The sequence below is a fragment of the Leucoraja erinacea genome, chromosome 1 (genome assembly GCF_028641065.1).
Source record: "Leucoraja erinacea ecotype New England chromosome 1, Leri_hhj_1, whole genome shotgun sequence".
In the NCBI taxonomy this organism is placed as follows: Eukaryota; Metazoa; Chordata; class Chondrichthyes; order Rajiformes; family Rajidae; genus Leucoraja; species Leucoraja erinaceus.
The window spans coordinates 16,788,432-16,910,327 of record NC_073377.1 but is presented as its reverse complement, the minus strand read 5'-3'; the positions used below and the strand labels follow the sequence as shown (position 1 = coordinate 16,910,327).

General features: G+C 42.0%; 1 protein-coding gene across 3 annotated transcripts; it reads left to right on the top strand.

Moving 5' to 3' along the window:
* Positions 1-18,963: 18,963 nt before the first annotated feature.
* smad2 (SMAD family member 2) lies at positions 18,964-112,805 on the top strand. 3 transcript variants are annotated; one of them, XM_055658638.1, is made up of 12 exons: positions 18,964-19,215; positions 19,407-19,715; positions 54,947-55,036; positions 61,761-61,790; positions 80,313-80,506; positions 82,159-82,293; positions 84,659-84,733; positions 85,060-85,113; positions 93,317-93,529; positions 96,637-96,774; positions 105,732-105,876; positions 109,779-112,805. In XM_055658638.1, exons 2-12 carry the CDS (start codon positions 19,456-19,458, stop codon positions 109,900-109,902), a joined length of 1,458 nt encoding a protein of 485 aa, XP_055514613.1. In that variant the 5' UTR covers positions 18,964-19,215; positions 19,407-19,455; the 3' UTR covers positions 109,903-112,805. The 3 variants fall into 3 exon arrangements, with proteins under 3 accessions (XP_055514613.1, XP_055514779.1, XP_055514699.1); XM_055658724.1 differs by lacking the exon at positions 61,761-61,790 and having other exon boundaries at positions 18,965-19,715; XM_055658804.1 differs by lacking the exons at positions 54,947-55,036; positions 61,761-61,790 and having other exon boundaries at positions 18,964-19,715.
* Positions 112,806-121,896: the final 9,091 nt, after the last annotated feature.

Sequence of the window (121,896 nt, the reverse complement as noted above, 5' to 3'; positions counted from 1 at the left end):
GTCTGTTAATAGCCCACAGCAAATGGAAATCAGCTTTGGAGCATGATAAGAACAAAACAATTTGCAGAATGAGACAAAACTGTTCAAGCTTAGTCTGGCGTATGGATTGTAACATAGACACAAATGCACAAAATAAGAATCGTGTATTAAACATTAAGTATAGGAGATTAGTGTACATCCATCACAAGTGAGGAGGCAATACAGAAATAAAGCTTTCTATATCTGGATCAATGGGGCTACTTCTGCAGCAGGTGGAAGGGAACAAACTGGATGAGTTGCATTTAACACAGCAGGACCAATATGCTTACTGCAGAAGTTTATCTTCAGCACTTTAAACTTGACAGTGGGATGGTATTGGTTTATTATTGTCTTGTGTACCGAGATACAGTGAAAAACTTTTTTTGGGTGCTAGCCAAGCAAATCATGCTATATGGGTACAATCAGAATGTGCATTATAGAGAATAAATGGAGTGCAACATATAGTGTTAGAGCTACAGAGAATATGCAAACTAAAATAAAGAGCAAAGGCCGCAATAAGGTAGATTGAAAGAAATAATTCAACATCAGCATTCATAGAAACATAGAAAATAGATGAAGGAGTAGGCCATTCGGCCCTTCAAGCCTGCACTGCCATTCAATATGATCATGGCTGATCATCCAACTCAGTATCCTGTACCTGCCTTCTCTCCATACCCCCTGATCCCTTTAGCCACAAGGGCCACATCTAACTCCCTCTTAAATATAGCCAATGAACTGGCCTCAACTACTTTCTGTGGCAGAGAATTCCAGAGATTCACCATAAAAAATGTTTTTCTCATCTCAGTCCTAAAAGATTTCCCCTTTATCCTTAAACTCTGACCCCTTATTCTGGACTTCTCCAACATCGGGAACAATCTTCCTGCATCTAGCCTGTCCAACCCCTTAAGAATTTTGTAAGTTTCTATAAGATCCCCCCTCAATCTTCTAAATTCTAGCGAGTACAAGCTGAGTCTATCCAGTCTTTCTTCATATGAAAGTCCTGACATCCCAGGAATCAGTCTGGTGAACCTTCTCTGTACTCCCTCTATGGCAAGAATGTCTTTTCTCAGATTTGGAGACCAAAACTGTACGCAATACTCCAGGTGTGGTCTCACCAAGACCCTGTACAACTGCAGTAGAACCTCCCTGCTCTTATACTCACATCCTTTTGCTATGAATGCTAACATACCATTCGCTTTCTTCACTGCCTGCTGCACCTGCATGCCTACTTTCAACGACTGGTGTACCATGACACCCAGGTCTCGTTGCATCTCCCCTTTTCCTATTTGGCCAAGATTAAGACTAATATTCAGGGAATATTCAAGACTAATAATAGCAGGGAAGAAGTGACTCTTGTGGTATGTGCCGTTAGCTTTTGTATCTCCTAGCCAATGTTAGAGGGAGGACGAGAGAAGGACCCTATGTGAGTGATCCATGATAGTGTTGGCTGCTTACCCGAGGCAAAGTGAAGTGTAAATGGACTCAATGGGGGTGGTAGGTTGGTAATGACTGGTTTCTTCTCTAACACTATTTACAATTTGCAGCAGATACCATGGTAGTGGATCACAAACAATGACGAGATGGGGTCAGGAAGTCAAGGATCCTGTTGCAGAAAGGGATGCTGGGTCCAAGTGTTTGGAGATTACTTTGATTGGTAATGGTGTTAAAGTAGAGCTCGTCAATAAGCAGGAGTCTGATGTAGATATCCTTGTTATCCTGTTTTTCATGGGATGAATATAAAACCAGGAAAGCAGTGTCCGCCCTGGACCTGTCATGATAGACCAATTGCAGTGGATCAGTGCAGCTGTGTGGGAGGCTGGAGTTGATGTACATCATGACCAGTCTCTCAAAGCACTTCATTATGGTAGTTAAAGCACACACAACCTTGTTTTTGTTTTGCACCAGGATGATAACAGTCTTCTTAAAGCAGATGGGAATCTAATATTAAGGGAGGGAGTAGTTCAAGATATCCATGAATATTCTTGCCAATTGGTCCTTGCAAGTTCCGAGGACGGCTTAGGAGTCCATCTGTCCAGTCGCCTTCTGCAGGTTCGCTCTCAGGAAGGCTGTTGTCTATGACAGTGACTGTGGGTACAGATGAACTCAAAGCTCTCGCTGCAGGTGATGTCATTCCACTGACCTTCTGTTCAGGAAGGGATGCGCTGTTGTCAGAGATTCTGCACAACATGGCTTTGTAGCCCATTGTAGCATGCAGAGCCTTGTCACAGTCAATGGGTGTCCTTGTGGTTAGTCTGGGATGCCAGTTTGGTCTGGAATTGTCTCTTGGCATCCCTGATTGCTTAGCGAAGGTTAATCGAAGATTACTAGTACATATCAGAAACACACGACTTGAACACCTCAGAATTAGTGTTCACTCGGGAGTGGATCTCACAGTTCATCTATAGTTTATGGATGGGGAATACTTGGATTGACTTCTTTGGCACTTACTGATGAAGTCTGTGACAACAATGATGTACTCAATTAGGTTGGCTGCTGAGTTTTTGAACATGGACCAGTCTGAAGTGGTCACGGATCTGTCCAAAGCTGTCTATTAAATCAAAGCGACACTGGGTCTGAAGAAGGGTCTCGACCCGAAACGTCACCTATTCCTTTTCTCCAGAGATGCTATCTGACCCACTGAGTTACTCCAGCTTTTTGTGTCTATCTTCAGTTTAAACCATCATCTGCAGTTCCTTCCTACAATAGACAATAGGTGCAGGAGTAGGCCATTTGGCCCTTCGAGCCAGCACCGCTATTCAATGTGATCATGGCTGATCACCCACAATCAGTACCCCATTCCTGCTTTCTTCCCATATCCCCTGACTCCGCTATCTTTAAGAGCATCTATCTCTCTCTTGAAAGCATCCAGAGAACCGGCCTCCACCGCCTTCTGAGGCAGAGAATTATACACTGTATAATTATACACTGTATAATTTTCTGTACATGATCCTCACGCTTCAGTTTATGCTTATAAGCAGGGAGCAGCAGCACATCCTGATGGTTATGTTTTATTAATGATTTGGACGAGGGAATTGAATGCAACATCTCCAAGTTTGCGGATGACACGAAGCTGGGGGGCAACGTTAGCTGTGAGGAGGATGCTAGAAGGCTGCAAGGTGACTTGGAGAGGCTGGGTGAATGGGCAAATGCATGGCAGATGCAGTATAATGTGGATAAATGTGAGGTTATCCACTTTGGTGGCAAAAACAGGAGAGTATTATCTGAATGGTGGCCGATTAGGAAAAGGGGAGATGCAACGAGACCTGGGTGTCATGGTACACCAGTCATTGAAAGTAGGCATGCAGGTGCAGCAGGCAGTGAAGAATGGGGGTATGGGGAGAAGGCAGGTACAGGATACCGAGTTGGATGATCAGCCATGATCATATTGAATGGCGGTGCAGGCTCGAAGGGCCGAATGGCCTACTCCTGCACCTAATTTCAATGTTTCTATGTTTTCCAAAGTGCTGGTGGTGTTGGAGTGGTAGGTACAATATTTTAGTTTCTAAGAATAAGTTGAATATAAATGGCAACAAATTAATAAGGAAGATTGGAAGCAATAAAGCTTAATAAAAAGGAAAATTAGCGGTTTGTCACTACCCAATCTTCAATCCAACAGGTCTCACTGTCCTAACAGCTTAGCTGACAGTTATGCAGCAGTTGACGGCATTAGTAATATTGAAACATGGCTTAAAGATGGAAAGGAATGACATTGCTGAAAACCTGGTTACAGAGTTTTCAGATGGGATAGGGGGATAAATAAAAGAGGGAATTATAGTAATTTTAGTTTAAAAAAAATTACCAATAAAGAGGAATGATGCATTAAATCAAAATGTTAGTCCATGAAGGTTGATCTGAAGGGGAATCGGGGGTAATTACATTGCTGTGCGGATATTAAACTCACAGCAAACCAAATATGGTTAATGTACTAGACTCGTAACACAGGTGGCTGGACTAATCATTCAGAGATACGAGTATAAATCCCACCATGGCAAATGTGAAATTCAATAATCTAGATTTTTTTAATAACAAACAAATGGTGTTAGGTATGATGACCATGAAATTACCATATTGTTTTTAAAACTTATCTGGATCACTAATGTCCTTCAGGGGAGGAAGTCTGCTATCCTTGCTTAGTCTGGCCTGAAAGTGACTCTGGATGCTTAGTAATGTGGTTGACTGAAAAGCTCCAGCATGCCACTCAGTTCAAGGACAATTAAGGATGGGCAACAACTGCTTGCTTTCCTAGTGACAACTATGTCTTGATATAAAAGCAAAATATATATTTCTGTGAAGTATAAAACAGTAGGGTAGTGACAATAGTAGAATTCCACCACTTTACTGTTAACTGAGCGAATATGGTGCACAATTAATGTACTTTGGGGACTTTCCAATAGATTGTAAGACCAACAAGGGGCCTAATTTTGGCAAAGGAAACCAAGAAGATGCAGTTAATATCAGTGGGAGAAAGTGTTGATGGCAGTACCATTAGCATAGAATAGTAATGCGAAAGGACGAGGTTGGGGTAGGAATAGGACTGGACAGTTGATGCAAAGCCAAATACAAAATTAAACAGTACAGCTCAGGAACAGGCCCTTTAGCTCACAATCTCTGGAAAGAACATGATACCAAGATAAAGGGGGGGGGAGGGGGCTTTCTGGAGCACTAGTATGGGTGTTGTGGGCTGAAGGGACTGGTTTCCAGAGGGCTAGTATGCAAATTGTGCGCCAAATGGATTCTTGGGCTGGCATCTTGGGCTGGCATCTCAGTCAATCAAGCCTGTTGTGCTGGCAACTCACTCACTCACGGCTGGTGGGCTGGTAGTTGACTCACGGCTAATCCTTGAAATTCTATTTCAAGCAGGGTATAAGGCCACCAAATTCAAGTGCAGTTTCGTACCACTTCTAGCAGGGTGCAAGGCCACCAAATTCAAGTGCAGTTTCATACCATTTGAAGTAGGGTGCAAAGCCACTAAAGACAGCGAGTCGTGACCTCTCCCTCCTCCATCTTGCTGAGACTGAGCCACACCCACATTTCTGGATTGCATATTGAATAGCGGTGCAGGCTCGAAGGGCCGAATGGCCTACTCCTGCACCTATTTTCTAGGTTTCTATGTTTCTAAGGCCGTCAGCATCAATAAAGACTCCTCACACCCTTGTAATGGACTGTTCGAACTACTTCCCTCCAGCAGACGTTACAAGCCCGAACCTCCAGACTCATGAACAGCTTAGAGCTATAGCGGCTCTGAACCGGCCCTGCTGAGTGCCCCCCACCCCCCTGGACTGTGTCCCTCGGATGGTCACGTCGCACAGATACATCTGCACTTTAGTCTGTTTGAACTGTTTTGACTATTTTGCTGTTCTTTTACAAACCATGTTCTCGGTGTATCTGTATCTAAATCTAAATTTTATTAGTTATTTATGTTATAACATTGGATGGAAGCTGCATACCAAATCTCGCTGCGCTTATGTGCAATGACAATAAAAGATATTATTATTGTTATTATTAAACAAATGAACAATGTTAGCTATCTTTCCAGTCCTCCGTACATCTTGCCTGCGGCTTGAGAAGATGCAAGATCTTCGTCAAGGTCCTTGCAATGTCTCTCAAAAAAATCTGGGTTGGATTCCATCAGGTCCTGGGGATTTATCCATCTTAATACTCTTCTGGAGCCCCAACTCCACCTCCTTCTAAAATTCAAACTGGCCTTGCCCACACTGATCTCATTGTTCTCCGCGCACCATGATTCACTTTTCCTTATTTAGTACATTGCCTACATGTCTGATTCCAAGCACAAATTACCTCCTTTATCTTTGAGCTCTGGATACCCATTTATTTTCAATGTATGTAGACATTAAAAACAAGAGCCAATAGTTCTACGCAAATGTATAATTTAGCAAAAACAAAGTACGGGAGATGAGGGATTATTTATTTTTCAGATGAATGTGCTCTAATTACTACAGTGATAAAGAGTGGAACTTAAAAATATATTCCTGACGTGTATGAAGGAGCTTAAAATGGGGCATGGTGCAAAAAAAAAGGAAGGTTTTGTCCAATATCAAGCGCTTATTGTTGCAGAAAGCCTGGAGCAATTAAAGATTTAAGGAGAAAATAAACATCACAAACATATTAGAAATAAAATGAAGAAAACTATGCTTTGCAAATGATGAAAACTGTTCAATAGATATGGTTAAGTTCGGGAAGACGTATTAAGGGATTTTGCACCTGTGAAAAGAAATAAATCATTAGGCCAGCAAAGATCTATCCTTGGCCGCTGAGAAGTAAAAGAGTATAAAGACAGGCTCTGATTATGATTTTCAAACATTTCTAGTGCCACAAGATGGTACAGGTGCTTATACGATGGGCAAGGTGTTTTCAATGGCTCTCTGAAATTCTCAATGCAGCGTCTCTTGCCTTTTGTGAGATATATTATCAATGGTTTAAACTAGACTAAGTGGGACCCGTTGGGTTCCAGGATCACACGGGAGGGCTGGTCCCCCAACGCAATATTCCACCTCTCCACCAATTGCAATATTGGTGGCCTGTGGGGGGCTTTCTGGAACGCTAGTATGGGTGTTGTGGGCTGAAGGGACTGGTTTCCAGAGGACTAATATGGACTAATGTGGGCCGAATGGATTCTTGGGCTGGCGGCTCACTCACTCAAGCCTGTTGTGCTGGCAGCTCACTCATGGCTGTTGGGCTGGCAGTTCACTCATGGCTATTCCTTGAAATTCCATTTCAAGCAGGGTGCAAGGCCACCAAATTCAAGTGCAGTTTCTTACCACTTCAAGCAGGGTGCAAGGCCACCAAACTCAAGTGCAGTTTCATACCATTTCAAGCAGGGTGCAAGGCCATTAAAGACAGCGAGTTGTGACCTCTCCGTTTTGCAGAGAATGAGCCATGCCCACACTATAGTCCCTCCCCCTCCTACTAGAAGGGGCGCGGCCTTGACGGCATGATTGACAGGAGCGAGAATCTCAACATTTTTAAAATACTAATAACTCTTTTATTTTTCATCAATGGGAAAAATCCTCAGCACCTGATGAGCGGAGGGGGACTGAGTAAGATGGCCAAAAATCACAGCCCTACATGGTAGCGTTTTTTCTAAAATTAATATAAAGCGCAAACAGGAAGTGGTCAAGATTAGACTTTTAATTATATAGAAGGCAAGGCAACTTTAATTAGGCAAGGCAACTTTAATTAGGCAAGGCAAATTTAATTAGGCAAGGCAAATTTAATTAGTCAAGGCAACTTTAATTAGGCAACACAGCTTTAGCATTTCCAAACCAAAGGCAACACAGCTTTAGCATTTCCAAACTCATTTACACTAGTCCCACATGCCCGTGCTTGGCCCCTAACCCTTTAAACCTATCCTATCCATGTACTAAATGTCTCTTAAATGTTGTGATAGTACCTGCCTCAACTACCTCCTCAGGCAGCGTGTTCCATATCCCACCACCCTTTGTGTAAAAAAAGTTACCCCTCAGGTTCCTATTAAATTAAAGCTTTAGAGATAGGGCATGGAAACAGGCCCTTCCATCCACCGAGTCTACACCGACCATTGATCGATCTGTTCAACTAGTTCTATGTTATCCAATTTTTTCATCCACTCCCGACACACTAGGGGCAATTTACAGAGTCCAATCAACAGACAACCCCGCACATCTTTGGGATGTGGGAGCAAACAGGTAAAAAAAAAAACATCCTCAGATCCTCACTATCTATGCTCCTCATGAATAAGCAAATTTGGTAGCTTGATAAACGCAAGGAATCATGGGATTTGTCAAAGTTCATTCGGGATTTTAAAAAAGCGAACGCAGCGCTGTATAAACTGTGAGTACATTTTCAGTCTGAGTTTTCGTCTTCTTTGAATCTTATATTGGTTATGGCTGACCTAAATTATGACGATGTGACACTGGATGATTTTCTGCGATGGAACGTCGAAGCTTTTAAGCATTTTTTAGCGGACAGGGGGTTGAAAAAGACGGGTATATACCATACATTTTAATTTTGTTTACTTGAAAGAAAGTCAATATCATTTTGTAGTTTTGAGCTGCAACTCGACATAAGTACTATGCATATGTGTGACTACTTCTAAACATATACATGTAACTTAATGGCTACGGTACACTGAAATAATGGTTGATAAATTATTACATTGAATGAAAGAAATTAAGAGTTGTATGAACTTCTGTACAGTTACTGATTGAGTTCTGGATTTCAGTTCATATCAAATCTGGTTGAATATAAAGTTGAACTTCCGATCAAAATGATCAGCGAGAAACAACATCGACAGCCCAAGGCGTAGCTTCATCAACCACGATTACCATTTCATCCTTGATGCTGAGTTTTGATTTGGGCCCAGAGTTCTTTGGCGATTGTTTAAATGTTCTTGGTACTTTAGTACTGGCCAATCTTCCCCTCCCAATATCTCATTTTCATTGCTTAATGCTTCACATACTCGCATAGGTAGTCGAAAAGCCCTGTCCCACTGTACGAGTTCATTCAAGAGTTCTCCCCAAGCTTGCCCTGATTCGATCTCGAAGAATTACGGTAATGGCCGCTTGTCAGTACTCAGGGCTCTCGTGGACATTTTTCAACATGTTGAAAAATCTTCATGTCTTCCCGAGCTTACCTGCCGTTAGCGAGTCTTCCCGAGTACCTGCCGTTAACGTTACGAGCCGCTAAGAGACGTCCCCGAGCTCCGACGTACCCGCTACGTTCACTCTACATGCTTAACGCGAGTTTGATTTTTTTTTTTAAACTCAGGAGAGCACTTGAATGAACTCATACAGTGGGACAGGGCCATAAGTCTTCCTTCGAAGAAAGCCCTGTCAATCTTCTCACATTTTTGTTGTCTTGATATTGCTACAAAAGGTTTTTTAGCTGCAGCATTTTTCAGTTTTAGTTTCAATTCTTCTACCTTGTCTTCCAACATTTCAACTTTGTCTGTCAGTTTGTTTATGTCCTTCTGTTTTTGGAAGCATCCCATGCAAATGCAGTTCTCTTGATGTTAATTCTGGCCAAATTGGAGAGGCCAGGACACTAAAATTGAGTAAAGGCTTCTGGGCTGCTAGGCCATTTGGTCAATTTAAATGTGCCTTCTGCAGAATTAGGACAAGCTGCAGAATGGTGCCAGTTTGTCTACAGCCTAGATAAGAGCTGCAAGAAGAGAATGAAACATCTGCAGATCCTGACAATTAGGTGCAAATTGCATGAAATGGATTGGATGAATGCAAACCAGACATTGTACATGTTGTTGCAAAGCTTTACATTGCTAGATGTTGATTGGATTAAGTATTGAGCCTTGTCTGGGTTTCTTGAATATCTGGGCAAATATTGCTATGTTTGCTTCCTTTCAGAAGCTCCATTTGAATACATTGTATTAGTTAATGTATTATTGGGTTAGGGAAATGTCTATCATATACCGTGTTAATCGATATCTGTTATTGGACTGTATAGAGACCACCCCTATGTGGTTCGGCCCCTCAAGGTTCGGGGATCTATAAAAGGCCACTCCCACGAGGTCCTGTGTCGGTCTTCTGGGAGAATGCTTAGGACTGCGTGACCTTCTGGAGTTTCTCTGCTGAAATGAGGCGATAGAGAGGCAAATACGAGGATCGAACCAGCGGTGGTTAGGTATAGTAGTGGGAACTGTAATTGTGTTTTGTCAAAATAAAGATTAGTTGTGCAAGTGCTTGACTCAGTGATTTTTGACTGAAACTAGACTGGGGGGGAAGCTTAGAATGAGCTACTTACATTGACAGCTGCATTTGTACACATAAGCATGATCTGTAGCAAAAGCTCATAAATGCCTGTTGTCTGGTCCATCATCAACATGTTGGTCAACATTGGTTTGCGTTGCTATCAATGACTTTCTTCGTTTATTTGAAGGTTTTCCATCTCTGCGAGGGAGTGCTCGTGGGGACATTGGGGAGTTCAATAACAAATAATCAAGATTCAGAACCGGGTCTGGATTGAGCGTTGTTGGCTCACCGTCCACAAAATGCTTAGAGCACACACGGCTGTTGCCTTTGGGGTCAGGCTGCCAATTCTTGCCTTTCACGTCCTTTTGGTTGACCAGTTTGGTCCAACACAACTGGGCTGCTCCATCCGTCTTCTCTGTCAGAAATGGGTTGTGTTTGAAGGGAGGTGGGCAGAAACAGTTTCACGTTGCAAATTTACAGTAGTGGCTGTCACACACATTCTGCATCCACTTATTCAGGTGATACGTGCTGCTCCCACAGCCCAAAATTGCACAAATGCGCATGGCTTTGCCCAGTAACATATTAAAAAAAAAAATAACAAAGTCAATTATTCATTAATTCAAATAGGGTTTTGTGAGCATGTCCATTACATAATGCAAAATGCAAAAGAAAATGGTGCAAGTATATTGAACTAATTTATACAATCACAAAATTATAACAGAAAATTGGAATGTCAAATACTGATTAATTTTCCAATGTAATTGGAATCAGAAGAGACATGACTAGTCAGGAGACTCATGACTAAGTTTTGTCCTACACGACTTTATTACACATGTACATGTAGAACTCATTCAGAAGTCAACAAACGTGCATACAACCCGTGGCCGTGGACGAGTATAGTAAGAGATGAAAACCCCACAAATACTTTTCATATTATCTAGAGTTAGTTTTGAAAATCATACATTTCATTTCATTCGCACCCCCCTCCCCCCCCCCCTCCCCTCCAAACCAAACACAATAAAAACGTGTTTGTTATTCATCATCACAATCCCGCTCACTCACCGAAGCATGAAGCAACAAAACCACCAAAATCATTGTAGTTTTGCACAAATTAACCATAAATACACCTGGTTAATAGTTTTAAAAGCAGTATTTTCTTCCTTCTAAGAAGCAAAACTGGAAAATACGTATGAAACGCAGGTCCGTACACACACAGTAGCTCAGCTGGCGAGAATGTTTATCCCGAATGACCCATGATCTGGGCATGCGCAGTTGTAATACTGAACTCGCTTATTATAATCCTCTGTAATTGAGTAGCACAGCTACATTGGCTCACAATGTCTGTTTCAAACGATGCCAAATTAAACTAATCCCTTCTGCCTGCACATGATCCATCTCCCTCCATTCCCTAGATATTCAGATTCCACTTTATTGTCATTGTGCAGTGTATAGTACAGAGACAACGAAATGCAGTGTGACTATCTAAGAACCTCTTAAACACCACTATCATATCTCTCCCTGGTACCAACCATTTTCTGTGTAAATAACTTGCCCTGCTCATCTACTTTAAACTTTCTCCCTCTGACAAAGCTATGCCCTCCAATATTTGACATCTCCACCCTGGAGAAAAGATTCTGTCTACCTTATTTATGTTTGTTATACCGCTATGCAATTCTATTAGGACTCCCCTTAGTATCTGATATTCCAGAGAAAACAAAGTTTGCTGAACCTCTCCTTCTGCGTAATGCCCTCTAATAAGATAGACATAAAAAGCTGGAGTAACTCAGCGGGACAGGCAGCATCTCTGGAGAGAAGGAATGGGTGATGTTTCGAGTCGAAAGAAAAACCCTTCTTCAGACTGGTTAGGGATAAGGAAAACAAGAGATATAGGCGGTGAAGTGGGGAGATAAAGAGCAATGAATAAAAGACATGCAATAAAAAGTTATGATGATAAAGGAAACAGGCCATTTGTTGCGTGAAAATGAGAAGCTAGTGCAACTTGGGTGGGAAAGGGATAGAGAGGGAATAACAGGGCTATCTGAAGTGAGAGAAATCAATATTCATACCACTGTGCTGTAAGCTGCCCAAGCGAAATATGAGTTACTGTTCCTCCAATTTGTGTTTAGCCTCAATGGAGGAGACCTAGGAATGTGAAGGAGAATTAAAGTGTCCAGCAACCAGGATATCAGGTAGGTTCAGGTGGGCTGATGGAAGGTGTTCCGCGAAACGATCGCCCAGTCTACGTTTGGTCTCGCCGATGTATAAGAGTCCACGTCTTGAACAACGTATACAGTTGATGAGGTTGGAGGAGATGCAAGTTACCTGGGGAGAGAGGATGGTTTGGGTGGGAAGGGGTGAGTTAACCAGGGAGTTGCGGAGGGAATGGTCTCTGCGAAAGGCGGAAAGGATGGAGATGGGAAAATGTGGCTAGTGGTGGGATCCCCGTTGGAGGTGGTGGAAATTTCAGAGGATTATGTAATGTATGTGACAGCTGACGGGGTGGAAGGTAAGGACTAGGGGGACTCTCTCTGTTTCGACGAGGCGGAGGGGGAGCAAGGGCAGAGCTGCGGGATACTGAGGAGATCCGAGTGAAGGCCTCATCTATGATGAGAGAGGGGAACCCTCGTTCCCTAAAGAATGAGGACATCTCGGGTGTCCTGGTATGGAACACCTCATCTTGCATGCGGCATAGACATCTGTCAATAGTCTATTTCCTGTGATGGAGACTGTGAGAAAGGGGAGAGAGGTTTTGGAGATTGCCCAAGTAAATTTGAGTCTGTGATGAAGACTGTGAGATCATCCCTTATCCCTAACCGATCTGAAGAAGGGTCTCGACCCGAAAGAAGCGTGGATGCAAAAATGGAATAACATAGAACTAGTGAGAACAAATTAATGGTCGGCGTGGACTCAGTAGGCCGGTTTCCATCTTGTATTTTTAAAGTGATCAATCAACCATCAAAGTTGCCCATATTTAGAACTTTAATTTATGGACCAACCACATCCTTATTCATAACTATTTTAAAACTAATAGAACTATGGTCGCCAGTTACAAAAGGCTTCTTCTACTCCTTCTTCTTCATGCGTATGGCGTGCACAGCCTAAAGTTGTCGGACAACTTGTTCTATTTGATCTTATTTGATTGTGCACACCACATTCAAAAGGCTCACTCACTGATAATTCAATCACTTACCCTGCCCAATTCCTTAAGAATAGATCAAGCTTTATCCTTTCCTACGTAGGCCTTCTACATGGAGAATAGATACCACACTCAATCTTATCCAAAAGGCCTAAAAGTAATCCCAACATTTCCTTTCTTCAACAAATATACTTTATACATTAAAATTACAATGCAGAACATTCTTGTCAAGATCTAGTACAAGCTTTTTCATTTCATTTACATTATCTTAGCATAATTTTGGATGAATTGCCTATGTATGAATTAATAAGTTTATTGGCCAAATATTCACATACAAGGAATTTGTCTTGGTGCTCCACATGCAAGTGACAACATGACATACAGTGACAGTTAGGAATGACACATAAAACATTAATAATAAAACATTATCGATTAAACACGTGAATTCAATAAAATACCAGAGCAAAAGGAGGCTACATATTCTTGGTTATTGAGTACCGCAACTACTCCGGGAAAAAAAGCTGTTTTTATGTCTGGTTGTGGCAGCTTTGACAGTCCGGAATCACCTTCCAGAGGGAAGTGAGTTTGTGGCCAGGGTGAGAGGGGTCAGAGATGATCTTACTTGCTCGCATCCTGGCCTTGCAGTGTACAGTTCGTCAATGGAGGGAAGGTTGCAGCCAATAACCTTCTCAGCTGATCGAACAACTCGCTGCAGCCTCGGGATGTCGTGCTTGGTGGCTGAGCCAAACTAAACCATGATGGAGAAGGTGAGGAGAGACTCTACGATGGCCGTATAGAATTGAACCATCATTGCCTGTGGCAGATTGTACCTCCTCAGCTGCCGCAGGAAGTACATCCTCTGTTGTGCCTTTTTGACTGTGGAGTCGATGGTAGCCCCCCATTCCTTGGAGATGATGGTTCCCAGGAACTTAAAAGACTCCACAGATGTGACTGTGGTGTTGTTGATGGCGAGTGGGGTGAGGGGAGGGGGAACCCTCCTGAAGTCCACAATCAATTCCACTGTCAAGAGCATTGAGCTCCAGGTTGTTGCGATGGCACCAGGACGGCAGCTGTGACACTTCCTGTCTGTAGGCAGATTTCTCCCCATCCTGGATCAGTCCAATCATGGTTTTGTTGTCTGCAAACATGAGAAGCTTGACAGTCATTGGTGTAGAGAGAGTAGAGGAGAGGAGAGAGAACGCAGCCTTGCGGTGCTCCTATGCTAAGTTCTGCAGGTCCGAGATGTGCTTTCCCAGCCTCACATGCTGCTTCCTGTCTGTCAGGAAGCTGGTGATCCAACGACAGAGGGGCTCAGGCACAGTCAACTTGGAAAGTTTGGAGTGTAGTAGTTCTGGCACAATGGTGTTGAATGTAGAGCTAAAATCAACAAAATCCTCGCATAGGTCCCCTGGTGGTCTAAGTGCTGGAGGATGAAGTGCAGGTCCACAGATCATCCACAGATCCATTGCAAACTGCAGAGGGTCCGGCAGAGGGTTTGTGATATTTTTTCAGCTTGGCCAGCACAAACCTTTCAAGGGTCTTCATGACTACAGAAGTCAGTTCGACAGGCCTGTGGTCATTAAGACCAGTAATCCTTGTTTTTTTGGGTACAGGGATAATAGTGGAAACTTTGAAGCAGGCGGGGACAAAACAGGTTTGCAGGGACTGGTTGAAAATGTCTGTGTAGATCGGTGCCAGTTGTTCGGCACTGAGCTTGAGAGTAGAGGGGGAAACATTGTCCAGTCCTGGAGATTTTCGGCTTTTCTGTCTCCTGAACAGCCTCTCCACCGCCTCAATTTTTATTGTTGGTGATGGAGAAGGGGCCAAGTAGTCATTTGCAGTCAGGATGTAATTGGGTGTTAGGTGGTGATTGGAGAGGAGTGGGTGGGAAAGGGTCCAGTCTTTTCAGTCGGTGTAGGTGTGAAGTGGTGATTGGGGAGGAGTGGGCGTACAAGGGTTCAGACTTTGCAGACTTGGGTTAGACTGTGAGTGGGTGTGGTTGGTTGGGGTGGGAAAAGGTCCAGTCTTTTCAGACCCACTGCAGTTCGCCTACAGAGCCAACCGATCCACAGAGGACGCAGTCTCGACAGCACTGAATTTCGTACTGTCACACCTTGATCGGAAAAATACTTATGCCAGGATCCTCTTCATAGACTTCAGCTCTGCTTTTAATACAATCATTCCGCAGCAGCTGGTGGAGAAGTTGGAGCTATTGGGGGTTGATGCTGGCACATGCAACTGGGTCCTGAACTTTCTGTCGCAACGGCAGCAGACAGTCAGGGTGGGCAGTAGGACATCAAAAACCATAGCCGTGAACACTGGCTCACCCCAAGGCTGTGTCCTAAGCCCCCTGCTGTTTAGTCTGCTGACACACGACTGTACTGCTAGACTCAACAACAACTTCATCAACAAGTTCGCTGATGACACAACAGTGGTGGGTCTCATCAGTGACAATGATGAATCGGCGTACAGGATGGAGGTGGAGCTGCTCACAGGTTGGTGCAAATCCCACAACCTCATTCTCAACGTGGGAAAAACTAAGGAGATGGTGGTTGACTTCAGGAGGGCGGGGAAACAACACCATACACCTCTGCACATCGATGGAGCTGATGTGGAAAGGGTCAGCAGCGTGAAGTTCCTAGGACTACACCTGTCAGATGACCTGACGTCCACGGCCAACACCACAGCACTGGTCAAGAGAGCCCAGCAGCGACTACACCCTCTCCGAAGACTACGTAAAGCAGGTCTCCCCACTACACACTTTTTATAGGGGGACAATCGAGAGCACATTGACCTACGGCATCACTTCCTGGTTCGGGAGCTGCAAGGCGTACGAACGGCACCAACTAGACAGGATTGTGAAGACCGCCAGCAGGATTATTGGTGCTCCACTCCCTTTCCTGCTGGACATATACAGGAAGAGATGTATCAGCAGAGCCATCTCCATCATCAAAGACCCCTACCACCCATCACATCACATATTCTCCATCCTGCCATCTGGGAAGAGGTACAGGAGCATTAGCTGCAAAACCAGCAGGATGCTCCTCAGCTTCTTCCCACAGGCTATAAGACTGCTAAACGGACTTTGCCCCCTGCCAAAGTATCGCACACCAACCACCAACCTGGACACACTGCAGCAGAGCCACTGTTATGCCGCTGCCGATCGGAACGCCTGTTGAATGTTTAGTAGAGTGTTAAATTTGTTCATGATATATGTATTTTTATTTCTATTTATTTTTAATGCACACTGAATGGACACTGGTTGAGCAACGTTTTTTTGTTTCCTCTGGGTATGTGAATACTCAGGAAATGACAATAAAGATATACAATACAATACAATAGATTGGAGTCTTGCTTTAAGTCGGTGTGAAGTGAAGATTGGGGAGGAGTGGGTGTAGAAGGGTTCAGTCTATGCCGACTGGGGTCTGGCTGTGTTGGTTGCGGATGGGAGGGGCAGGGGTACCAGGGTTACGATTCTGCTTTGTCAGACCTGCAGTAGAACTCATTCAAGTTGTTGGTCAGCTGACGATTGTCCAAAGAGCGGGGGGCTTTCCTCTTGTATCTGGTGATTTCTTGCAAGCCCTTCCAAACTGAAGAAGAGTCACTAGCTGAGAACTTGCTCCTCAACTTCTCAGAGTACCTTTCCTTGGCAGCTCTGATTCCTCTTCTCAGCTTGTACTTGGCCTGGCTGTAGAGGTCTGCATTAGGCTTCCTCTTTAGACTGTTGGAGCTGTCTGAGTTCTGCAGTGAACCAGGGCTTGTTGTTGAACCAGGCCCGGGTCTTAGATGGAATGCAACTGTCCTCACAAAAGCTGACATATGATGATACAGTGTCTGTATACTCATCGAGGCTTGTGGTTGCTTCCCTGAACACATTCCAATCCGTGCAATCAAAGGATTGTAGGTTCTCAATGCCCTCGCTTGTCCACCTTTTTGTTGTTCTGTTCACAGGTTTAGCAGATTTTAGTTTCTACCTGTTGGTCGGATTAAGGTGAACTAGACAATGATCAGAGAGATCCAGACCCGCCCGGGGAATAGAGCGATATGCGTTCTTGATTGACGTATAACAGTGGTCAAGTGTTCTCTCCCCTCTGGTGGGGCAGGTAACATGAAGTGTGTCATTTGGAAGGTCACGGCTGAGGTTAGCTTTGTTAAACTCCCCCAAAACAATGACCATGGAGTCCGGGAAGTCACTCTCTACCCTCATTACCTGGTCAGTGAGTTGCATTTGTGCTTCACGTACGCAGGCATTGGGGGGGTGGGGGGACATAAACTCCAGCAAGAATAAAGATTCCCTCGGAGAGTAGAAAAGTTTGCAGTTTATAAAGAAGGATTCTAGGTTGGGAGAGGATTCTAACTGTGGTAGATATGGACAGAGCAACCAAAGAGGATCGGGTATTTCAATAAATAACACTTTATAATGACTTACAACGAACATGACCTGGAGCTCATCAATAGAGACCCAGGTTAGATAAGGACCAGAGGCAACAATGAGTCTAAGTACCACAGACCAGTCATCAGTTCCCTTGCGCCGATACAAAGAAACTAGTAGAATGTGGCAGAAGGAACTGCAGATGCTGGTTTAAACCGAAGATAGACACAAAACGCTGGAGTAACTCAGCCGGTCTGAATAAGGGTTTCGGCCCAAAATGTAGCCCATTTCCTTCGCTCCATAGATGCTGCCTCACCCGCTGAGTTTCTCCAGCAATTTTGTCTACCTTCTAATTTTTTTTCCTGATGTTGGGGGAGTCCAGAATCAGGGGTCACAGTTTAAGGGTAGGTCATTTAGGACTGAGATGAGGAAAAACCTTTTCACCCAGAGAGTTTGTGAAACTGCAGAATTCTCTGCCACAGAAGGCAGTGGAGGCCAATTCACTGGATGTTTTCAAGAGGGAGTTAGATTTAGCTCTTAAGGCTAAAGGAATCAAGGGATTTGGGGAAAAAGCAGGAACCGGTTACTGATTTTAGATGATCAGCCATGGTCATATTGAATGGTGGGGCTCGCCCAAAGGGCCGAATGGCCTACTTCAGCACCTATTTTCCTATTACAGTGGTATTACAGGCTGACTGGTTACATTTCCATTTTGGGAGAAAGATGCTGATTGTCTACCCTGCCTCTCATACCTTTATAAGTTTTATCAAGTCTCCTCTCAACCTCCAACTCGCCAGAGAAAATCTTGTAGCTAATACCCTCTTATGCAGGCAGCATCTTGGAGAATTATCTAGATAAAGGAAGGTTTTGGAAGCTGATTGGTACAAATTTGAAAAAAAAAATAGATTGAATCCATGAATGTGACTCTAAATGAAAAAATATCATTTGATTTTCCACCATAATCGGTGTTAGGAATTCACTTCACAGAAATCTGGAAGCAGGTCTGTTTTAGTTTTACAACAAAGTTTTCAAAACCACATTTCTCTTGAGTGAACTTTGGTTAGCCGTGATTTCCCCCCCTTCTAGATGGAAGCAGCACGAATTATTGTTTGGGTTTATTATTAAGCACGTCTCCGTGAACAAAACTCTGAAAGAAAAATTAAAAACAATGGCAACAAAATCTAAACAATTACACCTCAGTTGACAATTGAGTTGTGGAGCCTGTTTGCATTTAAGGTAGGCTGGCGGAAGAATACCTCGAATGACAACTGAACAGCGAGTGTGCAACCGTGAACCTTGTGCGACGACTCATATTTGCAACGATATTCTTCTCCGAACAGAAAGACTTGGTTGTACTCCAATGTGCTGCACTTTCCCATTGATAAGCCCTCCGGATCACTCGCACTATTTTGAAGCCAAGTGGAGGAACACGCGTCCTGGTTTGCCCTTCCCTCTTCCTCCCTTCCTCCCCTCCCCCCACAACACACACACACACAGTGATGGATGGGGGGGGGGGTGGGGGAAGAGAAAAAACTTTTACAGCGGCCGCAACCAAACCTGCTGGCCGGACGTTCCCAAGGAAGCCCACATGATTGACATCCATACCGTCCAACCGCAGCTCACACTTTACCCAACCGGAAAAGCGCTCGCGACAGCTGCTCCAATCAGAGCTGGAGAAACGAACTGAGGGCGGGATTTCCAGGAGGATCGTTTTAAAAAAAAAATGCGAGCGAGAGAGAAAAAAAAAATCCCCTAAACGTTGGGTTGAGAGGTCGCGGCGCGGTTGATGCTCGTCCCTGGCCGCCAAGCGAAAAATAGGGGAGCCAGCCAGCCAGCCAGCGACGCGAGGAGAGGAAAAATAAAAAAAATCAAATCTCCCGATGGGAGGATGTGATAATTATTAAATAAATTACCAGAGAGCAACAGCGACATATTTGAAGGGGAGCCCTGGCTTATCTTTCGCGATTCCAACCGTTTTGATTGATGTAAGCGGCGGTTAGCGAGCAGCGCGAGGCACAATTGTTTGAATTTTTGAACCGTGGTTGCCGTTGCCCCTCTCCCCTCCTCCCCTTCGCATTCAGCTTTCTTCCTTTTTTTAAAAATTATTTCCCTCTCTGCTCCTTTTTCTTCACCCCCTTCTCCCTCCTCCTCCTCCTTTCCCCATCCTCCCCTCCAGTCCACCTTTCTCCCCCCTTCCTTCCTTCCTTCCCTTCCCCGGCTCCACCATGTCCATCTTGCCGTTCACGCCGCCCATCGTCAAGCGTTTGCTGGGCTGGAAGAAAGGAGGCGAGTCGCCGTCGCCCTCCTCCTCCTCCTCCTCTCAGTCGCCGAGCCAACAGCAGCAGAACAGCGGGCAGGATGATAAGTGGTGCGAGAAAGCAGTCAAGAGCCTGGTGAAGAAACTCAAGAAAACCGGTCAACTGGACGAACTGGAGAAGGCCATCACCACCCAAAGCTGCAACACCAAGTGTGTCACCATCCCCAGGTAAGCGGCCGGCGGGCCGGCTCCAGGCCCTCTCCTCACTCACTTTACTCACTCACTCGCACGGCCGGGCCACCCATCGCCAGCCCTCTGCACACCGAATATTATTCCTGTTTGTAGTTAAACCTTTAACTTCAATCATCTGACTGGGCTAACCCAGGCCCAATCATTTATTTTCACTGCACTGCTGGCATTTTGTTACAAATTTAGAGAGGGCTGGACATTGGGACCGAAAGATGGCCAGCAGGGGAGAGGACCCAATGTAACTACAGGGTATTCAGTAATTAAAACTGTCCGAAGGCATATTGTTGCCCTAAGGCCAGGTTATTATTTTTTTTTAATCGGGTAAATTTGGTAGAATTGGGGTAAACCACTCTTGTTCATAATGGAAACAGTTTGTGAGATGTTTCTTCCAACTTGGATAATGAGAGAGCAAATTCACATTTAGATAAAGTGAGACAAAAATCCTATGGTAGAAAGGTATCATAAAGTCTCAGTGCATGAAACACAACTTGTCAGCATGTAGTTGTAGCAAATAGTGAAATGTTAGGTATTATTTCAAAGGGAATAGTAGCGTATATAAGTGGTGATTTGTTGCAAACTTACAGGGTGCTGGGAGACTTCACCTGGAGTGGTGCTTACAGGTTTGATTTCCATATTTAAGGGACTGTGCACTTACAATAGAGCAGTGTATGAGTGTTTACGAGTCGTGTGCAAATCAGTCAAATAAGATTAGTGCTCTAAACATGTGTTATAGTAGTGGAATTGGAAGGGTGGTGGGTCAATTTCATAGATCACTAATATTTATACTATATGATTTGACAGGTTCTATCGAAGCTTACCTGTGTTGGAGGAAAGGATAAGCAGAACTATCATGGGGTTAAAATATATGGAGATATGAGCTTCAGTAGAAAAGGGCTCAGAATAGTGGTTCCAATGCTTTGTTGTATATCCTCTCCTGATTTGCCAGCAGTCCCATATGCTTATGAGAATTTTAATCCCTAGAAAGCCATTTTGTTTTTTAATTACTAAATCTTTAACACTGTCCAGTCTTTTTTCTGTTTAACAACTGTGTACCATGCGCTTCATCTTTTCAGTAGTGTTGCTTACTGTCAGTGATGGTTCATCTGCCTGGCTGTCTCCCAAGATTCTCTCTCTGACCACTGTTCCCAGAGCATAGTAAAATCACACTTTTTTTTAAATTTCTGCCAATGCACACTTTCTATAGCCTCCTGTTCTATGATGTCTTGGTTACCATTGTTGGGAAGCTTCTGGTGCAGCAAACTAGAACATGTTAAAACACTGCAGATAAAGAAATAAAACTAGGATAAAAGTAATTGCATTTCATGGAAAGTAATATTTTTAGAGAGGGAAAAACAGCTAAGGTTCAGTGGTCCAAGTAAATAATGTCGATGCAAATGCATTAGACATAAAGATGAATTGAATTTGGCTGCAGGTTAAATTCATAGCTAGGTTGGTTTGGCTTCCAGTCCTTTGAAAAATCTGAAACATCATAAAAACTGATTGTAGATGATCAGTCATGATCACACTGGCTCGAAGGGCCGAATGGCCTACTCCTGCACCTATTGTCTAAAACAAAAGATGAAAGAGGTAGTGGAATTGAATAGTGATTATCCATGATTTCACTGATGTATGGTGAGGGGAGCAGTAGGCAATGGAGACTTTATGGGCAAAATTACAAAGTACAGAAGGATATAACATTAAATGGGGCTTGTGTTCTGACTGGTTTTAATTTGAGAATATAACTGAAACTGAATCTGCAACAAATATCCTCCAGTCAGGGTAGCAAACTATATTAGTTTCAGTAATAAGCTACATTTAATCAATAGGCTATCATTGAATAACGCAATACATGATTATTTATCTGAGAATTGTCATAATGTCGAATGAATGTAACGTTTAAAAGGAAAGTACAAAACTAAGATTAATCTTTACATAAATCCAAATGATTCAAACTCGAGTACAATAGGTAGAGTAAAAGGTAAAATATTAGAACATTTAGAAATGGGGATATATTTATGGGTAGAAAGGAGATTTAAAAGAGTAAAGTGATTGTATTGGATGATGGTAGATCCTTCTCTTGGAAGAGCATGCAATGAGTTGGCATGCTCTGGCACCATCTTGCAGATGCCATCTTGCATCTGAGCCATGAATATACTTGCAACTATACGGGGTCGATCTGCTGGCGATCCCATGAGACAATTCATTGTGACTGACCACATTGCCCTTTCCCACTGTTATCTTTATGATGGAAAGGCTTTGTATTTAAGATAAAATACCACTAGCCAAAAAAAAAATGTAATTGAAAATTTGATGTAATGCTCTCTTCAGTTCTATCCTCAGCATGAGGATATGTGGCTCAACCCTGGTATGGTATCTCTTGTCACTTGTTTGATTAAACAATAATGCTACAAAGGCATTAATACAAAAGTTTCCATTCAAAAGTGTTTTTGATGAAATTACAGAATCACTATGGGGTTTCATTTCAGGGAGGAAAATACAAACTTTAATATTTCCCTGTCTCTAATGTTTGAAACTATATAATTGTATGAAATGTCATATGCAAGCAACAAAGAATCTTTCAAATACACAGCTTTTCTAATTTACCACAAAAGTATCTGACATGTTGGATGAACAAAATCTACAATTGGTCAAATGCACATCTCTCTCCTCTCTCGCTGTTCTTACGTCTTTTATCTTCACATTCTCATGTTGGAATTTTTATGGTTTTGGTCAATTACTGCGTTTGTGGGCACAAACCTTTTCTAATGTAAAGTAATGTGGGACTGCTTAATATATGCATTGTTAAGAATCAGGAGTCAAGGCTGTTTAATTGTCATGTGTACTGGCAACATAACAATTAAATTCTTAACAGGCAGGCCCCTTAAAGCAATATACACAGATAAGTATGTAATAATAAATTGTACAATAAATTAATAACTGTAATACTAGGTAACCATAATAGTGCTAAACCAAATTCTGAATGCAACCAGAGACAGTCCATGGGAGTTTATAGTTGCTGAAGTTAGTGTTCAAGAGCTTTATGGTTGCTGGAAAGAAGTTGTTCTTGAACCTGATGGTCGCTGTTTTTGGGCTCCTGCACCTCCCTGGTAGTAGTAGTGAGATGAGAGCATGGCAAGGTGATATGGGACTTGGTTATTGGCTGTCTTTTTGAGTCAGCGCCTTGTAGATCCTTTAGGTTCTGGGGAGGTCTGTGATGTACTGGCCAATGTTTACCACTCTGAAGTCTCCCTGGTTGGGCTTACGAATTGCCGAACCAGGCTGTAATGCAACCAGTCAATATTCTCTCCACCGTACAGTTGTAGGAGTACACGAGTATTTGTCTATATGCCAAAATCTCCTCAGTCTTCTGAGAAAGAAGAGGTATAATGAGCTTTCTTTGATTGCGTTGATGTACTGGAATAGTTACGATACGATAAATCTTTATTCATCCCCGGAGGGAAATTGGTCTGCCAACAGTCACAACACATAACAATGTACACGAAAACCTGAAATTAAAAATGAAAACAAAAAGAAAAAGCCAAGCGATTTCACCAGAATAAATAACCAAACAAACGAACACAGACCCTGGGCAGAGGATTCTAAGACTAGAGTGCATCCCCCCCCCACACCAGGTTTCCCTTTGTTCTCCCACTGTCCCCCACATTGTCTCCCCCTCCCCTCTCGCGCTCATCGACCACTGATCGCAGGTCGATCGAGAGGCCCCGCTGCCACCGAGGCCCCACTGCATCGAGGCTCACTCTGTTGCCGAGGCTCTCATCGCCGCCACTAATCCGTCAACCGAGGCAACCCTCGCCGCCCGGCTTCACCGCAGTGTCCTGGGAGGCCTGTGGGGCGAGTTGGGCCTACCGGGGCACGTTCCGGTCAACGGTTGTTGTTCCGGGCGGCGGCGTGGTTCGGAGGGACAGGTGCATAGAAATGGTAGACAGCGTGCAGTGCAGAACAGGATTGATATATCCAGATAAAGATCTTGAGGTACATGAGCCTCATCTTTGCAAGCATGACTATGCAGTTTAGGAACTTGATGTTCAATGGGATCCGGGTGTCCTTGTACATAAGTCACTGATAGCAAATATGCAGATTTGGTAGACATTTGGAAGCGTATTAACACTGATTGCAACAAGATTTGAGCACCCAGTTAAAGTGGCATAGTGCATTGGTGAGATCTGGTATATAGTGGTGTCTGATTTTAGTCTCCACCCAAAGTAGGATATACCTGCTACAGTGAACTAGGCAAACATGTTAACAATTAAAACAAAAGATGAGTGGGAAGTGTTAATAAAATTATTTGTAGATGCTGAAGCATTTTGTGCTCCTGGGAAAAGAGCTGAATTTGTTCTACAATAGTTTACAATGATGAAGCCCACTGATATTTTGGATCAGTTCTTGCCTTGAAATGTGGATAGTACACAAATTTTAACCGAAGGAATAAGATTGTATAATTGCCCAGCCATTTGATATCACCTTCTAAACGGCTCTGCAGCCTTGGTTCATTCATTTACGGTAATTTGTACTTTTGAATGATTTTATTGTTCGCCTCTATAACAAAATGGGTCTTGATTCCTGAATAAATACAAGTATTCACCCTGTGATAACTAGGTTGTACCATGAAGGTAGTGGGGAAAATGAAAATAAATGACCAATGTGGAGTAATGTGGCCTTGGAATGAGATTGAAAGAAATATGATCTTGTCATGTTACAACTAGCTAATGGAACAATCAATGTGCATTCCACATTAATATATAAAGCAGAAAGTATTCTGAAATTAAGAGTCAAATTTCATGAATAAAATGAGGAACACAGTGGGCCAGGCAATACATGTGGAGGGAAATGGACAGTTAATATTTTGGTTTGAAAGTTGTCATTTGGATTGAAAAGGTAGATTGGAAATGGCCAATATAAAGATATTGGAGAGAGGGCTGGGGCAAGAGTGCACAAGTGATGGGTGGATACAGGTGCAGAGATGTTGATTGGCATGGAAAGACAAGTGAGGGAGAGAAATGTGGAGTTAACGACAGAAGTTTGGAGGTATTACCTTCAAATTAGGCCATCTGATAGGAAAGGAAGATGAAGAGGTGAACTAAATAAGGGATGGTGGCAGGTGGAAACAACAGGAGGTGGGGAGGGATGTGAACAGAAATGTGTGTGTGTGAGAGGAGTGGGGTAGAATATGTGGTGCTGTTCCTATAGTTTGCATTTGGCCTCATCACCAGGATGAAGGCTGGCCTGCTGATTTTCCTCCTGAAGCTCTTTTTTTTTTTGTTCCAGATTTCAGCATCTGCGATTTCTTGTGCCTCTTGTGACTTTAAATTTACTATTTTAACAGTTTTGTCCAGCACCATCCTCAATTTGATAGAATATTTTATAAAAGCATCACAAAAATGTTGACTGCTCTTGTATATATCATTATACTACTACGCTGACCAGCAGATGATTTTTATCCATAAAATATCAATAACTTTTAACAATAAAATATCATGTTGATGTGTGTCGTTATCAAGCAACCAGAAATTCAACTGGAAAAACAAAATGTTCTCCTGCGTTATATGTTTATAAATGTATAGTCTGTACATGAAATGATGCAACAAGACAACTATTTCTTTGGATTTATTTGGCTGCAAATTATATGGTTCACTTATTAAGCAAGGACACCGTTTAATCTATCTTCTATATACCAATTCATAACCATTGCTTCCATATGCCACAAGCTGAATTGAAATTTTAGACTTTTTTTTTAACCTCATCCGTAGGTTTATGTGCTGCTAAAGCTGGTACTAGATTCTGAGAAGTGCTTTTTGAAATTTAGAGTATAGACTAATGCCATTGTCCCATTCTATCCATACCTGCCAGAAAATAGAACATAAAATAAGAAATGTGTAGGAAAAAACTTTAGTCTGAAGAAGGGTCTCCATCTGAAACGTCGCCCATTCCTTCTCTCCAGAGATGCTGTCTGTCCTGCTGAGTTACTCCAGCATTTTGTGTCCACCATAAAATAAGAAATATATGGAGCGGACTTTTTTGACCCTGTCAACGTTTGATAAAGTCAGGGCTGGCCATTTGCCTCCAGTGACACTTTCCTGCAATCCTTTCTTTTTGATGTTTCTGATATCCAAAAATAGATTAGTCTCTGGCTTAAATATATTCATCAATAGAGCTTTCTCAGCTTTCCTTGGTAGCAAATTCCAATCATTAACTACCTATCAGCTGAGTGGGGGAAGAAAATCTGCCATTTTGAGAATGTGACCTTTGCAGTTGCAATGTCAGCATTTTAGACTTTAGAAAAACGGCCCCACGGTTTACCGAGTCTGTTAACCAGCGATCATCCCTTATATTAGCACTATCCTACACACTAGAGGCAATTTACAGAAGCTAATTAATCTACAGACATTCACATCTTTGGAGCAGCAGCTGAGAAACCTCATCAATCCACCTGTTTTCAAGAGATATTGCAGGGACAGAGTTACTTGCTCATTAATAATTACCCTGGGCAATGACTTGCTAGATATTTCAAACAACATTTTAAGATTCAACCAAATGCAAACTATAGGAACAGCACCACATATTCTACCCCACTCCTCTCACACACACGCATAACTTGAAGCCCCTGGCAACTGATTCTAACTCACAGATGCTTTTGTTTCTTTTCCTTTTCCAAATTTGTTGACAAGGTAAGTGAACCAATATCAACAGCCTCTGAAGAATGGTTCCAACCTGAAAACTAGGCTACCCATGACTTCAGAGAGGCTGCCTGACCTGCAGAATTCCTCCAGCACTTTTCTTTTCTCAAGATTCCATCACCTTGATTCCTTGTGTCTACTTTTAATCTCTCATCATTTCAAAAAAAGTACTCCAGTTTTTTTTTTCATCCACATTGGATGACCTCATTTTTCCATATTAGATTCCATCTGCCATATCCTTGCCCATTCACTTCACCTATCTTTATCCTCCTAAAGTTTGATCTGAGCAAGTATTAGGTATTGCACTTTGGAAGGTCGAAAGTAAGGAGGAAATGTACAATTATTGGCAAGTCCCTTAAAACCATTGATGTATATAAGGATCTCTTGGGGTCCTACTTTCATAACTCCCTGAAAGTGCAACACCAGTAGATGGAGTGGTAAATAAGGCATATGGTATGTTTTTCTTCATTGATGCAAGTTACGATGTATGTTTATAGGACTTTGGTTAGGCCATATTTGGAGTATCGCGTGCAGTTCTGGACATCCCATTACAGGAAGTATGTGGAGGCTTTGGAAAGGGTGCAGAGCAGGTTTACCAGAATGAGGCTGGATTAGTGAGTATTAGCTGCAGGGAGGGGTTGGACAGACATGGATTGTTTTCTCTGGATTGTCGGGCTGAGGGGTGACCTGATATGTAAATCATGAGGGTCACAGTGAATCCATCTGTGGCAGTTGGAACCTTTTCCCAGGATGGAAAAATACTAAACAGCATAGCTTTAAGGTGAGATTGGCAAAGTTTAAAGGAGATGTACAAGGCAATTTTATTTACACATAGGGTGCCTGAAATGAGCTGCCAGGGATGATAGTATAGGCAGATATGATGGTGGTGTTAAAGAGCCTTTCAGATAGGCCCACAAATATGCAGGTATGTGGATTATGTGCAGACAGATAAGGTTTTTCTTGGCATTTTCAGCATAGATATTGTGGGCTAAAGGACCTGTTGCTGTGCTGTACCGTTCTTTATCCTTGTTGCAGTCTTTGCTGATGTTCTCCTTTTTATTATCAGCAAACTTGGATATTTTTTAAATGTTTGATTATAGATTATGAACAGCTGGAGGCTGAGCATAGATCTGTGGCATCTATTTATTTACAGACTCTTGTGCTTGGATATACTTTCAGTTCATCTGCTGCACTTAGACATATGTGAAGGAAGGAACTGCAGATGCTGGTATAAACTGAAGATAGACACAAAACACTGGAGTAACTCAGCAGGACAGGCAGCATCTCTGGAGAGGAGGAATGAGTGACGTTTTGGGTTGAGACCCTTCTTAAGACTGGTTTCTTGCAAAGTTCATAGAGTTCTGTTGCAAAGGCAAGACAAGGGTCGTTCTGGTTGGTTCAAATACCTGATAGTTATAGTTTAGTAGCTGTTCATTACCTTGTTGCTGTGCAACTTCGGGCTTCTTTAACACCTGCCTGGCGTTAGCAATGAGAAGAGGGCATGGCCTAAATGGTGAGGATCCTTGATGATAGATGCCTCCTCTGGTGTTACTCCAGCTTTTTGTATCTATCTTCACTTAAAAATATATTCCTTTCTATAAGTTTATGCACATGACATTTTTTATGACCTGTTTTGCCTACCAAATTTACATGTTAAGGCCTATGTTGGTCCTACCAGTAGAAATGTACATATTGCTCTCAGCCAAGTGAAAGTGCACACTATCATGCTTGTATAGGTAAAAAATCCCAATAATCTAAAGCATTTTTCTCAGTAGCTTATTCAACTGCACTACATATTTCTGTTTTCTCTAATGTGTGCTCAGATTCAGATTCAATTTTTTAATTGTAATTGTCAGTGTACAGTACGGAGACAACAAAATGCATTTAGCTATCTCTTAATTCAGATTTTTGTTTCTTATTCTTGATAACTAGCACAAGCAAATTTGTTCATTTTAATTGTACATGTACTTGCATGAAACGTTTTAATTTGTGGTGGGCCTCACTCTGGCCATGGAGGAGGCCCAGGACAGAGGAGTCTGATTCGGAATGGGAGGGGGAGTTGAAGTACTGAGCCACCGGGAGATCAGGTTGGTTATTGCGAACTGAGTGGAGGTGCTGGGCGAAACGATCGCGAAGCCTGCGCTTGGTCGCACCGATGTAGAGCAGTTGACACCTGGAGCGGCGGATGCAATGGATGAGGTTGGAGGAGGTGCAGGTGAACCTCTGCCGCACCTGGAAAGACACTCTCTGAATGTCAGTTTAATAATAAAAATCAGTTTCAAATGGATCTTAAGAGCACACAAAGTACTAGAATAACCCAGTGGGTTCGGCAACATCTCTGGCGAACATGGATAGGTCATCATTTGGGATGGGACCCTTAAAAAAAATTATTAATCTCCTCAAGGAATATATTTTGTTGTTAAGTTTGTGTAGAAGGCCTTGTTTACCTGTTATATACAGTGCCCTTCATAATGTTTGGGACAAAGACCCATCATTTATTTATTAGCCTCTACTCCACAATTTAAGGTTTGTAATACAAAAAATCACATGTAGTTAAAGTGCACATTGTCAGATTTTATTAAAGGGTGTGTTTATACATTTTGGTTTTGCCATGTAGAAATTACAGCTGTGTTTATACATAGGTCCCCCCCCATTTCAGGCACCATAATGTTTGGGGCACATGGTTTCACAGGTGTTTGTAATTGCTCAGGTGTGTTTAATTGCCTCCTTACTGCAGGTATAAGAGAGCTCTCAGCACCTAGTCTTTCCTCCTGCCTTTCCATCACCTTTGGAAACTTTTATTGCTGTTTATCAACCAAAGCTGTGCCAGTGAAAGTCAAAGAAGCCATTATGAGACTGAATACCAAGAATAAAACTGTTTGATACATCAGCCAAACCTTAGGTTTACCAAAATCAACTGTTTGGAACATCATTAAGAAGAAAGAGAGCACTGATGAGCTGGCAGGCCAAGGAAGACATCCACAGCTGATAGAAACATAGAAACATAGAAATTAGGTGCAGGAGTAGGCCATTCGGCCCTTCGAGCCTGCACCGCCATTTAATATGATCATGGCTGATCATCCAACTCAGTATCCCGTACCTGCCTTCTCTCCATACCCTCTGATCCCCTTGGCCACAAGGGCCACATCTAACTCCCTCTTAAATATAGCCAATGAACTGGCCTCAACTACCCTCTGTGGCAGAGAGTTCCAGAGATTCACCACTCTCTGTGTGAAAAAAGTTCTCCTCATCTCGGTTTTAAAGGATTTCCCCCTTATCCTTAAGCTGTGACCCCTTGTCCCGGACTTCCCCAACATCGGGAACAATCTTCCTGCATCTAGCCTGTCCAACCACTTAAGAATTTTGTAAGTTTCTATAAGATCCCCTCTCAATCTCCTAAATTCTAGAGAGTATAAACCAAGTCTATCCAGTCTTTCTTCATAAGACAGTCCTGACATCCCAGGAATCAGTCTGGTGAACCCTCTCTGCACTCCCTCTATGGCAATAATGTCCTTCCTCAGATTTGGAGACCAAAACTGCACGCAATACTCCAGGTGTGGTCTCACCAAGACCCTATACAACTGCAATAGAACCTCCCTGCTCCTATACTCAAATCCTCTTGCTATGAAAGCCAACATGCCATTCGCTTTCTTTACTGCCTGCTGCACCTGCATGCCTACCTTCAATGACTGGTGTACCATGACACCCAGGTCTCGCTGCATCTCCCCCTTTCCCAATCGGCCACTGTTTAGATAATAATCTGCTTTCCCCCGTTTTTGCCACCAAAATGGATAACCTCACATTTATCCACATTTAAACTGCATCTGCCAAACATTTGCCCACTCACCCAGCCTATCCAAGTCACCTTGCAGTCTCCTAGCATCCTCCTCACACCTAACACTGCCCCCCAGCTTAGTGTCATCCGCAAACTTGGAGATATTGCCTTCAATTCCCTCATCCAGATCATTAATATATATTGTAAATATATATATATACAATATATATTGTAAATATATATTAATGATGATGACAGCACAATTCTCACTATAATAAAGATAAACCCTCAAACACCTGTCCGACAGATCAGAAACACTCTTCAGGAGCGGATTTGTCAATGACCGCTATCCACAGAAGACTTCATGAACAGAAATACAGAGGCAACACAGCAGGATGTAAACCACTGGTTAGCCGCAAAAATAGGATGGCCGGGTTACATTTTGCCAAGAAGTACTTAAATGAGCAAATACAGTTCTGGAAAAAGGTCTTGTGGACAGATGAGATGAAGATTAACTTTTCTCAGATTGATGGGAACAAAGTATGGTGGAGAGAAGGAACTTCCCAAGATTCAAAGCATACCACCTCATCTGTGAAACGCGTTGGTGGGGTTGTTATGGCCTGGGCATGTATGGCTGCTGAAGGTACCTGCTCACTTATCTTCATTGATGATACAACTGCTGATGGTAGAAGCACAATGAATTCGGAAGTGTATAGACACATCCAATCTGCTCAAGTTCAAACAAATGCCTCAAAACTCATTGGGTGGCGGTTCATTCTACAGCAAGACAATGATCCCAAACATACTGCTAAAGCAGCAAAGGAGTATTTCAACGCTAAAAAATGATCAATTCTTGAATGGTCAAGTCAATCACCCGATCTGAACCCAATCAAGCATGCATTTTATATGCTGAAGTGAAAACTGAAGGGGACTAGCCCCCAAAACAAGCATAACCTAAAGATGGCTGCAATTCAGGCCTGGCAGAGCATCACCAGAGAAGCCACCCAACAACTGGTGATGTCCATAAATCACAGACTTCAAACAGTCATTGCATGTAAATGATGTGCAACAAAATACTAAACATTACTACTTTTATTTACATGACATTGCTGTGTCCCAAACATCATGGTGCCCTGAAATGGGGATTATGTATAAACACTGCTCCAATTTCTACATGGTGAAACCAAACTGTATAAACATGGCTTTTATTAAAATCTGACTGTGCAATTTAACCACATGTGATTTTTTTTTCTATTACAAATCTCAAATTGTGGAGTACAGAGGCAAATAAATGAATGAAGGGTCTTTGCCCCAAACATTATGAAGGGCACTATACCACCATTCTTTGCAATGTAGTAACATTGTGGCTGAGGATATACATTTGTTAAAATGCAATTATTCTGTTGTGTCTTGTTTGGTCATGTTTATGTAATTGATCAAGTTATGTATTTGAAGGCACATTGTTTCTAAAGTTGTACTAGTGTTTGAGTTAATCGGTCTTGTGACAATACTGTTTTCTGCAAATTTTTGGTACCTCAAGGCAAATTTCATTACTTCAGTATTGCCATTGGAGCTGCTGTTTGTTACATTAACTGTCATAGAAATCGAACATATCACATCTTTGGTGGAGAAAATGTGCTAATGTTAAATTGGAAGTGACACAATCTTGAAATTGGCACATGTTTCAAGAAACCATGTATTCCCTTGATCCTGTTGCCTTAAAGTAGTTGCAGGTCTGTTGGCATAATCTTGGTGAGTAACAAATGCAATTTTTGAGTTGGTATCTGCTTTGCAAATAACCATATAACAATTACAGCACAGAAACAGGCCACCTCGACCCTTCTAGTCCGTGCCGAACACGTATTCTCCTCTAGTTCCATACACCTGCGTTCAGACATTAACCCTCCATACCTTTCCCGTCCATATAACTATCCAATTTATTTTTAAATGATAAAAACGAACCTGCCTCCGAGACCACCTTCACTGGAAGCTCATTCCACACAACCACCACTCTCTGAGTAAAGAAGTTCCCCCTCATGTTACCCCTAAACTTCTGTCCCTTAATTCTCAAGTCATGTCCCCTTGTTTGCATCTTCCCTCCTCTCAGTGGGAAAAGCTTATCCACGTCAACTCTGTCTATACCTCTCATCATTTTAAAGACCTCTATCAAGTCCCCCCCCCCTTAACCTTTTGCGCTCCAAAGAATAAAGCCCTAACTTGTTCAACGTTTCTCTGTAACTTAGTTGCTGAAACCCAGGCAACATTCTAGTAAATCTCCTCTGTACTCTCTCTATTTTGTTGACATCCTTCCTATAATTAGGCGACCAAAATTGTACACCATACTCCAAAATTGGCCTCACCAATGCCTTGTACAATTTTAACATTACATCCCAACTTCTATACTCAATGCTCTGATTTATAAAGGCCAGCACACCAAAAGTTTTATTTACCAACCTATCTACATGAGATTCCACTTTCAGGGAACTGTGCACAGTTATTCCCAGATCCCTCTGTTCACCTGCATTCTTCAATTCCCTACCATTTACCATGTGCGTCCTATTTTGATTTGTCCTGCCAAGATGTAGCACCTCACACTTATCAGCATTAAACTCCATCTGCCATCTTTCAGCCCACTCTTCCAACTGGCATAAATCTCTCTGTAGACTTTGAAAATCTACTTCATTATCCACAACCCCACCTATCTTAGTATCATCTGCATACTTACTAATCCAATTTACCACACCATCATCCAGATCATTGATGTACATGACAAACAACAGTGGACCCAACACAGATCCCTGTGGCACCCCACTAGTCACTGGCCTCCAACCTGACAAACAACCATCCACCATTACTCTCTGGCATCTCCCATTCAGCCACTTGAATCCATCTTGCTACTCCTCCATTAATCCCCAACCATTGAACCTTCTTAACCAACCTTCCGTGAGGAACCTTGTCAAAGGCCTTACTGAAGTCCATGTATACAACATCCACTGCTTTACCCTCATCAATTTCCCGAGTAACCTCTTCAAAAAATTCAAGAAGATTAGTCAAACATGATCTTCCAGGTTGACTGTTCCTAATCAGACCCTGTTTATCCAGATGCTTATATATATTATCTCTAAGTATCCTTTCCATTAATTTGCCCACCACTGACGTCAAACTAACAGGTCTATAATTGCTAGGTTTACTCTTAGACCCCTTTTTAAACAATGGAACAACATGCGCAGTACACCAATCCTCCGGAACTATTCCCGTTTCTAATGACATCTGAAATATTTCTGTCATAGCCCCTGCTATTTCTACACTAACTTCTCTCAATGTCCTAGGGAATATCCTGTCCGGACCTGGAGACTTATCCACTTTTATATTTCTCAAAAGTGTCGGTACTTCCTTTTCTTATCCACTTTTATATTTCTCAAAAGTGTCAGTACTTCCTCTTCTTTGATCCTCATAGTTTCCATAGCTACTCTACTTGTTTCCCTTACCTCACATACTTCAATATCCTTCTCCTTGGTGAATACCGAAGAAAAAAAATTGTTCAATATCTCCCCCATCTCTTTTGGCTCTGCAGATAGCTGTCCACTCTGACTCTCTAATGGACCAACTTTATCCCTCGTTATCCTTTTGCTATTAATATAGCTGTAGAAACCCTTAGGATTTACTTTCACCTTACTTGCCAAAGCAACCTCATATCTTCTTTTAGCTTTTCTAATTTCTTTTCTTGAGATTCTTTTTACATTCTTTATACTCCTCAAGCACCTCCTTTACTCCATGCTGCCTATAATTATTGTAGATCTCTCTCTTTTTCCGAACCAAGTGTCCAATTTCCCTTGAAAACCATGGCTCTTTCCAATTTTTACTATTTCCTTTCAACCGAACAGGGACATAAAGATTCTGTACTCTTAAAATTTCACCTTTAAATGTCCTCCATTTCTCTTCCACATCTTTCCCATAAAACAAACTGTCCCAATTTACTCCTTTTAAATCCTTTCGCATCTCATCAAAGTTAGCCTTTCTCCAATCAAAAATCTCAACCCTAGGTCCAGAACTGACCCTCTCCATAATTATATTGAAACTAATGGTATTGTGATCACTGGTCCCGAACTGTTCCCCAACGCATACCTCTGCCACCTGACCCGTCTCATTTCCTAACAGGAGGTCCAGCACTGCCCCTTCTCTAGTAGGTACTTCTATGTATTGCTGCAAAAAACTATCCTGCACACATTTTACAAACTCCAACCCATCCAGCCCATTTACAGAATGTGTTTCCCAGTCTATGTGTGGAAAATTGAAATCTCCCACAATCACTACCTTGTGCTTACTACTAATATGTGCAATCTCCTTACATATTTTCTCTTCCAATTCTCGCTCCCCATTTGGCGGTCTATAATACACCCCTATAAGTGTTTCTACCCCTTTCCCATTTCTCAGTTCCACCCAAATAGCCTCCCTAGACGAGCCCTCTAATCTATCCTGCCAAAGCACTGCTGTAATATCTTCCCTGAGAAGCAATGCAACACCTCCACCTCTTGCCCCTCCAATTCTATCACACCTGAAGCAACGAAATCCTGGAATATTTAGTTTCCAATCACAGCCCTCCTGCAACCATGTTTCACTGATCGCCACAACATCATACTTCCAGGTGTCAATCCAGGCTCTAAGTTCATCCACCTTTCTTACAATGCTCCTAGCATTAAAATATACACATTTAAGAAACGCACCATCTCTTATTCTCTGTTTATTTTCTTTTTCTTCTTTCTCCCCTACATTTTGGGTCAGAGTGCTACCATTCTCTGCCTCCTGCCTCAGACATTGACTGCTAGCTTTCCCAATTTGAGTCCCTCCTCCCAACCATACTAGTTTAAAGTCACCCCAGTAGCCTTTGCAAATCTCCCGCCAGGATATTGGTCCCCCTCGAGTTCAAGTGCAACTCGTCCTTTCTGTACAGGTCGCACCTTCCCCAAAAGAGGTCCCAATGATCCAGAAACTTGAATCCATACCCACTGCACCAGTCCCTCGTCCACTCATTTATCCTCCACCTCACTCCATTCCTACTCTCACTGTCGCGTGGCACAGGCAGTAATCCTGAGATTGTTACCTTTGCAGTCCTTCTTCTTAACTCTCTACCTAACTCCGTAAATTCTTCTTTCAGGACCTCTTCTCTTGTTTAACCTATGTCGTATACCTATTTCAGATCTCCTCTTTCTCAGGAAAGGTCATTAAAATGAAATGCTTATTGTGTTTCACTCTCGACGGATGTTAACCTGCTGTTTTTCTAAAATGATTGTTTTCAATCACTGTAACTCCTATGTTTTGGATTTGAGTTCTAGACTCCATTTCATTGTTGAAGAATGGTGTTAAATAGAAAGAAAAGGGTGAGGTAAAGAAAAGACACAAAGTGCTGGAGTAACTCAGGGGGTCAAGCAGCATCTCTGGAGAACATGGATAGGTGAAGTTTTGAGTCGGGACCCTTCTTCAGACTCTTGGGACTGAAGAAGGATCCTGATCCAAAACGTCCCTTATGATTGTTCTCTGGAGATGCTGCCTGACTCACTGAGTTAATCCAGCACGTTATGTTTTTTTTTTGTAAACCAGCATCTGCAGTTCCTTGTGTCTAATGGGTGAAGTGGTTAGGGGAGTGAAGCATACAGTATATTGCCTGAGGGGAAAATAAAACTCTTTGCATGTGTTGCTTTAATATTAAAGAAATTGTTATGTGCAGCAAATCTCAGTATGCTCTGTAGTGTATAAAATCATGAGAGGAATAGATCGCTTGGACACAGAGTGGGGGATTTGAGAACCAAATTTCTTCTCTTTTTTTTACCTATGTCGTTGGTACCTATATGTACCATGGGGTGGGCTGAGTATGTTCATGGTGGTTGATGAGATGTCACTCAAATGAGGATGCCCTGGATGATGCTTAACTCTTTTAGTGTCTGCTAGGTAGAGAATGATCTTTCATATACTTTGCATATGATTTCAGTGGTGGGAAGTCTTTGGAGAGTTGCTGAAACAATCATAATATTTGATCTAGTGGTGGTAGCATTGTGGCTGGTCCAATTGAGAATCTGGTCACTATTGATCTCTAGACATTCACGGTGCAGGACTCTGACCTTCAGGAATTATGTAATCAAATGTTTGTAAAATAACCTCATAATAATAAGCACCATCCTCTTTTATTAGAGATTATATGTTAGAGTATATTTCATTATTTAGTAACGTGATGATACCCTTGATCCAGGCACCAGTTTTCCTATTAGAGATGCACATCATGGAAACAGGCCCATCGGCCCATCTTGTCCCTGCTGAAGTAAATGTACATAAATGCTACAAAGCAGTGAAAGAAAAAAGACTGCAAAAAATGAAACTTTAATGGTATTGCGTTGCCAAGGTAGAATTAGAGTTGGAAAGGTTGGTTCAAGAACCTGATGGTTGAAGGAAAGTAACTGTTCCTGAACCTGCCTAGTGTGGGACTTCAGGCTTGTGCACCACCTGCTTGATGATAGCCATGAGATCGGAATGTGGGCAGAGTGGCCTTTTATCCTGGAGACCACTTTCATGCTCATCGTGCACTTTTTGCATTTTTACCCTCTCGCCTTAAACTATCAGGTGGGTGGAGATCGGGCACGTGCCATCAGGGTAGGCAAGGTAGGCACTGCCTACCCTGACTAAAATTATGACATGATAATCATTAAATATAAATAGTAAAGGCATGGGAGAATTATGCCTATCTAAGAGATCGATCTCTTAGGTAGGCATAATTCTCCGTGCCTTTCAACCACAGCACTTGTAACACGGGAAGGTCTGTGCAGCCCACGTGCCGTCTGCATTGCCTGAATCCGTCAATTTCAAGCGTATCTGAAGGCAGCTGAAATTCTGCCTTTGCGCTACTGTGCATGCGCAGCGCAAGTTACTTGGTGGGTTTTTCAAATATGGATTGTCATTATCTGAAGGGTATGTTAGGAAGCAAAGAGAGAAGAGTGGAGTTAATGCATCTATACCGTGGTAAGTACATCTCTTGGTACTTTATGTTTTTAAATACTGTATTTCCCAGGGTGGGTGGGGGGAAGAGCTCCTTTCACAGTGTTTGAGGAGTCTGGCCCGGGGTAAAGTTGCGGGGAGGGCAGGAGCGTTGTGAAGGAGGGGATCGGTGCCAGTAACCCACTTGCGACGCTCAGGCACGGAGCCACCGAGTGAATTAGCTCGGGTGGTTGCCGCAATGCTCCAGGCACTGGCCGCCACTTCTGAGGAAGGAAGCAGCTCGGGTGACTGCGAGTGGCCGCCGGGACCAGACAGCAGAACCGGCTGCCATGTCAGCCCCTTTTTCTGGTCTCCACTCACCTCTGGCAGTGTTCTCCGTCTGAACACCTCTCTTGCCGCTCGCCGGCTGGCTTCCCGCCAATCCTTAAATTCCGACAGCGCGCTCAAGGGACCAATTGAGGTTACTCGGCTGTGGGAATTTAAGGATGTGCAGGAAGCAACTGACATGAGTGAAGCCGGTGAGCGGCAGGTGAGAGGTGTTCAGACGGAGAGCACTGCTAGAGGTGAGCGGGCCGGCAGAAGGCGCTGAAGTGGCAGCCGATATTGCTGTTGGGTCCCGGCGGCTGCTCGCAGTCACCCGAGCTGCTTCCCTCCCCGGAAGCGGTGGCCAGTTCTGCTGTCTGATATGATCTCCGACCCCCTCCTTCTCAACATCCTGCCCTCCCCGCATCTTTAACCCCTGGCACAGACTCTCCACACGCTGTGAAAGGAACTCTCCCTCCAATTGGATCATTGAATTAGTATTGTCATTCAATAAGATGACAACTGATTCAACGTCACAGTGTGCTCCCGTTTTTCCCACCATCTCTCCACCTGCCTTCATCCTCCGTCCCCCACCTATTCAGTAATTTAAAAATGAAGGAGATTTAGAAGGCTTGGGCAAATTGAATTGTTACTTAGTTTATTTTTAAGGAGTGAACAATCTGCGCATGCGCGGTTTAAGATTTTTTTTTAAAGCCGCCTGCCTACCTTGAGTAATTACTCACGGCACGTGCCTGGTGGAGATGGTGACAAAGGCAAGAGGCGGAAAGGTAACAAAAGGATGTCAGATAAGGAAATAAATGAAATGTAAAGCTGCAGGGAGGTGGGTGAAAGTGGATGTGGAAGGGGAAAGGTGGGATAAAAGGAAATTGGGAATTCTGAAGGGAGAGAGATCAGCAGAAGGAAGAGGGAAAGGAACAGGGTGACAACTGGTGGGGAAATATGAGTGCTCGTGGGGTGGGGATTTTAAAAAAAGAGAAAGGAGGTGTGGGGGGGAATTTGGCTTGAATAAGATAATTCAATGTTAATATCCAAACAGAATATTTCTATCACCAATTCCATCAGTATGAAGAAGTATCCTGACCTGAAACATGATCTGTCCTTTTCTCTGTAGATGCTGCCTGACCCACTGAGTTCTTCCAGCAAAGATAGACACACAATGCTAGAGTAACTTAGTTGGTCAGGCGGCATCTCTTGCCAAAAGGAAAAGGTAAAGTTTTGGGTTGAGGCCCTTCACACTCATTTGGACTCGTAGTTCTTCCAGCACTTTTTTTGCTCAAGATTCCAGTACCTGCAGTCTCTTGTTTACTTTTTTTCTCCTTGCAATTCAAATCCTCCAATCCTGGTAATATCATTGTGAATCTTTTAGAGTCATAGTCAAAGAGTGAAACAGGCCCTTCGTCCCAACATGTCCCAGCTACACTAGTCCCACCTACCCACGTTTGGTCCATATCCCTCCAAATCTGTTCTATCCATGTACCTGTGTAACTGTTTCTTAAATGTTGGGACAATCCCTGCCTCAACGACCTCCTCTGGCAGCTTGTTGCATTCACACACCATCCTTTGTGTTAAAAGGTACCTCTCAGATTTCTCTTAAATCTTTTCTCGTCACCTTAAACCTGTGTCCTCTGGTCCTCGATTCACCTACTCTGGGCATTCTTCTCATGATTTTATACAGACTTCTTTGCTTAACAAAATCCTTTCTATAGTAAAGTGAGAACAACTGTACACAATATTACAAGTGTGGTCTCACCAACGTCTTGTACAGCTTTATCATGGCATCCAAGCTGTTGACTCTCTCCGCTGCTGTCCCGTCAATGAAGACTGGTTCATGGATCCCTGACTTTCTCTTTCTGAGTTCAACAATCTGGTCCTTGCAGACAAGGAACAGCAGATGCTAGAATCCTGCGTAGAACACAAAGTTTAGGTCTGAGCAGGTTAGGCACCATTTCTGGAAGATATTGATGGGTGACGCATCAGATTGGGACCAGTTGTCAGATTGACTGTATTGGAGAAAAAAATGGAAAAAAGGTGAGGGTGTGACAAAACCTAGCAAGTGATAAGTGGATACAGGGAAGGTGGTGGGGGTGTTTTTGATTGGCACATCGATGGACAAAGGCTAGAGATAAAAAAGGGTGACAAGGAGACAAAAATTAGTTGATGAGAGAAGTGGAGTGAAATTCCAGAGATGGGGATACAGGGCTCGAAATTAACGGTTGCCCAGGTACCATTGACCACTCAAAGCGCCGCCGGGCAACCTAAGCACAGAGTCATTTTGCCCGGCTTGGCAACCAGATATGGTTTGTACCGAAGATAGACACAAAAAACTGGAGTAACTCCGCGGGTCATGCAGCATCTCTGGAGAAAAGGAACGCGATGTTTTGTGACGGCTGTATTGCGTGGGAAAGATACTAGGTGCGGGTTGACGAAGGGTCGCAGCGAATGATGGGCCCCGCACAGCGACTCCATCTCCTCCTCCTCCTGCACCCCGCACGCCCTGATAGCAGCCGCTGCTTGCAAACCTGCTAACGGAGCACTTTCAAAACAAACCCTCCCGTACGCCGAGACCGGGAGTAGGGAGGGAGATAGAGGACTCGGTGTGCGGGTGTGTTTTTTTTTTTAAAAGCGGTTATCGCTGTTAGCGGGTTTGCAAGCAGCGGCCGCTATCAGGGAGGATGAGGAGGAGATGGAGCCGCTGTCGTGGCTGCTACTGTGCGGGACCCGTCATTCGCTCCGACACTTCTGAAGCAGCTGCACCATAGTTCCTTTAGCTATGGGATCTTTGAGCTGTACCGCTCGGCCCCGCACCTTGCTGTTGGCTGGCGGAGGAGGGAGGGAGGTGGTGTCGAGGAGTTCCCAACAGCCAAGGCAGCGGGGCAATATTGTCTGACGAGCGCTGACCCTCCTTCCTCCCCACCTCTCCACCCCCTTTTCTCTCTCTCTCTCTCTCTCTCTCTCGTATGCCCCCCCCTCCTTATCCTGGGACTCATCTCCATCCCACACTGATCCCCATTCCTGCCTCTATTCAGTCCTCACTGACATCCCATGTGCTCCCCTCCCCATCTCTTCCCCCCCCCCCCCCCCCATCCATCCTACCCCCAATTCACCCTGTACTTACCCCCCCCCCCATCCTGCACCCTCCCATCCATCCTGCACTTCCACCCACTGTTTCCTGCATTCCCATCCTGTACTGATCCCCCATCCCTGCACTAATCCATCCCTGTACTGATAATCATCCCGTACTGACCTACCCTCCATTTACCCTGCACCTTCCCCTCATTCATCCTGTAGTGATCCTCCATTCATCCTGCACAGAACCTCCGAACCACACCTACTGATCCTCCCCCCCCCCCCCCCCCCCCCCCCCCCATCCTGCGCTGACCCCCCCCCCCCCCCCCCATCAATCCTGTACTGATCCTCCCATTCAAGAAGAATGGGGGGAACAGTCTGAAGAAGGGTCTCGACCGGAAACGTTGCCCATTTCCTTCACTCCATAGATGCTGCCTCACCCGCTGAGTTTCTCCAGCACTTTTGTCTACTCCCCCCCCCCCCCCCATCCATCCCGTACTGAACCCCCTCATTCAATACCACTGACATCCCCCGTGCTGTAACCTCACAATTTTACTTACTCCAACCAACACGTACTAATTCACATGCCTCAATCCATCCATTCGCACCGACTGCTCCCCCCCCACCCCGCCATCTATTCACCCCGCACTGATTCACACACACACCCCTCCCTGACCCTATTGTCCTGGGAATGTCTTCAGAGCGAACATTGACTATGTTTGATAATGGAATGCAATCAAATGTGTTTTAATTCCCAATGTTAATAGTTTTAATCTATAAAGATGGATTAATTATATTGTGAACACGTGAAACATTAAAACCGCAGTGTTCGATTGTCACTGCTACCGTTGACACGTTATTACAGAATTTATTTTAACGGCAAATCAATGCTCTTAATATGGAGTTTCAGTACTGTAGTTATTTAATGAGCAACATTCACAACTATACGTACGCATATATGTTACCATGGTCCAGGATTTATTGACACAGGTTGATCATACGCTGAATAATCCAACGACATTTTTGTTTGGAGTGGATAGAACTAATAGAAATTGCATTAATTGCAATGTGTAAAAAGAGTTGAGATACTGTCTTATAATTTTGCTGCATATCATTGTGGGATGTATCATGTCTTGATTGATGAATGTTTAGTTTGTGACTTTATTTGAAGCAGAAATAATATGTGAATGCTTCTTTGAGTATAATTCCGAATGGTAACTACGCACTTCGTCTGAACACATTATCGCACGCGTCATGCAAGCCATCTTAAATGACCACCTAAACTGTTTTTTGGCAACCTGAAAAGCTGCCAAGGTTGCCCGGCTGGCAACAGGAAAAAAAAGTTAAGCGAGAGCCCTGTAGGTGGAAGAGGCCTGGGGACAATCTCATCCCTGAGCAAGATCAAGGACCAATCTGCTCCTTGGTCTTGTTGATGTTGAGAGCACCATTGTTATTCTGGCACATCTCGATCTGATTATCAGTTTCCTTTCTGTATTTTGACATATTACCTGCTATTTGTCCAATAACAGTGGTATCGTTAGCAAATTTAAAGATGGTGGTGAAGCTATATATGGATACAGTCATGAATGTAGAAAGAGTAGAGCAGGGGACTAAGCATACAGCCTTGAGGTGCTCCTGTGTTGATGGTTGATGAGGAGAAATGTTATTGCCAATTGTATTGATTGATCTGCTGATGAGGAAGTTGCGGATTCAGTTGCAAGGGTTGAGCAGAGACCCAAGTTCACAAGTTTGATAGGCTTGGAGAGGATAATGGTGTTGAAAGCTGAGCTGTAGTTGATGCAAGTGTTCTTATTGTCTAAGTGCTCCAGTATAGACTGGAGAGCTAGGGAGATTGCATCCTCTGTTGATCTGTTGCGGCAGTAGGTGAATTGTAGTAGGTCCATCCTTACTAAGGTAGGAGTTCATAAGTCATAACCATCCTCTCAAAGCTTGTTCATCACCATGGATGTTCGTGCCGCCAGTCAGTAGGGAATTATGTCATTGTCATAGCCATCCAGCAGGGGAATAGGTCCGTTGGCCCAACCTGTCCGTCCAGACCAAGATGCCCCATCTACGCTAGTCCCACCTGCCTGTGTTTGGCACATATCCCTCCTAAACCTTCCTATCCATGTACCTGTCAAAATGTATTTTAAAATGTTGTTATAGTACCTGCCTCAACTGCCTCCTCTTGCGGCTTGTTCCACATGCCTACCACCCTCTGCATGAAAAATGTTGCTCATTCTATGCCCATTTTCCCCAGTTTTTCTAGATCCTGTTGTAAATGTAAGACTACATTTTTCATTCTCCACTATGTCACCAATTTTGTCAGTTGCAAAGGTAATAATTGGTAAACTGCTAATTTACTGATTGCTTGATACATTTTGCCATTATTATTTATTCCTTTTTTTCACATTTTCTTTGCCATGTAGTTCCACAATCTTGGACTTATTCATGTTCCCAATTTTCAGTGCTCATCCTTAATGTGCCTTGGCAGCACAGGCGGTGTGCCTGGGAATTCTGTGCCTAAATGTCATCTTTAAACTACTTACAAACTGACCAAATTTATGGTTACTTTTTCTATTGAGGTTTCAAGGTCAGTTTATTGTCACGTACAAATTAAGGTGCAGTGAAATTTTGGTGACTTGCCATTCTGTAAAGCACCTTGGCACAATTTTTACTCGGTTCCAAACAAGCTATAAATGCACATGAAATTACTATATTCTCAATGAGGTATCCAAGTTGTTGGTGATTTGAGAAGAGAGAAATTCCATGGATATTTTTTCAGAAGTTCAGAACTGCAGGGGTGTGGTGTTAGGGGCTGGTAAGATTTCAGCATATTCAGCGGTTTAAAACTAGATGAGGATGAATTTCACCTTTAACTTGTGAATCTTTGGATTTATTTACACAAGGAATTGGTTTTAAAAAAAAATGGAGTTGGGGCCAAAGATCAGATTAGTCGCCATTTAAATTAAAAAAAGAAAAAAAAAGAGTAGGCTCTAGACGCCATGACTGAGCTGAGATGCGAATAAATGAATTCCCAGCTAGAAGTAACTTTTCCTACAAAACAATTAAAATTATATTTAAAATTTATTATAGAAATGCATGGTACAATTGATAGTCTGCTGCCATTAAATCAAAGTCCTTAAACCTGAGAACTAAAGTTCAGACGGAACCATTTTGAATCAGTTGTGGTATATTTTCAATGAGGCATTAAAATCTGAGGTGACACGAGAAACTGCAGATGCTGGAATCTAGACTAAAACACACACAATACTGGAGGAACTTGGCAGATCAGGCAACATCTATGGAGGGAATGGTAGGGTAACATTTTGGGTTGGAATGCTTCAGATTGACTAGAATAGGTGGAAAGTTGGAAAAGAGAGGTGGGGACCAGACAAAGCCTGGTAAGTGATAGTTAGGAACAGGGACAATCGTTTTAATTCCTATTCCCATACTAACCAGTCCTTGGCTGCTTCCATTGTCAAAGTAAGCCGTTTAACAGCTGCAAACAGCACTCACACCCTGTTCCTTTTCCCTGTCTGCTGCTGCTATCTCTCCCCCCCCCCCCCCCCCCCCACCCCCCCCGAGTTTCCATCCATCCATATATCTCCCAACTGGCCTTACATTTCATTCCTCTCCTCATCTGATACCTTTTTTCATTTTTACATCACTTTCACCACCTATCTGCCAATCAAGCTTCCTTTCACCTGTGCCTAAGGCTAAGTTTTGTATTGCCCCCCCACCTCTTCTCCCTGCTTTCTCTCCAGCTTCTCCTCCCCCCCCCCCCCCCCCCCCCTCTTCTCCCCCCCCCCCCCCCCCCCCCCCCCCCCGAGTTTCCATCCACCCACCGCCCCCCTGTCTGAAGTAGGGTCCAGACTCAAAACATTGTTCATTCCTTCCACAGACCTGCCTGACCCGCTGAGTTACTCCAATACTTTGTTTTGCATTAATCTGAGACATCTGCCCTCTTTGTATGTAGCTTGTCTGTTATTCCTGCATGGGGGTTATCCACCTCTGCTGTTTTTCTCCCCCCCCCCCCCCCCCCCCCCCCCCCCCCCCATCAATCTCAAAGATGTAAATGCATGTTAGTAGGTTAATTGGATATGGTTAATTGTACCTTGCGTTTGGCTGTGCGATATAATCAAGTGGGGTTGATGGGAATGCGGGGAGTATAAAAATGGGATTAGTGTAAATTATTATGCCTGATGATCGGAGGCGATTTGGAGGGCAGAAGGATTGATGTAGCTGCAAAATAGTTGCCAGTCATGTAAAACTGGATTGTGTACAAAATTTCTTCAGAGTAGGTGAATCCCTGGAATTCTCTGCCCTTGACTGAGGTGATGGTAAGTTTATTAGATATACTTCAGGTGAAGATAAATAATCATTTGAAACATCAAAGAATTGAGGGTTATGGTATTAGTGGAGACCAGCGTAGATCAGTCATGAGTACATTGGATGATGCAACAGGGTTGAGGGCCTGGTGGCCTGCTCCAGTCATCCAGTGCTGAATGTCTCTCAAACAATCACACTTAAGTGTCTTCTATTGATTTTTGCATACATAAATGTGTGTGACTTGGAAGCCAAAGGCAGAGATTCTAATAGTGAATTGCTCTTTTGGACATAAGGTAAAATGCAGTGAGTATCTTGGTTTACAGATTGTGGTGAGAGTGCTAGAATAGATCATTGTCAGCTAGGAGAAGGTAACAACAAGCAAACAGATAAAATGTAAACAAGGACCATCAGACTAGTCGGAGAACTGGGAAGGGGGGAGTTTAATATTGCCGTACACTTACAAAAACACAGAAGGCCTTTTAGGCCATCGGGTTTTATCCAGCTCTCTTCAGAGCAATATCATCAAACAAATCCCCCTCATTTCCATGTTAACCTGCAAATGTTCTGTCATGCATGCCTATCAACCTCCCATTATCTACAATTAAGATTTATTTACAGGAGCTAATTAATCTACCAGCATGTTTTGGGGATGTGGGGGGAAATTGGAGCTGCTTGTCAAAACCACATTATCTTGTGGGAGACATTTCACCCTCACAGCCAGCACCCAATCTAAGAGTCTAATCTTGACCATTGGAGCTGGAAATCAGCTATGTAAAATCTAACAATCTGATTTTATCTGATGCAAACTCCTTCAGGTCCCACCTCAAATTCCTGTCTATCAACTATGCTTATTATATCCTCTAGCATATTCATAAAACATTATGTTTATCAAACCAGTTCAATATGATTTTTAGATTAAACTTATCTAAATGATAAGCTATTTATCTTAATTGATTGTAGGTCCCAGTATCTTGCTAATATAGACAGATAGACACTAAATGCTGGAGTAACTCAGCATTTAGTGCTGGAGTAACTCAGCATGCTGACAGGCAACATCAGACTAGTCGGAGAACTGGGAACTCCTATAATATCGGCGAGACCAAGTGCAGACTTACCAATCATTTTGCTGAACACCTCAATGTCCTCATTCTTCAGGGAACGGGGATTCCCCTCCACCATAGATGAGGCTCGCACCAGGGTCTCTTCCATACCCCGCAACACTGCTCTCTCCCCATCCCCGCACTCGCAACAAGGGCAGAGTCCCCCTAGTCCTCACCTTTCACCCCACCAGCCGTCACATACAACAGATAATCCTACGTCATTTCCACCACCTCCAACGTGACCCCACCACTCGCAACATCTTCCCATCTCCCCCAATGTCTGCCTTCTGCAAAGACCGCTCCCTCCGCAACTCCCTTGACAATTCTTCCCTTCCCTCCCATACAACCCCCTCCCCGGGCACTTTCCGTTGCAACCGCAAGAAATGCAACACCTGTCCCTTTACCTCCCCCCTTGACTCCATTCAAAGACCCAAGCAGTCGTTCCAGGTGCGACAGAGGTTCACCTGTATCTCCAACCTCATCTACTGCATCAGCTGCTCTAGATGTCAGCTGATCTACATCGGTGAGACTAAGCGGAAGTTGGGCGATCGTTTCGCCGAACACCTCCGCTCGGTCCGCAAGAACCTAACTGACCTCCCGGTGGCTCAGCACTTCAACTCCCCCTCCCTTTCCCAATCCGACCTCTCTTTCCTAGGTCTCCTCCATTGCCAGAGTGAGCAACACCGGAAATTGGAGGAACAGCACCTCATATTCTGCTTGGGGAGCCTGCATCCGGCGGGCATGAACATTGAATTCTCCCAATTTTGTTAGCCCTTGATGTCTCCTCCCCTTCCTTAGCCCTCGAGCTGTCTCCTCCCAGCCCTCGGGCTCCTCCTCCTCCCTTTTTCCTTCCTACTCCCAGCCACCCCCTATCAGTCTGAAGAAGGGTTTCGGCCCGAAACGTTACCTATCTCCTTCGCTCCATAGATGCTGCTGCACCTGCTGAGTTTCTCCAGCATTTTTGTGTACCTCCTTGACTAAACCTACTTGATCTCCCGGTTCCTCAACACATTAACTCTCCCTCCTATTCCTACACTGACCTTTCTGCCCTGGGCTGCCTCCATTGTCAGGGAGAGGCTCAGCGCAAATTGGAGGAACAACATCTCATAATTTGTTTGGGCAGCTTACACCCCAGTGGTATGAATATTGACTTCTCTAACTTGTAAACTTTGCCTTCCCCCTCTCTCCATCCCTCCTCCCTTCCCAGTTCTCTGACGTAGTCAGAGTCTGATGGTCCTCATTTACATTTTATCAGTTTGCTTGTTACCTTCTAGGTAACAATGATCTATTCTACATTTTCATTGGTCTCTATCTCCTATGTCTTCTTTTCACATCTTATATTTCCTTATTTCTGTATCTCCCTCTCGGATACATCCGGAAGTTGCAGGCGAGCCTGGCAGCTGTGGCTCGCCTGCAGTCCGTCAATTTTTTTCTTTTTTTTGTTTTTGTATTCGTTTGTCTGTTTTAGTTAAAGTTAGTTAAATTTAGTTTATTAGGCTGTGTATGTGTGGGGGGGGGGAGAAATTAATTTTTTTTTAATCCCTTCCTTCGGGGGGATGCAACTTTTTCTTGTTGTGTCTTCCGTATCCGTCTGTGCTGAGACCTAATGGCGGAGCTTGCGGCCTCGGGGTTCTGGCGGCGGACCCGACTTGGAGCTGTGGTGATGTTCCGGCGGTGGACCCGACTTGGAGCTGTTGCGGCGTTCCAGCGGCAGCGGACCCAACTTTGGAGCTGTGGCGCCGTTCTGGAGTTCCGGCGGCAGACCCGATTTCGGAGGCACGGCCGCGGGCCCAGTGGATGACATCGTCGGGAGCTCGCAGGTCACAGGTTGGTTACCTGTTTTTCCGGAGCTCCTGCAACAACAGCTTCGTCCGCTGGACTGGAGACAGCAGCTTCGACCACCCCGGGCCGCGGAGTTTGAACCAGCCCGTTCGCGGAGCACGGTTGAGCCACGGGACTGACTTGCCATCACCCGGTGGGGTCACAGCATCAGAGGTCTGGATCGCCTCAGCACAGAGTGAGAACAAGGAGGGAAGAGGCAAAGACTTTAAGACGTTTGACTTCCATCACAGTGAGGAGGTGCCTGGTGGATGTTAAATTTGTGTTTATTGTGTGTTTCTGTTATTTTTATTATATGTATGACTGCAAGGCAATGACATTTTGTTCAGACCGAAAGGTCTGAATGACAATAAAGGATATTTTGACTTTAACTTTGACGGGTCTGAAGAAGGGTCTCGACCCGAAACTGCACCAGAGAGATGCTGTCTGTCCTGCTGAGTTTATCCAGCATTTTGGTTCCTCCTAGGTTCAGGTGTTTGGTTGGGATTATGAAATGAAGGGGGAGCTATAACCAGCATCTGCAGACCTACCTTTAATTACCTTGCTTAACCCTGCTGTCCATCTTGTTTAAAAAAAAAACACATTTGCCGTCTTCCAGTTATCCAGTGCTTTGCATGTGGCAAGTGAATGTTTAATTACCTCCAAAGTTCCAGCAAATCTCTTCTCATACGGCCTGCTAAACATCTAATGCCTCCTTTTTTAAATCTTAACCTACATGAATTTCCCCATCTTAAATGAAATCTCCAACTCCAACTGCTTCTTGGTGAATATGAATGAACAATATTCATGTAAGATCTTGCCCATGTCCTCTGGCTCCACAATCAGTTTTTCAATGGGTCCACAATGGGCCATACTATTTGCCTGGTTCCCTTCTTGTCCTTAATATACTTAATCTTATCTGTGGTACTTCATGGTGCATCTTTTCTCTCCTTATTTTCTTAAGCATTACATACTCAATATTTTAGTGCTCTATGTATACTACAGACATCTATCCTTGACATACAGGGTTCCTTGGACATGCCATTTTAGCCCTTCACCCTGACTGGAAGATATCATATGACAGGTCCTGTCTAATGATATCAAAAGTGGCTTTCCCCCAATTGGGACAGTTAGTTTTCGAACTATTCAAATACCCTTTCAGTAATTAAATTGAAATATACTGAGTTATTATTACTATCCCCAAAGTGTTAACTGCGCATCAATTAACAGCTCCATCCATTCTAATCCTTTCACATCATTTTCCAATGTTCTATAGATTCAGGATCAGTTCCTTTGGATTGGAGGGTAGCTAATGTTATCCCACTTTTTAAGAAAGGCGGGAGAGAGACAACGGAATTAGACAAGTTAGTTTGACCGGTGGTGAGGAAGATGCTGGAGACAATCATAAAAGATGAAATAACATTTGGATAGCAGTAACAGGATCAGTCCAGTCAGCATGCATTTATGAAGAGGAAATCATTCTTGATTAATCTTCCGAATTTTTTTGAGGATGTAACTAGGAAATTGGACAAGTGAGAGCCAGTGGATGTAGGGTACCTGGACTTTCAGAAAGCATTTGATAGAATAGAATAGCCTTTTATTTGTCATTCAGACCGAAGTCTGAACGAAATTTAAGCATACATACAATAAAAAACAACAATAAACACATATTAACAAAAGTCTTAGGTCTGCAGTCTCTTCCCTCCTCTTCTCCCTCTGCCTCCGGAGCCTCGAGGTCGCCAGCTCCGCGCCTCAGCGCCGACGGAGGCAGAGAAGGGGAATACGACAGAAAAGTCGCATTCCCCCGCAGGGAGAGACTGCACACCCCGTTTCCCCCCCCCCCCCCCCCCCCCCAAAAACACCACTAAAAAGCCAAAAAACTAGACTAACCAAACAACACAAAAAACACAAAACAAACAGGACTGCCGATGAGCCACTGCAGCCAGAGCTGCGGCGCCACTTCCGATAAGGTCCCTCGTGGGAGATTACTGGGCAAAATTAGGGCGCATAGTATTGAGAGTAGAGTGCTGACATGGTTAGAAAATTGGTTGACAAACAAGAAACAGAGTTGAGATTAACGGGTTCCTTTCAGAATGGCAGGCAGGGTACTGCAAGGCTCGGTGCTGGGACCGCAGCTATTTTACAATATACATCAATGATTTAGATGGAGGAATTCAGAGTAACTTTAGCAAATTTGCAGATGACACAAAGCTGGATGGCAGTGTGAACTGTGAAGAGGATTCTATGAGGATGCAGGGTGACTTGGACAGGCTGGGTGAGTGGGCAGATGCATGGCAGATGAAGTTTAATGCGGATAAATGATAGGTTATCCACTTTGGTGGCAAAAACAGGAATGCAGATTACTATCTAAATGGCGTCAAGTTGCGAAAAGTCCTTCTGCAGTTGTACAGAACCCTAGTGAGACCACACCTGGAGTATTGTGTGCAGTTCTCCATATATGAATCCATAAGGTATCCTCAATGTACCATCCAAGGCATCCACTTTCTTCAAATATTTCAAATTTTACAGCATTTGCATTTAATTTTAATAGATAACACTGCATGATTGGCAGCTCAGTCCTAGAAACTTGTTCATCCAATACATTTGTAATTGCTGACACATGCTTCATCTGTATGTTTTTAATTATTTTCAAGACTATTGGTGAATCTCACGGTTAACTATACAAGCCTGCAAGATACTGCTCTCTTCCAATAATGGACAGCTAAACGATCTCAATCAATAGATCAGGCCCAAGCTCTGCAGTCCTTGCACATACGTTCATAAGTAATAGGAGCAGAGTCAGGCCATTTGGCACATCATGTCTACTCCACCTTTCAATCATGACTGATCTATCTTCCCCTCTCAATCCCATTCTTCTGCCTTCTCCTCATAACTCCTGACATCCGTACTCATCAAGAATCCATCTATCTGGCTTAATAATATCAATCGACTTGGCCTCCACAGCCTTCTGTGGCACAGAATTCCACAGATTCACCACCTTCTGGCCAAACAAATTCCTCCATCTTCCAACAGGAATGTCCTTTTATTCTGAGGCCATGTCCGAGATCTCCCGTTATTGGGAACATCTCCACATCCACTCTATCCAGGCCTTTTACTATTTAGTAAGTTTCAATAAGGGGTCCCCTCATCCTTCTAAACTCCAGTGAGTAGAGCCCCAGTGCCACCAAATGCTCATCAACTGCTAACCCACTCATACCTGGGATTATTCTTGTAAAGCTCCTCTGGACCCTCTCCAGCACCAACACATCCTTCTGCAGATATGCGGCCAATTAAATTGCTCACAATACTCCAAATACGGCCTTATAAAGCCTCAGCATTACATCAATCCTTTTTGTCATTGTTTTATCGTCGTTGACCATGTTTTCTGCTGTCTTCCTGCTTTGCGTCTGGAGTTCACTTAATCTCCTTGTTTCTCTTGTTCTCTCTTTTGCTGCTAATTTGGCCTCTTATATTTATCTCCTTGTGGCTTTGGTGTTTACTTTTTGCTTTGTGGTTTGTTACATATGTTGCTAGAGCTCTCAATAATTGGCTGTCTGGATAAATTGAAGTGTGATTTGAATGTGCACGTTTGATGATCCAGTGTAATAGTGCTTCCTGTGACCCATAGATAGAAGAACAGCATCTCATTCCACTTGGGTAGCTTACAACCCAACGATATGAACATTGAATTCTCCAATTTTCACCACACTCCCTCTCTGCAACTTATTGCAACAAAGATATTGAAGATCAGTAACCAATAACATTATACAATTTGCCATCTGTAAAAAAATTACTCACTGATTCTGCATTGACAGCATACCCGTAACCTATGACCTCCATCACCAAATAAAGTTCTGGCTTTCTCTCTACAGAGGTGGCGATACCACCATTTTAACCTTTTACTTTCAACTTTAACAGTTTTTTTAAAGTAATTGTTGCCTTGATGCATCGTATCGCAGACATTTCTCCCTCTCTACAAATAACTCAGTTGTTTAGGTCAAATTTTTTTTAAGAGTCAAGGGTTTTTTTTTTAAAGAGTCAAGAGTGTTTTATTGTCATGTCCCAAAATGGAACAATGAAATTCTTACATGCAGCAGTAGCAGCAGCACAACGGGTTTGTAAACACAGTGCTCAATAATAACACCAACTTTTACCGATGCACCATACAACGCATTTCATCAGGATGCATCACGGCTTGGTTGGAGAGCAGCTCCATCCTCGAAGACCACAAGAACTTGACGCAGCCCAGACCATCACACAAACGAACCTTCTTTCTGTTGACTCCATTTATACATCATGCTGCCTCAGCAAGGCTAGCAGCGTAATGAAGGACGTTGCACCCTGCCGCTCTTTCTCCCCTCTCCCATTGGGCAAAAGGTATAGAAGTGTGAAAACTCTCACCACCATATTAGAGGACAGTTTCTTCTCAGCTGTTATCAGGCAACTGAATCATCCTACCACAACTGGGGAACAGTCCTGAACTACTATCTACCTCATTGGTGACACTCGGGCTATCTTTGATCGGACTTTACCTTGCACTAAACGTTATTCCCTTATGTATCTAGACACTATAAATGGCTCAATTGTAATCATGTATTGTCTTTCCACTTGGGTTAGCACACAACAAAAGCTTTTGACTACTTCGGTACATGTAACAAAAACTAAACTAAATATGGGTATAGATTGTGCATTCTTTTATCACAATCTGCTTTTCTACTTCTGGTTATTGTTCCTTGACCCAAATACAGTTATAACAGACCATGGTTTAGTTTAATAATTTAGTTTACAGGTACAGTGAAACATTTTTGTTGTGTGCTGTCCAGTCAGTGCAAAGACTGTACAAGATTACAATCAAGCCATCCATAGTGTCCAGATACAGGATAAAGGAAATAACGTGTAGTGCTAGCTAAAGTCAGATTTAAAGATAGTCTGAGGATCTCCATTGAGGTAGATGATAACTTGGGACTGTTTTCTAGTTGGTGATAAGATGGTGTCCATTATTGCCTATGACAATGCAAGGGTTTAATCCCCCATTTACATCACTGCCTGAGCACTGGGTCAGAATCCTTGAGCCCAGTGGGACCTCTCTTGCCACACGAACCACAGCGGCCCAAGAAGGCCACCCCCCACCACCCTGTCTGGCACTGCTGGGGAATGGCAATAACTGCTGCCCCGTTGCTGATTCCCACATTCGGAGATTGAGAGCAAAATGGGGGGGTCTGGGTCGTTGGGAAGGTGTAAGGAAACCCTGCCCTAATCTAAGTGAGACTCCCATGACCAACTGCTTGCCTGAAGTTCAGGGTGAAAGAACATTGATCTTAAACGTTAACTCAGTTTCTCCTTTCAAACACGCTGCCTATCCTGCTGAATGTACAAAGTTCTTTTTAACAGCTAAGAATGTATTTTTAAAGACTTTGTTACATTGTTTAATAAAGATGAGTGTAATTCGAAGCAAATGCTTGTCAATTTCAGTGACCTCCACAGTGTAACTAGCAGCCTGTGTTCTTAAAGACACAATGGTGTCTGATTACAGCATTGGTGCTCTGTCCGCTATAACATAACTCCGTTATAAAGGAGTCCGTAATAATGAGGGTGGACTGTACATTGACGCTAGGTCTCCCTCCATGATAACTGTGAAACCTACTGAGTATTTTGATTCCTTGCATGTCACAAAGTGCATGAAGGCAGCCAAGATTTGTTGGTGGTCCCAAGAGTAGGAAAAGCAAGTTGTGCATCGTCTGTGGTTGGTCCTGAGCCAAAAGGTCGACTGTGGATTTCCTTCCACAAATGCTGCTTGACCTGCTGAGTTCCTCCAAAAGATGGGTTGATGCAAATTCTAACATCTACAGACTCTTGTCTTCAGCAAAAACCCAAGTGTTGTGAGATATGGAGAAAAATTTAGGAGAATGTGGGCATGATCAATCTGTATAATGTATATCATGGAATACATAACTGTACAGCATAAGAACTGGCCCTTATATCCACCATGTCTACACTAACCACAATACAAAATTAAACAAATGCCGTTGACCTTCACAAGGGCCAAATACCTTTAGTCCTTGCTTGTCTTATCTTTATCTGTGTGCTGCATGGCAAGACAGATTTCACTACTCCAATTGGTGTACGTGACAAATAAATGTCCTTTGTCCTTTAATCATGTGTCTTAAATGTTATTAATTTATCTACTTTTTACCTCCTCTCATGCCATGATTGAGATGGCTTCCAGTCTGTATATATTTAAAACAAATAGTCTTGCAAATCTTCTTTTAACCTTTCCCCCTCTCAGCTAAAATATATGGCCTCAAGCATGAATGAATGAATACGTTTATTGGCCATGTATTCACACAAGGAAAATATTTCAAGTGCTCATCAGATATTACATTATATGCTTCCATTTTGTTTTCCCAATGTTTTTTATCAAAAATCTTAATCTCACAATTTAAATTATCAAATGATCAAGCATTAACTTGCATTTGTAGAATAATTTATTCCAACTACACCATCAGCCCAACTCGTCCATGCCTTGCCTTGGTCTCATTTGCCCTTGGTTGGCTTACATCCCTCTAAACCTTTCCAATTCATGTTCTGTCCACGTGTATTGAAATGCTGTTACAGTACTTGCTTCAAATGGTAAAAATGTGATACTTCTGCAGACACTTAATGTTACTTATGGCACTTAATTACAGTAGAAATCTTAATTCTGTGACACTTAATTACAATAGAAATCATAACTACTTTTGTACAATATTTCAAAAGATATTTTCAAATAACAATTTAATGCTTGTTTTTAGTCGATACTTTGCTCAATATTCCATGGAATAAGGGATTTTATGAAGTCAACTTGTTTACATAAAGAATGTTATTTTGAAATAGATATGGTGGAAAATATCTTGTTCCTGTTATGCATTATGGTAAAACAGCCACTGTGCAATAACGTTTCCTGGTAAGTTGAATAAATATCAATTTTCTTTTGAATATTGTTGTTGAGTGGAGCCTTAACATTTCTTAATTTAAAGAGATTTATTTTTATGTTTGTCTACATGTATTATCCTCCATCAGCTTTTCACTACACCATACCCCATGTTTACCCTTTTTTTTTTCTAATTTTATGCACAGCACATGCTCTGAAATTTGGGGACTGAGTACACCTGGTACAGTAGATCAGTGGGATACAACAGGCCTTTACAGCTTTCCTGAGCAAACCAGGTGAATATACAGTCACTACAAGCTCTTCTTCCACAAAGTGGGATGTTGGGATTAACTGATTGGTGTTGGTCATTTAAGAATTGTCAATGTTTACATTCACTCTTGGTGTCTTTTGGTGGATTTTTTAAAAAAATGCAGAAAAGTGGTGGTTGAAATATGGAGGTCCATCAACAGCTGAAAAGTGGGTAGTAAACCTGTTGATTTTCTTTCCAGATGCAGATGTGCCTGTATGTAGGATTTTTATTTTTTAACTCTGTATGAAAATCTTTTAGTTTATATGCCAATATTAAGTGTAACTGTTTTTATAATGGGCTAAATTTATTGGCAAGTTCTGCATGACTTTCTGTTAACTTCAGATTAACTTTCAAACAATGTTTGCTGAACATTCTTTATTTTGATTAATGGGAATGTATAGGTATAACAATGGACAAACTCAGTTTTTACATACTATTGGATATGTTGTGAGTTATGGGTAAATTTGCCAGTTGGGGAATTCTGTGTAATTGAGATTTTAAATTTTGCTTGAGTGCTTAAGATTTTGATAGTTAATTGTATTCCAAGCTGAAAGTTTTAACAGTGTTCCTTTTTTGGCTTCTGAATTTAACATTTGGTTCTTTATGCTCATGGTGCAATTTGATAAATTTTGGCATGGGTTCAAAATTATTCCTTGATAAATTTCTAAACATGAACCTCTATTTAGTTGGCCCATATGATGCATCTGCTTATGAGTGGATGTTTAGTTTATTGTCACGTGTACCATGGTACAGTGAAAAACTTTTGAGAAAAAATAAGGAACTCGCTGTGCGTAGTGTACCTGCATAAGTGTATGATTGCTAATTGATCTGAAATTATAATTATCTACAAATAAGTTCCTTAAATGCAAGGAAGGAAAACGTGTCTTTGTGGAGAAACATCCTCTATAGCTCATTTTATTGAAGGACCTGGAATGTTTGGACATTTGAGGATGTAAATCTTATGTCCGTTGTTGATATGCTGATCAGCCATTCTTGAATTATCATTGAGCAAACTAGTTTAATTGATAAGAAAATCAATTCAAAAAATATATGTCTATAGTTGCAAAGTAAAACTCATGCCTTTAAACTTATCTAGCTCATATAAAGTAGCAAGAAAATGTTCTTGCATTGTCCATGCTCAACGTCAATTCTGCCCTTAATTTACAGGAGGGATATTAAAGAACTATTTTTTGGATTGGCATCTAATTACTTATTTTAATGACTATAATTTATTATCATCTGCACTGATTGACTTTGAACACTTTGGTTTGTAGCTCAGATTAAATTTTGAGTAACACATTGATATTACTTGCACTTTGTTTCTTTTAACCCCACTCCCTCTACATCAGTTTTCAATTGACTTTTGTTTTGTAAGCCTAGTGAACATCCATATTTATTAATCAACATCTGTGACCAATTGTTTCCAGATGGTGGCAGTCTTTAAAGGGATTTGTAGAGAAAATCACCAGGATGTTGGAATGAGATGGAATGTTTTGGTTATGAGTAGATTTTAGAAAGGCTGGGTTTGTTTTCCTTGGAGTAGTGGAGGCTGAGGAAGGACAGATAGAGGTATGCAAACATAAGAGGCATAGGATAGATGCTAAGAAACCTTTCCTATGGCAGAGGTGTTTTAAGATCAGAAGCCGTAAGTTTAAGGTGATGAGTAAGTGGCTGTGAGAGGTCTGAGAGAATTGTTGTCACCCAGAGGATGGTTGCAATCTGGATCACACTGCCTGAGAAAGTGGTGGAGGCAGGCAATCTGTCCACATTTATGGAAACATTTGGACAAGACTTGAATTGCAAAGGCCAATGATTAGACTGTTGCTGTATATGACTACATGATGTACAATATCTAATTGAGCAAAACGCAAAGTGCTGGAGTCACTCGGCAGCTCAGACAGCATTGGGGAGGGAATGAACAGTCAACATTGGGTCCCTTCTTCAGTCTGATTGAAGTTGGGGTGGAGATGGGGGGGGGGGTGAGAAAGTTGGAGAAGTGGTGAGATGAGACTAGGCCTGGCAAGTGATACGTGCCAAAGGTAAGTGGGGTGTGGTTGGATTGCCTGGTGGGTGGAGTAAGCGACAAAGGCTAGAGGTAAAAAGGATGAGGTTGTTAGATAAGGAGAGAAGGAATGAAATGAAAGGAGAGGTGTGGGTGGACGGAAAAGAAGGATGATAAAAAGGAAATGGGAGATTTGGAGATGGGAAATGAGTAAGATGAGAAAGTTGCAGGGTGACTTGGGAGGGAGAAGAGTTTGAAGGTGGGAAAAAATGCACTCTGGTATATGGAACAGACGACATAGTTGAGGCAGGTACTATAGCGACTTTTAGAGTGAACCTCTGTCTCACCTGGAAGGGCTGCTGAGGCCCTCAATGGAAGGGAGAGAGGAGATGTAGGAACGAACAGGTGTTATATCTCCTCTGTTTGCATGGGAAAGTACCCGGAGAGGGTGCGGAATGGTTGGGGAAGAATGAGTAAACCATTGAGTTGCGGAGGGAGTGCTCTGGAAATGAGTGGGGACGTGAAGAAGTGACTAGTGGCGGAATCACCTTGAAGGTTGTGGAAATGTTTGAGAATGATGTTTAAAACACATAGTAAGAGGAATCTCAGATGTCCAAGAGTGGAAAGCCTCATTTTGGGAGCTGATGCTGTGGAGACTGAGAAATTGAGTCGGGGATGGCCTCCTTTCATGAAGCAGGGTTAGAGGAAATGTAGTCAAGGTAACTGGGTGTTGCTGGGTTTGTAATAACGTTGGTACATAGTCTGTCCCCTTTGATGGAGACAGTGAGATCGAGAAACAGGAGAGAGGTGACAAAAATTGTCCAATGACATCTACCACAAACAACTTCCACTCTACCCTCAAATTCACTTGGACTGTCTCTTGTTTGTCCAATATCTAATCGAATTTTGCCACTAGTAGTTATTTACAGGTTAAAATTGCTAGAAATATTCATCAGGTCTGTATGTCTGTGAAAAGGAAACCAGTTTATTTTAGACTGATCACGATTAGAACTGTAAATATTTAACAAATCAAAAGATGTGGAGAAGACGAAAGAGCAAAATGCAATGTTTCTTGTAGGGTTGAAAGGAGTAGAACGGGTAAAGGGATAAAGCAACAAGAGGTGCCCAGAAGATGTATAAATGAGTATAAAAGAAATGCTATTAAAAATGATTGAGTTAAAGACTGACTCTTGAAAAAAGTTTGAAGGGCTTTTGATGATCTTGGGCAGCAAATTTAAGGAGAATCTCAAAACCTTAGAGTATATCGAAGTAAAAGCATGGCTAGAGAAATATACAAGATACATTTATTTGTCACATGTACCAGTTGGTACAGTGAAATGTGTGGTCACCATACAGCCGTACAAATTAAAAGAAAAACATAACACACGATAGACTCCAACATAAAACATCCCCATACAGCAGAATCAAAGTTTCCCACTGAGGGAAGGCACCAAAGTCAGTCCTCTTCCTCTAATGTTCTTGATGTTCACCCGTGGTCAGGGCCTCCCGAGCCGTCCGCAGTTGCCGCTAAGGAAAGAGTGGGTCTCCTCGGGGAGAGGGGTGGCCTACAAGTGCATCTATCTGTGGAGCTGGTGGATGGTGGTGCAATCCTAAATGAATTTTTCTCAGTGAAATTGACCAGGGAGAAGGATGTGGAGACTGGAGGGGGGGGGGGGGGGGGGGGGGGGGGGGTGCAGGAGAATATTTTTTTGAGGAGATAACAGAAAATTGTTGAAACGCAAGGTGTTAGATGTGGTATGCATGGACTTGGCTAAATGTTTGATAAGGCCCTGTGCAATGTCTGAAGGATAAAGCTCACTAGCAGTCTGAAGAAGGGTCTCAACCCAAAACGTTACCTATACCGTTTCTCCAGAGATGCTGCCTGACCCGCTGAGTTGAACTTCATAACAAGAGCAGTTGAGTATAGGAGCAAAGGGGTCCTTCTGCAGTTGTACAGGGCTCTAGTGAGACTACACCTGGAGTATTGTGTGCAGTTTTGGTCTCCAAATTTGAGGAAGGACATTCTTGCTATTGAGGGAGTGTAACGTAGGTTGACAAGGTTAATTCCCGCGATGGCGGGACTCATATGTTGATAGAATGGAGTGGCTGGACTTGTATACTCTGGAATTTAGGATGAGAAGGGATCTTATTGAAACATAGTTTGGACACACTAGAGGCAGGAAACATGTTCCCGATGTTGGGAGAGTCCAGAACCAGCATCCACAGTTTAAGAATAAGGGGTAAGCCATTTAGCACGGAAATGAGGAAAAACTTTTTCACACACAGTTGTGAATCTGGAATTCTCTGCCTCAGAAGGCAGTGAAGGCCAATTCTCTGGAGGCATTCAAGAGAGAGTTAGATAGAGCTCTTAACGATAGCAGAGTCAAGGGACTTGGCAAGAAGGCAGGAACTGTGTACTGATTGCGGTGCTGACTCGAAGGGCCGAGTGGCCTACTCCTGCACTTATTGTCACTCCAGCATTGTGTGTCTATCTAAAGCACATGGGATCTGAGGTGGGTTGGCAACCTTGATCCAAATTTGGCTTGACGATAGAAGACATGGATGGTGATGGAGAACTGTTTTTCCTGACTGGAAATCTAACCAGTGGAGTATTGCAGAGATCCATATTGGGACTTTTGTGAAGTATATAAATGACTGATGAGAATGTAGGTAGTCTGATTAGTAAGTTTGTTGACAATATAAATATTGGTGGAATCATGGATGGCGAAGAAGGTTAAGGTCGCATAAGGTTATAGATCAACTAAAAGTTGGGTCGAGCGGGAGCAGATGGAATTTAACACAAACAAGTGTAAAGTTGCATCATTTGGGACTTCTAGTTGTGGTGTATGTTTTCAATAATGTACAGGGACCTTTAGGAGTGTTACTGTTCAGAGAAACCTTAGGGTATAAGTTCATTGTTACCTGGAACAAATCCAGGTAACAATGGATAGGGTAGTGAGGAATATATTTGGCATATTTATTTACATAGGTCAGGTTGTTGAGTAGAAGAGTTGAGATGAGCCATTTATTAGGCCGCACTTGGAACATTGAGTACATTTCTGGTTGCCACACTAAAGATATGATATGGTAGCGATAGAGAGTGTTGAAAAGATTTTCCAGGATGCTGCCTAGAATGGAGGGCTGTAGTGATAAAGATAGATGAAAAGGCCGAGTTTGTTGCATCTGGAACATAGGTCAGGACGCTGTTGGATAGCCCATTAGAGAACTAGAAGATTATAAAATGCATAGATAAGGTAGATAGAGGAGTCTTTGCAGGTTAAGGAGCCTAAAATTGGAGGCATGCGTGCCTAATGCAGGCAAATGATAAGCATCACAATTGACTGGATGAGTTGTGCTGAAGGACCCTGTTAGTGCTATGCAGTTGTGATTCTAAACTTTAACATATCTAACTGAGATATGAGATGCTATTCCTGGAGCATGGGATAATGTAAAGGGTCAAGAACGGCGTAGTTTAGATTGAAAGGCCAAGCTAAAGTCCAAAGCTCCCAGAAGCTCAGGCCCACCCATGTGAAATGACAGATGCAGTTTAGCTAAGTCACTACATTTGCATTCTTACAATTTTCAAAATTGTTAATTGCGTAAGTGATACTTAGTTGGATTTGTTATTTTGTCATATTGTGTTATTTGTGTGGAATGCTTGAATGATGAGTTGTACATTTCTTATGGCACTTTAGTATCTACCAGGTAGTAGATTGATTACATTCGTATGCTTGCCAACTAACTTTTAATCACTTTGTTGCAAGCAAATTACTAATAATGTACTTGGTGTTCAGCTGACAGTAGAATGAGTGTATTACCATTTTTTTCCACTTAACTATTATACAGTCTTGGCATTCATAGCTACATCTTGGAAAACATCCTACTTGGCGATATCGGAAAATATTCTTCATGAGGAAGGGGTCTAGCTGAATTCCCAAGAACCTTTTTTTGAACAAGGGCCTCCAAATGTAATGTCAAAAATAGATGTCCTCAGTAATGTAATTGCTAAGGCAGGGACTGGAATGCTCTTTGCCAAATTCAAACATATAGTTGCATACATTTGAATAGTCTGGGTGGACTTGTGTTAGAGTTTTGGTATGTTCAAGAAGCTGAGACAGGAAAGTTTGAGATGATTTAAAATGAGAAAAAGTGGTTGGGTGGCATTTAGTTGGCAGAAATAAACGCGTATGGAATTGCAAACATTTGATATTTTGGGGGCAAATGTCAGTCTCATCAATCAACCCTTGTACACATATTGTCTGTGACCATTGATCACGTTCTTTTGGTTTCTTTGCTCGACGGCAGTTTAAATTATCCTTGCCAATTATACTCTACTCTTTTTTCTTAGTCAAGTATTTACAATTCTCTAATCCTCACAATTATTTTCCTCATTAATTGTAGTGAAAAAGAGAAATAATTGGGAGGACCAGAAAATGAAAAATGTCCAAAATTCACCTTTGTTCTCGTGGATCTTGCAATTGTCATGGGCCTCCTTTTTATCTTGTATTAACCCCTCTATCTTCATTTATCCAAGGAAAATTAATTGCTACTTTCCTTTCATGGGCAGATATTCACTCCACATAAATCAGTTCTCAGAGGCCTTCGATTGTTCATGCTGTTTTGCTTACCATTGACTCTTTTTTGCTCAAATCCTTTTGTACATAGTTGCCCTTTTAGTACCTAATTGTACATTGTCCTTTTTTTTCAGACCTACACAAATCTTAAGACAAAAGAACAGGTAGGCCTCAGACCTACCATTTGGTAAATTCTTGGCCCCATCTCCACTTTCCTGCCTGGATTCCTATAAATTTCTCTGTCTGTCTCAGCCTTAAGTATATTCAATGATTCAGCCTCTACTACTCAGTAGAGAATTCCATAAATTCATAACTCTGAGAATAAACTTTTCCCTGTCCTTCCTTGTCGCGCCTTTATTTCTCAGTGCCAAACATCCTTGAGAATAATGAAATGGCCAGAAGAAATGGAGGGAGCGGGGTGGTATGCGGTGTGATCAAAGGGAATGATCTAAGCATGCATGTAATTACATTAAGGAATGAAGATTTGATGAAGAAATAATTAAGCAATATCCCAAAGTACTGCATTGTTAAATTTATTGTCATTATCAACAAAATCACCAAATGGATTTCAGGATTGGAGTAATGTTTTATTAATCTCCTCATGAAAGCAGTTAGGTAGATGGGAAACCAGTTATGAGTGTTTTATTATTCTACAAAGAAGAAAATTTGATAAATCAGTGTAATGGCTGAAATGCAAATGTGTAATGGGCATGTCCCACTTAGGCGATTTCTTTTCGGCGACTGCCAGAGACTGTCATCGTCGTAGCAGGTCGCCGGAAAACCAGCGACTGGATACCCCCCCCCCCCCCCCCCATTGTCTATGGCAATGTTAACAACAACGTACCACCTAGTCGACGTCGAGCTACTGCAAGCTACCGACAACCAGCGACCTATTAGGACGTCCACCTACGACAAGCTACGTACACCCTCGACAACTTAAGACAATTCAGTCGCCGGCACCGGCGACAACCTACGCCATCCTGACGACAACCTACGATAGCACCTACGTCAGGAGGTCAAGCTACACTCATTGGCTTCAAGCCAACTGTCGCCAAAAAGCTTTGAATATTTCAAAATCTAGCGGCGACCAGAAAAATGCTACGATTCTTTGGGCGACTGAGGAGACTACTCACGACCATACATGTGACACCCCGGCAAACATGTGGTGACAGCCTAGTCGCCTAAAAAATCGCCTAAGTGGGACAGGCCCTTAAGTGTGTGATTCCCTCCCTCCAGCAACGTTGCTTGAAAAAGTTCTCGATGTATATTGCTCTTGTCAAAATAAAATGACTGAATGTTGAAGCATGTCTTAATAAGGTTAATAACCAATTTTGCCAAACAGTAATTTTTAATTTGACTCTCGACATAAAACTGCTCATGAACAGGTCCTTTGACCCACAATGCCTGTGCCAAACATGATGCTAAGACCGACTCTTATCTGTCTGCACATAATCCATATCCCTCTATTGTCCATGGGCCTATTCAAACGCCTCCTGAAATGTCACTACCACTCCTGGCATTGCATTCCAGGCACTCGCCACCGTGTATGTGCGAGCGTGTGTGCTCGCTCTCTCTCTAATCTTTTACATTTCCACCATTGTGTGTGTTGGGGTGGGGGTGGGGAGTGAGGGAGGGAGGGCTTCCGATTGTCAACGCTATCTATGCCTCTCATATACTTCTACATACTTTTCTCAGCTCTTCTCTCAATATGTTCCATTCCAGCGAAAATAATCCAAATCTGTCTAATCTCTCCCTGCACCTTAAAACCCCCCATAATCTAGACTAAATCTGTCTTGTAAAATAAAAAGGGCACAAAGTGCTGCAATGATTTAGCAGGTCAGGCAGCGTCTCTGGAGAACATGGATTGGTGATGCTTCGAGTTCTCCAGCTTCATGTCCATGTTTTCCAGATATGCTGCCTGACCCGCTGAGTTACCCCAGCACTTTGTGTCTTTGTCATAAACCAATATTTGCAGTTGCTTGTATACAATTGTGGTAAATCTCCTCTGCACCCTTTCCAAAGCATCTTCATCCTTTTCATAATGTGGCCACCAGAACTGCACGCAATACTCCAAATGCAGCCTAATCAAAGTCCTATAAAACTGTTTAGGATGGAACTGCAGATGCTGGTTTATACCGAAGATAGACGCAAAATGCTGGAGTAACTCAGCAGGTCTGTTCTGGAAACAAGAATTGGTGACATTTTGGGTTCAGACCTTAAGTCACCTATTTTTCTCCAGAGATGCTGCCTGACCTGCGGAGTTACTCCATCTATATCCAATAAAGCTGCATAATGACTCCCTGACTTGTACTCATATTTTTTGCCTCTTTTTAAGGACTAAAAGTTGAAGTCCTATGTGAAGTATTTCAGAGGAAGCGGGAAGGAAGGAAAATTGTAACAATACATATAATAATAAGATGGGGATCAAAAACATAATTTGCAAGAAGAATCATAGTAGAGCACATGGGAAGTTTGAAAAAAGGTATAGGTGCATTTATTATTTTGTCTGCCTGGTGTGGAATAATCATCAGAGATTTATTGTGTTCCAAGATGCATTGCCCTCCATAATGTTTGGGACAAAGACCCATCATTTATTTATTTGCCTCTCTACTGCACAATTTGAGATTTGTAATAGAAAAACAATCACAGGTGGTTAAAGTGCATGTTGTCAGATTTTATTAAAGGGTATTTTATTAAATTTTGGTTTCACCATGTAGGAATTACAGCTGTGTTTATACATAGTCCTCTCATTTCAGGGTACCATAATGTTTGGGACACATGACTTCACAGGCATTTGTAATTGCTCAGGTGTGTTTAAATGCCTCCTTAATGCACGTAGAAGAGCTCTCAGCACCTAATCTTTCCTCCAGTCTTTCCATCACCTTTGGAAACTTATATTGCTGTTTATCAACATGAGGACCAAAGTTGTGCCAGTGAAAGTCAAAGAAGCCATTATGAGACTGAGAAACAAGAATAAAACTGTTAGATACATCAGCCAAACTTTAGGCTTACCGAAATCAACTGTTATGGACATCATTAAGAAGAAATAGCACTGGTGAGCTTACTAATCGCAAAGGGACTGGCAGGCCAAGGAAGACACTTCTGATGACAAGAATTCTCTCTATAATAAAGAAAAATCCCCAAACACCTGTCCGACGGATCAGAAACATTCTTCAGGAATCAGGTGTAGATTTGTCAATGACCGCTGTCTGCAGAAAACTTCATGAACAGAAATACAGAGGCTACACTTGCAAGATGCAAACCACTGGTTAGCTGTAAAAATAGAATGGCCGGGTTACAGTTTGCCAAGAAGTACTTAAAGGAGCAACCACAGTTCTGGAAAAAAGGTCTTGTGGCCAAATGAGACGAAAGTTAAAGGGCCTGTCCCACTGCGGGGACCTAATTTGCGAGTTTAGAAGAGTTTAGGAAAGTTTTAAAAAGTGTCATGGTCTTGGTGTATATCTGAAGTAGAAAACCTCCTGTGACCTCCTTTGACTATGTAGAGAACCTCCTACGAATATGTAGAATACCTCCTTCGACTAAGTAGAAGACCTCCTTCGACCTCCTTCGACTATGTTGAAGACTAGCTTCGGGAAAATTGGACACCAAATAGTGGAGAGTGAAGACGACCACCTTCGACTATACTAACGCTATCTACGATTACCTTTGACTACCTTCGATTGCCTTCGATTACCTACGAATAACATGCCGACCTACTTCGACTAAACCTACGAGTAAAAAAAATATCTACTTTTTTTCCATGCCGACCAATTTTCAGCATGCAAAAAAAAAACTCCTCGACCAAACTGAGGCCTCGAGTATGCGGGAACCTCTCGAGCATGAAGGAGAGTTACATAGACCTCTTGGGGCCACGTGTCGACCATGCTGTGAGTTTGAGTTGAGCGCAAACTCTTCTAAACTCGCAAATTTGGTCCCCGCAGTAGGACAGGCCCCTAACTTATATCAGAGTGATAGCAAGAGCAAAGTATGGAGGAAAGAAGGAACTGCCCAAAATCCAAAGCATACCACCTCATCTGTGTAACACGGTGGTGGGGGTGTTATGGCCTGGGCATGTATGGCTACTGAAGGTACTGGCTCACTTATCTTCATTTATGATACAACTGCTGATGGTAGTAGCACAATGAATTCTGAAGTGTATAGACACATCCTATCTGCTCAAGTTCAAACAAATGCCTCAAAACTCATTGGCTGGCGGTTCATTCTACAGCAAGACAATGATCCCAAACATACTGCTAAAGCAGCAAAGGAGTTTTTTTAAAGCTAAAAAATGATCAATTCTTAATTGGCTAAGTCAATAACCCGATCTGAACCCAATCGAGCATGCCTTTTATTTACTGAAGAGAAAACTGAAGGGGATTAGCCCCCAAAACAAGCATAAGCTAAAGATGGCTGCAATATAGGCCTGGCAGAGCATCACCAAAGAAGGCCCCCAGCAACTGGTGATGTCCATGAATTGCAAGACTTCAAGCAGTCATTTGCATGCAAAGGATATGCAACAAAATACTAAATATGACTGCTTTCATTTACATGACACTACTGTGTCCCAAACATTATGGTGGGAGTATGTATAAACACTGCTGTAATTTCTACATGGTGAAACTAAAATTAATAAAAATGACCTTTATTAAAATCTGACAATGTGCACTTTAACCACATGTGATTTTTTTTTCTATCACAAATCTCAAAATGTGGAGTACAGAGGCAAATAAATAAATGATGGGTTATTGTCCCAAACATTATGGAGGGCATTGTAAACTGGTAGATAAAATTGTAAAACGATGAAAGGGAATCATATTTCAAGTATATGGGACAATTTGCTCAAAATGTGAGATCTCCCGAGAAATGTTTTAAAGCAGATAAAACAGAAAGAGAATCAGACTTAACGATCAGAACTGACAGAATCTCTTCAGAGACTGATGAGCGAGTACTTTTAGCATTTTCTTTTTTTGATTTGCCACATCCTGGATTTTGCTTTCACAAAGTATGCATTTCAAATAAAAATAATGAATCTAAACTGATAGTAAAAGCAAGATGAGAACAGCATCTCAGTGGTGATCACAATGATCAGTAACTAATTATTATTTAAGTTTGGTTAAAGGAAAACCCGCAGCTCTGTTCTACAGTCAAGAAATTAATTTCTGTTGCTGTTTAAATTTAAAAAAAAAAAAGCTTTTGAATAATGATGGAAAGGTTGTACTCAGTTAAAGAAATACTTTGACCAGAAGAAAATCACAATACAACTTCACCAACCACAGAGATTTCAGGATGAATTGTGGAGGATCCAGGAAATATTGGAATGTTTCTTTGGCTCATTAGTTGGGATTAATGTTTATGTCATGCCTCCTGATTCTCAGGGTCTCCCACCTCATTATGATGATGTTGACGTCTTTATTCTGCAGCAGGAACGAGAGAAACACTGTCGGCTTTACAGTTTACAAAGGAATGGTCCACCAAATGGCTATACCCCACCTGGAGGCTCATATTCTACCTACATTACTATAAATTCTTACCAGAACAATACCTGGGGAGAATATTTACTAGCTGTGATACCTTGGTGGTTATATGATTCGATGAAAGAAGAATTTGAACGGTCTAGAGGCCTGCCAAACAATATCTGATGCATTTGTATTCATCAGCTGATCCAGTAAAGAAACTGGATGGATTTCACGAGGGCTGCTAGATCAAATCGAGACTAGAAAAGAAATCAGATCATCGGAATTGAGAAAATATTTTATTTTAAACAAGTTACCTCCATGTGCAAGCAGCATGTCAGGCAGTTTAACAACAGCTGGAAAATTGGCAATCAAATCAGATTAAGGTTTAAAGACCATACCATGATTTTACTTGAAAATGTTCAAGAAATGACCGGTGAATCTCGAGCAATGTTGGTGTATGTCTCTGAAAAATAACTGAGAAAAACATGTAATGGGGGCTGAAGACAATGAAGAAGGATGCTTTCAGGCACATAGCTGGACATTTCCTTGTTTTCACTCGGAGGCAAGTTTGGATTAGTGACCTTGTTCTTGTGCAAGATCTCAAGGTAGCCTCATATCAAGCAAAGACATCTTTTGCATTATGTTTGTGGACAGAAAATTTAATTAATCAAACTATCGTTTGAGTTGGATCATTGAAGATTGAGTGCTTTTTTACTGCAATATTTAAAAACAAGGAAAAAAAATTTAATTTTAAAAAGGGACAGCACAGTGGCACAGCAGTAGAGTTGCTACCTTACAGCCCTGGAGACCCGGGTTCAATCCTGACCACGGGTACTGTCTGTATGGAGTTTGTACGTTCTCCCTGTGACAGTGTGGGTTTTTTCCGGGCTCCGGATTCCTCCCACAATCCGAAGACGTTCAGATTTGTAGGTTAATTGTCTTCTGTTAAGTTGTCCCTAGTGTGTAGGATAGTGCTAGTATAGGCGGGTAATAGGTGGTCGTGCAAATTTGGTGGGCCGAAAGGCATGTTTCCACACTTTATCTCAAGTCTAAAAGTAAAAGTAATGATATTCAAGAAGAGGATTAATTATGGCTTAAGTAGAACAATTATTAAGATATTAGAATTAAATTGATGAAATGAGAGGAGGTCAGCTGAGGAAACGAAACAGCGAAAGCAACTGTACTATAATTAATCGGATTTGAGAAATCCAGTATCGTTAAAAAATTGCAAAATATTTGTTGCAAAAACAAACTAACGTGATTTTATTTGATGGGAAAAGTAAAAAAATTGAAGCTGAAGAAAGGCATATGAGAAATGTTTTGGGTTGAGAATGGTTAGCTTCTACAGTTCTTTGTGCTTTTATGGTAATCCACAGGTACTGGCGCAGGAGATGCTGGTGAAAGGCGAGTGGATTAGTCAGATTGTTGCATGTTCTTTCTGCATTCCATTTGTGTCTTTTTACAATACTGGAGAGATTTTGAGGAACAAGATTATTATTCAGTTTTTTACACCAATACACTGTTCTTAACAAAAATCTACTCATCATGTGAAACCTTATAAATAACAGATATAAATTAGATAACTTCAAGGCCGAAAGTCAAAAACTTTTTTCACGACAGACAAAGCTTCATCGTTTTACCACCAATTTGGAACCAAAAAAATGTGACATTAAAAAGGCTGCCACATTTAGTCATGCATATTTAATTCATAAATAAACTTCATATGGCCCCTCATACATATACGTTTTGATAATGATCTAGGGAAATATCCTCATCAATACCAGGAGAAAAATACAGTAACATAAAGATAATACAGTACAGTAAAGATCCCGTAATGGTCGTTATGCTTGGTGTCCATTGTCAAAACGACCATTATCGGGGTAAGCTAAACCACAGAGGCTCCAAACCTCTAATGCTTTTCAAAAGCCCAACGAGGTATCCTATGGTAGTGATTTTTTGGGCAAGTTAATTGTTTTTTCATATTTTCCAATTTAATGTATCAAAAACTTTGTGGTGTCAAAAAAGCAACGACCGTTTACAATATATTTTCTGACTTTTTAAAATCAATAAAAAATAATATTTGGACATTAATCAGTCATCAAAACTAAGAAACTGAGCCAATCTTTAATTTGGCAACCCACTGTCTCTTGTTTACCTTTCGTACGGACCAAGTCGCTAACTTCATTCCTTCGTGTCAACTTCGGGAAGCTCCGCAACGACCGTTACGGAGACATTTTACTTGCAAAATAATCAGCCCAAATCAAACAATCTGACGAATCATTGGCCATCGATAGCTCAAATCCATTAGGTAATGTACAGTTTAGATCACATTGGTGAAATGCTTGGTTCTCACTAATAATGTAACGTTCGTTTTCTGGGACACCAAACCTTTTAGTGTCCACCGCAATTATGTGTGTATGATGTGTAACGCGCGTTGCAGTGTCCAGTCAGATGGATGCAGTATTCTACTACATGATCAGGTGAATGAACTGCGAACGGTGTTTGCGATTTTATTGTTCCATGTGGTATTCATAAATATAGAAAGGGATGAGAAATACCTGCACTTACTGTGTCAACCAAGTCACTGGTGGACACCACGCGACAACCATTGCACAAAATGTATTTGTGTATTCTGATGCCATTTTCGGAAACCTGCCATCAATATGCTATCTTTATTTTTGTTGATACTATGTTAGTCGTGAACCCAATAAAGTGCTTGTCAACTTTTTTCGAAGGAATTTGTAATTTTGACCCCCTTTGTCACATTTTCGTTAACAGTATTGTAAAAAGACACACATCTGATATTATTATTTGTGTAGGTGATTATTTGTAGCCTTTTGTTTGCTCCAAATTCAGGTCCTTTTATGGATTTTTATTGTAAAAACTCTATTGCTTTCTATTTGAATATATTCAATGACCGAGCCTCCACTTCCCACTTGGCTGAAAATTCCAAAGATTCTCATCACTCTGGATGAAGAAATCTCTTATCTCATTGTCAGAGAACATTACAGAAATGTTGAAAGACTATTTCCTCTGATTCAAAAATCTGAAATAGTCAGCATATTCTCAGTTTTAGAAGTTTGCCATTTTAGGGCTGAGTTGAAGGAGAATAGATTTGTATCTATTCTAATCATAATTTGTTTCATATTCATGGCCATTCACCAGAACTAATAACCAATATCCTTTGACTCTGATCTGATAATGATAACTGGTTTCAGGTTTGTTAAAAAAAAAAAATTGATCATTAAATTATAAGGCTAAGCATAGAACTAAACTTCTCAGGTAGCTGGAAAAGGTATAACAGTTAGCTGTCTGAGGATATAATTGTATAGCACAACTTCTTTGGAAGAGAGATCTGTTATTATAATGAACAGTTCTTTTGGCAATTTTAAATGATTGGTTGAAATTGTTAGCTTTGTCAACAAGCACAGGGTGTGATGGAAGATGAGCTTTTTAAAAAAATGCTTGTTGGACACCAACTGTTTTAATGAAGTTTGGGTGCCATCTGATATTTTAAAAATACCACTGTTTTGAGTTGAAGATATTTAAGCTTGTTCATCACATTTGTTGAAAAGATCTAAAAATGGAGAAAAGGCAAATGAGAATACCCCAAAAAGTGCTGGAACTGAGGTACAATGCTACAGGTGATAGAAATGCAGTTTGGGAGTTTTGAGAGGGAGAGAGCATATGAGATGATGATTATATTAACAAGGGTCAACTTGAAGGCTAAAGAGGAGAGGCTGATTATCAGAGATTGCTGAATCCATTAAGTTCTGAGGGCTGTATAGAGCCTAGTGCGAAAATAAGCTGCTGATCTCGGGAACCTCTGGACTACGCTGAAACAAAGCAAAAAACTAAAGATAGGCTATGAAGTCGAATGTAGAATTAAACTGACAGACCGTTGATCATCAGTTCACATGAGTTCTGTTGTTCCATTTTTTCACCCACTCCCTACACACTTTGGGACTATTTAGAAGCCAAATAATTTACAAATCCGCACGCCTTTGGGATGTGGGAAGAAACCGGAGCACCCAGAGGAAACCCACACGGTCACAAGGAAAACGTGCAAATTCCACACAGGCAAGCAGCTGAGATCGGTATCGATCCCAGGTTTCTAGGCAGCAGCTCTACCAACTGCTTTTTCTAATCAATTAATTATGGCTGCCTTCTACCCAGTCTCTTTCTTCCTCTTTTTGTTTTTTCACCTAATTTTCCATGGCTCAACACTTTCAAATATTCGTCATCTTTAACATTTAACAATTTTGACTAAAAGCATATTTCTGAAATGTCAATGCTGTTGAGTGCTTCATGAATATTTCTTTAATGTTTCAGATTTTTAGAATATGCTTTATTTTGCCTTCACATTTGAATGGTAAAGCCGCTGTATCTTTACCCCTCCAAACTGAGTTACTCCAGCATTTTGTGTCTAACTAGGCAAAACAGGTGATGGTCCTATTCCTACAACACGGAAATGGATCCTTCGGCCGAAGTTGTCCATGATGACCAAGGTGCCCATCTTAGCTAGTCTCACCTACCCTCATTTGTCATGTTCTAAACCTTTCCTATTTGTATACTTCTCCAAATCTCTCGTGTTATTTTTGTACCTGCCTCAATTATATCCATTACATATACCCATCACTCTGTGTGAAGAAATTGCCCCTCAGGTTCTTATTACATCTTTCCCTTCTCACCTTAAACCTATCCTTCTAGTTCTTGATTCCACTTCCCTTGGAAAAAGTTTGTGCATGCACCCTATTCCCATCATGATTTTATACACCATTAGATCACACTTCAAAGGAACACACTTTTAACCTGCCCAACCACTCCCAAGAGCCAATTTTCGTGTCCCCGTAACATCCTTATACCTCTCGACTCCTTTTAAACCTTAATCACACCTATATGCCCTCTCGTTTTAGACCCTCCAACCCTATGTAGCCATTTTCAATGAGCACTCTTTTCAGCTTAATTACATCCTTCCTACAGCAGGATGTCCAAAACAGAACACAAAACACCCAAGTGTAGCCTCACCAGCACCTTGTACCTGTCATCTTTCCAATGATTCTACATTTAACCATGGCAAGGAAATTTGCTATCTTTAGCCTTCACTCTCCTATTCGAATCATTTGTTTTAATCAGAAATAAAGAAAAAGTATAATTTTAGGCTTGTGAAGTTGGGTGTTTTGTCTACTGATGGGCTAAAAACAGATTCCTCAGCATTGTTGGGTTACTTTCATGTTGACGTCAGAATCCAAGCCCGCATTCTTTAACTATATGTACTTCTTGAATTTGAGTTTGCTTCGGACTGAAAATGCATGGGAATTGAAGTGTTTGCTTTCCTGTACTGATTCCCTCTCCCAATTTTTCAACGAGTCATCTCATCCTAAATTTTTTCACCATCAACATCAGTTCACTGTTAAATGACTAAATAGTCATCATGCAAGTCACTTTTAATAATAACCATTTATGAGTACATGGCACTAATCGAGAGCCACAACTCTAATTCATTTTCATTTTTCCATCCCAAGCTTTATGATATCTGCAATAATATTAGAAAATGTTAATACTCCATGTCTTAGTGGAAGGGGAAGACATTTGTTTGGTTCAATAACTGTTGCATGAACTGAAAAAAATAGAAATACAGGTACGTAAACATAGTATTCTGTAAACACTAATAAACAGCAAAAATAAGTTCCGTGTAATAAAGCATACATATCAAAAACAATGCCCCCAGGTCTATGTAGCTCAGAGCTTATTGGAAGTTGCGGTGTTTAATAGCTTGCTGGTTGTAGAGCCAAAAATTAACCCTTGGACCTTGGAATTTCTAGTCTGTCTATTTATGGATCATCACAATGGCAGAAATAATCAAAATTTCAGATGGCTATGTGTGGGGAAACTGTAAATGCAGAGAACTGAGTGACAATTTTATTTAGTTTTCTTTGAGAGAAAAATGGTTCCCTGTTCCAATTGGAGTTCCTCATTGTTACTCCAGCAAAGCTACATATCAGACATGGGAACAAATCAAGTGTGTGTGCTAAAAGAGTCTGCTTTCTGGCTTTAACATGTACTTAACATCTGTAGTTGGAAAGCTACTAGGGTGTATACATCCATTCAGATGTATACACATCCATTTAGATGGACAAGGGCTGATTCGGGATAATCAGCATGGTTTTGTACGTGGGTAGTCGGGTCTCACCAATTTTTTAGGATGTGACCAGAAAGGTTGAGGGCAGAGCTGTTGATGTAAATATGGACTCCAGTAAAGCCATTCGACAAAGTTCCGCATGGTAGGCTGCTCTGGAAGGTTAGATTGTATGGGATTCAAGGAGACGTAGCTGAATGGATAGAAAATTGGCTTAATGGATGGAAGCAGAGGGTGATGGTGGAAGGTTGCTTCTCAGATTGGAGGCCGGTGCCTCAGGAGCTGGGCCCGTTCTATTTGTCAATGATTTGGATGAGAACATACATAGTAAGATTAGCAAGTTTGCAGATGATATAAAAATGGATGGTGTTGCAGATAGTGAAGATTGTTGTGACCAATTGCAGCAGGATCTTGATTGTTGGAGAGGTGGGCTGAGCAATGGTTGATGGAATTTAGTACAGAGAAATGTGAGGTGTTGAATTTTGGAAAGTCTAACATGGGCAGGGCCTACACAGTGAATGACAGGGCTCTGGGGAGTGTTGTAGAGCAGAGGGATCTAGGAGTGCAGGTGCATGGTATTTTGAAGGTGGAGTCAGGTAGATAAGGTGGTCAAAAAGGATTTTGGCATATTGGCCCTCATCACTCAGAATATTGAGTGTTGCAGAGGTTAGCAGCTTTCCTGAGGGTAAACTCACAAAAAGCAACTGGCCCAGACTGAGTTTCTGGCCGTGTCCTTATTAGTTGTGCAGACCAGCTAGCGGGAGAATTTGCGGACATCTTTAATCTCCCTTCTACGTTCTGAGGTACCCACTTGCTTCGAGAAGACCATCATCCCAGTGCCGAAGAAAAGCAAGACCTCATGACTAAACGCCTTGAAATCCGCAATCATGAAATGTTTTGAGAGGCTAGTTATGGAACGCATTAAATCCAGTCTATCCAGCAGCCTTGATCCACTGCAGTTCACCTACCGGCACAACAGGTTCATGGACTGTGCCATCGTCCTAGCCCTGTATTCATCCCTGGAATACCTGGATAAGAGAGACACTTACGTCAGACTCCTATTCATAGACTACAGCTCTGCCTTTAATACCATTATACCATCTAAGCTTATCTCTAAACTCACGGGACTTGGCGTCAGCACTCATCTCTGCAACTGGATCCTTGACTTCTGACCAACAGACCCCAATCATTGAAGATAGGGGATGAATCATCCTCTACGATTAACCTCAACTCTGATGCTCCGCAAGGATGTGTTCTCAGCCCCTTTCTTTACTCCTTGTATACCTAGGAAAGATGTTGTCAAGCTAGAAAGAGTACAGAGAAGATTTACTAGGATGTTGCCAGGGCTATAGGGTCTAAGCTATAGGGAGACGTTCAGTAGGCTGGGACTCTTTTCCTTGGAGTGCAGGAGGATGAGGGGTGATCTTATTGAGGTATATAAAACCATGAAAGGAACAGATCGGGTAGATGCACAGAGTCTCCTGCCTAGAGTAGGTGAATCGAGGACCAGAGGACATAGGTTTAAGGTGAAAAGATTTAATAGGAATCTGAGGGGTAACTCACACAAATGATGGTGGGAGTATGGAACAAGCTGCCAGATGAGGTAGTTGAGGCAGGGACTATCCCAACATTTAAGAAACAGTTAGACAGGTACATAGATTGGCCAGGCTTGGAGGGATATGAACCAAACGCAGGCAGGTGGCTGGGACATGTTGACCGGTGTAGGCAAATTGGACCAAAGGGCCTGTTTCCACCCTGTATCATTCTATGACTACGATTGCAGCCATATACAAATCTAACTCAATTTTCAAATTCGCAAACCACATCAACATTGTGGGCTGGATATCAAATAATGATGAGACTGAGTACAGGAAGGAGTACTGGTGTCAGCAAGATAAATGTCTCTCTAAATGAGAGTAGGGAAGATTCAAACAAGGGGACATGACTTGAGAATTAAGGGACTGAAGTTTCGGGGTAACATGAGGGGGAACTTCTTTACTCAGCGAGTGGTAGCTGTGTGGAATGAGCTTCCAGTGACGGTGGTGGAGGCAGGTTCGTTTTTATCATTTAAAAATAAATTGGATAGTTATATGGATGGGAAGGGGAATGGAGGGTTATGGTCTGAGCGCAGGTATATGGGACTAGGGGAGATTATGTGTTCGGCACGGACTAGAAGGGTCGAGATGGCCTGTTTCCGTGCTGTAATTGTCATATGGTTATATGGTTAAATGTCAGCAAGATAAAGAAGATAGTGATCGACTTCAGTACACATACCCCGTTTTTTTGCATTGGTGGTGCCGAAGTAGAAATGGTTGAAAATTTCAAATTCCTAGGGGTCAATATCACCAACAACTTCTCCTGGACCACCCATATTGAAACAACGACCAAGAAATTCTCTGAGGAATTCTCTGCCTCAGAGGGCAGTGGAGGCCAGTTCTCTGGATACTTTCAAGAGAGAGCTAGATAGGGCTCTTAAAGATAGCGGAGTCAGGGGATATGGAGAGAAGGCAGGAACGGGGTACTGATTGGGGATGATCAGCCATGATCACATTGAATGGCGGTGCTGGCTCGAAGGGCCAAATGGCCTACTCCTGCACCTATTGCCCATTGTCTATTGAAACCACACCAACGCCTCTACTTCTTTAGAAGGCTTAGGAAGTTTGGCATATCCCATATAACTCACACTAACTTCTACAGATGCACCACATTAAGCATTTTATCAGTATGCATCACAGCCAGAGTGGGAATAGCTCCACCCAAGACGACAAGAAATTGCAGCGAATTGTGGACGCAGCCCAGACCATAACACACACCAACATCCCTTCTATTGACTTCATTTATATTTCATTGTCCTATCATTGTCCTATCTGGGACATATGACAATAAAACCCTCTTGTCTCTTGACGTTGCCTAAGCAAGGCCTGCAGCATAATCAAAGATGGAGTTGCATTCTGGCCGCTCCCTCTTCATCAGATCATAAATGATAGGAGCAGAATGAGGCCATTTTGGGTCAGTCCAGAACCAGGCGAGTCCAGAACTACGGAAATGAGGAAACACTTTTTCACACAGAGTTGTGAGTGGAATTCTCTGCTTCAGAGGGTGGTGGAGCTGGTTCTCTGGATACTTTCAAGAGAGAGCTAGATAGGGCTCTTGAAGATAGCAGAGTTGGGGCATATGGGGAGAAGGCAGGAACGGAGTTCTGATTGTGGATGATCAGCCATGATTACATTGAATGGCGCTGCTTGCTTGAAGGGCCGAATGGCACCTATTGTCATTCAAGTCTACTCTGCCATTCAGTCATGGCTGATCTATCTCTCCTTCCTGACCATATTCCCCAGCCTTCTCCCCATAACCCCTGACACCTGTACCAATCAAGAATCCATCTATCTCTGCCTTAAATATATTCACTGACTAGGCCTCCATGGACTTCTGTGGCAAATAATTCCACAGACTTGCCACCCTCTGACTAAAGAAATTCCACCTCATCTCTTTCATAAAAGAACGTTCTTTAATTTTGAGTATGACCTCTAGTCCTAGACTCTCCTACTTGTGGAATCATCCTCTCCACATCCACTCTATCCAAGCCTTTCATTATTCTGTACATTTCATTGAGGTCCACCCTCATCATTCTAAACCCCAGCGAGTACAGGCCCAGTGCTGTCAAATGGTCATCATATATTAACCTAATTCTTGTAAACTTCCTCTGGACGCTGTCCAGACCCAGCACATCCTTCCTCAGAAAGGGTGCCCAAAATGGCTCTCAATACTCCAAATGCCGCCTAACCAGCGCCTTATAGAGCCTCAGCTTTACATCCCTGTTTTTGTATATAACCTTCTCGTTTGCTTTCTTTCCTACCAATTCAACGTACAAATTAACCTTTTGGGAATCCTGCACCAGCACTCCCGTCCCATTGCACCTCCAATTTCTGGATTCTCTCCTCATTTAGAAAATAATCTACACCTTTATTCCTACTATCATAAAGCATGGCTCCACACTTTGCCACACTATTCCATCTCCCATTTCTCTGCCCAATCTCCCAACCTATCCTTCTGCAAGAGTCCCTGTTTTCTCTACGCTACCTGCCTCTCCACCTATTTTCGTATCATACACAATCTTGACCACAAAGCCACCCATCCCCTCATCCAAATCATTAATATACAGCCTGAAGAGCAGTTGACCCAACACCAAGTCCTGCAGAACTCCGCTAGTCACTGGCAGCCAACCCGAAAAAGCCTCCTTTATTGCCTCATCTTCTCCCCTCTCCCATCAGGCAAACGGTATAGAAGTGTGAAAACGTACACCTACAGACTCAGCGGCAGTTTCTTCCAAGCTGTTATCATCATGCCATAATCAGAGAGCAGTGCTGAACTATTATCTACCTCATTGGTGACCCTCAGACTATCCTTGGAACAGACTTTGCTGACTTTACCTTGCACTAAACTTTATTCCCTTATCATGTCTCTATTCACTGTAAATGGCTCGATTATAATAATGTTTTGTCTTTCTGCCTACTGGTTAGCACGCAGCAAAAGCTTCTCACTGTACATTGGTACACGTGACAATAAACTAAACTGAACTCAACTGGGTAATTGGGAGGTCATGTTGCAGTTATATAAGATGATGAGACCGCATTTAAAGTATTGTGTTCAGTTCTGGACACCATCTTATTGGAAAGATGTCAAGCTGGAAAGGGTACATGTTGGCCGGGGTGGGCAAGTTGGGCCAAAGGGGGTGGGCAAGTTGGGCCAAAGGGCCTGTTTCCACGCTGTCTGACTCAATTCAAGATTTCCTGTTGACGGAGTCGGTATCAGAGTTGACCAAAGTGATACCTCAAAGTTAGAAATGTATTCATTCTATTGATCTTGATTCGGTAAAGATTCTATGCTGTTAACATGTTTCTGAGTACTGAGATATCAAAGTGATTGGCTTAGATTATAATTTGAGCACTATCACTAAGATTCTTGACTAGAACAGGTGTTGGAGGCTTTGGGGCGACGGCAGGAGAATGGGGTTCGGAGGGAGAGATAGATCAGCCATGATTGAATGGCAGAATAGACTTGATGGGTCGAATGGCCTAATTCCTCGTATTACTTCTGACCTTCTGACTTGAAATGTCTTTTAATATGAAGGAGGACATTTTATCGTCCATAATTGTGAGGAAACTGGGCAAACACTCATCACAGAATTCAAAAATAACTGATTTATCATCAGTCTTGGGGAGAGCTGTGTGATAAGAACGCTTATCATTTTTACAGTTAGCCCAGTAGCAAATTACTGATGGAGTGAGTTTGCTTTTAGAATACAAGGAATACAATAGAAGGAAGGCAACTAAAAATATTGCAACTATTGGAGATAAACACCTACAAAAATAGGAACAGAAGTAGTCTATCTAGTCTTTTAAGCACACCCTACCATTCAGTATGATCATGACTTATCTGTTCCAGGCTGCTACCTTTCTCTTCCATGCCCGTTTCTCTGCACCTGTCAGCTCACTGATATGGAGTTGGCCCTTCAGCCCAACCTATTCATGAAAACCAGTTGCCAATGAGCTATTCCTATTTACCTGTATCTAACCCATATCCCTCTAAACCTTTCCTAACCATGTACCTGTCCAAATGTCTTTGAATGTGTTACTCTGGCAGCTTGTTCCATTATATGTACCACCTTCTGTGGGGAAACAAATTGCACCTCTGATACCTATTGAACCTTTACCCTCTTCCCCTCTTCCCTTCTGCGCTTCAGAACATGCTGTACAGGGAATAGACTGTAATTATCCTAATGCAAATCGTGAGATGCTTAATTACTTTATTTGCTGTTCCTTCCTACACATACCTTATTTACTCACTACCTTGCCCCTGTCCCCACCCTCTAGATGCTGGGAAATGATTTGTTAATTTTTGATTTCCATACCCTGGAAAAATGCTCCATGGATTTACCCTGTCTATACACCCACCTGATCTTATACACCTCTATAAGATCACCCCTGTCTCCTGCAGTCCAAATAATAAAGTCCCACCCTGCCCCATTTCTCCTTGGAGCTCAGTCCCTTGCGTCCTGGCAACATCCTCGTACATCTTGATTCCTTTTAAATCTTTCACCTTGCACCTAAATTTATATCCTCTAGTCTTAGACTCCCCAACCCTGTGTAGCTGCTTTCAGGGAGCGAAGTATATGTACACAAAAGTATCTGTTCTACCATACCCTCCAGGGGCCTATTTACCGTGCAAGTCCTGGCTTGCTTTAACTTTGCAAAATCATCACTTCACACTTGTCAGTTAAATGCTATCTGCCGTTCCCTGGCCCATTTTCCAAGATCTCAATACTGTTGTAAATGTAGATAACTTTCACTGCCCATAATATCACCAATTTTGGCAGCATCCTTAAACTTGCTAACTATGCCAATTACATTTTCGTTCAAACCGATAATAGAGATGATGAATAACAGTGAACAATCCTTCAAACATTAATCAGCTTCCTCTTGAAATACCTCCAGTAACCTCAAATCTGAACCATAAACAGGAAATGCGGTAAACACTGGGCAAGTTAAACAGCATCTGTGGAAAGAGAAACGGGATTGATGTTTCTAGTTAAATGCGCTACATCATCATTAATTAAGGTCTTGTCATGAATGCAATATGTTTTCATGAATATTTGCAACATTTTCTGTTTATTACTGGTCAAAGATATGTCTTGAGTTTAACCAAAGTTTTCATTTTTTAAAAAGCCTAATTTGTACTTTTGTAAAGACTCTTTTTTATGATCTTTTCAACTTTGAGATGAGAGCAATGGCATATTTTGGTGGTCCTACAGAACATGCTGTTCAGGGAATAGACTGATTATCCTAATGCAAATCGTGAGATGCTTAATTACCTTATTTACTCAGTTCCTTCCTACACATACCTTATTTACTCATTACCTTACCCCTGCCCCCACCCTCCAGATGCTGGAAAATGATTAGTTAATTTTGACATTATATGATTTTCTTCATTAAAATATTATCTGATTTAATTTAGTAATAAAATGTGTAATGATAAATCCTGTTAGTGATATCCTAAGCAATCCAGATCATATCTTTTTTTTAAATATGCAGATCACTTGATGGCCGGCTGCAGGTTTCTCATCGTAAAGGATTGCCTCATGTCATTTACTGTCGCTTGTGGCGCTGGCCTGATCTTCATAGTCACCATGAGCTACGAGCAATTGAAACTTGTGAATATGCTTTCAATCTCAAGAAGGATGAAGTGTGTGTTAACCCATACCACTATCAAAGGGTGGAAACGCCAGGTTAGTGAAACTTAATGTTTGCCTGCAACAAAAGAATATTAAAAATAAACTTAATTTCCTTTTGTTCATGTAATGGCAGCAACGTAAGAAATACTGATAATTAGGTTCTACGTGATCAATTTTGCCTGAAGCAAAAGTGACTTTTAAAATTGTTATAATATGAACAACCAGGATAATACTTAAATAGAAAATCTCCTTTGTTTTCATAGTTGAAAAATTGCATATGACAATGTAAAACTGAAAATGTGACCAATATTGAATGAACTTTGTAGTCAAAGTAATTCACATTATTGCTAAAAGTGTTTTTACATTTTGTCCCAGAAGACTCACGAAAGATCAGCAGACTTGCCCAATCTTTGTACAATAATTGTTTTTGAATAACATATTTCCCTACATTTCCCAGTAAAATAAGGTCATAAGTAATAGGAACAGAATTAGGCCATTCAGCCCATCAGTATTCAATTAGGCCATTCGGCTCATCAAGCCATTCAATCATGGCTGATCTATCTCTTTCCCTCCCCCAAACCCATTTTCCTGCCTTCTCCCCATAACCCCCGACACCCGTAGAACCCATAGAAAATGCAGGTCCTAAGTACACATTGCATCGATTGCGCAAAGTTCACTTCGGCAAGCATTTATGTTAATTACTTCCTGTATTAACTGTAAATGAAAAATGTGCTTGAATTAATTGTCATGATCTGTAAATCTTAAAAGCTGAAAAATGTTGGTGTCAATAATACCCAAAAGTCATTGTCAAATTAATACCACCTATTGAGTTGGACCCCTGCAGATTAGATTAGTATCTGTAGGGACTTGTACTGATTCAATTTTTAAAGTCTTGCAACTGGAATGAAAGTGTGTTGATAAAAACCAGGAATGGGATAGTGAGATAACCTCTTAGACAAGACTCGTTGAAAGTTTTTTTCTCTCTCTCTCTCTCTCTCTCTCTCTCTCTCTCTCTCTCTCTCTCTCTCTCTCTCTCTCTCTCTCTCTCTCTCTCTCTCTCTCTCTCTCTCTCTCTCTCTCTCTCTCTCCCTCTCTCTCTCTCTCTCTCTCTCTCTCTCTCTCTCTCTCTCTCTCTCTCTCTCTCTCTCTCTCTCTCTCTCTCTCTCTCTCTCTCCCCCTCTCTCTCTCTCTCTCTCTCTCTCTCTCTCTCTCTCTCTCTCTCTCTCTCTCTCTCTCTCTCTCTCTCTCTCTCTCTCTCTCTCTCTCTCCCCCTCTCTCTCTCTCTCTCTCTCTCTCTCTCTCTCTCTCTCTCTCTCTCTCTCCCTCTCTCTCTCTCTCTCTCTCTCTGTCTCTCTGTCTCTCTGTCTCTCTGTCTCTCTGTCTCTCTGTCTCTCTGTCTCTCTGTCTCTCTGTCTCTCTGTCTCTCTGTCTCTCTGTCTCTCTGTCTCTCTGTCCCTCTGCCTCTCTGCCTCTCTCCCCTCTGCCTCTCTGCCCCTCCTCTCTGCCTCTCCCTCTCTGCTGCTCTCTCTCTCTCTGACTCTAGATTATAGGAGCCTTGGATTCATTTGAATATTTGGAATGACTAGATTGTTCTAAAGGATGGATAAATGCTTAATAATATTATATTGCAGCTGATTTGTTACTATTGCAAATAAAATTTAAGCTAAAGTTTCATCTTTATTAATTATTTGTATTATTGGTTTCAGTTTTACCTCCAGTACTGGTGCCACGACACACTGAAATTCCAGCAGAATTGCCCCCACTTGATGACTACACTCATTCCATCCCTGAAAACACTAATTTTCCATCTGGAATAGAACCACAGAGCAACTATATCCCAGGTATAACAGTTTTTGACCAACTGCCATATAATGAACTGGTCAATGCTCTTACCAATCATGTTTCAGTGGGAATTAGCACACAATACAGTTATTGATGACTTAAATCTTAAATTCAGTTTTATTTTAAGTATTATCTACGGCTTCTTTAAATTAGAGGGGAATGTATGTTTTTTTTATTTTTGATAAAAGGGGCCAACTCTGAAGAGATTAAAAAATTGGCAGATGATAATGTTCCTGATTTTCAAAACACATAAGGTTAGCTCTTAAAGTTAATTAAATTGCCAGTGAAAAGATAGAGATGCATGCGAACATTTTTTCCTGAATGTTTGATCCAGGGATGCGACCAGTTTTTTTAAGAAAGGCTGCATTTCATTAAAAGTTACTAAAATGTAGGTAAAGTAGATCAGTTTAGAGCATAATTCATTTTGCATATTGAGGTATCAGAATAGAATAGAATAGAATAGAATAGAATAGAAACTTTATTTGCCACGCAACCAGGGTTGGTGGTATTTGGGTTTGGTACATGATGATACACTGCTTTAGTTACATACCACTAATAACACAGATCACCGTAATAAAGTGCATCCATACCACATCACAAATCACACATCTCACCAACATTACATAATGCAAAAGAACAAACAAAGACCATAGACAAGACACTGTATACATCAGAAATCATATTATTGTCTGATTATTGGACGGAATTAAGAGTTCAGGAGGAAATTGCAAGGTGAAGTAGTTCAGCCATACAACAAAAACATTTAGAAGCCATTTGGACAGATGCATGGATAGAGGAAGGTTTAGAGAGAGACTCAAGAAATTGCAGATTCTGGAATCTTGAGCAAAACAAGCTGAATCTGTGAGGAAGGGTCACCAGCTGAAATGTTGTCTGTGTATTCCTTCCACAGATACTGCTAGCTGAGTGCCTCCAAGTTTTAGAGGGATATTTGGGCCAGGCATGGGCAAAAATGGCTAGCTTGCATGCGGCATTTTGGACAGGTTGGGCAAAAGGGCCTTTCTCCGTGTTATGACTATCGTCGACCACTTTGCTTTTTGATTCTACTCTGTGATTTATTAAGGTCAAGACTGACGTCCTGCCTTAATGAAAATTAAAAGCACTCCATGATTGAGAATTCCAAAGATTCACCATCCTTTGCTTAAATAAATGTTTCCTTATCTCAGTCCTATACTCAACCACTTGGTTTAGCATCATCATCAAACTTGAACATATGACAGTTGATTCTCTCAGCTAAATTGTTGATTGTAAATTGAATAACTGGAGCCAAAGTATTCCTGTAATATTTTATGAACATCAAAGATCAAAGAGTCTGAAGAAGGTCTCGAACTGAAATGTGTCTGAAGAAGGGTGTCAACCCGAAACGTCACCAATTACTTCTCTCCAGAGATGCAGCCTGTCCCACTGAGTTACTCCAGCATTTTGTGTCTATCTGTTTATCTGTCTATTTATTCCATCTATTTGCTTTGTCTAATAACCATTTCTCAGTCCAGGTACATTACCTACAATTCTTTGTGCTTTTTGTTGACAAGTATATAGTTCCACCTTATCAAATGCCTTTTGTAAATTCAAATACTCCACATCTGGTGGTTCTTTGTGTTCTCTTGATAACACCCTGTCAATAAACTCCATTAAAGTAGTCATAAATCCATATTTTTTAGTTTAAACATACAGCACGGAAACAGGCCCTTTGGCCCACCGAGTCCGCACCGACCAGCTATCCCCGCACATTAACAATATCCTACACACACTAGGGACAATTTACACATACACCAAGCCAATTGACCTACATATACCTGCACGTCTTTGGAGTGTGGGAGGAAACCGAAGATCTTGGAGAAAACCCACGGGGAGAACGTACAAACTCCGTACAGACAAGCAAACGTAGTCTGGATCGAACCTGGGTCACCGGTGCTGCTAGCACTGTGAAGCAGCAACTCTACTGCTGCGCCACCGTCACCCCACTGTACTGACCGATCAATTCTCTTACTCTTTTCTGTGTTACCTTATTGCATCTTCCACTAAATGTTTTGCTGAACACTGACATTAGGTTATCAGGATTTTTGTTCCCTATGATTTTCTCATGGATTCATGTGTGTTGCCCTACAATGACAATTTCAGGGTCTGTAGAATTGTGGAAGATGATGACTAGATCATTCATTAGGTCCATTACATTCTCTTTTAAAACTCTGGGATATTTAATTTGGTTAGATATTTAACACTGTTGACCCATATATGGAAATTACAGCTGTTAATGTTGTAATAAAATGTTCTCTTACTGGGTGCAATTTAAAGTGGCACCTGTTCACTTCATCATTAATAAGATGATTTCTCTTTCACTAATAGAAACACCACCCCCTGGCTATATTAGTGAAGATGGGGAAACCAGTGATCAACAAATGAACCAAAGTATGGATACAGGCGAGTATCTATTTTCTTCGAGGGTGTATTGGTAACCCTACAATACATTGTGTAGCTTTCGACCACTTTATTTTAGCTAAAGTTAAACTAATGTATAGAAACTCTTAAACTTGGTTTTACATTTAAATGTAAACTATAGATTATGGTGCTTTTCTTCTAATTCACTTAAAAGAGTAATTTAATTTGTTATTAGCTATCTAGAGACTAGACAATGTGACAATAGTTTAGATTAAAATATGTGAATTTAATCTAATGTATAGTTGAAGGAATGGATCAGCACAGTTGTGTTTACAATTCACGAAAAGTGTCAATGTTTTCACCTTTAGGGTCTCCTGCAGAAATGTCACCAAGTACCTTATCACCAGTTAACCACAGCTTGGGTAAGATCAATTGCACCATTTATTTGAAATGCCCTAGTAATAAACATTTGGTTGTGATATAGAAGGTGGCCATGTTGGACGTTGAGTTTATGCTGCCTCACAGGATAATCTCAATCCCAGGTAACTTTTGACCTATCCTCTCCACGTTCCCATTAATTCCACGAGCCATTTATATTGGAGGCAAATTGCAGTGGAAATTTGGAAATTAGAACACATGGAAGAAACCCATGTGATTACAGGAAGAATATGCAAACTCCAGTGGGTTTCAGGAGCTGTGAAGTAGCACTCAATCTCTACATCATGTTCAGCAATTGATAAAAAAGGAGAGATGATGTCGTTTATTCAATCCTTAATATCAAGAATTTTTTATATATAAAAGTCACTTGAATTAAATAATTAAAACCATGTTCAATAAATTAAATAACGGTGAAAACCTTCCTTTGGAGTCTTTGCAGTTTGTTCAAAAAGGTTCAGTAAAGAGACTTTGGAGGAACATTAAACAATATAGAACAGGTATTTCAGCCCACAATGGTTGTGCCAGTCATCATGTCAATTTAAACAAGGAAGGCCAGTAAAGAGCCCAAGGCCTTGTGGCGTTTGAAGGCATTTGGTCTACTCGCTGGAGTTTGGAACGATGAGCGGAAACCTCATTGAAACTTATCAAATTGTGAAAGGCCTGGATAGAGTGAATGTGGAGAGTATGTTTCCACCAGTGGGAGAGCCTACGACTAAAGCTCAAAGCCTCAGTATAAAAGGCGTATCTTTAGAAAAGATATGAGAATTTCTTTAGTCAGGGAGGTGAATCTGTGGAATTCATTGTCTCAGATGGCTGTGGAGGCCAAGCCAACGGATATTTTCACGGCAGAGATTGATAGATTCTTGATTAGTAAGGTGTCATGGGTTATGGGGTGAAGGGAGGAGAATGAGGTTGAAAGGGAAAGATAGATCAGTCATGATTGAAGGGTAGTGTAGACCTGATGGGCCGAATTGCCTAATTCTGCTCCTAGAATTTATGAACAGTAATACCAACACCTTAAACGTATGTCACTTGTTCTTTGCTGGTTGCATTTTGACCCATTAATCTTTGGGGAATTGAACACTTTTGCTGATTCCCACTGAGAATTGCCCTGTTGTTTTTCAAATATTCCCATAATCTTTTATTGATGTCTGAGATTACAGATGGATTTAAAAGTTAGATTTTAAACTGAAAAGAAATATTTTGGATATCAGCACTTCCACAGTATTGTTTTAGTGAGATGATCTAGGAAATAAGACAAGGCTTCAAGAACAAGTTTTGAAATGGTTAATTTTTTAACTCTGTTAAAATTGTACATGATTTGACACCATGGATGTTTCCGTTCATTTATGCCAAATTCGGAGATTGCCAACAGCTGCTGTTTCTGGATTATAAAAGTTGTTGGGATAAGGAAGTAGTTTTTTATTCTACCTCTAATTCCCCGTCCATTTGTTTTCCCATGTTTGCCTTGTTTGGCATTCTGTGAAGGTTTTAGGAATTACCGTGTCCTTTAGATATCAACATTATTAAAATTGCAACATTTGAAAGTTATTTCACCTTTCTATTCTACCAAAGTAGATTGCTTAAGTGAGTGGGTAAGAACAGGGCAAATGCAATTTCATGCCATAATGCAAAGAAAAGTTTTTTTTAATGGTGAGAGTTGTTCAAAATCACCAAGATGTCCTCTAAACAAGTTACTAAACCTGAATGTGCAGGAAGCAATTAAGTGGGAAGTGACACATTGTACTTTGTTACAGGAATATTTGAGTGAGGAGTAAAAATGTCTTGCTGCAATTAAATAAGACCATGAAAAGGAAAACCTCAATAGGCTACTGCATTACTGAGTTTAGAAGAATGAGGAAACTGCATTGACATTTGCAAAACTCTGACATTGCTTAACAAAGTGAACATCTTTTCCCTGGCTGAGCCAGGTGTTACAGTCTCAGATTAAGGGCTAAGATGACGAGAAATGTCTCCATTCGGAGGGTGGTGAATCTTTGGAACTAGCTGTCCTATAAGGCCTTGGAGATCAGTCATTAGAGTTTATTCAAAACAGAAATAGATTGATTTCTGCTGTATATTAAGGGAATTAAGCTATTATAGATGTAGCACAGCAAAAGGCATTGAGGTGGAAGCTCAGTTATAATCTTGATGAATGGCAGATCAAGTTTGAAAAGCTAAATGGCTTCCTACTCGTATTTCTCATTTCCCTGGTACATGACATTTAAAAATATGTTCCTGCCTATTCAGTTAATCTATCTGTATATCCCTGAAATACCCCTGCATTCTCCTCATAGCCCATACCTGATCTTGTATACTCAGCAATCTTGGGTATATTCCATTTGATTTCCCCAGTGATGTAGATTGTAAACAGCAACTATTCCTTCTGCACCCTACTAATGTCAGCCTCCCAATGATACACAGATTTCTACAAAAAAGTGTAGAAATATGTGGGCCATTTTAGAGTCTGGGAGTCCCAACCCTAAAACGGCCCACATAGTCCTACACTTTTGTGTTCATTAACCAATCCTCTGTGTATCATTTCAATACCATCAGCTCTAATTTTGCTTAATAATCTTAGTGGCGCACCATGTATCTGGTTTTTCTTTGTTTATTCTGCTAGTTATAATCTCAATGAAACCTAAAACTAGTCAGGCTTGGTTGCTAATTCATAAATCTATGTTGAATCTATTCTATCCTGTTATTATTTTACACGTAACCCTATTATTGCTACTTTAATAATTGAATCCAGTATTTTCTTTATTACTGATGTCAGGCTGTGGTTTCCTGTTTTCCTTTCTCTTGTGCCTCTTAAATAGTTACAGCTGCTCAAACATCATTGAAAGTCACCAAATGCATTACATTTCCCTCAGTAGTTTTCTGTTACTTAATATAAAAACTATCAAGTTAGACATAATTTTCCTTAACAAATCCATGCTGGCTTTCTCTAAGCAATCTACACTTATCCAAGCAATCAGTTTTTCTGACCCTTTATTAAAAAAGTAGTGTAACGTGCACCAAATTGCATACGACTACTTCAGGGTTAGGGTTATATTCCTCAAGATTAATGCAGCATCTTATTGTATTGGCAGTGTGTCCAACATCATTTTCCTCCTCCTGTGATCAGAGAGGTGATCTTTTGAAAATTATTTTTTCAATAGAATTGCTAACACCCTTTTGAATAAGTGAGCAGACATAGCATTACTTAAGAATCCTATGATGAGCAGGTATAAGGTGATTAGTGCTGAGAGTAATTTTACTTCATACTTTTGAAAGCAAGCTGTCTTCAGCTTCTAGAAGTTTCATATCAAGTCAAGAAGTCAGGTCAAGAGTTTATTGTCATGTGTCCCAGATAGGACAATAAAATTCTTGCTTGCTGCAGCACAACAGAATATTGTAAGCATAAATACAGAACAGTTCAGTCCAATATACACATAAATAAACTGATAAAGTACAATAGGCTGTTACAGTTCAGAGTCTGTTTGTTGGCAAGTTTAATAGCCTGATGGCTGTGGGGAAGTAGCTGTTCCTGAACCTGGATGTAACAGATTTCAGGCTCTTGTACCTTCTTCCCGATGGTAGCAGAGACTTGAGTGTGTGGCCAGGATGGTGTGGGTCCTTGATGATGTTGGCAGCCTTTTTAAGGCAGCGACTGCGATAGATCCCTTCGATGGTGGGGAGGTCAGAGCCGATGATAGACTGGGCAGTGGTCACAACGTTCTACATTCTTTTCCGCTCCTGGACGCTCAAATTGCCGAACCAAGCCACGATGCAACCAGTCAGCATGTTCTCTACTGTGCACCTGTAGAAGTTCAAGAGAGTCCTCTTTGACACACCGACTCTTCGTAATCTTCTCGGGAAGTAGAGGCGCTGATGTGCTTTCTTTATAATTGCATCAGTGTGCTGGGAGCAGGAAAGATCTTCGGAAATGTGCACGCCCAGGAATTTGAAGTACTTGAACCTTTCCACCATTGGACTCCTTGGATTCCTATTAAATCTTTTCCCCTTCACCTTGAACCTATGTCATCTGCTCCTCGATTCCCCATCTCTAGTTTTTAGTTTTTTTTAGTTTTAGAGATACAGCGCGGAAACAGGTCCTTTCAGCCCACTGGATCCACGCTGACCAGTGATCCCCCGCACATTAACACTATCCTATACCCACTAAGGACAATTTTTACATTTACCAAGCCAATTAATCTATATACCTGTACCTCTTTGGAGTGTGGGAGGAAACCGAAGATATCGGAGAAAACCCACGCAGATCACGGGAAGAACGTACAAACTCCGTACAGACAGCACCCGTAGTCAGGATCGAACCCGGGTCTCCAGCGCTGCATTCGCTGTAAGGCAGCAACTCTACTGCTGTGCAAGCGTGCTGCCACAAAAGGGCAAAAGTCTCTGTGCATCTGGGGGAAAGACTGTGCATCAACCTGATCTATGCTTCTCATGATCTTATACACTTCTATAAGATACCCCCTCATCCTCCTGCGCTCCATGGAATAGAGACCCAGCCTACTCAACCTCTCCCTATAGCTCACACCCTCTAGTCCTGGCAACGTCCTCATAAATCTTCTCTGAACCCTTTCAAGCTTGACAATATCTTTTCTATAACATGGTGCCCAGAACTGAACACAATTTTCTAACATGACCTCCCATCTTCTATACTCAATACTCTGGCCGATGAAGGCCAGTGCCAAAAGCCTTGTTGAACACCTTTTTTTTTCACCTGCGACTCGACCTTCAAGGAACCATGCACCTGTACTCCTAGATCCCTCTGCTCCACAACACTACCCAGAGGCCTACCATTTACTGTGTGGGTCCTGCTCTTGTTCGACGTCCCAATATGCAACACCTCGCACTTCTCTGTATCACATTCTATCAGCCATTCCTCTGCCCACCTGTCCCGATCCTGCTGCAATCGTTCAAAACCATTTTCACTATCTGCAAAACCACTAACTTTTGTATCATCAGCAAACTATATGTTCTCATCCAAATCTTGTAGATGACAAACAGTAACGGGGTCCAGCACCGAACCCTGAAGGCATACCACTAGTCGCAGGCATCCAGTCTGAGAAGAAACCTTGCACCATTACCCTCTGCTTCCTGCCATGGAACAAATTTGATATCCATTCAGCTATCTCTCCTTGGATCCCATGTGATCTAACCTTCCAGAGCAGCCTACCATGCGGAACCTTGTCGAACGCCTTACTGAAATCCATGCACACGACACCTTCAGCTCTGCCCCATCAACCTATTTGGTCACGTCTTCAAAAAAATCAATCTGATTTGTGATACACGACTTCCCACGTACAAAACCATGTTGACTATTCCTAATCAGCCCTTGCCCATCCAAATGCCTGTATATCCAAACCCTTCAGAATACTCTCCAGTAACTTACCAACTACAGATGTTAAGCTCACTGGCATTCCCAGCATTTTCCCTGCAGCCCTTCTTGAAAAGTGGTACAACATTTGCCACACTCCAGTCATCCGACACCTCTCCTGTATTTAAGGACAACTCAGTGGTCCATTACAAATTGAAGAAACCTTGCACATTCCAAATTGAAAAGGCCTTGCAAGGTGATAGGGCCTTGCACAATGAAATGCTATTGTGTAGGAATATTGTGGAATTGCAAAGGCCCTGCTCTTAAAGCAGTTTGAAAGAACAGATAACTGTAAAAGCCAGCCCTTCCAGTATCTTCCAGTTGCATGTACTGGCAAGGACTTTCAGACATGTTCATAAATCAATTGAAAACCACTATTTTCTACTTGGCAAATTTCAGGGATCAGGAATAGATTTTTCTTTCAAGCCACGATGGTCTAACTCGCTGGGAAATCTGTAGATGATCCCGTGTGCCTTCTGCCCTTCTTGTCTCTCACCAATGTACAACTGCAACATAACATCCTAACTTCTATACAATATCCTGACTGAAGGTCAATGTGCCGAAAGCCTTCTTGACCAACCTACCCGTGATGCCACTTTCAAGGAATTATTTACCTGCACTCTTAGATTCCTTTGTTTTACAACAGTCCCCAGAGGCGTGCCATTCACTGTGAAGGTCCTACCCTAGTTTGACTTCCCAAATGCAACACCTTGCACTTATCTGCATTAACCGCCAGTAACCATCCCTCTGCCCACGTCCAACTGATCAAGATCCAGCTGTAATTTTTGATAACCATCTTCACTATCAACAACACTTTTGTGTCATCTCCAAACGTAATCATCATGCCTTGCACATACATCACCTAAATTGCTGATTTTATGCTATGTATAACTGAGATGGTAGATGTAATAATGTAATCTACCAGAAATCAATGGGTTTTTACAATGTCCTGGAGGATTGGAAAACTACAAATGTAACATTGCTAAGATAAGACTGATGGAGTAAGCAGGAAAATAACCAGTTGGACATTGTCCTGGTGCTAGGCTGGTCCAGGTTAGTGTATATGGGAACTGGGGTGACGAGGAAAGTTTAATATAAAGTTGGCTCGGTGGTAGGAGAGAGAGTATGGTCGTGGAGGGTTGCTTTTCTGTTTGCAGGCCTGTGACCAGAGGTGTGCTGCAGGGTTCAGTGCTGGGTCCATTGCTGTTGATCATGCATGAAAGATTTGGAAATTAATGTAGGTGGCATGATCAGCAGGTTTGCGGATTACATCAAAAGTCATGGTTTACTGGACGCTGAGGAAGGTGTCTAAAGTTACAGCAGGGAAGGGCATACATGGCAAGGCTCTCGGAACTGTCACTGAACAGTAAGACCTTGGGCTACAAGTACAGAGTTGCCTGAAAGTGACGACACAGATATAAAAAGTGGTGAAGAAGGCATATGGAATGCTTGCCTTCATCAAACTTCGACCAAACTTTGAAACCGAAAGTTGATATGTCAGTTGTACAAATTGTTGGTTAGGTCACACTTTTTTGGAGGTGTTGCGTGCAATTCTGGTTGCCGTGCTATGAGAGCTATGCGATTAACCCATAGCAGGTGCAGGAGATATTTACCTGTATGTTGCCTAGACTGGAGGGCTTGAATTTTAAGATGAAATTGGCAAGGCTGAGACTATTATGGAGCGAATGAGGCTGAGAGGTAATCCTAGAGCTTTTTAAATTGTGGTACATCAACAGGGCGGATCGTCAATTGTTTTACCAACAGATCCGAGGGGCTGTTTTTCCACACAAGCATGTTAGGTAAATGCCACAAACTTTACGAGGAAATTTTAGAAGTAGGTGCAAATTATGCAGACAAGGGCATTCGATCCAATTTGAGATTCCAGCTACTAAGACAGATGTGGACAGTAATTTGTTCTTCCCCCGCACAATTAAAGCATGGAATAATCTTCACCCTACCATAGTTACCTAACCAGATGCAACTAAATTCAAGGTAGCTCTTTCTTCCCCAAAACCCTTTCCGGACATGAAGTTAGCAGATGGAATATAATGTGGGGAAATATGAGGTTTATTCTTTGGAAGGAAGCATGAAAAAAACAAATTACAGGCAGTCCTAGGGTGACATAAGGGTTTTGTTCCTATGAACTGTCTGTAAGCCAACTTCTCTAAGTCAGAAACATCCGTTTTCTATTGTAACGCATATCCTATTGCTCTGCATACATTTGCTATAATTTAATTATATAATCTCCTGTCAACCAAGAAATCTGGATTGCATTTACAAAAAATTGGTTAGGGTCACATTTGGTCTATTTATTTGTTTTTGAGATGGGGGTAAGTCATTCGGCATAGCTGACATCTCACTATACCATATGGTTCGAAAGGGCATTAAAATTTCAGGGTAGGATTTAAAGAGCTGAATTGTTTATATCTGGTGGTCTGGGCAAAGCTGTAACTTGGGCCAATGCAGCCACCAATAATTGGTATTCAACTCATTGCTGTTTGTAAGGCATAACTGTATATCTATACACTAAGTAAAAGTTGCCCTTTTTGAGTTTTTAACAGCAAGTGCTTTAGTTCTTGAGAGACAAAGTTCACTATTAAAAGGTATTTGTCAGTGTTTGCTTGCTGTAATTGAATCTCTAATCATGTTTGTTTAATTTGTATCTGGTCAATGGCTGTTGGAGTTGTGACTTCTGTTTTGGCAAGGAAATGATTCAAAACATTAAAAAGGTCCATGTATCATTAATATTCCTGAAAATGTCATATTACTTAATGTAACAATATCATACTCTTTTGCCATTGCAGATCTACAACCTGTAACCTATTCAGAGCCAGCATTTTGGTGTTCAATAGCATACTATGAGTTAAACCAGAGAGTTGGTGAAACCTTTCATGCATCTCAGCCTTCACTAACCGTGGATGGATTTACAGACCCATCAAACTCGGAAAGATTTTGTCTGGGTTTGCTATCCAATGTCAACAGAAATGCAACAGTTGAAATGACACGGCGACATATTGGTAAGCGAGTCTGTAAACATAAAATTTTATGGGATGAGAATGCTGTGTCCAAGAAAATTAAGATCATAAACACCGTTACCGAATGAAAGATGAACTAATTTGTAAGGTACAGATGACCAATAGCAACTTGCTAACAAGAAATCCAGTAGATCTCTCTCTTTCGGAAAAAGAGAGAGATCTACAATAATTATAGGCAGCATGGAGTAAATGAGATGCTTGAGTATAAAGAATGTAAATAGAATCTTAAGAAAGAAATTAGAAAAGCTAAAAGAAGATATGAGGTTGCTTTGGCAAGTAAAGTGAAAGTAAATCCAAAGGGTTTCTACAGCTATATTAATAGCAAAAGGATAACGAGGGATAAAATTGGTCCATTAGAGAATCAGAGTGGACAGCTATCTGCAGAGCCAAAAGAGATGGGGGAGATATTGAACAATTTCTTTTCTTCGGTATTCACCAAGGAGAAGGATATTGAATTATGTGAGGTAAGGAAACAAGTAGAGTAACTATGGAAACTATGAGATTCAAAGAAGAGGAAGTACTGACACATTTGAGAAATATAAAAGTGGATAAGTCTCCAGGTCCGGACAGGATATTCCCTAGGACATTGAGAGAAGTTAGTGTAGAAATAGCAGGGGCTATGACAGAAATATTTCAGATGTCATTAGAAATGGGAATAGTTCCGGAGGACTGGTGTACTACGCATGTTGTTCCATTGTTTAAAAAGGGGTCTAAGAGTAAACCTAGCAATTATAGACCTGTTAGTTTGACGTCAGTGGTGGGCAAATTAATGGAAAGGATACTTAGAGATAATATATATAAGCATCTGGATAAACAGGGTCTGATTAGGAACTGTCAACATGGATTTGTGCCTGGAAGGTCATGTTTGACAAATCTTCATGAATTATTTGAAGAGGTTACTCGGGAAATTGATGAGGGTAAAGCAGTGGATGTTGTATATATGGACTTCAGTAAGGCCTTTGACAAGGTTCCTCATGGAAGGTTGGTTAAGAAGGTTCAATTGTTGGGTATTAATGGTGGAGTAGCAAGATGGATTCAACAGTGGCTGAATGGGAGATGCCAGAGAGTAATGGTGGATGGCTGTTGTCAGGTTGGAGGCCAGTGACTAGTGGAGTGCCACAGGGATCTGTGTTGGGTCCACTGTTGTTTGTCATGTACATCAATGATCTGGATGTTGGTGTGGTAAATTGGATTAGTAAGTATGCAGATGATACTAAGATAGGTGGTGTTGTGGATAATGAAGTAGATTTTCAAAGTCTACAGAGAGATTTATGCCAGTTGGAAGAGTGGGCTGAAAGATGGCAGATGGAGTTTAATGCTGATAAGTGTGAGGTGCTACATCTTGGCAGGACAAATCAAAATAGGACGTACATGGTAAATGGTAGGGAATTGAAGAATGCAGTTGAACAGAGGGATCTGGGAAAAACTGCACAGTTCCCTGAAGGTGGAATCTCATGTAGATAGGGTGGTAAAGAAAGCTTTTGGTGTGCTGGCCTTTATAAACCAGAGCATTGAGTATAGAAGTTGGGATGTAATGTTAAAATTGTACAAGGCATTGGTGAGGCCAATTCTGGAGTATGGTGTACAATTTTGGTCGCCTAATTATAGGAAGGATGTCAACAAAATAGAGGGAGTACAGAGGAGATTTACTAGAATGTTGCCTGGGTTTCAGCAACTAAGTTACAGAGAAAGGTTGAACAAGTTAGGTCTTTATTCTTTGGAGCGCAGAAGGTTAAGGGGGGACTTGATAGAGGTCTTTAAAATTATGAGAGGGATAGACAGAGTTGACGTGGATAACCTTTTCCCACTGAGAGTAGGGAAGATTCAAACAAGAGGACATGACTTGAGAATTAAGAGACAGAAGTTTAGGGGTAACATGAGGGGGAACTTCTTTACTCGGAGAGTGGTGGCTGTGTGGAATGAGCTTCCAGTGAAGGTGGTGGAGGCAGGTTCGATTTTATCATTTAAAAATAAATTAGATAGTTATATGGACAGGAAAGGAATGGAGGGTTATGGTCTGAGTGCAGGTAGATGGGACTAGGGGAGAATACATGTTCGGCACGGACTAGAAGGGCCGAGATGGCCTGTTTCTGAGCTGTAATTGTTATATGGTTAACTGGAGCATAACCTAGGTATAAGAGAAAACAGAAAAGCTGATGCTGTTAATCCATTGACAAAATTGGGCAATCTCCACAAATCTTTAAAATATCCCCACTGTCATAAAACCTTCCATTTAGAATGCGGGGGGGGTGGGGGTACAGCTGCCACGTGCGGCGGCAGGCTGTAGATAGGACTTTTCGGTTCTTTTGTGGGTTATTTTGTAACTTTGGCGGTGCCAACATACGCCGACACTTATGCACTGCCTAGGTTGTGTGCAAAACATTGAAATTGAATTGAGAATTAAATATTAAATTGTGCAGCAAAAACTTCCATGGACATATAAAAGGAAAGGGCAACTTACCTCTTGTGACTGAGAATGAAATGAATGGAAAAGGAACAAGGGAATTACACACAATTAGTGGATTGACAATGTCTATGACGTGGGATTAATTTTAGGGAGCATTATCTGAATTAAATGCAGACAATTCACCAGGACCTGATGGCCTGTAACCATGGATTTTAAGGGAAATGGCTGCAGAGATAATTAGACCCATCATTTAAAAATTTCCAATACAATTATGGAAGGAGACTGGCTTTAGCCATCTTAATTACAGCGCCACCTTCCTGTGTCGCCTTGGCTTTGCACCGTGTGAGTTTCACTCAGACAGCGCTCCCCCCCGCTTGCCCTGTCCCTTGCCTGCATAACGGGCTGGTGAAGGAAGCGGTGTGTGTGTGTGTGTGTGTGTGTGTTTGAGTTGCCGGTTTTTCAAGCGACTGCCGGCAACTGGACAGTCGTAGGCAGTCTCCTTAAAAATCGCCTAATTGTGATAGGCCCATAATATTTCCAAGTATTCTGTACTTTGCATTTTTCTTAATAAAAACAGCCGTTCGTGTTTATTCTTTTAACCTACTCATTTGGTAGTGACAAGGTATTCCTAATGGAATTTGGTGATGCATATGTATTCATAATATAACTTTTTTAATTTTAGGCAGAGGAGTGAGATTATATTACATCGGTGGGGAGGTTTTTGCTGAGTGCCTGAGTGATAGTGCCATCTTTGTTCAAAGTCCTAATTGTAATCAGAGATACGGCTGGCATCCTGCAACAGTGTGCAAAATTCCACCAGGTAAGAAAGGTGTTTCGATGAAAAACCTTTTTCGTTCCAGTTGAAGGAAGCAAATTGTTGTACTAATCTTGAATTTTAGTTTATAGAGTCATGGAAACTGGCCCTTCGGCCCAGAATGCTCTGCCTCCAATAGCCTTGCCTACCTGCGTTTGACCCACACCCTTCTAAACCTTTCCTATACATGTACCTGTCCAAATGTATTCTTAAATGTTGTGATGGTACCTACTTCAACTACCTCCTCTGGCAGCTTGTTCCAAATACCCAACGTCCCTCGTGTGGAAAAAATAGCCCCTGGGTTCCTATTTACTTTATTTGCCATGTGAATACAATTTAGTACAAGTATCACAATAATAAGCACTTTGATGCATATTAGATAAGCATTTCAGATACTGTACAAGTGCATAGCAGTAATACACTGACAGTACACAAAGTCGCCAGTTTGGAGCCATTTTCAAGTCCCAGTTGTTGTAAGCGCAGGGATCTTGATCTGACCATCTGACCAGAATCGAGTGATTCTAGATAGATGTTAAGGTGGGCATTTTGAGCAAGGGAGTTGCAGTGCATTTGATTAGAAGCTAATTGACCTCAATGAAAGATAGGTGAGAGAATATGTAGAAACATTGCATCCAGGGGCTCTAATTTGTGTGTCTGCTGTTTGTACTGAAAAGAACTGAGATTTGCAAGAATTCAAATGATTTTTGGCGACTTTAGAATCCTAAAAGAAAGTTCTGCTCAGTTTAATTTGTCACGTGAAAGGTTTTGTTGCATGCTCGCCAGTCAGCAGAAAGACAAAACATGATTACAATCGAGCCATTCATAGTGTATAGATACATGATAAGGGAATAATGTTTAGTGCAAGGTAAAGCCAGCAAAGTCTGATCAAAGATAGTCCGAGGTGTCATCAATGAGGTAGATAGTAATTTAGCACAGTTCTCTGGTTGTCGTGTATGATAATCGAACACAAAGTATTTAAACAAAGTTGCTGTTGATAAATGATGATGAGTGAGATATTATAACAATTCCAGATTGTATAATTCCATTTTGTCAAGAACCATATTCTAAATTGTAACATAGATTGAAAATATTAAGTATTAAATAAACGTTACAGCCTTATTCTAAAATGGATTCAATTCATTTTTTATCATCAATCTACACCCAATATCCCATAATAAAGAAGCGAAAACAGGTGTTTTTAAATTTTTGCAAAGTAATTGAAAAGAAATAACTGAAATATCTTATTTATATAAGTATTCAGCCCCTTTACTCAGTACTTTGTTGAGTCACCTTTGGCAGCGATTACAGCCTCAAGTCTTCTTGGGTATGGAAACATAGAAATTAGGTGGAGGAGTAGGCCATTCGGCCCTTCGAGCCTGCACCGCCATTCAATTTGATCATGGCTGATCATCCAACTCAGTATCCTGTACCTGCCTTTTCTCCATACCCCCTGATCCCTTTAGGCACAAGGGCCACATCTAACCCTCTTAAATATAGCCAATGAACTGGCCTCAATTACCTTCTGTGGCAGAGAATTCCAGAGATTCACCACTCTCTGTGTGAAAAATGTTTTTCTCATCTCAGTCCTAAAAGATTTCCCCCTTATCCTTAAACTGTGACCCCTTGTTCTGGACTTCCCCAACATCGGGAACAATCTTCCTGCATCTAGCCTGTCCAACCCCTTAAGAATTTTGTACGTTTCTACAAGATCCCCCCTCAATCTTCTAAATTCTAGCGAGCACAAGCCGAGTATCCAGCCTTTCTTCATATGAAAGTCCTGACATGCTAGGAATCAGTCTGGTTAACCTTCTCTGTACTCCCTCTATGGCAAGAATGTCTTTTCTCAGTTAGGAGATCAAAACTGTACGCAATACTCCAGGTGTGGTCTCACCAAGACCCTGTACAACTGCAGTAGAACCTCCCTGCTCCTATACTCAAATCCTTTTGCTATGAATGCTAACATATCATTCGCTTTCTTCACTGCCTGCTGCACCTGCATGCCTACTTTCAATGACTGGTGTACCATGACACCATGACGTTACAAGCTTGGCACACCTGTTTTTGGGTAATTTCTCCCAGCCTTCTCTGCAGATCCCCTCAAGCTCTGTCAGGTTGGATGGGGAGCGTCGATGCACAGCTATTTTCAGGTCCCTCCAGGGATGTGCGATCGGGTTCAAGTCCGGGCTCTGACTGGGCCACACATGGAGATTCACAGACTTGTCACACAGCAACTGCTACGTTGTCTTGGCTGTGTGCTTAGGGTCGTTATCCTGTTGGAAGGTGAACCTCCGCCCTAGTCTGAGGTCCTGAATGCTCTGGAGCAGGTTTTCATCAAGGATCTCTCTGTACTTTCCCTCGATCCTGACTAGTCTCCCAGTTCCTGCCGCTGAAAAACATCCCCACAGCATGATGCTGCCACCAACATGCTTCACCGTAGGTATGGTATTGGCTCATCACATCTGGTTTCCTCCAGTCGTGACGCTTGGCATTCAGGCCAAAGAGTTCAATCTTGGTTTCATCAAACCAGAGAATCTTGTTTAGGTCCTTTGGCAAACTCCAAGCGGGCTGTCATGTGCCTTTTACTGAGGAGTGGCTTCTGTCTGGCCACTCTACCATAAAGGCCTGATTGGTGGAGTGCTGCAGATATAGTTGTCCTTCTGGAAGGTTCTGCCATCTCCACAGAACTCTGGAGCTCTGTCAGAGTGACCATTGGGTTCTTGATCACCTTCCTGACCAAGGCCCTTCCCCCCCGATTGCTCAGTTTCGCTGGCCGGCCAACTCTATGAAGAGTCCTGGTGGTTCCAAAGTTCTTCCATTTAAGAATGACGGAGGCCACTGTGCTCTTCGGGACCTGCAATGCTGCAGAAATTGTTTTATACCCTTCCCCAGATCTGTGTCTCGACGCAATCCTGTCTCGGAGGTCTATGGATAATTCCTTTGTTCCTTTGTCTTCCTGGCTTGGTTTTTGCTCTAATAATAATAATAATATATTTTATTTATGGGCGCCTTTCAAGAGTCTCGAGGACACCTTACAAAAATTTAGCAGGTAGAGGAAAAACATGTAAGGGGAATGAAATAAATAGTAGAGACATGACTAGTACACAAAGTAAATACAGAATTCAATACAAAACACAGTATGAGGCAAGTAATGCACAGATGAAAAGGGACGGCACGTGGGGCTAAGGATAGGCAGAGGTGAAGAGATGGGTCTTGAGGCGGGACTGGAAGATGGTGAGGGACACGGAATTGCGGATCAGTTGGGGGAGGGAGTTCCAGAGCCTGGGAGCTGCCCTGGAGAAGGCTCTGTCCCCAAAACTGCGGAGGTTGGACTTGTGGATGGAGAGGAGACCAGCTGATATGGATCTGAGGGACCGTGAGGGTTGGTAGGGGGAGAGGAGGTCAGTGAGATATGGGGGGGGGCCAGATGGTGGAGGGCTTTGTAGGTGAGGACCAGGATTTTTTAGGTGATCCGGTGGGAGATGGGAAGCCAGTGAAGTTGTTTGAGGACTGGAGTGATGTGATGCCAGGATTTGGTGTGGGTGATGAGTCGGGCGGCTGCGTTCTGGACCAGTTGGAGTCGGTTGATGTAGGTGGAGCTGATGCCAAGGAGAAGTGAGTTGCAATAGTCCAGTCGGGAGGAGATGAAGGCATGGATGAGTCTTTCAGCAGCGGGCGGTGTGAGAGAGGGTCTGAGTTTGGAGATGTTGCGGAGATGAAAGAAGGAGGTTTTAATGACATGGCGGATGTGAGGCTCAAGGGAGAGGGTGGAATCAAAGATCACGCCAAGGTTGCGGGCCTGGGGAGATGGGGAGACAGTGGTGCCGTCGATGGTGAGAGTGGGGTTATTGATTTTGCTGAATGTGGCTTTGGAGTCTATGAGGAGGAATTCTGTCTTATCGCTGTTGAGTTTGAGGAAATTATGTTGCATCCAGGTTTTTATAGCTGACAAACTGGAGTTGATATGGGAGAGGGGGGTGTTGTGGAGAGATTTGGTGCCAAGGTAGATCTGGGTGTCATTAGCGTAGCAGTGGAAGTCCAGATTGAAGTGGCGGAGTATCTGACCAAGGGGGAGGATGTAGATGATGAAGAGGAGGGGGCCGAGTACGGAGCCTTGGGGAACGCCTTGAGTGACTGTGGCTGTAGCAGAGGTGTGGTTGTGGAGAGAGATGAAGTGGGATCTGTTGGAAAGGTAGGAACGGAGCCAGCTGAGTGCAGAGCCTTCAATGCCGAGGTCTTTGAGTCTGGTGAGCAGGATGTTATGGTTCACTGTATCGAAGGCTGCGCTCAGGTCGAGGAGGATGAGGATGTTGAGGGAACCAGTGTCAGCAGAGGTGAGGAGGTCATTGAGAACTTTGAGGAGAGCAGTTTCTGTGCTATGGAGGGGACGAAAGCCAGATTGGAGGGGTTCAAGTAGGTTATACGCAAGGAGGTGGGAATGAAGTTGCGATGCAACGATACGCTCCAGGGTTTTTGAAAGAAAGGGGAGGTTTGAGATTGGGCGGTAGTTAATGAGAGAGGAGGGATCAAGACCAGGTTTCTTTAAGATTGGTGTAACAGCAGCAGTTTTGAAAGCGGAGGGGACAATTCCTTGGGACAATGAGGAGTTGAAGAGATTAGTGAGGTAGGGGCAGAGAACGGGGAGGCAGGACTTCAACAGGGGAGTGGGGAGAGGGTCGAGGGAGCAGGTAGTGGGTTTGGAAGAGCTGATGAGTTTGGAGATTTCAATAGGGGTGACCAGGTCAAACTGGGAGAGGAGGTCTATGGATAATTCCTTTGTCTATCTGGCTTGGTTTTTGCTCTGACATGCACTGTCAACTGTGGGACCTTATATAGACAGCTGTGTGCCTTTCCAAATCATGTTCTATCAATTTAAATGACCAGTGGGCTCCAATCAAGAAGTAGAAACATTTCAAGGATAATCAATGGAAACAGGATGCACCTAAGCTCAGTGTCATAGCAAAGGATCTGAATACTTATGTAAATGTGATATTTCAGTTATTTCTTTTTAATTATTTTTGCAAAAATTTCTAAACACCTGTTTTCACTTTGTATTTTGGGGTATTATAGATAATAGGTGCAGGAGTAGGCCATTCGGTCCTTCGAGCCAGCACCGCCATTCAATGTGATCATGGCTGATCATCCCCAATCAGTACCCCATTTCTGCCTTCTCCTCGTATCCCCTGACTCCACTATCTTTAAGAGCCCTATCTAGCTCTTTCTTGAAAGTATCCAGAGAACCGGCCTCCACAGAGATTTGTGTGTAGATTGATGATTAAAAAAATTGAATTTAATCCATTTTAGAATAAGGCTGTAACATAACAAAATATGGAAAAAGTGAAGATGTCTGAATACTTTCTGAATGCACTAATGCATGTCATTTGCAATTGTCGGGGTGAGATGACTGGCCAGCATGTTTGTCTGCATACAAGGATGAAAAGTGAAGTGACTTGATTTGCATGAAAGATTTAACAATCTTAAACGTGTTATAATTTTTTTTTCCTTCCAGAAGAAAACCACTGGGAGGGTTTAAACTTGACAGGCAGGGGTGCGGATCGCAGAGCAGAGAGGAGTCAGTTGGGAGGAAGGAGGCAAATACTGTAGTCGGAGCAAAATTAACAGAAAGGATGGGCAGGTGCACAGTAAAGAGGGGAGGCATTAAATGGTGTTTATTTTAATGCGGGGGGCTTGGGGGCTGGGATATTATAGCCATAACAGAAACATGGCTGATAGAAGGGCAGGACTGACACCTCAATATTGAAAGGAATAGATGCCGCAGGCATGATATCGATGCAGGTAGGAGTGGAGGGGGTTGTCTTTTTGATTAGGGAGGACATAATTACAATGCTCAGAGGACATTCTTGATGAATTGTCAAGTGAGGCTACATCGGTAGAATTTAGGAATGGAATAGATAATTGGAAGGGAGTGAGTACTTTGAAAGGACTGTATTATAGGCATCCCAATAGCAGGATGAATGAGGGGATTATGCAGGAGATTGCAGACTGCTGTAAAAACAATGGAGTGGTATTAGTGGGAGATTTCAACTTCCCTTGTATTGGCTGGCTGACCCCTAGTATAAAAGACTTTGAAAAGTTGTAATTAATTAAATGCGTCCAAGAAAGGTTCCTTGATGAATATAATAGAGGGACCTGCCAGAGAGGATGCAACAATCTTGGAGCGAGGTAATACATGAATTAAATGTCAGTGAGTATGCACTTGGTATCATATCTGTGACAATGATTTCTATAAAATTTAACGTAGTTATGATTCAAGTCCTAAACTGGGGCAAAGCCAATTTTGAAGGCATTAGGTGGGAACTTGCTGAGGTTGTTTGAGAGTCTGTGTGCAGATATTGTGACAGCTGGTAAGTGAGTGACTTTCAAAGTGTGATGGCAAGAGTGAAGTGGCAGTCCTGTTACGCTGAAGGGCAAAGCTGGCAAGTGTAGAGAAACAAACAGTTGACAAGAAATTTTGAGGCTCTCTTCGTGAAAAATGAGTAAATCAAGTAAATCCCACTGAGTATGAGAAGAGTAAGCATAAGAGTATTATGAAAACAATTGGAAGGGTAAAGAAGAGGACATTTAATGAAGTTGTCAGGCAAGGCAAGGTTTAAAAAAAAACCCAAGTAATTCTACAGGTATATTAAGAGAAAAAGGGTGGCTTGGGGAAGGTCATAAGTGATGGGAGCAGAATTAGGCCATTCGGCCCATCAGGTCTACGCCATTCAATCATGGCTGATCTATCTCTCCCTCCCAACCACATTCTCCTGCCTTCTCCCCATAACCGCTGACACCTGTACTATCTAACTCTGCCCTAAATATATATATTGACTTGGCCTTCTGTGGCAAAGAATTCCACGGATTCACCACCAAGGAAATTCCTCCTCATCTCCTTTTTAAAGGAATGTCCTTTAATTCTGAGGTTATGACCTCTAGTTCCAGATATCTCCCACTAGTGGAAACATCCTCTCCACATTATTATTGTTATTATTATTGTATTTTAATTATCATCCACTCTATCCAAGCCTATCACTATTCGATAAGTTTCAATGAGTCAATCCTTTAAACTCCAGCGAGTACAGGCCCAGTGCCATCAAATGCTCATCATATGTTAACCCATTCATTCTTGGGATCATTCTTAAAAACCTCCTCTGGACCCTCTCTAGAGCAGCACATCCTTCCTCAGATATAGTGCCCAAAATTGCTCACAATACACCAATTGCAAGCTGAACAGCGCCTTCTAAAGCCTCAGCATTACATCCATATAATTCTAGCCCTCTTAAAATAAATGCTAGCATTGCGGTTGCGTATGCCAGGAAGTATAGGTCCCCTTAAATATCAACATGGCTATCTTCATGTCGAACCACATGAGATGGTGATATTAAATCATCCCGAGAAGAAGGCTCAGGAATTGAAGCATAGGACTTGTGATGTCTTGAATCATATATGAATTACCAAAGGTGCTTTTAAAGTGCATTAAGATGCATAAATCCAGGGCCTGACCAAGTACATCCTCAGACATTGTGGGGAAACTGATATTTGCACCATCTTTGGCCACAAGTGAAGTTGCAAAAGACTGGAGGGTGGCTAATGTTGCACCGTTATTAGCGAAGGCAGAAACAACAAACCAGGGAAATAGAGCATGATAACCATGGCGCCAATAGTACATTTAAGAATAAGGGGTAGGCCATTTAGGAGTGAGATTTGAAAAAAACGTTTTAACCCAAAGACTTGTGAATCTGTGGAATTCTCTACCACAGAAGGCCTGTTCACTGGATGTTTTCAAGAGAGAGTTAGATTTAGCTCTCGGGGCTAACAGAATCAAGGGATATGGGGAGAAAGCAGGAACGGGGTATTGATTTTGGATTATCAGCCATGATCATATTGAATGGCAGTGCTGGCTCGAAGGGCCGGATTGGCCTACTCCTGCACCTATTTTCTATGTTTCTATTTAACGTGGGAAAAGTGAAAGGAACGTCCAGACCATTTGGTCCTCAATCAGTGCTTCCACACCTTCAATTTTTTTTTTCCCTGAAATAGAATTCCAAATTACCTGGTATTTCCCGGCCAGGTAAACCTTCCCCAACTGTGCACGCGTGGATACCGGGCCTACTGCGCATGCACGGGGAGTCAGCGTCCCTACCGCGTCACCAGCACCATTTTCAATTGTGATGCGGCTGAAGGGCCTCCCCCATCTGCGCAGGCGTGGATGGTCGGAAATGTACGGATACATACTTTTTTTCCCGCAAATCATCCCGCGGGCCTGATTGGACCCCTTTGCGTCTCCCCATGCGTGCGCAGTGGGCCTGGTATCCGCATATGCGTAGTTGGGGCGGCAGTCGCACATGCACAGTTGGGAAATGCTTACCGGGCCGGGAAATTCCCAAAATTATTTAATTTCCCTGAAATATCTGAAGGCAACCAGAATTTCCCGAATTTTGGGTCATTTCCTTCAAAGTGGAAACACTGTCCTCAATTTCTGTGCTGAATATAACACCAATATAAACTAATCTCACCTGCCTGCATATAATTAAATCCCTCCTCCATTCTTTCCATATCCACATGCCTATCTAAAAGCCTCTTAAATGCCACTTTGATATCTGCCTCCACTACCCTCTGTTTTTTTAAAAAAAACCTTCCCTCTCTCACGTTAAAACTTTGCTCTCTTGTCTTTGGCATTTCCACACTGGGCGTAAATGTTCTGATATCTGCCATGGGGAAACCGGAACTGCATGCAATACTAAATGCAGCTTAATCATTGTCTTACAGAGATGGGTAAGTTGATGGAGGGGATTCTCGGGAACAGGTGCTGCCAGCATTTGATAGACACAGAGTGATTAGGGATAGTCAGTATACCTTTCTGCATGGAAAATCATCTCTTGCAAATCTGAGATTTTTTTGAAAGAGGTCGCTAAGAGTCTACGAATGTTAAATCTAATTTGCTGTTTTCTAATTCTCTTTTATAGGTTGTAATCTGAAAATATTTAATAACCAAGAGTTTGCAGCGCTTCTGGCTCAGTCTGTAAACCAAGGCTTTGAAGCTGTTTACCAGTTAACCAGAATGTGCACAATTAGGATGAGTTTTGTGAAAGGCTGGGGTGCTGAATATAGGTAAGAAACGCAACAGTGACTTTTTAATTATTCTGTCATCCCTTCAAAGAAAACTGGTGAAGAATGCAAGTGGCAAAGGATTAAAAGTATATGTTATAGGGTTGGACAAAGTAAGATTGGGAGGAGGTTCATATGAAGCATTAACAAATATAACTCTCAATTTCAAGTTTGAGTGTTTAATTGTAAAATTCTTAAGGTGCAGCAAGTAAGAATTTAATTGTTCCGGTCCTGGTGCCTATGACACACACTTAACTCTAAAAATGATGGCTATCATTGTTAATGCACTTCCTCCATACCATACTTTGATCAACCCTAATTGCATATTCTTTGAATCATTTTACCCATGCATCTTTAATTGGCTTATTTTTAAAGAGAAGGCAAAATTTGACCTGTTGATCCTGTATTAACGTGCACTAGAAATTTCACTTAAATTTGGAAAGACTGATGTGATTTTAATGTCTCCCTATCTTCCTTGTCCTCATTCCACGGTTTCCTCTTATTTAAACAATGATAAGGACTGGGGTGCTTCTGATGTTTTCCAAAACTTTCGTAAGTCTTGCCTCCCTGCTCATCTTCCTGTCATTGATCTATTCTGACACTTCCTCGTAAAAGTTACCCAATCTGCTTACAATTCATACACATAGAACATAGCATAGGCCCTTCGGCCCACAAGCTCTGTGCCGAGCATGAATGACACAAACAAATTCTTATGTGTCTGCACATAATCCATGTTCCTTCATTCCCTGCATATCCATGTGCTTATCCAAAAGCATCTCATACAGCACAATCAAATCTGCCTCTGGCAGCATGTTCCACTCTCTGTATAACCAAAAAAATAAAATAAAAATTCCACCCCCTCCCTCTCACCTTAAAGCTACACCTTCTAATCTTTGATATTTCCATAATGGGGGAATAAGGTTAAGGTTCTGACTGTCTATCTATAGCTCATTTAATTTTATTTAGTTTATCACGTCTCCCTCAACCTCTGGTGTTCCAGAGAAAATAATTAAATTCTGTCCTATCTATCCTTGTACCACGAGTTTATCCACGAGTAGTTGCTCTACTCAACAGCCAAAAATCTGTAGCCTCCCTTTGATGTGGTATTTTGTTGGTTCACGTGCTTGATCAATGGTGTTTTATCATTAATGTTTTATTATTATTAATGTTTAGTGTTTACTGAGTCATTCGTAACTGTCACTGTATGTCATGTTGTTACTTGTGGACGGAGCACCAAGGCAAATTGGTGAATACTTGGCCAATAAACTTACTTACTCCATATGCAGTGTAACCAAAGTCCTATAAAGCTGTATCATGACTTCCTAACTCTTGTTCTCAGTGCCCTGACCAATGAAGCCATTATTTGCCGCCTTTAGCACTCTATCTACTTATGTTTCCACTTTCAGCAAGTTATGGACTTGGATCTCAAGATCTCTCTGTACATCAGTGCTGTTAAGGGTCTGCCATTAATTGTATATTTTCTGATCTGTATCTCACTGTCTCCTTGGACAGCCTTCCTTGCATTACCCTGATTCCAGCAATCTCAGTGTCATCTGCAAACATACTAATCAACCTATCTACATTTGCTTCTGTATCATTTTACATATATCATGGCAGCAGAGGTCTCAGCACAGATCCCTGTGGAACTCCACTGGTCACATACCTGCAGCCTGAATAATCCCCCTTCCACCACAATCCTCTGTCTTCTATTAGAAACCTTAATATGAATCCATACAACCGGATCACTTTTACTCCCATGCATCTTCAACTTCTAGATCCACCTACCATGGGGAATTTATCAAATGCGTGTAGACTATATATCCACTGCCCTTCCCTTCATCACTTCCCTCCAAAAATCCTAATAAATTTAGTAAGACATGACTAGCCGTGTACAAAGCGATGCTGACTACACTTAATTAACCCATTCTCTTCCAAGTGAAGTAAACTGTATCCGAAAGAATCCTCTCCAGTAGCTCCCCTCTCAGCAATGTGAGGCTCACTGGCCTATAATTCCCAGGATTCTCTCTACTTCCCATCTTAAATAAAGGAACAACGTTAGCTGCTCAAGACGTCTGGGACCTCACCTCTAGCTAGAGAAGATGGATAGATCCTCGTCAATACTTCTGCAATCTCCTCTCTTGCCTCTCTCAATAATGTGGAATAGGTCTTGTCAGGCCCTGGGGACATATCTATCTTCATGCTCTTCAAGAGCCTCAATGCTATCTCCTTAATCTCAAACTGCCTTTGTGTATTAATATTCTCCATACTTATCCCACTGTCCTCTATGTCCTTTACCTTGGTGAATACAAAGTACTCGTTTAATACCTTTCCTACATCCCCTGACTCCAAACACATATGCCCTCCTTGTTATTTTAATAGTCACAGATACGTTTACTTAATTATTCAGGTCATCTGCATGCCTAATAAGAAGGAGCGGTCCTACCTTCTCCCTGGTTACCCACATTAAAACAAAATCCTTGTAAAAAAAATCCTTGGTTTTCTTTATCAAAGTTAGGGAACTATCCACTACTCCCAATTCCTCCATCTACGCCGCATCTGCACCCAGAATGAGGTGTTTCAGACTAGGGCATCGTAGATGTCCTAATTCTTTAAGGAACGAGGGTTCCCCTCTTGTATTATGGATGAGGCTCTCACCAGGGTCTCCTCTATATCCCGCTGCTCCGCTCTCACTCACCATCCCCCTACACGTAACAAGGACAGAGTCACCCTTGTCCTCACCTTCCACCCTACCAGCCGTCGCCTACAACATATAATCCTCCGAATTTTCACCACCTCCAACGGGATCTCACTACTGGCCACATCTTCCCATCTCCTCCGCTTTCTGCAGAGACTGTTCCTTCTGTAACTCCCTGGTCAATTCATCCCTTCCCACCCAAGCCACCCCCTCCCCTGGTACTTTCACTTGCAACCGCAGGAAATGCTATACTTGTCACTTTACCTTCCCCGATGGCTCCATCCAAAGACCCAAGCAGTCTTTCCAGGTGAGGCAGAGGTTCACCTGCACCTCTTCCAACCTCATTTACTGCATCTGTTCCAGGTATCAACTTCTCTACATCGGTGAGACAAAGCGCAGGCTTGCCGATTGCTCCGCCCAGCACCTCCGCTTAGTTCGCAATAACCTCCCCTTCCCATCTCTCCCACAGCCTACTGTCTCCACCTCTTCCTTTCTTTATCCCGCCCCCACATCAGTCTGAAGAAGGGTCTCGACCCTGAAAAGTCGCCTGTTCGTACTCTCCATAGATGCTGCCTCACCCGCTGAGTTTCTCCAGCATTTTTGTCTACCATCAAAGTTACTTCATGGTCTCTTTCAGTCCTTCTAATCGATCGTTTCCCCCTTGCTTCATATTCCTCAAAGACCCACAAGGCTTACTTAACCACAATTTTCCTCTTTCATTGTTGATATATTAATTTTGGCTTCCTTGATCTATTTTCTTTCCATGACTTGTCATACGAATAAACTGAGTTAAATATTTGAGTGCCTTTAATGAGCTAAACTCTGGTTTTTGACCTTTTAGGCCATATTTGCTATGAGTGTTATACATATGAACATTCAAAAGTGCAGTTTTCAAACAAGGAAAAACATTTGTGTATAATAATGAAAAAGCAAACTTCTGGAAGGATATCTCTTGCAGTCTGACATCTACAGTCACTTGTTACTATTTACATTAAACTATACTGACAGAAGATTTTACAATCAATGGATTTCTTTTGATATATAGGCATCTAGGTGTGATTATTAAATCGGCAATTTTAGAACGAATGTATCAAGAAAATGAAAATACTGCTTTTGGTTAAGAGAAGAATATTGGCCACTGTATTTATATAATTGTGTTTCGCTCAAAACTGAAATTAGTCAATAATGTTAATTGATTTTGTTGTTCTAGGCGGCAGACTGTGACGAGCACTCCTTGTTGGATTGAACTCCATCTGAATGGTCCCTTGCAGTGGCTTGACAAAGTTTTAACCCAGATGGGATCTCCATCTGTCCGTTGCTCAAGCATGTCCTAAATATCCACACACCTATCTCAGTATCAAAACTGGACTAAATATGTCCAGTCAACAGACCTGAACAGCTTTTCTGTTGCCGTACTTGTGTGTTATCCCAGAGACTGTTCATGAACATAAAACAAAATCAAAAAGAATGGCACTTGATCTCATCAACTAAAGCACCTTGTTGAGTTTTATTATCCCTCACCCAGATTATGATATAAATGTATTAGTATTAGTGTATTAAACACATGAATATAGCCTATGACTGAGGGTTGAAGGAAATGTTGTGTATAAAGACAATTGTATTATATCGAAAGCACATCATGTATCAATAGTGCCTGAGGTTCATCAATAACATGTACAGTTGTTCAGCTGCATTGATCCACATCCACTCACAGTATATTTTAGAATAACATAATCATTGTCAAATTAATTTATCCTTGCCTCCTCTTACACTTATGTGAAGGATTAAAATATATCAGAGAATTTAATTAGCACAAATTGCAGATAATAAGCCAGAATAATCTTCTGGATAATGATAAATTAAAAAAAAGAGCAGCTGGACATTTAGCTGCAAATAGGAAGCATGAATTTAATTTTCTTCATTATATTGAATCGTATTTAATTTTGGGAGAATTATTAAGACAATGTGATATTATTTTTTTTTTGCTTCTGCAAAAATCTATGAATGGCTGTGCTGACCTAAAAATGTGTTGTGGGTAAACGGGCATTTTTAGGGATGGAATTGCAATGAGAAATGAGTAGGGATGTAATCAGAAATGGCATGGTGTTTATTTTGCAACTGGTGGTACAGAAGTAGCACAGGTTGCTCTTTAATGTTAATCTACTCAAACTGAACTGTGGTGGATTGAAAATATGAATATCTTTTAGTACATTATCAAATAGTGGGATAATTATATTTTAGGTTGAACAAATTGGTGCATTTATATTTAACTTGCTGGTTAAATTTAATATGCAGTGACACGTTTCTTCAAAATTATGTATACACATAAATCGGGTTATTTCAGCTGTTTAAGAAAGAACTGCAGATGCTGGAAAAATCGAAGGTAGACAAAAAATGCTGGAGAAACTCAGCGGGTGAGGCAGCATCTCCGGAGAGAAGGAATAGGGGACATTTTGGGTCGAGACCCTTCTTCTGGTTGGGCTATTTCAGCTGCTTCTTGTTGCCTTTTAATTTATCTGAGAATACATGTAGAACTGTTGCAGTATTGATATGTCCATTACTGAACAAAGGTTTAGCTGTTCTTGCGCATGTTGTCTGTTGCAGTATTTTAGCACTTACTGTAATTGAGAAACTCACTGAATCAGTCTGATTTTTTTTTTTTTTTTTTTTTCATTTGTGGCTGTCACTTTGGCCAAATTGTAATTAGAACAAAGGGAGAATTTGTAAGGTTTACAAGAATGTTTAAATAGACAGTTGTTGTAATGTTTTAATTGGTGAACTGTTTGTATGCAGCTGAGATCCTTTGCATCAGTGTTGCCTGTGGTTACCAATTATGAATTTTGATGTTGCCCTGCAGTTAATTTCTTTGCCCAGCATTGAAAGTGTTTGAAATTGGATAGTTACTGATCCAGCAACAGAATTTCAACTGAATGGGTTGTTTCTTGAATTGCCAGGTTTGATGTTTCAGGAAATAGCATTATATCTAAATATAATTATAACTGAAATGAGCAGTGTCCCTGGTGTTCTGAAACATTTAGAACATTTTGTGTTACTATTTTGGTGATCTGGAGTCTTTTCTTATTCATAGATAATGCCAATCACTGCTCTTTAATTTTCAATGTTACCTCTTGTTCAGACTAATCAGTACATACACGGAGGCTGTGCCATTTGTTGATTTAACAGTGACATAACAGTTAGGGAGGACAAGGCTATCAATCCAGTTTAGTTCAATATTAAACTGCAAGAGTAAAATTATCTTTTGCCATTGGCGTATCATATTAAATGTAATGAATGTTGGCTGTGAAGTGCAAAATGCCCTTCATTACTCCAGATATTATGTTGGATTTTTCGAACTTTCAGAACATTGGATTAGGTAAAATATTACACTTTTTATTTAATCTAATGAAAATGAAAAAATTGAGACCTGAAAAATGAAACATTGAGTTTCCTTTCCTTCTCCACAGTTAGATATTCTGAATGTGGTATAATTTTACATATGAATCAAACGTCATTCATAAATAAAAAAAAGGCTCCGCATGTAAAGATGACTTGGAAGCAGTGCTTCAGGTTCAAATTTTGATTTGCATTTGAGATTGAGCCACAAAAAAGTACACAACTTGCATTTGCTGTTTCAAAATCAGGCTTGCAGTTTCAGAACAATTTCAGGATAATTACTGTACATGTTGTTCATATTCCTCAACACTACAAACTTGTGCACCCAAACTGGTTAGAGAATACACATTTTAATGTGTTCTAATTGGAGGATTTTTTTTTTTGAGGGGCTATGTAACTTGTAATATAGACACCAAATGTACAACTTACTAATGATTCTGTGACCTAACTCTGTCATAATTTCCCTTTTTCTGTGGCAGTAGCAGGATTTAAAATTTATTTTACATTTTTATTTCTCTATATTACACTAGTGCTGTACTTTGTAAGTGCAGCCAGTGGTAGCTTTTTTTGAGAACAAAGATGGCCAGTGTTAATGCTTCAAATTGGTGGAGGTTGAAGGTTAATTTTGCCATAGAGAATTGGAAATGGAAGAAAGTAGCACCAAATAGAAAATGGGCCAACTTTTTAAAGAAAAAAAATAGAGCATTCTATTTGCGAGCTGGTTTTACCAGTAGAATTCTGTATTGGTAGAACCCAGGAATTTGGGAAGAACAGGAGCTTCTGGCTTGTTACATGTGTGGATTAAGTGAGTACACTAATAAACATTTAATTCTGATGCTCTTAATATGTTTTTTCTTGTATTCATTTCAATGATAACTGAAGAGGGTGTTCAGCCCCATGCCATCTCCTTGTTGGAGCACAACTTAAGAGTTGCAGAGATACAAAATGTACTCTGAGTGATGAACCCAATGTCTTTTACCAGAAGTGGCTTGATAATATGTCCACTAACTTGCTGGTTGAGACCTGAAGGACACAGTTTCCACATTGTTGATGGCAAGTGGTAAGTAAATGTACTAGGTGTTGACTTCACCAGGCTAGCATTTCTAGACACACCAGTCCATCATGGTCCCCTGACGGAGGGACCACTATACAATTTTTGTAGTTTCAACATCCTGTATTTGCATAAAGGAACCCTTGTATTGTGTGACATGGCCCTTGTGCTAAGAATGATTTTGTTTAGATTAAGAACATTTGTATGTTCGTTAACAGTCATACAGTAGGGAAATGAGCGTCATGGCACAGGTTCTCCAGGATGACCACGATGCCCCATCCAAACTAGTCCCATTTGCCCGTGCTTGGCCTATATTTAAACGTTTCCTATCCATATACCTTTCCAAATGTAAATACAAGGAACTACATATATTGGTTTGCAAAAAAGACAGTGCTGGAATAGCTCAATGGGTCAGGCAGCATTTCTGGAGAACATGGATGGGCAACGATTTAGGTTTGGACTTTTCTTCAAACTGTAGTAGGGGGAGAAAGTTGGAAAACTGGGAGGGCGTGACTAAGCTTGGCAAGTGATAAATGGATACAGGTGAGGGTAGTTTTGATTTGCAGTTGGTTGGACAAAGGTTAGAGATGAAAGGACAAATGCTAGTGAGATGAGGACGGAAGGAAAGTGAACTGTAGAGCCAGTGCCCACGGTAACAACGCCTAGTTTTAAAGCGAAACGACACAAAGTACTGGAGTGACTCCGTTGACTGAATCAGTCCGAGGAAGGGTCCCGATGTCACCTATCCATATTATCCTGACAAGCTGAATTATTACACACGCACATTGTGTCCTTTTGTCTATTAACCATCAACGCCAGTCATATCGGCAATAAGGTTCACATAAATGCTGGAGAAACTCAGCAGGTGCAGCAGCATCTATGGAGCGAAGGAAATAGGCAAAGTTTCGAGCCGAAACCCTGGGCACTACCCTTCCCTTCGCTATGGTTTGTTATAACGAGGGTTTACTGTAAACGAATCATGCGGAGGGAGTGGTGTCCGTTATTGCCGATGACCGCAGAAGATGATTAATAGGCAAAAAGGACACAGTGCTGGATTAATTCAGCGGGTCAGGATCTATGGAGAACACAGATAGATGATATCGGGACCCTTCCTCAGATTGATTAAATCATAGAAACATAGAAAATAGGTGCAGGAGGAGGCCATTCGGCCCTACGAGCCAGCACCGCCATTCATTGTGATCATGGCTGATCGTCCTCTATCAATAACCCGTGCCTGCCTTCTCCCCATATCCCTTGACTCCACTAGCCCATAGAGCTCTATCTAACTCTCTTAAATCCATCCAGTGATTTGGCCTCCACTGCTCTCTGTGGCAGGGAATTCCATAAATTCAGCTGAATTGCCCCAGCACTTTGGTGACGTTTCACTTTAAAACTAGGCGCGGTTGCCATGGGGGTCCCCTCTCACCTGCTGTTGCTTCCAAGGTGGAGTATGTCGGCAACTCTGGGGGAGAAGGAGGCGAGGTGGGGGAATTTTAGAGGCCGACAGATCTACAGGAGAAGCAGGTGGCGGTGGTCGAACAGGGAGCGGATAAAGCCATTGCCGACAGCAAGAAACAGCGGCAGGTGAGGGGCTCGCTCTGCACCTTGCTAGTTGGGAGTGGGGTCGAAAGCTGGAGCTCTAAGTGGCCTAGGAGCCGGTGATGGGTCGGCAGGCCATTCCATTCACATTCAGTTTACAATGCCATCTGTGGCCGTTCTGGGAATTTCAACTGAGCTCTCGTAATGTCGGGGTTATGTGGGGGGGGGGGGGGGGGGGGGGGGGTGATGGCGGACCATTTATTGCTGGGATGTTGGTGTTTAACCTGTACCACCAACCACAACCCAATATATTATTAGTAAAGGTGTTGGGGGTTATGGGGCAAAGGCAGGAGAATGGGGTTGATGGGGAAAGATAGATCAGTCATGATTGAATGGCATAGACATGATTGGCAGAATGGCCTAATTCTGCTCTATGAACTTATCACTAGGTTTTCACCAAATGCTGAGCTCTAGCCTCCTTTGTGGCCACAAAACAGATCCGATTGGCATTGTGGCTGCTGTCCTCTGAAGTTCACTCTCGGAAAAGGGTACCATATTTTCCACTGAAAATGTACAATGTCCAGTAATTTTTTTTTTTTTGCAAACCATAGTTTGGGGTTTAAATCCCACAGTTATTTACACTACGAACAATTCAAGTTATGATAGTGATCAATCAAGCAGATGTGTGATTAGTGAAATAATTTGGATCTCTCAAGAGCAAAGCCTGGACTAAATTTGCACATAACATTCTCTGTAAGGTCGTTATGCTATATAAACTGGATAAACAAGTGTATCAGCAAAACATTGGCTCTGTATTATCCAAGCTAAAAGAGATGATGCAAAAGAGTTATTAATGATTAAACACATTATGTTGCACTTATTTAAAGCTAATTGGTGTTCAATGAGGTAAATTACATTCAAATTAAAGTAATCTACAGGATGCATTTCAGTCATAAAACAACATGAAATCAACATGAGCCATGAGCTTATGCAATTATAAAAACCTATTGGATGGCTATTGTAAATTAACTGCTTCCAAAGTGGATCTAACCACCCACGCTTATTAATATGAAACTTTGTTAAAAATACATTCCCTCACAGCTGGCTTTAGAAATTTGAAGACATTTGCCTGGGATAGATTAAGAGGAGAAAAGTAGATTTTTTGGTCAAGCAAAAGTGAAACTTCATCAAGTAATTAGAGCTGACATTAGCTATCAGTTTCTCCCCTCCCCTCGTGCTCTTCAACATTTCTTAATCCAAGACATTTCTCAAAGCACAGAAAGGAGGGTTGAAAGTTGGTAATGATGCCATCCTTGCATTGTCTGCATTGGAAAACAAAAATTGGTTGTTTTATTTTTGACCGCAGGCCAAACTCACTCAAGATGTGACGTTGATGCCCCTGGCTTCTTGGCCTGTTGCATCAGCAGGCTTTCTTTCCAGGAAGAGTGGATGACAAACTCCAGATACTGGCCTGTGCGGAACAATGGAACCCTACTTAAAGACCATGAGCTTGAAAAAGTGTTTGGTTTAGTCTATTCCAGGAAGTAATCTTGAGACATTCTTGATGCCTAGACAGGGAATATGAAGATAAATTATCTCCAACTTACGGAAGATTTAGTTTTCTTTCCATCCTTTTCTCTGAGCAATTCTGATTATTGATTCATACACTTTTTCATGAAGCATAGCACCGTGTCACATTAAACAGAAATAAATGTAGATTTTATTGTGTAATACAACTAGGTTCAGCAGTAACCTGTCTTTACACCAATTCTGAGCATCAGCGGTCCACTTTTACCCTTTTCGACATGTCCCCCTCTCCCACCCTTGTTACATCCTACTGCAATGTACCAAGCTTTTTTCACCCCAGTCCTGTCGAAGGGTCTTCAAGCTAAAATATTAACTCTGGGCCTGACCTGCTGAGAATTTCCAGTATTTTCTGTTTTTATGTTGTAATAGAATGTGTCTATTGCAATGTGTTAATTTTATTGAGTTTGCAATATGGCCTTTTATGTATCATTTTCTTCCTCTAGATAACATTTTTTTAGTATTTAATACCTATATTTCCACCATCTCTCCCTCCACACCTAACAATATTATAATAATAGACTTGAGACTATTGGTTGTCTGTTAAGATGTCTGTAATAGACCCCCAGCAAAGTGAAGACACGCTTTTTGTTACCAATCTATTCACATGACCTTGTTTGAGCAACATTCTAAGATATTCCCTCTCATCACAGAGATAATGAATTCCTCGATTAACAGTGCAATGTCGCAAACTCTGGAGCCTACCAGGGAGAAGGCAATTCTGGATTTAGTGTTATGTAATGAACTGGATCTGAGTTTAATGAGCCATTAGGAGGTAGTGACCATAATATGGTCAGGTTTAATCTACAATTGGAGAGGGAGAAGAGTAGATCGGAGGTGTCAGCGTTACAGTTGAATAAAGGGGACTATGAGGGAGGAGCTGACCAAAGTTGACTGGAAAGATACCCTAGCAGGGATGACAGTGGAACAACAATGGCAGGTATTTCTAGGAATAATACAGAAGGTGCAGGGTCAGTTCATTCCTAGCAGGAAGAAAGATTCCAATGGGAGACCGTGGCTGACAAGGGACGTCAGGGACAGTATAAAAATAAAAGAGAAGAAGTATAACGTAGCAAAGATAAGCGGGAAGCAAGTGGATTGGGTAATGTTTAAAGAGCAACAGAAGATAACTAAAAAGAAAATAAAGGGAGAAAATATGAGGTACAAAGGTAAGCTAGCCATGAATATAAAGGAGGATAGTAAAAGCTTATTTAGGTATGTGAAGAGGAAAAAATTAGTTAAGATCAAAGATGGACCCATGAGGACTGAAAAAGGTGAATTTATTATGGGGAACAAGGAAATGGCAAATGAGTTGAGCAGGTACTTTGAATCCGTCTTCACTAAGGAGGACACAAACAATTTTCCTGATATAGTAGTGGCCAGAGAATCTGGGGTGACGGAGGAACTGAAGGAAATCCACATTAGGCAGGAAATGGTATTGGGTAGACTGATGGGACTGAAGGCTGATAAATCCCCAGGGCCTGATGGTCTGCATCCCAGGGTACTTAAGGAAATGGCTCTAGAAATTGTGGATGCATTGGTGTCAATTTTCCAATGTTCTATAGACTCAGGATCAGTTCCTGTGGATTGGAGGGTAGCTAATGTTATCCTACTTTTTAAGAAAGGCGGGAGAGAGAAAACTGAATTATAGACCAGTCAGGCGCTGGAATTTTTTGATGATGTTACTAGGAAAATGGACATGGGAGAGCTAGTGTACCTGAACTTCCAGAAAGCATTTGATAAGGTCCCACATAGGAGATTAGTGGGCAAAATTAGGGCACATGGTGTTGGGGGTAGAGTGCTGACATGGAGAAAATTGATTGGCAGATTGGAAACAAGGAGTAGGGATTAACGGGTCCCTTTCAGAATGGCAGGCAGTGACTAGTGGGGTACCACAAGGCTCGGTGCTGGGATCGCAGCTATTTTGTGTGGGGGGTGGTGTGGGTGGTGTAGGGGGAAAGGATTCCAAGTCCTCCATGGAGAGGCAAATTTTTCCAGATCGACACCCCCGTGGCCTACCATCAAGTGAGGGCGAGGGCTTTCCCGGAGGTGCCCAGGGCTTCAGCGGCAGGCGCAGGTGGGGTGGCGTGGAGCAGGTGCAGTTTCGCTGGGGATAAGGGTGAGGTTATTTCACTTTGGCCCGGGGCAAAAGGCAGAAAGAAGTCGCAGCCTGAATGGCGGTCTGCAGAGTTCCAGCTGGGGCGGTACAAAAAGATCTGGAGTCCCTTGTGGGGGACCCCCTGAAAGAAAACATGCAGGTACCAGCCCGTGAATAAAGCTAATGGTATGGCCCGGCATGGCCTTCATAACAAGAGGACTGGAGGGGAGCAAAGACCGGTCCTGCAGTTGTACGGGCCATAATGATACCACACCTTTAAATAGTGTGTGCAGTTTTGGGCTCCAACCTTTGAAGCCGGACATTCTGCTATTGAGGAAAGCAGCGTAGGTTCACAAGGTTACTCCGGGGGACTTGTCCACTGTCAAATGTTGGGGGGAAATGGAGGATGAGCGGCTGGGCTTTTGTGCCTTAAACCAAGTGATGAATCAATGGTGGATGTTTATGTTACATGTTGTGTCCTGTTTATGCATTTTATTATTTTGTTAACCCATCTTTATGCTTTGTATGTAACTGATTTTTAAATTATGTAAAGCACTTTGGGGTCAATGAAAATTGACTATAAATTTGCTATATAAATAAACATTATTATTATTATTTACAATATACATCAATGATTTAGATGAAAGGATTCCAAGTAACATTAACAAATTTGCAGATGACACAAAGCTGGGTGGCAATGTGAGGAGGATGCTATGAGGATGCAGGATGACTTGGACAGGTTGGGTGAATGGGCAGATGCAGTTTAATGTGGATAAATGTGAGGTTATTCACTTTGGTGGCAAAAACAGGAAAGACGATTATCAACCGAATGGTGTCAAGTTGGGAAAAGGGGAAGTACAAAAAGATCTGGGAGTCCTTGTTCATCAGTCCCTGAAAATAAACATGCATACAGCAGGCAGTGAAGAAAGCTAATGGTATGTTGGCCTTCATAACAAGAGGACTTGAGTATAAGAGCAAAGAGGTCCTTCTGCAGTTGTACAGGGCCCTAATGATACCACATCTGTAGTAGTGTGCGCAGTTTTGGTCTCCAAATTTGAGGCAGGACATTCTTGCTATTGAGGGAGTGCAGCGTAGGTTCACGAGGTTAATTCCCGGGATGGCGGGACTGTCAAATGTTGATAGAATGGAGCGGCTGGGCTCTTGTATCTGGAATTTGTCCGTCTGAGCTGGAAGCTTAATAGCGGAAACATGGCGGCCTCGGAGGATTGGGGCAGCGCTCCAGGCAGGAACCATTGGATGTTGGGGGCCTTCCAGTTACAGTTTAACATAAGGGGTAAGCCATTCTGGAACGGAGACGGGAAACCTGGCATCGGAGCTGTGGGTTCCAGCGGCTCGGCCTCTGCGGGCGGCGGTGACTTTCAAGAGAGAGCTAGCTGTGGGTCATAAAAATAGCAGTGACCTCAGGGGATATGGGGGTGTTCTGGCTGCAGCGGGGGTACTGACATCGGATGATCAGCCATGGGCGACATTGGAAGATGGCGGCGCTCACAGCAGCGCGGCTCGCCTGCAGAGTTTGTTTCAAGGAGGGAAGAGACAAGGACTTTAAGATTTTTGCCTTCCATCACAGTGAGGAGGGGCCTGGTGAACTCACTGTGGTGGATGTTAAATTTGTGTTTATTGTGTGTTTTTGTCATTTTTATTATATGTATGACTGCACAGCAACAAAATCTCGTTCAGAATGACAATAAAGGCTACTTTGACTTTGAATGGCGGTGCTGGCTCGAATGGCCTGTTCCTGCACCTATTGTTTACTGTCTATTAATTGTTTGTATTTTTTTTCATATTCTGTTTTTCTTCTGCACATTTTCTTTCATTAAACACCATCTGTCACCGTAACTATTTGCTTAATCTGTCTCCTCAAAGAGAGGGGCTGTGTTTTGGACTGGACTATAGGTATAACTTTCGGCAGTTTCTTGTGGTCTAAGGTTGAGATGTTCCCAAACCCAGCTGTGATGTAACCCTGCAGTAAGCTTTTAACTGTGGACCTGTAGAAGTGTGTATGAGTCATTAGAGGCATGCTGAATTTCATCAGTCTAATTCAGTTTAATATTGTCACGTGTACACCAAGGTACAGTGAAACATATTTGTTGCATGCTATCACTATACATGATTATAATTAATCCATCCACAGTCTCTTAAGGAAGTAGGTGTGCGTTCTTGGCTACCACTCCCATATGCTTGGTCCACCTCCGTTTGGCAGCTATTGTAATGCCAAGGATCTCTCAACCATGGTGCAGATTGGCGCCTGCACTCCACCACGCCTCCTAAAATCAATTTTATTGCTGACATTGTGGAGGAGGTTGTTGTCCAGGCACCATGTAACTAAGTTCTCTTATCTCCTTCCTATACTCTGTCTCGTCGTTGATGGAGTAAGAGCCAAAGTTGGCCGCAAGGTCATGAGTTTTACAAGGAGTATAGTAGGGGACTGAGAACACACCCTTGCAGGGTGCCGATGGTGAGAATTATTGTGGAGGAGGAGGTGTTGTCACCTTATGGTCTGTAGGACAGAAAGTTGAGGATCCATTGGCAGAGGGTCCATGAATTTGGTGATGAGTTTTTGGATGAGATTATGGTGTTGAAGGCTGAGCTCTCGTTGGCCAGGTATTGCAGAGACTAGTTTAGGATCAGGGAGATGGCATCTGCTGTTGACCTGTTGCGACACCAAGCAAACTGCAGTACATCAAAACTGGCTGGGAGGCTGGAGTCAATGTGTGCCTTCGCCATTCTCTCAAAGCACTTCATGATGGTTGATGTCAGAGCCACTGGATGGCACACATTACGGCACGCCATCTTACCTTTCTTTGGTAATGCGATGATAGTGGTCTAGAAGCAGAATAGTACTGAATGGTTAAAGATGTCCATGAAAACATCTGCAGACGCAGCCAGACCAGTTGTTTTCCGTGGATTCACTTCTGCCACAGTAGCCACGAGTACAAGTGCACTCGAGACTGGTCGGGCATGTGGGTCAAAACGGGCGCATAATGCATTGGCCCGTTTCGCCAGCGATACTGCCTGGCTTTGCTTTGTAGCCCGTTTCAGCGCACAAGCCTCGTCACAATCTCCGTGTTCCATGTCATTGCCTCGACATTCTACAGCATTTATCTCCTAAGCAGAGTTTAAATTGATAAGTTGACTAATAATTTCTTCAAACTAGCCTTGCAGTTTTCATGCAAAATCTGAATTGCCAACAAACTGCTAAATCATCAGTCGATAGCAACACTGTAACATGGAGCAATTTATACTAAACTGTACCAGGTGGTAGTTTAAGTAGATGGTTTAGAGTATACTTGCACAGCCAATTTGGTGTTGGAGTGAAGCAATGTTAAATTTGTGTGGCACGTGGGTTGCAGAAGTGAAGTGTGCCTTGGTGGTAGATCATGCTGTGTTTGTGATCTGCCTGATGTCGCAATGTAAATGCTGTGTTGATGCAAAACCCAAACTGTAGCTTTGGATTAATTCATCAAATGGCCCATAAATCATAAAGTAAATCTTCAGAGGAAGAGGACCTGTAATCCAGTTTAGTTTAGTTCAAAGATACAGTGCAGAAACAGGCCCTTCGGCCCACTGAGTCTGCACTGACCAGCAATCCCTGCACATTAACACCATCTTACACACAAAAGGGATAATTTACATTTATAACAA

Bases quoted from the DNA above. Each gene is read 5' to 3' on its own strand.
- smad2 (XM_055658638.1), top strand. From the start codon at position 19,456: ATGTCCATCTTGCCGTTCACGCCGCCCATCGTCAAGCGTTTGCTGGGC. The intron at 80,507-82,158 runs GTTAGTGAAACT...TATTGGTTTCAG, and splicing joins TCAAAGGGTGGAAACGCCAG to TTTTACCTCCAGTACTGGTG. The intron at 93,530-96,636 runs GTAAGCGAGTCT...TTTTAATTTTAG, and splicing joins AATGACACGGCGACATATTG to GCAGAGGAGTGAGATTATAT.